This window comes from Choloepus didactylus, chromosome 21, assembly GCF_015220235.1.
Source record: "Choloepus didactylus isolate mChoDid1 chromosome 21, mChoDid1.pri, whole genome shotgun sequence".
Classification (NCBI taxonomy): Eukaryota; Metazoa; Chordata; class Mammalia; order Pilosa; family Megalonychidae; genus Choloepus; species Choloepus didactylus.
Window position 1 is genome coordinate 449,558 of NC_051327.1, and position 144,140 is coordinate 593,697.

The 144,140-nt window shown below is 39.7% G+C and overlaps 1 protein-coding gene across 8 annotated transcripts; it reads left to right on the forward strand.

Moving 5' to 3' along the window:
• Positions 1–26,487: 26,487 nt before the first annotated feature.
• On the forward strand, positions 26,488–121,651 carry ARHGAP17 (Rho GTPase activating protein 17). Of its 8 annotated transcripts, none has more exons than XR_005213462.1 (22): positions 26,488–26,633; positions 60,244–60,283; positions 64,049–64,153; positions 68,957–69,030; positions 70,408–70,519; positions 70,739–70,815; positions 73,888–73,999; positions 76,618–76,686; positions 76,846–76,927; positions 85,447–85,574; positions 87,146–87,257; positions 88,018–88,099; positions 90,141–90,221; positions 92,461–92,574; positions 94,706–94,797; positions 96,095–96,251; positions 97,950–98,183; positions 100,168–100,337; positions 111,981–112,604; positions 113,740–113,787; positions 115,556–115,604; positions 120,788–120,926. XR_005213462.1 is itself a non-coding variant. In XM_037813549.1 (21 exons), the coding sequence occupies exons 1-20, from the start codon at positions 26,581–26,583 to the stop codon at positions 115,561–115,563; spliced, it is 2,526 nt and encodes an 841-aa protein (XP_037669477.1). In that variant the 5' UTR covers positions 26,488–26,580; the 3' UTR covers positions 115,564–115,604; positions 120,788–120,926. The 8 variants fall into 8 exon arrangements, 5 of the variants coding, with proteins under 5 accessions (XP_037669477.1, XP_037669476.1, XP_037669475.1 ...); XR_005213463.1 differs by having other exon boundaries at positions 113,764–113,787; XM_037813549.1 differs by lacking the exon at positions 113,740–113,787.
• The last annotated feature ends 22,489 nt before the right edge of the window (positions 121,652–144,140 follow it).

The following is a 144,140-nucleotide window of genomic DNA, read 5'->3' on the forward strand; positions in this document are numbered from 1 at the left end:
CCAGGTGTTTGTGAATTCTCCAAGTCTCTGATGGTTATTGACTTCTATTTGTATTCCATTGTGGTCAGAGAATGTTCTTTGAACAAATTCATTTTTTTTTTTTTAATTTTATTGAGGCTTGTTTTTATGCCCCAGCATACGGTCCATTTTGGAGAAAGATCCGTGATCACTAGAGAAGAATGTGTGTCCCGGTGACATGGGATGTATTATTCTATATATGTCTGTTAAAATTCTCTGTATCTCTCTCTCCTTTATTTGTTTCTCTGTCAGTAGGGCTCCCTTTAGTATCTGAAGTAGGGTAGGTCTTTTATTAGCAAAATCTCTCAGCATTTGTTTGTCTGTGAAAAATTTAAGGTCTCCCTCAAATTTGAAGGAGAGTTTTGCTGGATAAAGTATTCTTGGTTGGAAATTTTTCTCTCTCAGAATTTTAAATATGTCATGCCACTGCCTTCTCACCTCCATGGTGGCCGCTGAGTAGTCACTATTTAGTCTTCTGTTGTTTCCTTTGTATGTGGTGAATTGCTTTTCTCTTGCTGCTTTCAGAACTCGCTCCTTCTCTTCAGTATTTGACAGTCTGATCAGAATATGTCTTGGAGTGTGTTTTTTTTTTTTTATTTATTCTATTTGGAGTTTGCTGGACATTTATGCTTTGTGTATTTATATTGTGTAGAAGGTTTGGGAAGTTTTCCCCAACAATTTCTTTGAATACTCTTTCTAGACCTTTACCCTTCTCTTCCCCTTCTGGGACACCAATGAGTCTTAAATTTGGACGTTTTATCTTATCTATCATATCCCTGAGATCCATTTTGATTTTTTTGATTTTTTTCCCCATTCTTTCTTTTGTTCTTTCATTTTCTGTTCTGTGGTCCTTGAGGAGGCTGAGTTGTTGTTCAACTTCCTTTAATCTTGTATCTTGAGTATCCAGAGTCTTTGTAATTTGGCCAACAGTTTCTTTAATTTCCATAAGATCTTCTATTTTTTTATTTACTCTTGCAATATCTTCTTTATGCTCTTCTAGGGTCTTCTTTATGTCTTTTATATCCTGTGCCATGCTCTTCTTCATGTCTTTTATATCCTGTGCCATGCTCTGGTTGCCTGTCTGTAGTTCTTTGATTAATTGCGCAAGTACTGTGTGTCTTCTGATCTTTTATTTGGGTGTTTGGGTTTGGGTTCTCCATATCATCTGGTTTTATCATATGCTTTAAGATTTTCTGTTGTTTTTGGCCTCTTGGCATTTGCTTTACTTGATCTTTAAGTTGTCAGAATTGCAGCTTGGTGGTGTACACTTTCTCTAACTAACCAGCAGATGGCATCCATGAGTCATCTATTCCCCTCAAGTCAGTTCTCCCCAACTTTGTCTTTTGTGGTGTGTGGGGATCTGATTCTTGTGGGGTCCAGTTGGTGCACTTAATTTGTGTGTGTTGTCGGTGCTGTCCACCCTGATTGAGAGGCGTGTGTCTCAGCGGTTAGGGAGGAAGGACAGCTTTAATAATCAAACCTCCCAGGTGTTCCCAGAGATTTAAGGCTGTTCTCTGCCACTGACCCCAAAGTCCTTGGTATTGGCATAGGTTGGCATAGGTTCCGTGGGATTTCTGAGTGGCTCCCCCTTCCCTGCTGTGCTCTTCCAGGACCTCTGCTGAGGGAGGGAGAGCCATGCCATGTCACAAGTGCATGCCAGCCTCCAGGGAAGCCCTGGAACACCAGGCTGTGCAGGGGCATTCCCAGCCCACTTCAAAGATGGTTGAATGGGACGCATTAACTTCCCCCTTTCCGCGCAGCTCCACCCTCCCAGCTCTGGGACAATCAACTGTGGGTGTATTAAAGGCCACTGTCCACGGCCAATATTGTGGCACATGCGCGGTGCTGTGGGAAAGACTCCCTGTCACACTGGGTTTCTTGGCGGGGCTCTGTGCTGTGGGTTCAGCCCTGGGCAGGAGTGCCCCCACCCACCGGGGAGATGGCTGCAAGTCATGCATTTTCGTTTTCTCCTTTTGGCTCTCCTTTGCTCCCCTGGGCCCAAGACAATCAGCAGTGGGTGTGGGAAGGGGTATCCTCCACACCAGACACCAAGGCATTAGCCCAGCCCACTCCTGTCATATCTACAGCTGCTCCTGGGAAGAACTAGTCCATCTCCAAATGCCAACCCACCGTTTCCCCACACTGCAGTGTGGCCGAGGAACTTTCAGCTGACTCACTCACTTGTTTCAGAATGCAGACTCCTGGTTTCACCAAATGCATGGTCCCTGTAGACTTAGCAGACCTTGTCTGGCTGGTGCTACTCTGGAAGGGTGTTCTGGGTCACTTTCTGGTTTTTATCTAGTATTTTTCATGGAGGTGTTTTTTGCCCTGTCTCACCTAGCCACCATCTTGGCATTTGCTTTACTTGATCTTTAAGTTGTCAGAATTGCAGCTTGGTGGCATACTTCCATGGTCACAAATTTTTATAACTATAATTAACTCACTGCGGAAGAGCTAGCATAATCCTCAGCATTGGGGCAAAGGGCAGAGAAGCCAGCCCTAGAATACCAGTATCAGTTGTTTCGCTCATTCAACAATTTAACAAATACCTATTCAGCTCTAACTGTGGGCCAGGCACTTACCAAGGGCTTTACACACATAATGTCCTTTGATCTTCACAGCCACCCAATGAGTTCAGAATCATTAGCTCAGTTGCATAGATGAAACCAGTAGGAAAAAGATTGTTAATTGCCCAAAACTATGCATCTGGGAAGTGGCAGAACCAGGAGAATCTAGTCAAAACTGAATTGATTTGTAAGGATTTATACTGCCTAATAAAGTGGTAAATCTACCTGATCTGCCTCCAGAGTCTGTGCTGGTACCACTAGGCTGTGTTGCACCTGAAGTACAGAGGTAAACTGGCCACTGTGCGCCTTTATTCTCCCGCAGCCATTTGACTTGCATGCTCGGTTGTATTCGTGGGAAAGTGAGGGTTCCTCCTTTCTGTTTTCTCACTCTATCGCGTACTCTAGCCTTAACCACTTAAGGTTCTTTTGTTTTGTTTAGACCCTATGCATCATTGGTGAAGGAAGTGTGGTATGTACTTAATAACTTGATGGAGTAGGGAGAAGTTGTGAAAGCATCTGAGAGATGGAGAGAAAGTGCCAGGGAGGCATGCAGGCACCACTCTCCATTCTAAAATATTGCAGCAAAACAGGCCTTACTCCAACCTCCATCCCCTGCCTCCATTTTGTTACTTGAGGCCTTTCTTCAGCATCCTTTTCTCTATTTGAAAACTAGCAACAGAGAACTCAGTTTTTCAAGAGCCAATTCATCTTTGTTCAGTATGTTAAACTTAATGTGTACCCTAGCTTGGAAGAGGCAAACTCAGGATGTTTTATAGAAAAGACAAACGGAAGGCTATTCTTTTTCATTCTATTTTTAATTTACATTTTGGGTTTTCTATGTCAATTGTTACTTATTTTCATTGTCAACAAGGATTATATGAGCCATTTTTGTTTTGTTTCTGGAACTTTTCATATTAAAGAAAAGCTAATAAATGTTAACATAAGGGCTACCATTTATTTAAGCACCTATATACTAAGCCTTTTACCTTTGTTATATCTCTTATTGCACACTAATATAGGATAATCCTCATCATAAATTCCAAGTGTAGTATATTCCAGGAATGCAAGGGAGGTTTAATATAAAATATATTAATGTAATTTGTTAGCAGAAATAAGGAGAAAAATGATATGATCTTCTCAATGCACACAGAAAAATATTTGATAAATTATTTATTCAAGATTTAAGGGAAATAATATCCTCTTAGAAAAATTTGATTACTTGGGAATTACTTAATACTGATAAAAAAGTATCTACCAAAACCCCATACCTTTTAAATCAGAATCATTTCCTTTAAAATCAGAAACAAGACAATGATGCCCACTATCTTCAATTGGTTACCATTTTTACTGGTGCAGTAAGAGAAGAAAAAATAAAAAGGTGTAAGAATTGATCTAGAAAAAAACAGTATGATTGTTGTTTATGGGTGATATGATTCTTTATGTAAAAAAAACAATATTATCAACAGACAAATTTTTAGAATAACTGTACTTAGGGTGCTGGATATAAGGTCAATATCCTAATTTCAATAGCATTTCTATACACCAGCAAAGACATAGTTAAAATATGTAAGTTTTAAGAATACACCAATTTTAATACCAGTATACATATGTCATATGTGGTTCTAGCAATAAATCTAGTAAAAGATGCTAAAGACCTCCAAGGAAGAAATTAGGAAATTATTTAAAGATCAAAAAAAATAGAAGTCATAGAGACTTGAAGAAATATATCAAGTTCTTGGGTAGGAAGGCTAAATATTGTAAAAATAGGTATAATGGCTGACACTTGCTGGACACTTACAACATGCAGTACACTTTTCTAGGTGCATTATAAGTGATAACTAGTTAGTGATAACCCCAAATGACCCTTAGACTCAAAGTCATTCCAATCAAAATCCTTGAAAGGATTTTCTGAGTGTTTGACAAGCTTATTCTAAAATTTATGAAGATCAAACACCCAAAGGTATCAAAGAAACTCCTGGAGAAGAAGAACTTGGTGGAGAATTTGTCCAACCAGATATCATAATTTATTATAAAGCCATACTCATACTCATAACAAAGCTGTACTCATAAAGGCAGTGTGGAATTAAGGCAGGTACAGGAATTGACAAAGACACCACCAGAGTCAAATAGAGCCCAGAATCATATCTACATTCAGTAATTCATAGACAAATGAAATGAAGTTCTATATTTTATACCTTGCATATAAATTAAGTCTAGACCAAAGAAAGAACTAAATGTGAAATAACAAACTTTAGCATTTTTAGAAAATGAATATTGAAAACCTTTTAGATATTGGTATTGGGTGAATTTCTAAGCAAAAAGAAATTTTTTGCAGTGCTAAACAAAAAGTTCAAAACATATAAATTTAGCATTATATAATATTAACAACTTCTTTTCATTAGAAGATACAATGAAGTAAGTGAAAGGACATACCACAAACTAGCAGAAGATATTTGTACCTATGATAGATTGAATTATGTACCCTCTCAAAAGACATGTTCTTAATCCCTATGCCTGTAGCTGTGAACCTATTTGTAAACAGGACCCTTTGACAATGTATTATCAGTTAAGGTATGAGCACTGGATCTTCTAAGATCCTATTGCGGTGTGGCCCAACTGAATCAGAGTGGATCCTAGTCCATACTACTGGAGTCCTTTATAAGCAAAATAAATTTGGATATGGTCAGTCAGAGAAAGCCCCAGGGAGAAGCCAGAAGTCAGTGGAAACCAGAAGAGCAGACACAGGGAGAGGGATTGATTGCCATATTATGGGAGGCAGAGATGCAAGCCAAGGAACCCCAAAGATTGTGGCAAGCCAGCACCAGAATGCTACGACTTCAGGGAGAAAGCGTGACCTTGCCAGCACCTTGATTTTGGACTTCTATCCTCCAAAACCATGAGGCAATAGTTTCCTGTGACTAAGTGAACCAGTGTGAAGTATTTGTCACAGCAGCCTTGAAAACTAATTCAACAACACATATATATGGTCAAGGAGTAGTATCTACCATATATAAAGAATACCTACAAATCAATAAGAAATTGTAAGACAACCCAATAGACAAAAAATGACAGGCATTTTGCAGGAAAGGAAAATATGAACGGCCAAAATATATTAGTAAGATGCTCAACTTTATTAGTAATCATAAAGTTTCAAATTGAAAATACAATGAGATATGATTTTATATCACTATCTTGGCAAAAATTAAGTTTCACAATGCCCATTTTCAATGAAGTCACAAAGCTTTGGAGACACATATACTATTGGAGTGTAAATTTGAACAATTATTTAAGAAAATTTAGTTTGGCATTTTCTTAAAAAGTTTCTTACCCACATATTCTGTGACCTAGCCAAATTACTCCTAGGTATATCTTTTAGTTTCCTAGGCTACTTAAAGCAGATACCATGAAATGCTTTGGCTTAAACAATGGGAATTTATTGGCTTACAGTTTGAGGTCATGAAAATGTCCAAATCAAGGCATCATCAAGGTGATGCTTTCTTCCCAAAGACCAGCTGCCAGCAATCCTTGCTCCTCTGCCACATGGCAAGGCACATGGCAGCATCTGCTGGTCTCTCCCTTCTCTTCTGGGTTTTGATTTCAGCTTCTTGCTTCTGTGGCTTTCTCTTTTGTTCTCTGTATTCATTCTGTTTATATGCATTCCAGATATAGGATTAAGACCCGTCCTAAATGAGGTGGGTCACACCTTAACTGAAGTACTCTCATCGAAAGGTCCTACTTACAATAGGTTTACACCCACAGGAATGGATTAGATTTAAGAACATGTTTTTCTGGGGTACATATAGCTTCAAACCACCACAGTATATAACCCAGAGAAATTCTCACAAAGTGTGTCAAGATACATTCACAAGAATGTGCATAGCAGCAGGGTTCAAAATAGAAAGGAAAAACAGAAACATATATGTCTATCCTGAGGAGAATGAATAAATAATGTGGTAAAATTAATACAGTGAAAAACTATGTAACAGTGAAAGTGAATGCCCTAGCGATAACAGTTACACAGATCAAACAGCTGAATTTCAGAAACATGTTTAGTGAAAGAAGAAAGGATAATAATATTTTTATAAAGTTCAAAATCAAGCAAAACTAATAATGTTGCTTAGAGAAACATACATTTTGTGAAAAATACTTTAGAGAAAGCAAAGGAATGAGGAAAATAGAGGAATCGGGATACTAGGGACCTCTGGGAAGGGAGTAAGATAGGATGTTGAAGGACAGGAAACCAGAATAAGGAAGAAGCCCACAGACAGCTCGACAATTTCTCTAGTTGTAGTAGGTTAACAAGCATTTGTTTCTTTATTATCCATATTTGGGGTATTTATAACATATATTTTGTACCGTATTTGTTACAAAACATTTTCTAAATAAATAAAGTGGAAGGGTGCTTGTATATTCTATTTCATTATTGTCAGGTGTTGGGGGCAAGGAACAAGCTTTAAAAACCTTGAATCACACTCACAAAGAAAGAAAAAAAGAAAGAAAAACAACCACCTGAGCACATACCTCAAGCAAAAACCAGATGGCTTGTGTAGAATTTGAGGGAGACTCAAGAGCTCATTGACACCTATGGTGGAAATGACAGTGGGGAATGGCTGAGATTAAGGAGTTTTGCCAGGTCAGTGGTGACATAATGAAATACACCACTTTCTTGGAGTAGCCTTCTGCCAAAAGGGTAGTTCAACCCCAAAACATCCATATATCCCTCCTCGGCATTGCACATATTCCATGGGTGTTCGTGTGTAATGAGTGTCAACAGCAAGTAGTAGAAGGTATAGATCCCATAGGTCTGGTTGATGAGGCTGAGGGTGACTGGAAGAAAGTGGAGGCAAATGCCTTGACAAGTACATCTCTGTTGTTTGATTAGCTTTTGATACAGAAGAACTAAAGATTCAGAGGGCTGTAGTCAGCTTCTCACTGAGGGCTACACAAGGCTTACTGCAATTAACTCTGGAGGGCCAGCTCATTCCATTAAAGTTCCTGGTCAAGGGGCTGGAATTTCACAACTCCACAGTTGTTGAGTCCTACCCATTACAGAGTGTGTGATGTCTCCAAATAAGATTGTGCTGGGGTAGTCTCTGAGTAATGTCCCAGCCAGAAATGGGTCACTGGCAACTAGTCTGCACATTCTGACAAAGTCAAGAAAAGAAAAAGTAGAGATTAAAATCCCTGTGAACATTAATAATGGGAAAAGAAAACTGGCCATTCCAATAAAATTTTCCCAAAGAAGCTAGCATGAGCATTTTTGCTTTGGCTATCTAGTATTTCTTTCTTCCATAATAGCTAGAGTTTCTTATAAGGAACTAAACCATTTTCCTTTCAGTCCACGTGAATCAAGTGAGACTCTAGGCCTGACTCTAGAAGTGGAAATTACCAAGGCATGGCCAATCAACACACCAAATTCCCAGCCACACATCATAGTGGAGGGGCATTGTTAACAGGTTGGTCCAATCAGAGTGAAACCCAGGAGTTGAATGAGAATAGCTAAATTTAGAAGAGACCTCTTTTCTGCCAGACTTGAATCTGGGAGGTTTTACCTTCAGAGCTACTGGGAGCCATCTTGCTACCTTGTATAACCTCAGATTGAGGCTAACGGAAGATGAATGAAGTGTAGAGCACTCCAGGTTCCACAATTCAGAAAAAAATGAAAAAAAACTGTTTTCCAGAGCTTGCAATTTTAATCCTGAGCTGGGTGCAAATTTTTCCTCCCTCCCATCACTAACCAGTAGTACTTAGTCAAACCATTTATCTTCCTTCCTTGTTAGGCCCGTTTTCCCAGTTTTGGGCTTGTGATTTCCTCGCAAGCTGTAAATAGCCATAGCTTGTTGAAAAGGCTATCTTTATTCCATTTAATTACATTTGTACCTTTTTCAAAACTCAGGTGGGCATATTTGTGTGCATCTATTTTTGGGTTCCCATTTTTGTTCCATTAATCAGTCTATTACTGAGGCTATATAATAAGTTTTGAAATAAGGTACAATGATTCCTTTTACTTTATTCTGTTGTTTCAAAATTGTTTTAGCTATTCTAATTCCTTGCATTTCCATATAAATTTTAGAACAATCTTGTCTACAGTTATAGAAAATCTTACTGGCATTTTGATAAAATTACATCAAGCCTCTATACCAATTTGGGAATAATTGACAGCTTTACTATATTGAGATTTCTATTCCATGTAAATGATATATATCTCCATTTATTTAGATCTGTGATTTCTTTTATTAGCATTGTGCAGTTTACAGCATACAAGTCCCATATATGTTTTTTTTAAGATGGACACCGAAGTATTCATTTTTGTTAACAACTGTATATGTATTTTTGGTGTATTTATTCCCATATACCACCCTATGATTAACACTTTGTATCAGCGTCATACATTGGCTGTAATTCATGAAAGAGCATTCTTGTACTATTAACTCTAGTCCATAGTATACAATAGGGTTCACCATGTTATACAGTACTGTGTTTTATCTTTTAATTTTTATTCTAGAAACATATATGACCTAAGTTTTCCCCTTTTAACTACAATTATACACATAATTCAACAATGTTAATTACACTCACAATAATGTGTTACCATCAACACCATCTATTTCCAGACCTTTACAGGCAAGTCAAATAGAAATTCTGTACAAATTAGGCACCCACTCCCCATTCTCTAGTGCTAATACATCCCATGGTAACCTATATTCTAGATTTTAACTCTACAAGTTTGCTTATTATAATTAGATCATATTAGTGAGATCATACTATATTTATCCTTTGTGTCTGGCTTATTTCACTCAACATGATGTCCTCAAGGGTCATCCACCTTGTCACATGCACCAGAACTTCATATCTTCTTACAGCTGAATAATATTTCATCCTATGTTAATACCATGTTTTGTTCATCCATTCATTGGTTGATCAGTTGATGGATACCTGGATTGTTTCCATCTTTTAGCAATTCTAAATAATGCCACTATGAACATCAGTGTGCAAGTATCTATTTGAATCACTGCTTTCAACTCTTCTGGGTATATACCAAGAAGCAGGATTGCCAGGTCATGTGGTAATTCTATACCTAGCTTACTGAGGAACTGCCAAACTGTCTTCCACAGCTGCTGCATGACTTTACATTCACACCTCAATGAATGAGTGTTCCTATTTCTCCTCATCCTCTCCAACACTGGTAGTTCTCTGTTTTTTTAATGGTAGCCATTCTAGTAGGTGTGAAATGGTATCTCATTGTGGTTTTGATTTGCATTTCCCTAATAGCTAGTGATATTGAGCATTTTTTTCATGTGATTTTTACCCATTTGTACATCATTTTTGGAAAAATGTTTTCTTCAAGTCTATTGCCCACTTTTTAATTGGGTTGTTTGCCTTTTTATTGTTGAAATCTAGGATTTCTATATACTTTCTGGATATTAAACCCTTATTGGATATGTGGTTTCCAAATATTTTCTCCCATTGCGTAGGTTGTCTATTCACCTTCATGACAAACAGCCTACTTTCCAGAAATGGAAAATCTATTTTCAAATTTATTAAGGGCCCCCAATTTGCAAAAATCATCTTTAAAAAGAATGAAATTGGAGGACTCACATTTCCTGACTTTAAAGCATATTACAAAGCTACAGTGGTCAAAAGAGTATGGACCACAATGTGTAGACACATTGACCAATGAAGTGGAATTGAGGGTTCAGAGTAAGACCCTCACATCTATAGCCAACTGATTTTTGATAAGGCAGCCACCTTATCAAAAATAGTCAGGAAGCATTTTCAGGATATTGTGTTAGGCAATGGTTTCTTGGACTTTCCACCCCAAGTGCAAACAATGAAAGAGATATTAGAGGGAAAGCTTTCAATCTTCATCATGAGTATGATGTTACCTGAGGGTAGTTCATGTATGTCCTTTATCATGTTGAGGAAGTTTCCTTCTATTCCTATTTTTCTAAGTGTTTTTTATCAAGAAAGGATGCTGGATTTTGTCAGTGACTTTTCTGCATAATGGGGATGATCATGCGTTTTTTTCCCCTCATTTTGTTATTGAGGTGTATTACATTAAATGATATTCTTATGGTGAACCACCCTTTTATATCTGGGATAAAACCCACTTGATCATGGTGTTTAGTTCTCTTAAACACCATTCTTAATGAGCTGTTGGATTTGATTTGCAAGTATTTTGTGAGTATTTCTGCATCTATATTCGTAAGAGAAATTCTTTTCTTATGGTATCTTGTGGTATCTTTATGTGGCTTTGGTATTAGGGTGATATTGGACACACAGAATGAGTCAAGTAGTATTCCCTCCTCTTCAATTTTTTTGTAAGAGTTTGAGAATGATTGGTATTAATTTTTCTTGGAATGATTATTGGAATTTATCTATGAAGCCATCTAGTCCTGAGCTTTACTTTGCTGGGAGGTTTTTGATGATTGATTCAATCTCTTTACTTGTAAATGGTATGTTGAGGTCTTCTATATCTTCTAGCGTCAGTGTAGGTTGTACATGTGTTTCTAGGAATTTGTCCATTTCATCTAGGTTGTCTAATTTGTTGTCATATGTGTTGTTCATAGTATCATTTTATGATCCTTTTTATTTCTGTGGGGTCAGTAGTAAGATCCCCTCTCACATTTCAGATTTTATTTGTCTTCTCACTTCTTTTCTTTGTCAGTCTAGCTGTGGGATTATCAATTTATTGATCTTCTCAAAGAATGAAATTTGGTTTTGTTGATATTCTCTATTGATTTTTTTATTCTCGATTTCATTTATTTCTTCTCTAATCTTTGTTACTTCTTTGCTTCTGCTTGTTTTGGGATTAGTTTGCTGTTCTTTTTCTAGTTCCTTCAGGTGTGCAGTTAGGTATTTGATTTTAGCTCTTCTTCTTTTTTAATGTAAACATTTAGGGCTATAAATTTCCCTCCCAGCACTGCCTTTGCTGCGTCCTGTAAGTTTTGATATCCTGTGTTCTTGATTTCATTCATCTCAAGATATTTACTGATTTGTCTGGCAATTTCTTCTTTGAGCCACTGATTATTTAAAGAATGTTATTTAGCTTCCATATATTTGTGGATTTTCCCGTTTTCTACTCAGTTATTTATTTCCAGCTTTATTCCATTATGGTCAGAGAAGATACTTTGCGTGATTTGTCTTTCTAAGTTTAGTGAGACCTGTTTTGTGACCCCATATGTGGTCAATCCTGGAGAATGATCTGTAAGTACTTGAGAAGAATATGTAGCCTGCTGTTTGGGTGTGCAATGTTCTGTATATGGCTGTTAGGTCTACTTCATTTATCATATTATTCAAGTCTGTTTCTTTATTGATCTTATGTCTAGATGTTCTATCCAATTTTTAAAATATATACTGTAGTTTTGTCTCTTATAACAACTTTTGACTTAAACTATATTTTATCTGATATTAGTGTAGCTATGCCTACACCATCTTCATTGTTGTTGTTGTTGTTGTTGTTACTACTATTTGCATGGAACATATTTTTCCAACCTTTCACTTTCAACCTACTTGTGTCTTTTGCTCTAGGGCGAGTGTCATGTAAACAACATATAATTTGATTGTGCTTTTTGATCCCTTCTGCCAAACTGTGTCTTTTGATTGGGGAATTTAGTCCATTAACATTCAGGGTTATTGCTATAAAGGCAGTAACTTACTTCAGCCATTTTGTCCTTTGGTTTCAATGTATCTTATATCTATTATTTTCTTCTTTTCCTTTATAGCAACTTCCCTTTCTTATAGTTGATCTTTTGTGGTGTATCTGACTGAACTCTTTCTCATTCTGTTTCTTTATATTTTTTAAATGCTTTATGGTTACCCTGGGGTTTATATTAAACAACCTGCATTTATACTAATGGACTAATTGGAAAAGAACCAACTTAACTTCAATAACATGCACATTCTCTGCTCCCATATCCCTCTGTTTCCCCTTTTCTTGTTGTTTTTGTCCCACATTACTACTTTATATTTTGCATGGCCATTATCAGGAAACATACCTTTTTCTTGTTCAGTTGTATCTCTGGCTCTTATAGGAATTAAATAGCAGAGTTATATATTGAAGATACAGTGCTATTGGGTTTTGCATTTACCCTTTCAGTTACCCTTACTAGTATTCTTAATTTCTTTACACTACTCCAAGCCATTTTCCCCTCTCTTTTCCCTTCAACCTGCAGAACTCCCTTTAGTAAATCTTGCAGGGGAGGTCTTTTGTTGACAAATTCTCACAGTTTCTTTTTATCTGTGAATATTTTAAACTCTCCCTCATTTTTGAAGGACAGTTTTGCCAGATAAAGAATTTTTGACAGGCAGTTTTTCTCTTTCAGTACTTAAATATATCATACTACTGTCTTCTCTCCTCCATGGTTTCTGTTGATAAATTGGCACTTAGTCTTATTGAGGATCCCTTGGATGTAATGAATCTCTTTTCTCTTGCTGCTTTCAGAACTGTCTCATCTTTGAAATTTAACATTATAATTAGTATATGTCTCAGAGTAAGTCTATTAGGCTTTATTCTGTTTGGAGTATGCTGTGATTTTTGGAATTGTATATTTATGCCTTTCATAAGAGTTGGGAAATTTTCAGCCATTATTTCCTCAAATATTCTTCTGCCCCTTTTCCCGTCTCTTCTTCTTTTGGGATGCCCATGTCATATATGTTTGTGTATCTCCTGCTGTCTCTCAAACTCCTGAGACACAGCTCAATTTTTTCTGTTCTTTTCTCTGTTCTTCTGAATGTATGATTTTGATGGTCCTGTCTTCTAGTTCACTGATTTTTTTCTTCTGTCTGTTCAAATATACTGTTTTGTCCTCTAGTATATTTTCAAGCTCTACTATTGTGCCTTCCATTCCATAATTTCTGTTAATTTTTTAGACTTTCAAATTCTTTATGCTAACATATTGTCTTTTTAACATTTCTTTAACTCTTTATGCATATTTTTGTTCCTCTCTTGAATTGATTTAGTAGGCTTGTTTGAAGATCTTTGATTAGTTGTTCCAAATTCTGTGTCTCCTCTGAAGTTTGAATTTGTTCCATTAAGTGAGTTATATCTTCCTGATTCTTACCATGGCTTGTAATTTTTTGCTGATGCCTAGGCATCTGAATATCTTGATGAGTTAACTCTGAAGGTCAGTTTCTTCCTCTTGTCTAGGTTTTATTGATGACTGGCTTTGTGTTAAAGCTCTTCTTTGATGCTTGGTCCAACTTATTCTGGACCTTTAAAATAGCCCAAGTTTAACTGACCAGATTTTCTCAGCTCTTTTTGTTCTTGCCCTGGATATATGGTACAATTTTTGAGATAGCAGGGTTTTTGTGTGTTTTTTGTAATTGTTTCACCTCCAAGAGAAAGCTTCCTTTCCTCTGTCCTGTCTCCTGGAATCTTGATCTTTTTTGTGTGTCGAATTTTCCCAGCTCCTATGATTGGTCTAACTTCTTTCCCTCACTCAGTACCCCATTTTCCTTACATTTTTCAGTTCTGGAATGCTCCTGTATTCAGTTTAACACCCTTTCCCACTTTTCTTTCTGTGTGAGGATTTTCTGCCTCCTGTTTCTTCACTGTTTGGTATCCTGCCCTGAGGAGTCAGTTGGGCTCAATCCAGAAAGGTGGGTGTTCTAGTTTGTTAATGCTGCCAGAATGCAAAACACCAGAGATGGATTGGCTTTTATAAAAGGGGGTTTATTTGGTTACACAGTTACAGTCTTAAGGTCATAAAGACTCCAAGGTAACACATCAGCAATTGGGTACCTTCACTGGAGGATGGCCAATGGTGTCTGAAAAACCTCTGTTAACTGGGAAGGCATGTGGCTGGCGTCTGCTCTAAAATTCTGGGTTCAAAATGGCTTTCTCCCAGGACATTCCTCTCTAGGCTGCAGTTCCTCAAAAATGTCACTCTTAGTTGCAAGTTGGGATATTTGTCCTCTCTCAGCTTCTCCAGAGCAAGAATCTGCTTTCAATGGCTGTCTTCAAACTGTCTCTCATCTGCAGCTCCTGTGCTTTTTTCAAAGTGTCCCTCTTGGCTGTGGCTCCTCTTCAAAAGGTCACTCACAGCTGCACTGAGTTCCTTCTGTTTGTCAGCTTATTTATATGACTCCAGTGATTAATTTAGACCCATCCTGAATAGATCAGCCAACACCTCCATGGAAATTATCCAATCAGAGTCATCACCCACAGTTGGGTGGGGTGCAAAGAATTACAATCTAATTAACACTGATAGGTCTGCCCACACAAGATTACATCAAAGATGATGGTGTTTGGGGGACACAATACAAACAAACTGGCACAGTGGGTCACTCCAGAAAAGATTTTTTTGCATTTAGGTGCTTCAATCAACAGTTGTTGGATTGAACAACAGAAACTTATTGTCTCACTTTTATTAAAGTATCAGAAGGGCCATGCTCCCTTGGAAATTGGTGGGGAAGAATCTGTTCCATGCCTCTCTCCTGGCTTCTGGCAGTGGCCAACAATCCTTGGCATTCCTTGACTTCTGTCATACCTCCAATCCTACCTCTGTGTGCATGTGGCCTTTCCCTGATGTCTGTTTGCATCTCCTCTCCCCTTCTGATAGAACTCCATTGGTGTTGGATTAAGGTCTCACATTACTCCAGTATGACCTCATTTTAACTTGTCTAATGCATCTGTAGTGACTCTATTTCCTAGCAAGTTCAGATTCTGAGATACTGGGGATTAAGACTGCAATAAATCTTTTTTGGGGACAGAATTCAACCAATATCATCAGTTCTCACAAAGCATGCCTAAACAGCTCTGCCATCACATGCAATCTGTGCAGGTTAAGATATTAATTACATCCATCTTTCTCCAGGAGTATAAGTATAGCATTACATTGATGAAATTCTCCAAGGACATTCATTTGACATACTTGTTAAGGACATACAAGCCTAACTAGCTCTTTTTTCTCTTTTTTTGCTCTGTTTATTTTTTAAACAATTTTATTCACATACCATACATTCCCTCCTAAGTAAACAATCAATAGTTCCCACTATAATAACACAGATACACGTTTACCACCACAATCTAGATGAGGACAATTTCCATTTCTTCTGCAAAGAAAGAGGAAGAAAAGGAAAAGAAAAAGGCAAAAAAAAGAAAAAAATTATGACAAAAAAAATTAAAAGAAAAATTAAATTAAATTAAAAATAAAATACAATAAAAAGGTCAGACAACAAGCTCAATGCCAAGAATCGTATACTCCTCCCTTATATCCCCCTCTTATAGACATTTAGCTTTGGAATATTGCCTTTGTTGTAATTCATGGAAACATATTACAATGTTACTGATAACTATAGACTCTAGTTTGCATTGACTGTATTTTTCCCCAATACCATACCACTTTCAGCACCTTGCAAAGTTGACATTCATTTGTTCTCCTTTATGTAAAAGCATTCTTATATTTGTACATTTAATCACCATCATTGACCACTCTAGGCTCACTAAGTATTTATCTTCTATCTTTCCTTCTGGTGTCATACATACCCCTAAACTTTCTCTTTCAACCATACTCACAGTCATCTTTGTTCAATGTACTTACAATATTGTGCTACCATCACATTGTATTGTCCTATCCATTTCTGGATCTATAGAATCAATGTTGTTGAACGTCTTATACTCCTTCAGCATCAAATATCCAATCTCTACCCACTTTCTATCTCCTGATACCTTCATTTCTACACTCTTTTCCAAACTTCTCTCTCCTGTCTTTTCCTATCTATCTGTAGCACCCCCTTTAGTATTTCTTGTAGAGGAGGTCTCCTGTTCATGAACTCTCTTGGTGTTTATCTGAAAATATTTTAAACTCTCCCTCATTTTTGAAGACAGTTTTGTCATTTATAGGATTCTTGGTTGGAAGTTTTTCTCTTTCAGTATCTTGAATATGTCATACCACTGCCTTCTTGCCTCCATGATTTCTGCTGAGAGATCTGCACTTAGTCTTATCAAGGTTCCCTTGTATGTGATGAATCACTTTTCTCTTGCTGCTTTCAGAATTCTCTTTGTCTTTGACATTTGACACTCTGATTAGTGTCTTGGCATAGGTCTAGTTGGATCAATTCGTTTGGTGCATGCTGCGCTTCTTGGACCTGTAATTTTATGTCTTTCATAAGAGTTGGGAAAATTTTCATTGATCATTTCCTCCATTATTCCTTCTGCCCCTTTTCCCTTCTATTCTCCTTCTGGGACACTGTAACATGTATATTCATACACTTCATGTTGTCATTCAGTTTCCTGATACCATGCTCATATTTTTCCACTTTTTCCCTATCTATTCTTTTGTGTGTAGGATTTCAGATGTCTTATCTTCTAGTTCACTGATCCTTTCTTCTGCCTTTCCAAGTCTGCTGTCATATGTCTCCATTGTGTTTTTCATCTCTACTATTGTGCCTTTTATTCCCATAAGTTCTGCCATTTGTTTTTTCAAGTTTATGAATTCTTCCTTATGAATATATAAGGAAGAATTGTATCCTTATATATGAAAATATAAGGAAGAAGTATATCCTTCATCTCTTTTGTCACATTTTCTTTCAACTTGTTGGTTTGATTTAGAAGATTTGTTTGAACGTCTTTAATTAGTTGTTTCAACTCTTGAATCTCAGTTGAGGTGTTAGTTTTTTTCATTTGACTGGATCATATCTTCATGTTTAGTGGTGTGGCTTGTGATTTTTACTTTCTAGGCATCTGATTTTCTTGACTAGTTTATTCTAGAGGTTGTTTTCTCTCTTTTGCTTAGGGTATTCTTGTTGGTTGTCTTGATGTCTATCTTTTCGTTCTTTCACTGGTTGGCTGTCAGATTGGCTTTGACCCAAAGTCTTCCCCCTGAATCAGGCATCCACTGTGGCCTGCCCCAGGAATGGGAGGGAGGCATTGGGCACCCCAGCAAGTTTACTATGTGTGGTAATACAAATCTGCTGGTTTCCGGTGGTGCTGTGTTTTCTATTGGCCAACAAGACCTGGGTTTGTTTTACAGTCCTGCTTTAACAGTTTGGTCTTCCATATTTCTCAGTCAAAACAGGGCTGAGTTTCCATACAGGGCATGGAGACCAGCTCCTGTGGTCCTAAGAAAGAGTCTGGAGCATCTTTTTAAAAGTGTTTCAATTTCTTTGTACCTTCCTGACTATCTAGCAGATGGCACTGTTTGGTAACTTAATCGTCCTCAGCGGCTGCTTTGCCTCCAAGCATAGGCTGCATCTACACAGTTGAGCTGAAACTGTGGGATTCCTATGCCCTCATTTTGCCATCCAAAATCTGGCTTAATGTGTGGCTCCACCTGTAGCAAAGTACTCCCTCTGCTGACCCACTACTCCAGCCATCCCAAAGTCAAGGAAATGGCTACCAGCTCTGCTTCCATCAAGGGGGGGCTTTCAGACCCCAGGGCCGGAAACACAGTCTCTGTTCATGTTTTCTCCATCTCCTTGTCCCTCAGAGACCTGGGCCTTGAAATGTCCTCCCCTGTTCCCTGGGTCTTCAAACAACGGGTATGTGTCTCACTGCTGTGAGAGATTTTATAGACTGTGTCCCCAGTGGGAGGGGTCCTGTCTGCTCATTCTGTGACTTTCCTGCACTGAGCCCGAGTGAGGGGGAGGGGAGAGAACCAGCTGGTCTGGGATGGAATATTCCTATCTGATATTTCTTCTCTTTCTTCAATTCAGCATTTGCAGGGAACTTCTCCAGTCTATATTGTCCTCCAGAGTTTCAAACAATTCAGAATTGTCCTTTTTCTCATTGAATCTCTGGAGGGAAATTTTCAGTAACTGTTTACATTGCCATGTTGATAACATCACTTCCTAACTAGCCCTTTTTGAGTTCTGGGGGTAGCATGTCCTTGATTTACAAATTTACGTAAGCCCATTTATGCTGTTAATTGCAACATTTCCCACATTGAATATGGCTCCTTTCAACAAAATTCACTAGAATCTTCAAAATTAAAACCAACAGACATTCCCACTAGGGCTATAAGAGTCTCCTACACTGTAGAGGTTTTATCAACCTACTCTTCTGTCTCCTGGAATCTCTGGACCACCTATGATAGCCAGAAGATGCTCATGGGCTTCTGATGCAAGAAACTGCCCTCCTCTTCAGTTCTGCGTTATACACTATTAGAGTGGCAATTTCTGGACACACACTGGGCTCTCCTGGATAAAGAGTCTCTCACAGATCCTGAGCCTATGATTCTCTGTATCTGTGTAACTGCTTTGAGTCATAGAAGCAGCACCCCACAAGCTCAGCATGTATACCAAGGCCTCTGGCATATCTTGAAGGAGAGGGTGACCTCCCTTGTCCTCAGTCCCTTGCCAAGTGCCATAGTGCTGGAGGAAGTCACCCCCTAAAAGACCTCTTGGTTATGTGGGAGGTATCTTGTGATCAAGAGTGAAAAGCAATGGGAGTTCGTATACTTTATGGACAGTATTGCTACCATCATACATGACGGAGCTCAGTGGAATGTTGTTGCTTTCCATCCCTTTACCAGGATGTCCTTGTTAAAGGATAGGACCCAAAAGTCATCACAATTGGCCAATCAGGCAATCATCTTAGCACTGGATACCCTGGCCAAAAAGTGACCCCATCTGTATGTTTTTACAAAGTTTTGGGCCATTTCTGAAGAGTTCTTTTGTAAGTTAAGAACTTTGGGAATCTATTGCACCACAGACAACCAAATCAAGGTAATAGATGACTCTACACATACTAAGGCTATGATGCAAAGCCTTACCAGGACATTCCTTAGCCCCTCCAGAGTTCCATTACATTAATGATTGTGACCAAGGCACTCAGTTCACTTCTCAGGATATGCAATGCTGGGATCTTGGAAAAGGTATTGGATGAAATGCCCATGTCCCCTATAGGTCCCAGGCAGCTCCTTAGAGAACTCCTATTTAAGTAACAAAGTGGCAAATTGATCCCCTTTTTGGGTTTCACGGCTGTCATAGCATTGATTAATCTATATTCATGCCCCTCTTGGGTCACAAACTCCCTGTGCTGATGCCATACAGGTCCCTAAATTGTCTTTGTTGGTAATAAAGAGGAACACCTCTAAAGTTGATGTTTTTGATTACCCTTCCCCCATTTTGATAGCCTTCCTTCCTCTTGCTCCTGGTCAAGTGCTTACATCACTCTCTGGTGAGGCACTTCTCTTACTCCCTAAAAGTCTCAGTCATCACCAAGTTCTAAATTGATGTCAGGGCATCAAAGGATCAATTGTGGTGTAAGGCTTGAAATTAAGATTCAATATTAAGTGCTGGCTTGACATCTGTTAAAATTGGGGGGGCCTCAAATGGCCTAACCATAAGTTCTTCTCCTACTCTGCTCCCACGGATAAGTTATCCCAGCCAAACAGCCCTCCATATCACAGGGACCAGGCACAGAAACTGCTTAATCCCAGGTACCAGGCTTCATTTCCCTGCCGACTGTAAAATTATTAAATCAAGCCAATTATATCCTCCTGCAGTGTTATGGACTGAATCACCCCCCCTCCACTAAGATATGTTCAAGACCTAATCCCTAGTCCCATGAATGTGAATTTATTTGTAAATAGGATCTGCAAAGATTCTATTAATTAAGATGAGGCCAAACTGAATCAAGATGGACCCTAACCCAATATGACTGAAGTCCCTATAAGCAGAGGACATTTGGACATAGAGGGAGTAGGAGACAGAGGAGACACCTGGTCATGTGACAGAGGCAGAGAATGAGTTATGGACCATGGTAAACCACCACCAGAACACTACAGACTTTAGGAAAAGCATGATCCTGCTGACACCTTGATTTTAGACTTCTCACCTACAAAATGTGAGACAATAAATTCCTATTGTTTAAGCCAAGTACTTGATTACAGCATCCCTGGAAAACTAAGAATGAAAAATCAGGAGTCGCCCCACCCTCTTGTTACTACAAAGTCCCACGCCACTGCTTCTTCACTCTCTTTCCGTGTGGTTCTGCATAGCGTTTGGTGTTCACCTCCGCAGGGCAGTAAATGTAAAGGACTAATAAACTACTGTCAATTCATCTGTTCGGTATGGGGTGCCATAAATTCTGCCATAGGACAACAATCCCTCTCTCAGCAATGTGGTCAAAAGGAAATGAATAAAACCCTCCTGGTTCGCATTTTTGAAGGTATTACCCCGTGATGATTAGGTACATGGGCTTGAAGTACTTGGGTGATAGTCTGTTAGGGGTTTGCAGGAAGTTACATGTAGCTGGAAAGTGGCATATGTGTGGGTGACTGGCAGGAAGCAAGGCTGCAGAAACAAAACCTTGAATGTGATGATATAGTTTAGACTCCAGGCAATGGGAGCCCTGACTAAATAAAGCAGAGAAGTGATATTATTGGATTTTCATCCTAGAAAGTTCATGTTCACAGAAAGGTAGAGAATGCATTCAAAGGAGGACAAGAGTGGAACCAGCAAGAGTAAGGAGGCTTCTGGACCAGTCCATATAAGAGACAGGAAGAGATGGACCAGTGCAGTGGAGAGAGAAAGGAAGAGAGAACAAAAATATATTTGGTACTTGGTTGGATATGGAGTGTCTAGTGAGCAAGAGAGAGTTGTCAGTTATGGAACTGAGGTGTCTTGCTTGATGAAAGGGGACCAAGGTTTTATGTTAAATGATATACAGAATGTAGGAAGAGTAGCAGGATTGTAAGGTCCCTTTGGACATGTTGACTTTGAGAAGCCTATGGACATCTCAATAGATGTTCAGCAGACAATTAGATAAAACAGTGTGGAATCAGGAGAAGGATGAGGTTACACATAAAAATTCAGAAGTCATTGGCGTCCAGGTGAAAGCAGAAGCATGGGAGTAGATGAAGTTGTCCCAAGACAGCAGCGAGAGTAGAGTGAGAAGGTCCTATTAGCTGAGGATGGTAACTTGGGGAACACTAACATTTCAGAAATGGTCAGAAGAGGACACCAAAAAGGAAACTGAGAAAGAATGGACTGATGTTAGGAAGGGAACATAGGGACAGTGGCATCAAAAAAAAAAAAAAAAAAAAAGAAAATTAAATGGGAGGAAGTAACTTAAAGAATGAAGATATGGCTAACATTTATCACGCACTACAGAGAGAGTTAATAATCCAATGTGCACTGGATTTAGCAATTAGAGAATCCTTGGGATCATTAATGAGACAAGACTTTGTGGAGCTTTCAAAGACAGGCCAATTAAAGATGATGAAAAGGGGTAAAGAATTTTTCAAGTGGTTTAGCTGTGAAGAGTAGAGAGATAAGGTGGTTGCTGGAAGAGTTGAACAGAGAGTAGATTTAAGCCAGTGAAAGTAAAGCATGCTAATAGGCTTAGGGAAAGAGAGCAAAAGACAGGATGAAGATAAAGCAGAATCAAAAATTAATGGAATGAGGCATTTAAAGATATCTGACTGGATGGTTTCCAGGGCACAATGGGTAATTAGCCTTGAACTGTTAGGATGGATCACTTTTACTATGAAACAAAAAGGAAGGAGGTAGAGTTGGATGGCAACAAGTTGGTGGACTACAGGAAAGGGGAGTGGGAAATTGAGACAGAGTTTTTGACTGTTGGTGTCCACTGTCTTCAAGAGATCTAGGGAATCATCATGCTTGAAGAAAGGGATGAAGATTTGTAATAGCCCTTGAGGAAATGGGCAAGGGAGCTGACCTCAGACATTTAACAGGTTTTGGGGTAAATACAGCTTAAAAGTCCATATAATTTTATAATTTTGGAATTATAATAGAAGTCAAAGTGTTAATTACACAAGGTATACACAAATATCTGCTCCTTGTAAAAAACTGAAGTACTACAAACAATACTGAAGATTCCTTTGACCATAGCCTCCAATCCCACCAACACTCATCCTCACAAGAAGTAACCACATTTGGTGAATACCTTTAGAGATCTTAAAAGATATATTTTTTTAAAAAGAAAGCATTAAAAACATTTTAATTAAATTTAGAGAAAGCACAACTGTAAACAAATACATGACTTTTTCCAAAGGCCACTTTGTTATTAAAACAAAACAAAACAAAAAAAACATAGATATAATGTTCATGGTTTCCCCAAAGTGCTATACCATATGTGGCTTGAGAACTATTAAGCAGAGATTGCTGATTTGGTCTCAGAGGTGTGTTGCGTATTCTTGTTGCTCCTCTTCCAACCACCCAGTCATCCACCTGGTAACATTGAACTGATCTTTGTTAAATAACTGCTCCATTTTCTCCCTTTTAACATCCAGTATGCATTACAATAATTCCCACACTTTGTGATGCTGATTTTTTGGTACGTGAAAATGTCCAATAAAGAGATTTCTCATTAGGACTTTATCCACTTTGACTTTCATGCTGCTCACTATGTTTATCCTTTTCTTTTGCATGTCATCTAGCACTTCCTGTAGGAGCTCATTTTATTTTTTAAGTTCTTCAATTTGTTCTTCCTTCATATCTAACAGTTCTATAAGTCTTGATTTTGAATCTAGGATAACACTTGCTTGTTTCAAGCATTCCTGTAATGGCACCAGCTTTTCTTCCAAATTTTGTGCCTTTTTCTTCCATTCAGCTACAAGCTGTGTTTGCTTTTCTAGTTCAGCAGAATGCATAACTCTCTCCTCTTATTCTTTAAACATTTCCTGGCCACTACTTTTACATCTAGTGAATAATTTTTTCTTGTCATCCAACAGGTTGATGAGGACTGCTTCCTTGACAGCAACTAAATCCATCATCTTGTGATATTCTCTTGGTAGATGGCTATTTTTTTTTTCAATTTTATTGACATATATTCATATACCATGCAGTCATGCAAAGCGTACAATCAATTGTTCACAGTACCACCATATAGTTGTGCGTCCATTCACCAAAATTAGTTTTTGAACATTTTCATTACCACACACACAAGAGTAATAAGGATAAAAATTAAAGTGAAAGAGAACAATTAAAGTAAAAAAGAACACTGGGTGCTCCTGCCACCCCGCCATTTTTCTACTAATCCATCCATACACTGGACAAAGGAAAGTGTGATCCACATGGCTTTCACAATCACATTGTCACGCTTCATAAGCTACATTGTTATACAATCATCTTCAAGATTCAAGGGTTCTGGGTTGTAATTTGATAGTTTCAGGTATTAACTGCTAGCTATTCCAAGTCATTAGAACCTAAAAAGTGTTATCTATATTGTGCGTAAGAGTGCCTACCAGAGTGACCTCTCGGCTCCTTTTGGAATCTCTCAGCCACTAAAACTTATTTCATTTCATTTCACATCTCCCTTTTGGTCAAGAAGATGTTCTCTATCCCATGATGCCAGGTCCAGATTCCTCCCCGGGAGTCATATTGCACGTTGCCAGGGGGATTTACACCTCTGGGTGTCTGATCCCATGTAGGAGGGAGGGCAGTGATTTCATCTGCCAAGTTGGCTTTGCTAGAGAAAGAGGGCCACAGCTGAGCAACAAGGAGGCATTCAGGAGGAGACTCTAAGGCACAATTATAAGCAGGCCTAGCCTCTCCTTTGCAGTAACAGTCTTCCCAAGGGAAAGTCCAGTGATTGAGGGCTCAGCCCATCAAACCACCAGTTCCCAGTGTCTGTGAGCACATCAGCAACCATCGAGGTGGGGAAGCCCAACACCCCTGCATTCTCCCCCGGCAACGTTTCCATTAGTGGTAGCGTATAATATTTCTCTTTTTGTGCCTGACTTATTTCTGTTCTCTTTTCATAGCATTCATCTGCAGTTGCTGTTGAAGGTCAAGAACATCCTGGTATAGGGAGCTGAAGAAATTCTAGTAAAAGTTTTGTTAGTCCCTCATTCGAGACTAAGTTAAATCAGTCCTGGTTCTAGAATGCATCTCCTCATTTTGGCTATGTTCCTTGAGTTCAGTGTTCTCATTCTGGATATTCAAGTTATTATTATTTTTTTTTTTTGTGACTTGTTTAGTTGATCTACTAAATCTTCTACTTTATCCTCAAGCTTCTGCCTGGTAGAATATAAATCATTAAGGACCAATTCACTTTGAATTAACTTTTCTTTCTGTATAATCTAGTAATGTTCAGTTTTTCATCTTCAAGTTGACAAACTCTCTTTTTGAGATTCCATTTTAGTTTACTGATGATGCTATCTCCTTCATTTTGTTGTTTTGATAGCTGGTCTTTCATTAAAATCACGTGGTTTGCAGCTTCTTGTTTCTGTTTGCCCAATTTTTTAAACTCGGCTCTCAGTATTTTCTTTGCAGAAATACTCTGAGTTCTTGTTCCTTTACTTCCAAATCATGTCTTAAATCATTTAATTTTGAATCCAAATCCATATCTCTTGTAGTTGAACTTTTCATTACTTCATATTCATTATTAACTTTTAAAAGTGATATTATAAGGTCTTTCTTTTCTTGACTATTGTCCTAGGAAATGACTCAAGCTGGAGCCAAGGCTGCCATGGAAGGATAACATCCCTGCCAGTCAGAAAACCTGGTTCCCTTTGAGAAAAGCATGCAGCACCGTGGGAAGATCCCGCCATGTGTCTTCTCAAGACTATTTTGAATCAAAATGCAATGAGGAGTTCTGAGGCAACTCAGGATTGGGGACCCTACCAAGGGCCTGGCTGTGCCTAGAAACATTGTGGCTTGGCCTGGAATTTACCAAGGGCCTTTCCAGTGCCACAGTCAGCAGGCAGGGTCTCTGCTTCATTTCCACATGTCCGTCCCATATCTGGTTTGGGCCATATTTTGCTCTGCTTTAGTAATTTTCCCAGGTTCTGGGCACATCTTGCCAACTCAAGGCCGGTGGCCATGACACTTGCTCTGAAACAGCAGCTTGAAACATACTTTTACCCAGTACGTGTGTGTTTGCCAGAAAATATATATTGCATTTTGCTTTTTTACCAAGAAGTATCAATCTATAGGTATTGTTCTGCAGCTTGTGATTTTCACCTATTTTTTTTACTCGAAGTAAAATTTACATAATAATATGCATATAACTTAAAATTGGAGTCTAAGTTGGTGGGTTTTTAAAATTGTAGACACCAGTGTATGAGCACTACCTGAAGAAGTTATTGAAGCTTTCTGTCATCTGAAAAGTTCCCCCAGGGGGCCCTTTCTCATTCAACCTCTCCCCTTGTGCTGCTAAGAGTCACTGTTCTGATATCTATTCCCAACACTTTGAACTGTTCTTGAAGGTTATATACATGGTTTGATGTCATATGCATTCATTATGTCTGACTTCTTTCAACATGTTTTTGAGACCTAGTCACGGCAGTAATTTTTAAATATTAATCAACCCAAGTAACGGATGGTGTTGATGGTAGCTTAACACTGTGAATGTAACTAACACCAATGAATTGCATACTTGAAAGTGGTTGAAATGGAAAATTTTATATTGTATATATGCTACCACAACAAAAATTTACGAAACAAACAAAACACCGTAGAACTGTAGCGACACAAAGAGTGACCCCTAATGATGTAAACTGTGGACTTGAGTTAATATAATTATAGTAATATTGGTTCTTCAATTGTAATAAATGTACTTACACTAATGCAAAATGTTAATAGGGAAAATTATTTGTGTGGCGGACGTGTATATGGGAACTGTAATTTCTGCATAATTTTTCTGTAAACTACAACTGCTCTAAAAAATGTTTTCCTAAATAAACATCAATCTATCGAGAAGCCAAAGTATGTAAAGGTCCTAATTGGGGCTCAGAAAAAGGGGGATTTTAATCAACTACAATGAACTAGAGGGGCATGGGGCGGTCGACGGGAGAGCTGCGTGCCCCCAGCGCGTTTTCGAGTCCGGGACAACCCGGGGAGCTTGCCGAGCCGCCGGGCCTCGCAGCGCGCCTCTCCCTGAGCGCTGCGCCCTGAGCCTTGCGCTCTCGCTCAGCTCCGCCCGGCGGGCGGCGCCGCTGGAAGTGACGCGACGAGGGCGGGGCCGCCGGCCTGAGGACCCGCCGCCGCCGCCGCCTCGGCCGGAAAGCGATGTAGGAGCCGCCAGGCCGTCCCCCCGCCCTGCCCGGCCTGAGCCCCTCGGGCCGCCGCCGCCACCGCCGCCATGAAGAAGCAGTTCAACCGCATGAAGCAGCTGGCCAACCAGACTGTGGGCAGGTAGTGCGCCGGGCCGGACCGGGCTGGGCTGAGGGTCGCGCCGGGCGGGAGACGGGAGGCGGGGACGGGCCGGCTGCTTCTTTGGTCCCGCGGCTCCCGGCCCCACCGCGTCCCCACCGGAGGCCAGCGGGGCCTGGGGATGGGGGGCTACGCCACACCGCGGTCCGGGCGTCGACCTCTGGGTGGCCGCCTGCAGCCCCGTCGCCGCCTTGTCCCCAGACACCAGCTGGGGCGGGCTGCCGCTTCCCTGCACCCTGCCTTGGGGTCTCTCCACTGCCCAATGCTTCTACTCCGTGGAGTTTCGCGTCGGGGACTAGACCTGAGCCGTATCTTTTCTCGCCCAGTGATCCAAGCAGCCCAGGCTCCCTGCCTTGGGCTAAAACTCTACAGTACCTAATTCTGCGCCAGCGCGGTGCTTGGGGGCGGCGTTCTCAGCCAGTCCGAGGTTGACCCCCAGTTGCCAACCCTTCACTTACAAGCATGATGACGGTAACTAACTAAAGGGTTATTAAAGCCGGGAGGATTTGCTTAGTAAATTTCAGAACGCCCTTTGAGGGAATTTATAGGGTGTGCGCTCTCAAAACCAGGACCAATATGAACTTGACTACTGCAAGTTCTTGACATTTGGAAATTCGGAATTGGGAGAAAAAGATTATGGAAAAATCTTGCACCAACTTTAAAAAATTATATTTAAGTCTTTCTTACATTGGATTTGGAAGCAGATGCTTCCCCATGTTTCTTTGGTAGTGCTTGACAGGAAATATTATGGATATTGAGTGACAGAATATACCAGAGTTTGTTGATGATAAAGCTCTTGGAACAGAAATAATTTGTTGTTTTTAGAGCTTTTGGAAGTTTCTGTCATGTGCTATATTATCTGGAGAAAATCTTTCAAGGTCTTTCAAGGTAGCGAGCTATACTGTACCAATTTACTATTTATTCTGTGAAGAGATATTAAAGTGAGAATTTTTCACAGCTTGTGCTTTTCTTTTTCTCAAAAGTTAAGTAAAGGGGGAATTCGGTTTGGCTGAAGCACGTGGAACACTTCTTTTTTTGTGTGTATGAAAATACTTTTACTTCCTCTTGAAGTTTTCTAAATTTGCTTTTTACTGTTTCATTTCCCTCAACTTTTTGCTTAGTTTTGTTTAATTTTTTATTTTTTTTTTAGTACTTCTGCCTGTTATCTTGGTGTACATTTATCCTATTTCCAAAAGCAGTCCCCAGCCCCTGAAGCCTGGACATGCCTCCTTGTCAGTTATTTATTGGAGAATTAAAGAAATAATGCTGAGAGGAAGGTAGATAGAAATGAAAGTGGAAGCTAATGTTTCAACCAGGAACCTGCACACAAGTCATAAGACAGTTTCTTGTGAGTTTTGTACCTCTTTTAGTGATCTCAGCAGCATTCGTTGTGCAATTGGTATTTAGTGAGTTTTGAGATACATTTGTCAGATTGTCATTTTGGCCTATTTTTACATTGTATCAGGCAAGGGACATTCTGAGACTTTAAAAGCTACAAAGCAGTTCAAGGTCTCTTTGGTCCTTCCTCTGTAGCTGCTTCTTTCTTGACACTTTGAAATTCCAGCCATATTTGCCTACTTTCAGTTTCCAGAGGAGGTCCGACTTTCTTATCTAGAACTATTGGAAGCCTCTTTCACCACATCTTTCCTAAAGCCACCTCCTCTTCAATTCTTTAGGTCTCCCCTTAAAGGCCTTTCTTCTTGAAGGACTTCAGTGATGCTCCAACATAGATTGGATGTCCTCCTGGGCATTTCCATTGTTCCATGCAACACCTGCTTTTCTCTAATGTGTTTGCCTCTTTACTTGTCTTTATACTCCATAACTACACAACTTGAGAGTCCTTTGATTACCTGAGCCTGCTGTGGTTCCTATCACTTGATAGATGATGAATAACATTTCCAGAATTGTAATTCTTACTAGATGTCCTGGTAATGTGGGCCCAAGGATGGGAAAACTTGAACTGGGTAGAGTAGATGGTGATTCATACTGGGACTGCAATTCTGAGCCTGACCTTTGACTCTGTTTGAAAATATTGCCAGATGACAGTGGAAGATACATTTATTAGAGAGCTGTTAAGGGCATGGCATTTAAGCACCCAATGTGAGAATATCTGTTTTTACTGGGAAACTTGTTGCTTTCCTGCTGCTGATTTCCTAGGTATATTTGTAATTTTTTCCACTTAACTAATCATAAAAGATTAGGGAGGAAAAATAGAGCCAGGAAAGTTAAGTATTAGTGGCAATAAGGAAGCCTAAAGTTGTTACTACATGAAGCAGGTGGTTATTGGGAGCCAGAATCAGGATTCTGGGTTTATTTGGGTCAAAATGAAGGATTGAAAGCAAAGAAAGGTTTTGATTTGTTTTCTGAGTGATCAAAATGGAAAGGGAGTTATATTATGAACAAATAGCCACTGTGTGTTGATTTATCAATTCATAGAGTTTTCTCTGGTGTCTTGCAATGAGGTATTCTCTTCCCATAATGAAGACCTTGTAAGTAACCATCTGGTGGGGTTCCATAGAATGCACATGTGGGAGAATTAGTAATGTCTGGAAGCAATGAGTCCTCATGATGCAATTTGTTTGCAGTGGGTGGATGAATCTTTTTCAGAAGATGGTCTGTGTATCACAGGGGAAGGCTTATGAGGTGGTCTCATGACATGCGTGCCCTAAGGAAGAGAATTCGGATGGTTCTTTCTGTCCACCTGCCTTTGGTTGATTCGTCCATTCAACAGGTATTCGTTGAGTCCAAACTGTGTGTCATTGTGCAAGATATTAAGGACTCAGAAGTGAATATGACATGGTGTCTGCTCTGAAGGAGCTCAATAGGGATGTTGAGGAGTTAGGCAAGTAAAAAAATAATTATATAATGTGAGATAAGTTCTGGTCAAGGAATGGCTAATGCCCTTATTGCTTAATGGGTGCAGTTTCTATTTGATGTGATGAAAAATTTTGGGTAGTGGATATTGGTGATGGTAGCATGATACTGTGAATGTAATTAATACCACTGAATTGTACACTTGAAAATAGTTAAAATGGGAACTTTTGAATTGTATATATATTACTACAATAAAAAGTTAAAACAAAAACCAAACAGCTGTTACTGGACGGTGGGAGGTAGCAAAACTTCCCAGTGTAGAAAAATTTAAGCAGAGCTTTTATTTTCTTTCCATCTTTAGCACTTCTTTCTTAGGTCTCCTATATCTATCAGGTCTCTATAGGTTATAAGTAAGAGAAAACCCAGTTCAAATGATCTTAAGCAAAAGCAGAAATTAATTGGCTAATCTGTGATCAAAAGAGCCCAAGAGTTGAATGGTTTTAGACACAGGAGAATCCAAAGTTCCAGTCTTTACGCAGGCTGTGTCCACAAGAAGACCCCCAGTCTTCTATAGTTCTAGGTTCAAGTCCCACAGGGAAAGAGAATACTTTTCTGCCAGTCACTGTTGCTAGAGTCCCAGGATTGACTCTCGTGCTTGTTTCGGTCACAGACCTTTCCCTAGAAATGGGAATGGAGTCAGCCCCACTGAAGTGGGGGAACATGGTCCTCCAAGGTATTCTGGAATGCTGTTACAGAAGAAGGGGAGAATGGGTGCCGTTCAGGCACATAATAAGTGTCTGCGAAGTCCTGTCTTTTTAGTCCACTAAAAAGGAAGAGACAGATGTTTCCAGTGGATGCATTGGTGCTTTTGGAGAGATGATGCTCTGAATAGGAAGAGGATGTGCTCTAGGATAAGAAGCTTGAAGAACATTTAGTTTCCAAGTGCAAGCCAGGGCGTGGCCAGGAGGGTATATTACCTAGGTCCATTGGGGTTGGAGTCGCCAGGATTGAAGTAACCCCTGGAGGTTTGAATGCTTTCCCAGATAGTTGTCTTTAGATAAGGCAAGGTTACAGGCTTAAATGCCTAGAGGGGCTGGGCTAGTAAAATAAGTAAGTGACCTGGGACAGGTGAGGGTACAGTGGCCCAGAGGGCGAAGCCCCACCTAAGGGACCATATTGGAATGTGGGCCCAGCATGGCCCGATCTTTGGCATTTTTGAGAAAAGCCTAAAATACGGATTTTGGTGAAAACGAGTTGATTTTTAATTAGAATTAAACAACAGCCATGACACTACATATGCCTAAACAAAACACATCCATGACCAGGCTTTGCCTGTGGGTCACCAATTGGCAACCACTTGTCTAAAAGGACCTGGAAGTTAATATTTCTGTTTTTCCTGTGCCTTTCCCTGATATTCTCAATTCTTTGGATTTGTTATACTGCTTGTTTCCTTTTCTGAAATCTTTAAAAGGTCCAATAGTAATAATCATCAACATTTGTATAGTGATTTACTTTACAAACTGCTGTACTAAACTACCTAGCTTGCTTCTTGTCACTAGGATTATTATTTCTGTTTTATAGAGAAAGAAGATGACTTGCTCAAGTTTGCACAGCTACTAGGTTTAAATGTCCTATACTTTTGACTACAGTAACTGAGCTGACTACCAGGGAAGGATTAATGTTTATTAAGTTTACAAAAAGTCTTCTGAGCTTATTAAGCTGCTGGGCCTGGTGTTTTGCATAAATTATCTCATTGCATTCTCATAGCAACTCTAAGAGATGGTGTTATTTATTCCTGATTTAATGATGAGGAAACCAGAGCTCAAAGAGGTTATCAAGCTAGTACATGAAAGAACTGTGGATCCAAACCCAAGTTCCTGATTCTGAAACAGTTATAAATTTCATACGGACTTCTGTTATGTAAGAAGCCCGTTTTTGACTTATTAGTTATTGCTTCTATAAAATCCTGGAGACTAAGAATTGGATGTTACTCTAGTCCAGTGATCCTCAACCATGGGTTGTGTTCCGGTTTGCTAATGCTGCTGTTATGCAAAATACCAGAAATGGATTGGTTTTTATAAAGGGGGTTTATTGGGTTACAAAGATACAGTCTTAAGGCCATAAAGTGTCCAAGGTAAGGCATCAACAACAGGGTACCTGCACTAAAGGATGGCCATTGGTATCCGGAAAACCTCAGTTAGCTTGGAAGGCATGTGGCTGGCATCCGCTTGCTTCCAGGTGGTGTTTCAAAATGGCATTCTCCAAAGTGTTGCTCTTGGGGCGTTTTGTCCTCTCTTAGCTACAGCTCCTCCAAAATGTCACTCTCAGTTGCTCTGAGGTCCTTCTGTTTGTCAGCTCATTTATATGGTTCCAGTGATTTAATTCAGACCCATCCTGAATGGGTGGGGTAACAACTCCTTGGAAATTATCCAATCCAAGGTCTTGCCGACAGTTGATTGAGTCACATTTCCATGGAAACACTCAATCAATAGATTCCAACCTAATCAACACTAATACATCTGCCCCCACAAGATTGCATCAAAGAATATGGCTTTTTCTGGGGGACATAATGTATACAGACCAGCACAGGTTGTCCCCCAGAAGATAATTGACAATGTCTAGAGACATTTTTGATTGTCATGACTTGTGGGGAGGGTGCCATGGCATCTCATGGGTAGAGGCCAGGGATAGTGCTAAACATCCTACAATGCACAGGACAGCCCCCCACAACACAGAATTATCTGGCCCTAATTGTCAACAGTACTGAGGTTTAGAAATCCTGGTTAAGTTCTCCCAGGTTCTAGATATATGAATTATCAAGACTAAAGGTTCCTAACTAGTTGCTAGGGGACCATAAATGTATTCTGTTTGGTCTATTCAGTATTTATCATTTGACTTTTTTTTTTTTTTTTAAATAATCAAGGGCCTGCATATAAAAATTAGGAGTTTTCACATGAAATCTGGATTTCCAGCTTCTTCTAAAATCTTGGAAGATGTAGCAATATCTAACCTTCCTACCTAGTACATGTAGCTGTTGCTGAGTTTAGCTGTCACATCTGGATGTAGCCTGAGCTCTCCAGGTTGCCCCCAGTCCCTACCTGGCTTATTTTACTCCTTTACATTCTTTGTCTGATCCCTCCCTTATCACAAAAATCTAATGACTGTCTCCAAGAGTGGAGGAATTGCTACATTACAGGACATGCTCGAATTCACATGCTGGGTCAAAATTCATCTCTATCCACTGATGCCAGAACAATCCTCTGATGCCACGCTGAACAAATATATCTCTCTTCAGTGAGACAGCCCTTTGTATGTTTGACGATGGTAAACTTTATCTTTACTTTGCCAATGGTAATATTCCACATCCCCTCACCTACTCTCCTGTCTCCTTTTGCTCACAGTTTTCCTCCTCCTTTTCGAGGGGACCTCAGGGTAGTAATCCAGTAGTTTTGCTGTTTCTTCTAAATCTGGTCTTCTATGGCCTTATTAGGTAGTTTACAGTACTGTAAAATCTCAGAATGTCAGAGTATTTCTAGGTGATTGAAAACCTATTTTTCATTGGAAAAAAACAAACCCTAAAATGGCATGGTCAAATAGCATGATTTTTATATGAGAAATCAGCATATTATTCTTTTATGAAATTACCGTGTAGCAGTGTCTCCCAGGGTGTAGGTGACAGACTGACCCTCCCAGGGGTTTGACATTATAGTCAAGGGTCCTAGCATCAGTATGTGCACCAAGCATTGTCTTCAGACTACATAATGCATATACCATTGTGTTTCTGTTTCTCAGATATAAGTAGATGCCATATAATTAATCAAGTATAGATACATTTAAACACATCATTGCACTACTATCTGGCTTTTTTTTTGCATATTCCCTTAAACACAGATACTAAAGGTACAACAGGTTCACAGTCCCATATTCTGAACTGTTGAGGCCAGGTGAGTTTCAGAAGTTTAGAATTTCCAGATTTTAGAAAGGCAGTAATGCACATATGCTGTCATTGTGTAATACTTCCAGTGGGGTCTGGGGCAGCACCCCATAATCAAACACAGTATTATATCTGTAGTGAAATATATGAATATATTCACACTTAGTAGACTACATCAGGATATAAATAGCTTTATGTCAGTTCAGGGCAGTTTTGTTGCCAAGAGTTTTTTGTGTTTCAAAATCATGGATGAGGGATTGTGGACTTGTCTTATTTTAGTAATGTACCTATATAGAGGGTCTCTGAATTTTTTTTTTACTTTAAATAATGTTCCCTGTACTTCAGAAGTTTGGAAACCACAGTTATGTTATGTAAGCAGAGCCACAAATGCAAGTACAAGGACAGGTAAAATAAATGAGTGAAGTGTGGGGGAGTGTAAGACAGCAAGGAGTGATGAAGACTGTGGTGAACTGATGAACATATATCCATTTAAAGGTGGTAGTTGCTCTTCAGCTCCGGCTACTTGTTGCCAGGTGAATGGGGATGTAGTGTACACACATCTTCTCATTTTTAGTGATGTTCTGGAATGCTGATTTCCATGTTATTTAAATGTTGGCAACTGTAAGGGAAAATAAACCCACCAAGAAGGCCAAAGACAACATATCTTCAAACTTGATCTGGACTTGGCCTGCTTGCTTTTGAGCTCTAGTTTAGAAACTAATTCTTACGGTATGAAAAGTTGAAAGTGTTGGTACGAGAAGGGTGGGTACATTTGTGTTATCATCATTTATTATACCTTATCTATCTGTTAAGTTTTTTGGGTATAAAATATTTCACAATAAAAATAAAAGACAGAGGCATGGCGAGTTCAGATTTGTTTCTCACTGCTGTGTGGATGGGTTGGGAGCTGATTGGGGCACGCTGCAAAAGGATGTTGTTATCAAGCCAGATGCACCTGATACCCTAATAGTGGAGAAATGTGCATATTATATTGCATCCTATGGCTCAAAGAAAGATGATTATTATACTGTATGTCTGAGTATGTGAAAATGAGTGGCATCTATTGGGGCCCACAGTAAGGGATCTCATGGTACAACTTCATCACATGAATAGAGAGGAAATTCTAGCATTTACATTGTCATGCCAATGTGAGTGTGGTGGAATAAGTGCAAGTATTGAACATGATCCTCATCTTTTGTACAGTCTTAGGGCTGTCCAGATTCTTACCCTGCATTAATGTTATTGACCTAAATAAAGTGGTGGAATATGTTCAAGGTCTACAAGAAGAAAATGGGTCTTTTGCTAGAAACATTTGGGGGAGAAATCAATACAGAATTTTCTTTCTGTGCAGTGGCAACCCTGTCCCTATTAGGGAAGCTTGAAGCTATTAATGTGGAAAAGGCAAGTGTTTTATTTTGTCCGTTATGAACTTTGATGGTGGATTTCGTTGTAGACCAGGTTCTGAATCCCATGCTGGGCAGATCTAATGTTGCACATATTCCTGGCTATTACTAGTCAGTTGCGTCAAGTAAATTCTGATTTACTGGGTTGGTGGCTTTGTGAATGACCAGTACCATCAAGACACACCATCAGGTGGACTCAGTGGAAGACCAGAGAAGTTACTAGCTGTATGCTATTCGTGGAAGGTGTTGGCTTCCCTAAAGATAATTTGAAGGCTTCATTGGATTAATAGAAACTGTGTAGTTTCATCTTGGCATATCAAGATGAAGAAACTGGAGGATTTTCAGACAGGCCAGGAGATAATGGTGGATCCTTTTCTTACTTTATTTGGAATTGCTGGACTATCACTTTTGGGGGAAGAACAGATTAAACCTGCTAGTCCTGTTTTTTGCATACCTGAGGAAGTGCTTCAGAGGGTGAATGTTCAGCCTGAATTAGTGGGCTAGATTTGTTGATGCAAACGTTGTTTAATATAATTTTGCCATCTTAATATTCTGTATTTGAATTGCTTATCAGATTTTTAAATTACCACTCTGAATCTATTAATATTTTGTATATCAATTGTGTTAAATTAGTTTAAACAAATTATGTAAAATTATACATACTGTAAAATAAAGACCTATCTTTAGCTTTAGATTTTTCTTCTGAGATAGTGTTTTTCTGATTACAGTTTTTTACTTATGCTTGGGTATTTTTGTTCATGTTTTTATAATAAAGCAAACTTACATGATAGTTTGACAACTCTTGGGGCAGTTTTGAAGTTCTACTTGATTCTTTCCCGTTTACTCCCTTCATACATTGTATAATGGTAATGTAAATTTATGTCAACAAGAATGTTAACTGTTAAAAACGAAAAACCCTATATAATGATTAAAAGGTGCACACACACAAAAAAAGTACAAAAAGGTCCATAGGCATTTTATATTAGAGTTGTCTTATTTTCTGGCCAGTGGGAAAATTTCTTTTTCACCTACAAATTTGGAACTTTAAAGTTATTTATCTCGGAAACGGAAATGAAAGCCCTACTTTAAAAATGGGAGACCTCTTTTTAAAAATGGTGAGTTAAGGAGGTTTAGAATATAACTTTCCAGGGCCATAGCCGTCTGAACTAAACAGAGCATCTGCCCTTATATTCAGACAGGGAAGGGTCCTTGGTCTCCTGTTTTCTCAGACCATTCCCCTTGATCATCTCAGCCCCATAACTACAACCTCATGTCTGATGACCTGTAGTCCTGAAATCCTTCATCCCTGGATTGATGTTGCCATCTCTGAATCTCTCCAACCTAAATGTCCACCAAAATTGAACCCATGAACTTCATCCTCAAATTGGCTTCCTTTCCCTTGTATTCTCTAATCAAAAGGTTGGCAGACTGTGGCCTGCAGGCCACATCCAGCCACTGCTTGTTTTTAAAAAGGTTTATTGGAACATAGCCACACATTTGTTTGTGTATTGTCTACATTGGCTTTCAGGCTGTAGTACCAGAGTTGAGGAGTTTTAACACAGACCGTATGCCTTGCGAAGCCTATAATACTCTATGATCCTTAACTGAGTTTGCTGACCAACTGTGTGCCCTAAAGCAATGAATGCCACCACACCTACTTGCTCAGCTGTCAGTTCCCCTCTTTCTCCTTCATGTAAAGAAGGAGAATCCAGGCTGTCACCATCATCTGACAATTCTGCCTCCTTTGTTATCTTTTGACTTGATCTCTACCTCTCTATGCCCATCCTTCCTGTAACCTTAGTCCAGGTTCTCATCATTTTTCACCTGGACTCACAATTACCTTCCAATGACTTTGCTGCCTTAAGCTGGATTTTATCCCTTTTGTTGGACATCTGGGTCTCCACCTTTGTTTGACATGGCTAGTCACCATTTTTATGATGATAGCCTTCCCCTCTAAATTATTTTTTTCTGATGAGTTCCCTGGAGTTTAGAATCACTACATTTATTGGAAATTAATATTTATACAGCTATAGTATTGCCAAGTTGCCTACTACAATTATTAATTACGTTGTCATTTAGTTTACAATGCAATAATTAATGTATGAATGTCATGTTTCACCTTAGTAGCATTAGTTATTATCTTCAAAAAGTTTGCTCTGTATTTTAATCTTTTCATTATTTCACTTAGGTTGAGATAAATGTATCCCTTTTTTGTATTTCCTTATATGAGTTTTCTGAATGTGTCATTTGTTTTATTGTTATGAATTAATGCTTAGTTATTGATTTCATTGTTCAGTTACCAATTCAGTTCAACAAATGTCTGCTGAGGACTTGTGAAGTGCTAGGAGCTAGAGTTAAAAATACAACCAGTATCTAGGAACTTGAGTGGGGAAACAGACATACAAACATAATTTGAATATAACTATTGTACTTATTCTAGACCTTAATGCCATTTCTTTATTTGCTTATATATTTACATTCTTGTTCTCAAATGCATTATTTAGTGCAGTGATACAACCATAAAAGAACATTCATGACTATTTGCAGGTTTAATGCAAGTTTCAGAACATAAAACAGGAGTCTATCAAAAGCCTCTTCCTTTAACTTATACAAGAAGCTGTCTTTTTAATAAGTAGAGCCTATTTGTAGCAAATGAAATGAGAGGCATGTACTCAGTTCATCTCAGCTCTCTAGATGAAAGATTTGTTTCCTAGGTCAGGGTATTTCACATTAATTACAGCTTATTGATTATTTACTTAGGCTACATTCTTTCATCCTAAGACGTTTCTTTCTTCCTCTCCTTTCCTATAGTTCTTCTTTTTAGGTAATTCTCTTATCAGAGATGCCGTTTGGTCTGATGGTCAATTTGATCACTCCATTAATGTTTCAACAGCATTTCTTCTGTTGTTTCTTGGAGTTCTTCCACATGATTCTAAGCCAAGTATTTGCCTCTTAGAGTTTAAATTATAAATCATAGACTAAGTAAACAGGTGCTCAAATGAATACAAATATGTAAATAAATAAATGCTCAGAAATGTATAGAAATTCTTCTAAGCTGCCACCAACTACCTGTCACCTGTCGTGAGCATCTGTAAATCAACTAGCTTGCATTCCACTGGTGATGGGATACTTGCAGATACGCATGCTAGAGTGGCTTTTTGGAACCAGGCCTAGGTGTACCTTGGGGGAAATCCACCTAAGTATTTGCACTTAACTAGGTATATTGAGTGCTGGGACAGAGAGAGCATGGGCTCTGAGATATGCCTGGGGGTCTGGCAAAGGCTTCCCTGGACATGTGACACTGGAGCATAACAGGCATATAGAAATCATAGGCAGTGAATCTTAGAGGAGAATTAACAGACTGAAATTCTATCCTTTAACTTAATATTTTTTGTCTATAAATTGAAAAAAGACAACCATTATCTAATTCTTGACAGTGGAACAACTTTGTCTAGCTTTTCTGTTTTCAAAGCAGTCAGGTACAGAATAGCTATTTGTAGATCCACTTGTTCTTGTGTCCAGAGTGACTGTGGTATTAAAATCCACAACTCTTGGATGCATTCCACCCAAAAGGAAGAGCAGGTTGGTTTTTCAGAGCTTTTACAAAGTTTTGAAACTGGCATACTCTTGTTTTCTTTGCCCATTATAAACTGATGGCCATCTTTCCCCCAAATGGACAGTTTTGGTGTACATTGAAAATCTATTGTGGCATCATTTTTCACAGTGTAATCTTTTATTCTATTTAATTTCCATTATACTTGTACATCTCTTACATCATGTTCTAGTTTGCTAATGCTGCGGGAATGCAAAACACCAGAGATGGATTGGCTTTTATAAAACGTGGTTTATTTGGTTACACAGTTATAGTCTTAAGGCCATCAAGTGTCCAAGGTAACACATCAGCAATCAGGTACCTTCACTGGAGGATGGCCAGTCATGTCTGGAAAACCGCTGTTAGCTGGGAAGGCACGTGGCTGGTGTCTGCTCCAGAGTTCTGGTTTCAAAATGGCTCTCTCCCAGGACGTTCCTCTCTAAGCTGCAGTTCCTCAAAAATGTCACTCTCAGTTGCTCTTGGGGCAATTTTCCTCTCTTAGCTTCTCCAGAGCAAAAGTCTGCTTTCAACGGCCATCTCCAAACTGTCTCTCATCTGCAGCTACTCTCTCAGCTTCTGTGCTTTCTTCAAAGTGTCCCTCTTGGCTGTAGCTCCTCTTCAAAATGTCACTCTCAGCTGCACAGAGTTCCTTCTGTTTGTCAGCTCCTTTATATGGCTGTAGTGATTTAATTTAGACCTACCCTGAATGGGTGGGGTAGCACCTCCATGGAAATTATCCAGTCAGAGTCATCACCCACAGTTGGGTGGGACGAATCTCCATGGAGACACTCAAAGAATTACAATCTAGTTAATACTGATATGTTTGCTCACACAAGATTACATCAAAGAATATGGCCTTTTCTGGGGGACATAATACATTCAAAGCAGCACACATCCCTTCTAGTACTTCCCCAGCTTTTGTACTTTTGTACATCCTGAAACAGCCTCAAGATGTGAGGACTAAAATAAATGATCATTCATGACTATGAATGCCATCGTTGGGGACAGGAGTGTTTATTGCCTTTTGTTCTGATCTGAGGAGGATCATTACTAGAAAAGCTTCTGTTCCAGTTTTCAGAGAATCTTGATTTGAGGACCACTGTGGTATATTTGTGGAAACTTTAAAGATTTAAATGCAGAAGGGTGACAAAATTAAGTTGGTGCTTTAAGAGTACAATTCTATTGGTGAGGGAGGGGAAGAGAGAAGTGGAGAAGGAGAAAAGGAGACTAATGAGGAGGCTATCCAACAGGCTAAAAGAGAGGCCATGACATCCATACGCAAACAATGGCATTGGGGATAGAGAAGAAGCAAATATAGACACCATAATGTTAATAATGTTTGGAGTGAAGAAAAGGAAAGTGGGAAGATTTGAGGGTGATTCGGGTTGTGGTTGTGTGTTATTTACTGAGATGAGTAATACAGTAATTCTTCATTTCCATTGTTTTATAATGCTTCCCTTTTTATATTATGTGTTTTTGCATAGATCTCTTTGAGTTTATCCTGTTTTGAGTTCATTGAGCTTATTGAATATGTGTACTCATGTCTTTCTTTACATTTGGGAAGTCAGCCATTATTTCTTCAAATATTCTTTCAGCTCCTTTCTCTCTTTCTTCTCCTTGTAGGACTTCCATAATGCATATGTTGGTATGCTTGATGGTATCCCACAGATCTCTTAGGCTCTGTTTACTTTTCTTCATTCTTATTTTTTCTGTTCTTCAGACTGGATAGTTTGAATTGTGGTATCTTCAAATTCAGTGATTCTTCTGCCAGCTTCAATCTGCTGTTGAACCCTTCTAAGGAATTTTTATTTCAGTTATTGTGGTCTTCATCTCCAGTATTTCTGTTTGTTTCCTTTTAATAATTTCTCTTTATTGAAATTTTCATTTTGTTCATGAATCACTTTCCTGATTTCCTTTAATTCTTTGCCCATGTTTTCTTTTAGCTGTTGAGCATATTTAAGACAGTTTTAAAAACGAGAAGTCTTTTTCCGGTATGTCCAAAGTCTAAGCATCCTTGTTGATAGTTTCTGATGCATTATTTTGTTCAGTTGAATGGACCATCATTTCCTGTTTCTTTGTATGCCTTGTAATTTTTTGTTGTTGTCCATTGGACATTTGAATATTTAACATGTTAACTCTGGAATTTAGTCACTGAAGTGTCTGTTCCTTAACTTATATTTGGCTAGTGTTATGAGAGGTTTCCTTGAATGCCAGGACCTAGCAAAAAAAAAAAAGAAAAAGAAAAAAGGAGAAAGAAAAAGTGTTGTCCTTCAGAGCTTAGCCAGCCTTACAATGAACTTAAAGAGTAGCCTGAGGTGAAAAAGCAGAGTCCCTTCTCATCTTTTCTGAGCAGGTGTCTTGTCCTTATCGTGTGCACATGCACATGGCCTTATGTATTCCCCCATTTACACAGAAACTCCAAATGCCTTTCTTACCCCAGGAAAATCGCCATCTTTCCTCCTGGTCCTTCCTCCTCATCCTGTGCACTCTATTTTTTTTTTTTTTTTTTTTTTGTAAAGAATGCTGAAATGAATTTATAAATAAAGGCAAAACTGATCAATGTCGATGGGGCAATAATTAATTCCATTCCACCAGACAAAATTCATTTGTATTCTTATGAACTATAGTTATGTGCATTACATAAATATTTTCTACGTAAGGTTTGTACAGCTTACAGTGTTTTAAAATAGCTCAAAGATGATGAAAGGCTGCACACTCCATTGTATGTCTTAAAGCTGGTAATCCTTTGCTGCAGGTAGCTGCAGTTTGAGTGGTTTTTTGTTTATTTGTTTTTTAAATAGCATTTTAGCTTCCATAAGAGCCTATGAACCTATTCTACAACCAGAGCAAGTTCTGGAACTGGCCAGATAGAGACAAGTGTCCTGTATTAGCCTTTCAGGCCGCACCAGGTAAATTGGCAGAAGTACATTTGCACCAGTATGTGAGGGTTATTGTGCTCCCTCTGGACCAGGGACATGTACTGGAAACTCAGGCTGCCTCCAAGTGGGTGGAGAAAGGGCTAGCAAAGGCATCGCATGGTTTTTCTACCATTTTAAGTTGTCTTTTTCTTGATTCAGTGCTCGCCCAGGTACTACAACCCTTTCATTGTTTCCCAGAGCTCTGAAAAAGATGATTCTGCCAGTTTAGGCTTGTTGTCCAAAAATTCTGTGGGAAGACAGAATGCTGGAGTATCTCATTCCGCCATCTTGGTGATGTCACTCCCCTTGTCTCGTCTCTTTTTTTAAACATGCAATTCTCATATCTTTTTTTTGGCATTTTGTTGGGCTTTCTCTTCTCTTCCATTGGTTTATGGCTTTGGGTGTTCGTGTATGTATACCAACACCACAGTATTTTAATAATTGTTGATCATATCAGTAATATGTTTTAATGTCTGGTAGAACTGATCTCCTTTGGCCTTTTTTCAGTTATTCTCTCCTAATTGTATAAAATGAATTGTGGAATCATTTTTTTCCAATTTGTTGAAAAATTAAATGGGATTTTGATTGTATTGGGCCTCATTCATTCAACTAATATTTAAATTGTGTACCTGCTATGAGCTACACCCTAGGATACAAAAATAAATTAAAACCGAGGCATTTATGGACCAGTAAATCTGTGAACTTAACCTTAGGAAGAATTGATATCTTTACAGCATTTATTGCTCACATGTATGAGCATGGCACATCTCCTTATATACACAAAGCTTTTATGTGCCTCCCAAATGTTTTTGTGGTTGTTGTTATTGAAAATAGTGCCTAATAGCATCAGAATCTAGAATGTAGATTACCAGGGGCCAGGTTGGGAGGTAGGTAATGGGGAGTTAAGGTTTAAATTGTACAGTTTCTATTTGGGTTAATTATAAAGTCTTGTTAATGCATTGTGGTGATGGTAGCACAACATTGTGAATGTAATTAATAACACTTGATTATATTTGTGAATTGGGTAAAAGGAGTAATTTTAGGTTGTATATGTTACTAGTATAAAAATTTTTTAAAATAAAAGAAAAAGAAAATAGTGCCTAAGTGGTTTAGTTGGAAGACATGAGGGATATTAATGTTTGTATATATATTTATTTGCTTTATTGAACTATATTTACAATTGATTATTTTGTGATTTCTTTGACTTTTCTTTGTATAAAATATTTTCTGTGTTATGTTCTATTTCTTTTTTTCCTATTATTTATTTCAGCATTTACTTTTTCATCCCTTGTTTACTTGATTAGATTCTCTAAAATATTGCATAGCTGTGTTAAAATTTTATAGCATTATTGTATAAAAGCATATGATTGTACCCTGTTGGGCATTCCAGACACAGGTATTTTTTAATTTGGCTAAAATGCAGTTGTATTAGTTAAGGTTCTCTAGGGAAACAGAACCAACAACAGATATCTGTAAAAATAAGATTTTATAAAAGTGTCTCACACATCTGTGGGAATGCACGAGTCTGAATTCCTTAAGGCAGGCAGCAAACTGGCAAATCCAGTGAAGGTGTCTGATGAACTCCTCAGGAGACACTGGCTGACAGAAGAAGTGAAGGTTCTCTCTCTTTCTTCTTTGAGTCTTTGACTGATTGGATTAAATCCAGCTGATTGAATTCTCTCATTGCAGAAGACATACCCTTTGTTGATGTGATCAGTCACAGGTGCAGTCAATTAACTGATGATTTAATAAACCAGCCTTCTGGTTAATTAACCAGCCACAAATATCCTTGTAGTAACAGGCCAGTGCTTGCTTGACCAGACACCTGGGCACCATTAACCTGGCCAAGTTGACAAATGAACCTAACCATCACAGCAGTGGTTCCCAAAGGAAATATGAAGGGCTCCCAGTGGAAATCTCAAACGTCTCTTCCCCACTTTTTTTGAAATATATCTTTTAGTGTGTCTGACATTTGAGCCTTTATTCTGTGTCTTTGTCAAAAGATTGGCACGTGATCTTAAACTCAGAATGTTGAGCTTGTAGTCATCTAGGTATATGGAAATAACAATTGCAGTGTACTTTAGACTGAGGAAGGAATTGGAAGAAGTAGTTGAGAAATGGTAAGAAGAGTGTAAGTAGAGCATGCATGGCTACACGTTCATGTGTCTTCTCAGGAAAAAGTGGTTAGCAGGTCACGAGTTAATGCTGTTAATTGTAGACCCTGAGTTTTAGGAATCCTCCTGCTTGTAGGTTGAAAGGTGGCAGTCTAACAACACTCCCCTGGACAGAAATCATCCACACTTGATATTTGCATATAATTTTATGGACTTCACAGACATACTTGAGTCTATGGACAAGAACTCCAAGATTAAGATTACAAAAAAAAAAAAAAATCTCTTACGTAGCTGTCAGCTCCAGGAGCTGCTAGTTATGAAGATGCCTAGCTATAGTTTCTATGCTATGACTGGGCTCTAGAGAAAGTATTTACAGATGTTACTCCTCACATGTCTGTCGTGTGTATTGTTCTGCTAGTCTTCAAAACATACACTCCATTTCTAAATGAGAGCCTTCTGCCCAGAATCAAGAATGTGGTTCTCTCTATGATGAGATTGGTGACCACATCAGATTACTTTCCCATAGTAATTGGTTGGTTTTCTTGGCAATGAGTTAATTCAGTTATGGTTTCAAAACTTTGAGATGGGGTCTTAAAAAAATCTGCTCTCGGTTGGTTGCAGTATAGTACAAATTGCACTGTATTGAGTCTCAGGAGCTGAGGTCCCATGGGAGCTGTTCACTAGTTCTCTGACCTTGGGCAAATCAGTGTCTCCACTTGTGTTCCTGTACTTGTAAAATAGGGCTCTTGATACTGCACTGAGGTAATCCAGAATGAAGCCCTGGTATGTTTAAGAAGTTGGCAGAAGGAGGCAGTGAGGAAGTAATGTGACACGACAGGATAGTATTGGGAAAAATAACTAGGTTAGATTTCATCTCACTACTGTATGCCAAAATAAATTCCAAATGGATTAAGAGTTTCATGTAAAAATGAAACCATAAAATAAATAAAAGATAGTATAGCTGATTGTGGAAAGTACTTCATGCTTTGGCATAAAAGGACAGAGAACGGACAATAAAAAGCTGTAGTTTTAACCACATAATAATGTTTAGTCTGTCATATGTTCATAATCAAAATTATGACAGGTAACTAATTAGAAAAAAATGTTCTGCAGTAGCTACAATAGAGTATGGATACCCTTAATATATAAAGCTCTCTTTATCAATGAATTTAAAGAACTCCCCTGTAATCATGAGTAAATACCATGGACAGAAAGTTTGCAGATGAAATACAGATGGCCAGTAAATATATGAGAATATTTTCAACATTATTAGTAATCAAAGCAACATAAAGCTTCAAGACTCCATTTTTTTTCACTTACCAGATTGACAAAGATCAAAAATAATGATAATACTTTCTTTTGCTGTCTAGGGAATGGCAAGAAAGACATTGCCATTCACTGTTGGCAGGAATGCAGACTGGCATTCTTGTTCAGAAAGAAACTTGCCATTGTGTTTCAATAACAACTTCTAAAATCTTAATCCTAATCCTTTGCCCGCCATCTGACCACAGTCTTCTTATCCTTTCAGATTCCTCTTTCTCAAACATTTCCTCTTGTCCTTTATTAATCCCCCCTTCCATCTCTGGCCTAAGTGAATCATGTCAATTCCTTTTTGACATTACTTTCAAAACTGTCCAGCTGGCTTTTTTCTTTCCCCTGCTCTGCAGAATAACAGCCTGACTCATTTATCTTTTTGACTTCCTCACTCCTACACCTGGGATGCAGGGTGTGGCCCAGAAAGAGCATCCAGTTGTGCTGCCAAAGTTTTATGGCCTCCAAGCTCAGCTAGACTTTTTTTCTTAACTAAATTTTTTTTTGAAAAACTTTTTATTGTAGTAACATAATACAACTGAAAATTTCCCATTTTAAACCACTTCCAAGTGTACAAGTCTGTGACTCATTAGGGCTTTTAATACTGCCTTCGATCCTTGGCTGAGTTTCCTGACCTCTTTTCTCCTACATATGTTTTTTGCCAAACTTTCACTTTTCTCAAGCCTGCTCAATCCTACCCCAGACACACCCAATCTCCCCAGATGACTTGCCTTCTAATTTACAGGGAAGATTGGATACTGCCACCATTCCCAGTCTCCATTCCTCAAATTTCAGTTTTCATGGTTATCATTACTTCTCGTTTGCCTCCTCCGTGGGAGATGACAGCAATACTGCTATCTGTCTAAGGCCAGTCCATCTGCGCCACTTGCTCAGGGTCTTCACATCATTGATCTTCCCCTTATTGTTCTGCATTTTCAACGTCCCTCTCTCCGCTGGCTCTTTCTCATCAATTACTAATAATCAGGTTCAGGTTTTCCCAACCTCCCCCTTCCTTAACATTACTTTGCTTCCTACACTCTTAACCTGCAATTTGCTCTCTGCCTTTCCTGACCTCTTTGCCACAGTCTGCATTTTTAACCATCTATGCGACCTTTGCTTCACTGTCAATATGCTCCTGGCTTCTTCCCTGCTCTCACTGGGTACTCCTTTTCTGTTCCCTTCTTTGGCTCTTTTTCCATTGCCTAACCCTTAAATAGAAGTGTTCACAAGGCTGCTGTCCTTAGCCTTTATCTTCTGTGCAGGTTCTGCATTCTTGCCCTTGGCGAACCCCCTCAAATCTGGGTTTGCTGCTAATACTTAGATCTGAGGTTCCTGTCCAGACTCCTTCTGTGCTTCAAACCATATATTAAAACATGTGCTGGCCACGTCCGCCTGGATGCTCAACAGAGCCTGTAAACTCAGCCTGTCCAGACTGACCTCCCATTTTTTTTTAGGTGTAAGGCCCTATTATCCAGCCAGTCACTCAAGATAGAAATGTGGTGTTCATTCTAGGCTCTTCTTTCTCACTTTCCAGCCACATATGTTATGAAGCCCTGTTACTTATACTTTTGTAATATCTCTCTGTCCCTTTTTCAGCATTCCCATGGCTTTAGTGTGGGTCCACATCCTTTCTCATTTGCATTTCATATTTTTGGATCTCTTAATAGTCTCAAACTTGGTTTATCTCCCCACCAGTATTTCTTCCCTCTCATAAGTCTTCCTACACTGTTGCCATAGACTTCCAAAAAGATAATTGTATCATAATTATGTAAAAAGATTAAATTATGTAAAAGGGTAAATAGATTAAAAGCTAATATTTACTGGATGCTTACTAAGTACCAGGTGCTATTCCAAGTGCTCAGCATGTATTGACTCATTTAATACCTACTAAAGCATGTGAGGTCAGTACTGTTGTTATCCCCATTTTAGAGGTGAGATAGCAGAGGTCCAGAGAGAGTAATTGTCTCAGGTTACAGAGCTAAATAAGTCTCTTTTCAGACAGACTTAACCACTTATGTGATAACAACAACAAAAAACACTTTTTGAGCTTTCTAGTTATTAGCACTTTGCAATCCTTGCAATTCTATACATTAGAAACTTGTAATAGCTGCATTTTTACAGATGTGGAAATTGAAGCACAGAAATGTGCTCTGTCACCCTTTGTCTGTTCTTTTCATGCTGTCTCCTACCTCTGTCTCTCCTAGCCTTAATGTATCCTTCTGCTAGCCGACATCCAAGCTTCCAACTCCAACTTTTCTTGTAGCTCTCAGAATCAATCATTGGTTTCAGAAAACCTTTCCAATATCCTAGATCTGCATTAGTTGCCACTCTAGTCATTTCTGTAATCTTTCACAAATTAATTAATTTCTCCGTGCCTCAGTTTCCTTGTTAGTAACATGGGGATGATAATAATAATAATACCTATCCCCTAGAGTTATTGTGAACTTTAAGGGATTAATCCTTGCAAAGCACCTGGAACAGTGCTGAGCTCATGGTATAAGCTCACTAAATGTTAGTTTTGATGATGATTATGACAATGACAGTGACCACAGTGTTCTACTACTTCCAAAGGGAAGTACTTCCCTAACAGAGCACTCATCATGCTGGAGTAAAATTGCTTATTTTCCTTGATAGTCCTTGAGCTCTATTAGAGCAGGGGCCACATCCCTCTTCTGATGCCTCGTGGAAGGACCAACAAATATTTGTTCAATGACTAACCAAATGAAAAGTTCGCATGACACAAGCCTGTGGGTGAATTTGGAGATGGGCTGCATCTCTCCACTCTGCTAACATCTCACTATTCTATCTTTTTTTTTTTTTTAAGTGGCAGGTGCCTTCACACACAGCCCACCTGAAGAATTTAAAAAATATTTATTGAATGCTTGCAATATGACAGGTACTGCGTTAAGCGCTTTACATACATAATCTTATTTCTGAATATCCTTTTGAGAAAAAGCTGGTTTAAAAAAAATCATTTTTTTATTTTGAGTCATGTACACATCTTTCATTCATCAAGCTGTGGTATTGGGATATTCTTTTCTTTGACCTTTGAAAAGGGCAAGTGAGGATTTATGGAGTTCCCCAGCTAGAATCAATTCATCATCCCTCAAAAGCAGTCAAACCCTGTTTTCCAGATGAATATTTTTTTCCCCTCATTTCATGCACCATGCTAACTATGGGACTTTCTGGGCTACATATATGATGTGTATTTGTTGTAGAAACCTAGAGGGGCCACAGTTATCCAAATTCTTAGCGCTATATGCCTTTAAAATTATTTAACATTTATTATTTATTGGGATAGTTTCCTACATCTGCAGAGCAAGTTTTGAATGTTTCAAATTGTTTTCTCAATTTTTGTTTTATGGTAGTCTCTTAAAAATCATGGGAGATAGTTGATGCAAATATAAATAAATTGAGGTACAGAAAGGTTAAGGGACATATTTTTAGATCATATAGTTTGTTTGTGGAGGAGCTAGGACTGGAATCTAGCTTGAAAATAAAGAGAAACTCAACTTTGCTCAGTGATATTGAGATTGCACTCTCTCTGAGGATACTAAGACTGTGGTTCACACTGTGTAATTCGCTTAATGGGTGTCTGTTTCAATTTCCATACCTGTGAAATTGGGATATTAAGAACTTGTATAAGGGTACAAGTAATACTGTAAAATGAAAAATATGAAAATGCTCTGATGAAAAAAAAAGAAGGTACAAATGCAAAGTATTACTTTTATTTTCCGTTTAATATTGGAATCTAATGTTACAATGATAAGCTCTTTTGATTGAGTATATTACGATTCATGAGATGCAGTTTCTGTATTTGAGTTACTTCTTCACCAGAGAAGGCTGCATATTTTATAAATTTTCCTTGTACTTTTGTAAGTGTTTTTCAAGTTGATAGTTTATATTCTGTGATTCTGCTGTACTATTTCTGTTCAGATAGCTGCATGTCAGTCGCCAGGATCGAATGGTTAGGGCTCTGTGTCTATGTTCTTACCTTCCTCCCAGTTGTTCTTCCTACTTGCATCCAATCAGTCCTGCACTCTGCAATCAGAATTTCCATTTTAAAACAAACCTGATGTCCATCCACTGTTGAGAAACCATCAGTGGCTCCCATCGCCTCCTAATTCCTTAGCAGGTAAAGCCTGTCTTTTTGGCCAATCCCCACCCACCCGTCACCCCTTATTCTGTGCCCAGAGTGAGTGCAGACTCCTCCCCAAAATCCCCCTCCCATGCTCTTTGATTGTCCTGTCTTGTCTGAAGCTTGGACTGTCTTTCTGTGAAGCCTTTCTTGATCAGACAATTATTCTTCCATCTCTGCTCCCATCACACTCTGTATGAGGTTGATTGTTTACATTTGTGATTCTCCCATCAGCTTCTCAAGGTTGGAAGCCAGGTCTCTTCCTCTCTCCTTTTTTTTTCCTCACCCAGTTCTTGACATGTAGCAATAGCTCCTTAAATAATGGCAGAATGAATGAAGATCTAAATATTTTGTAGCAAGTACATCCTAAGATAGTCATAGGTGTAGGTTTAGATTTAGCCCCTTCATGAATGCACATCTGAGATATGCTGGCACAAACATTTTTGCAGCCTCATTGCTAGTGGTGTGATGCATGGCAGCCTAAGACATTGATCCTTTGATGAAGGGTTTTGCTAACTCACCACCTATTCTGTCTCTGAGTTTCTGTTTATTGTGTGCCTGTGATTCTCTTTGGTGGCCCCCATCCCACACAGTGTTAACACAACCAACCCTTTGTTTTAATTAAATAGCCTACCCTGCTCCTGCTGAAAGTTAGACATAGCTTTTTGTCTTTGTGCGGTCCAGGCTCAACAGTAACTTCTAGAGGAAGCTAGAACAGCTTGCTAGAACAGCTTGCTAACTGCAGAAAGGTCATTCTTAGATAAGACTTAGGACATGGGATTTATCTGAAGGTTGCTATTATTTGGTTTAGAATGCCCATGTGATTCTTAGAACAGCTAGCATTCCCTGAGTCCTCACTGGCTGCCAAGGATCGTGTATAATGAGGTAAATGAGATGGTGTTTTTAAATAATCACTGTAGTGGTGGTATTATTCTTATTATTCATATTTTGTAGTTATGATGGTTGCTGTTTTACAGTTGAGGAAAGGGAGACTTACAGTTGCAGCTTACTAACTGACAGCATTGGAATTCAGTCAGATTTGATTCCAAAACCCTAACTCTTAGCTCCTACCTTATACTGTATCCTTATCCTTTACGTAAATTAAACTAAGTACCTGGCATCCATCAGTTTTTTGTCACTCATCTTATAATGCCTGCGAAGAAAAAGAGTAAACCCAACTGTGAATCATAAACATCAGACCTCATTATAGACAGTCCTGACTGAGAAAGAGTGCATTTATGGTCTAGTACACAGAAACTCCTCAGACTGCCTTTGCTTCTTCCAACCTGTGTTGCTGGAGCCCTTTTTACCTGTTCTACCTGGTAGTTACTCGGCCACCCACTCCTATGCATACACTGAGCCTTCTAACTGTGGTTCTCAATCCTGACTGCACTTTGGAATCACCTGAAGAGCTTTTTAAAAAATGCCCAGGCCTCATCTCCAAAAATTCTGCTTTAATCATTCCAGATACTTGGTGTCTAAATATCTGCATTATTTTTTTAATTTTTTTACTTTTTCCCCTCAACATGGCCTTTGCATTTTTAAATTTAATTTAATTTTATTAGAAAAGTTGTGGATTTATAGAACAATCATGCATAAAATACAATATTCCCATATACCACCCTATTATTAACTCTTTGCATTGGTAAGGAATATTTGTTACAGTTAATGAAAACCCAATTTAATAATTGTACCATTAACTATTAGCAACTTTATTGTTAAAGGTACACTTTATATGCCATAGAATTCACCAATTTTAGATGTACAACAGTGATTTTTAATAAATGTATGGAGGTTTGTAACCGTCACTGTATTTTAGAACATTTTCATCACCCCAATAAGATCTCTCATGCCTCTTTATAGTTAATTCCCATTTCCACCCTTACCCCTAGCCAACCACTAATCTACTTTTTGTCTTTTCATATAAATGGAATTGTCTGTATTATTTATAAAGCTCCTGGGATTGTAATGTGTAGCCATGTTTGAGAACCACTGTTACCCCCCAGATTTCTTTTTACCACCATTCCCTGGATTCAGGGTAGCTCAGAAAAATCGATAGGCACCTACTAGGGCTGTATTTTAGATAAGCTGTGAGCCAAATAGGTCTTTGTAAGCTGGACCAAAAACTTGATAATCATTTATAACCTGCTTTCTATGGGAAGGTGCTTTTCAACGTCCAAATTTGCTGACTTAGGAAGAAACATTTGGAGGAAAGCCTGCACAACCTGTCTTAAGGTGCGGAGTGCCTCTATGCCGGTGCCCTTGAGTCAGGCGAGATGTTAGAGAGTGGAGCTAGTGACTTTGTGTGGCCTCAGCTTTTGACACTTTCGTTTTAGATGTTTTGTGCTCCTCCTTGTCTCTTGTGTTGCCATGGCAGTGACTGGATCACCCTCCTGTGCTTTTTTCCCCAGGTGGGTCTCAGTTCCACATGCTTGTGTGCTTTGCAGTATTTTGCAAAATATTTCTTGCATATTTTTCCTGCTTAAATAAATTTTGAAGTCTCAAACTCAGGTGCCCCCAGTTCCAAGCAGATAACATAAATGAGGAGAGTAGGCAGGGGAGTGAGGGATTTAGAAGTCTCCTGAGAGACTGTCGGAAGGAGCCACAATGTGTGGTGGTTCCGTGGTGAAGTTTCCTTCCAACTTTGCCATAATCAGGAATCGTTAATGGAGCTTTTAGATTTAGGTCACATGGCTAGGGCAAGGCTAGCAAATAGATTCCATTTCAAATGCCAGAAAGGGAAAAAAAAGCCAGGTTGACCAAACAAAAAGTTGTGTGGATAAGCTTACATGTGTAGAACAATGATAAAACTCAATTCAATTTGTTTTAAAAATATAATAGTTCATTTAGTCATTGAAATTCATATAAATATGGAAATTCAGTTAAGATTGATAAGAGTTTTTGTTATTGTTTAAAGTAAAAAAAAATAAATGCTACCTATAAAAGGGAAACTAAACAGGTGGGCAGAATTCTATCATTTGGAGAAATAATTCAGAATACAGAACTATTAGGTGTGTTTTCCCCATAATGGTACCAGAATATTTTCCATTTGATCTCCTGCCCCCCCTTAAATATCCTTTTTCTTTTCAGTGTTGTGAATGGATACTTTTTTCCTTTTACATTACAGTCCTTAAAATAGAAGACATTTTAAACTACTTTGTGAAATGTATAACAAACTGTTTCATTTTTAAAGTATCAGAGGGTCCTTTATGTTTAAATTCCAATTAAGCAGATTTCAGACTCCTTCTCAGAAATTTAAGATGGCTAATCTAATGAGGTAAAGCAGTAAAAACTCACTAAGCAGTCCTCCAGCTCAATATGAAATCAAATTATTGCCTCCAAACTAAGTGTAAAGGCACAAGTGGATTTCATAGGCACTTGTAACAGGAGATGATGATGATGTTCAAAATCTGATTCCCAGTGGAATGAAATACACTACTTAACAGTGGGTCTAGTCACTGTAATTGCACTGTGAATACAAATTACGTTGAATGCAGTAACTGTTCATGATGTTGGCCGATGTGTGATATTTGGATTCCTCAGTGGATTAGTTGTAGTTTATCTTACTCATCAAAGATGCATTTAGATATTTTCAGGTAACCACAATTACTAAAACTCTCTCCATGCCCCATTTCTTCTTTTTCATTTTAATTGGTATATCAAAGTGAATTTGTAAATAAAAAGCCGATAGAACTATGATCTGTTGTGTGAAACTGTAAACCAAAAAAACAGCAGCTCTATGAACTTGGAGCAGTGTTAATATTGGCACAAGGATTACACATTTGTCATCCCTGGTTAGAGAGTACAGGGGGTGCTAGAAAGATGAGCACCTGCTCCCAAGACCCAGAATGGCCGAAAAGATTCACAAGGACCAATCCAGCAAGTCTTGAAAAATCAGTGCATTTCTGCCTCTAAAGGGCAAGTTGAGGAAGTGCAGAAATCTTTTCCTCAAAGTAGGAAGAATCTGGGTTGTGGAGGTGATTTGAAAGGATTGGAGTTTCATGGGAAAATTTTCTTAACTTGTACATAGAGAAGGGGCCAACAAATTGTGCTTGCAGGCCAAATCCAGCTGCTACAGGCTCCGAATAGTTTTTGCATTTTTAAACGGTTGGAAAAAAATCAAAAGAAGGATAATATTTTGTGACACATAAAAATGATGTGAAATTCAAATTTCAATGTCCATAAATAAAGTTTTATTGGAACAGCTGTGTTCATTCCTTTACATGTTGTCTTTGAGGCTTTTGTGTTACGGCAGCCAAGCTGAGTATGTAGTTGCAACGGAGACTGTATGGCCCACAAAGCCTAAATTATTTATAATTTGGCCCTTTCCAGAAAAGGTTTGCTGACCCCTGACATAGAGGTTGTTTATTTATATCTTGTCCTGAATTGTATGTATGAGTAGAAATCAGATGAAAACAAATTATAGTTCAGTATTTGGTGGGAGGTGGGTGGGTAGAGGAGAGATACATAATGTAATCATGAAATTTCTGATTTCTCCTTATTGCCAGCCCTGGGCTGTGCTTCCACCTTTGGACTATATTATCAAAGTCAGCCACCCTTGTTCATTTTGACAGCTGCTTCTTTGAATCACTGGTGTAGATCTGGGGACAGTAAACTTTTTCTGTAAAGGGCCAGACAATAAATATCTTCAGCTCTGCTAGCCATATGGTTTTTGTCACAACAACTCAACTCTGCTGTTATAGTGCAAAACCAGCATAGATAATATGTAAACAAATGTGTTCCAATAAAACCTTATTTATGGATAGTGAAATTGGCATTTCACATAATTTTCACTTGTCAGAAAATGTTCTGCTTTTTGTTTTTTGCAACCTTTAAGGAAAAAAATCTATGCTTAGTTGGCTGGCTGCACAAGAGGCAGTGACCTGGATTTGGCCTGTGGGCCTTAGTTTGATGACCACTAGTAGGGATAAGTAAGTGTCCAGGACTTGGTAGTCAGGCACTTTGAGTTTGACCCCTCATTCCCATTTACTGGCAATGTAGTATTGAGCAGGTTACTCCAAAGTCTCACTATCCTCATCTGTAAAATGGGGGTAGTCGTAATTCCTATTTCTCCAGCCATAGGCTTGATGGTAGGATTAAAGGTAAGTAGAAGAATAGATGTAGTGTGCCTGGTACATTGAAAGCACTCAGCAAAGTGAGCTGCCACTGTTCTTGGCTATTATGAAGGTTCTAGATAGGCCTGCATAAGCCTTAGAGGAACTGTTTATATAATTTGGAGGTTTTAGAGCCTCTTGACCTGTCTTTAGTCTACAGTTTGATTAGATTTAATATGAGGATGGAAGGTTAGGATGGTATCGCCTTGATTTCATACTGTTAAGATGAACTTGTAAGTGACGGCTTATCCACGTAATGGGTTACTGTGCAGCCATAAAATAGAATGAGGTAGAGCTGTACATCTCTGCCTTGACCTGGAAAGATGCCCCTCATGTATGTATGTATCTAGGTATTATGTGTATGTGTGTTAATGCATCTGTTTAAATCAGGGTTTGTCAACCTCTGCACTGTTGACATTTGGAGCCTGTGTAGACAGAATAATGCCCCTCCCCCCAAAGATGTCTGTGTCACAATACCCAGAATTTGTGAATATGTTATGTTACATGGCAAAGGAGAATTAAGGTTGGAGATGGACTTAAGGTTGTTAATCAGCAGAAAAGGAAATTATCCTAGGTTATCCAGGTGGGTCCAGTACAGTTTCTTCCTTTAAAGTGGAAAAGGACAACACAGAGAATCAGTTAAGGATGATGTGATGATGGAAGAAAGAGAAAGAAATGCAACATTGCTGGTTTTGAAGATGCAGGAAGGGGGCCAATGAATGCAGTGGCCTCTAGAAACTGGAAAAGGCAAGGAAACAAATTTTTCCTTAGGGCCTCCAGAAAAGAAGACACCCTATTGACATCTTGATTTTAGCTTAGTGAGACTTATTTTGGAATTCTGACCTCCAGAAAAGTAAGATAATAAATTTGTAGTTTAAGCCACTAAGTTTGTGGTAATTAGTTATAGTTGCCATAGGAAACTAATACCGGTTGGATAATTCTTTGGGGAGAACAGGGGGCTGTCCTGTGCATTTCAGATGTTTAGCAGCATCCCTGGGTTCTATTCATCAGAGGCTGGTAGCAAACTCCAATGGCAGCATTCCATTATGACCACCAAAAATATTTCCAGACTCTGCCAGATGTCCCCTGAGGGGATGAGGGTTGGGAGGTGCAGTGGGGCAGGAATCACCTCAGGTTGAAAACCACTGGTTTAAATTTAGAGAAAAATCAGGAAGGATGTATTCCGAATTGGTAACGGTGGTTACTCTGGGGTCTGGGGTTGGATATGTAGAGAATTCTCTTTTTGATATAAAATTTTAAAACTTTGGTAATATGAATGATTTTGCTCTTTTGTGTTTTTTCAATATTAAAGAAAGATCAAAAGGCAATATCTTTTTAATTTTGGTCATTGTTGATTTTACGTGGCAAGCAATTGACACATGTGGCTGCTTTTCTATATAATGTTACTGAATTTTTTTTTGTTACCTCTTTTGAAATCTAGAAAGTTGATTTTTCAAACTTTTTTTCTTTCTTTGTGACAAATATTTATTTTTTTCATTCATTAATTCAGTGTATATTAATTAAGCACCTGCCTTGTGGCAGGCAGGCATTAAACTAGGTGTGGGGGTGGCATGACATCTAAAATAAACATGGTATCTGACCCCATGAAGCTTGCCATCTAGCTGGAACAAGGTCAGTGATGCTCAGTGTTTAGAAGGACATAGTATGTATTGATGGTGTGGACTTGACCATTTATATTCATGGCTCCGAAGCCAGTGGGCCCATAATACATGTTTTATGAAGATGTATGTGCTCAGAATGCGGTATTCCGTAGCCTGGGAAACAAAATGGTGGTCCACAATAGATGGGTTTGGGTTTTGAATGTAGAGATAGCAATAACTCCTCCCGAAATTCATGCCTAGATGATGAAAATTGTCAAGCCAATTGGATGTTTTACTTTGGCCCTATCTCCTAGTTTGAGCATTTGTTGTCTTTTTTTGGTAAGATAAACCATTTGAGGGTGGGAACATTTGTTTTCTCCTCTCCCGGTAAGTAGGCTGAGTGAAACATCCTATTAACTAACCATACTGAAATGTTGGATGTTACTACACCAATCTAGGGAAAAGGTGAACATATCAAGGCTTGCACAGCACTGCTGCTTTTAAGCTCTGGGAATTTTGAGGAGAAAATCTTGTTTTTTTACCAAAAAGTGATAAATAGAATCACTGTTTATAATCTTGCCTGAGTAAGCCTGCTAGGAATGACTAGTGGAATTGCAGAGTGGCTTGCATAGGAAAAAACAAACCCAGAGTAAAATGGCGAGCGGGAGGTTCCTTCCTGCTTTGTATTGTTTTTCCAGTTACAGACAGGAAATGTTCAAGTGTGTTTTCAAGCACAGAATGTTGAACATAAAAAAGACTCCGACAGAGCAGAAAAACCTATGTGCAAAAAGTTCAGGTCAGTGCAGCAAAATGTCTGATTTAAGACAATTCAATTTAGCAAGTAATATTTTTATTACTGAATCGCCTTGTCCACTGTTTAAATTTTTTGTCTTTAGATTCTTTGGTGAATTCTATCTATTGCCCCCGTTTGTTTTATTAATGAAATTTAAAAAAGGAAAAACTGATCTCAGTAAAAACAAGAAAGTTTCAGTGGTTAATGTAAATGCCTGGTGCTTTATGAGGAATGGGTACCTTGGCCAGTGTTCTGAATAGCGCTGGACTTTCCTTAGGTGAAAATTCCACTTCTCTGATAAAGATAAACCTTCCAAAACTAATCAGCATGGGAAAAACTGACCCCTTGGACCAGTCACAGTGATGAGGGAGGTCAGTGGTGGTTCCCTAAAAAGGACCAGTGGGGGCATCTTTGTGTGAGGGAGCCACCCCAATTTGTGTATTTCATTCTGCAGTCATGATCTGTCATTTGAAGTAAATGTTCCTGATTATAGGTAATTTTTAATAATTTCAAGGGGCCCCAGAGTCTGGTTAAAAAGATGCCTTGGATTTTTTCTAAAATACAGTTTTCTAAAATTAATTTTGTCAATGTAATATATAGAGTGCCCACAAAGGCAGGACACACTGCATAGACTTATTTTTAAACAGAATGTTAGTTACATTTTCAGACAATGTTTAATATATTTTTCAGCCTCCAAATACCTTTTCAGATAAAGTACCTCTAAATTTAAAGCAAAGTTGTTAATTTGAATAAAAGGACAAGTATACTTATTTTCCTTGTATTTTAGATACTCTGAGATATGTATTATGTTGTACTTTTGTAAAGCTTGACAATTGGACTCATTGCTTTAAATTTAAAGTACTTTATCTGAAAACATATCAAGCACGTTACTTAAAAATATAACTAACATAGTATCAATTTGAAAATATGTATACTCATAGTTTAAAAAGTCAAATAGTAGTAAAAGACTTATCACAAATTATAGGAGCTTTCTTCCCACTCTCCCAGAGATTCTCCCACTGCAGAGGGAATTGCTTACAAATTTTGCTCTTTATTCTGGCATTTACTCATGTCCTTATTTAGAAATAGTATGTGAAAACTGCTGGCTTTGGGTCATCAATTTTAGATATTACGTGTTCACATCTTATTATGATAGGCTTTAGAGCTTTTGTAGAACCTTCCCAGTCTCCTTCTCCATCCTCCCAAGACAGTTATATTACAATTTTTGGTTATATTATTATTTGATATTTACATTATTATGTCCAGTTATTTGCAGCTTAGCATAGTAGTATACCATGATTATCTTTCCAATGGATTTTTTTTGTTTTTCCTTAATACTTGCTTTGTTTTTTTTTTTTTTAATTTGCTTTATTTTCTCCATGGCCGTTGCAGTGCTGTGCTGATAAGTTTTTAACAACTGGCTCTCTAAACCAAAACAGAAAAAGCCCTGATTTGTGGTGTTTGCAGTTGTTTATATTGTATTTGATTTCCTATTTCAAGTTACCGATTAAGGTCACTGAATAAAGAATTGAGAAAAGATGCACGTAGTTGGTTCTTGTAAGCTGGCTCCAGCACACCACTGAGCAATTACTAATTCTATTACTAGAGCATTTACTAGCCCACATTGGGGTTTTGAAACCATTTTTCCTCTTCTTCTGTTATTTTTTTTAATGCTGTTTTGTAAGAGGACATGTTTATTCTGTTTCTCGGGTTGAATCTCTCCTTTTGAAGTTCTGAATATTGTAATGGGTCCTGGGACTTTTCTGTTTACTTACACTTACAGAAGGAAGTCGATGTTTCTGGAGATTTCAGAATTGAGGTGAGTTCTGTCAGGAGTACAGGATGCCATCCACATCTTTTGGTCCTGGAAAGAAGAAAAAACAAAAGTGATATCTTGCTAGAGGAGGGGTGTGGCTGAGGAGAGAGACATGGAGGGAGCTCTTGGTGCGGCTGTGGCTAATGACAGATACATTTCTGCTGGTCTGACCATCAGGTTTCTTTCTGAGGCCAGTGCTTGACCTCATAGTCACCTGGGACCTGCTCCACTTCCCCAACTGGCATGACTACCGGTGTTTGGCATTTCAGCAATTCCCACAACATCCATGCCAAGTGAGGGCTCATATGGCACATTTTGGCCTACTGCTTGTGGAACATGTTCAAAGGATTGAGAGTTGCCTTCCTCTGGGGCTTCTTCTAGGGGCCTTGACCTTGTCTCCAGACTGCTCCCCTGGACTTGGGAAGTATTTGAGTTAGGTCAGAGTTCCAGTTTCCTGCAGAAACCAGTGAGTGAGCCACTCCCGGAGGTATCTCCCAGTTATATGGGGCACTGCTGTGACAACTGGCATTGAAATCCTCTGTGGCAATGCCCCTGCTTTACTTTACATGCCATTGTCCCGAGTGTAGACTGGAGATGTGCACCACGGTACTTCCTGCCCTCGCCCACAAACAGCACTGCTCTGAGCTTAGCAGTGAGTTGAGGTCTTTCTAGGGGTCCCATCCATGCCTTCTGAGCGCATCAGCTTTTCCTTCTAGCTCATGGTCAAGATCTTGCAGCTCTCTGCTCTGCATTATAGCTTAGGGAAAGGCTTCAAAATTTTGGTTCGTTGATGGCTCTTCCTCCCATATTGTTCAGGGCTAAAACAGACTTTTTCTTTTTTCCTTTAAAAATTTCCCTTGTTCATTTCATTGGGAATTTGATAGGGAAGTTAAATGACTTGGTTCAAGTCACTATTTGAACCAGAAGTCTAAAAAAAAGTCATTTTTTTTTTTTTCCTTATAAGTTTGGCTGTATTTTGAAAAATTATTTTAAAGTTCCAGGCAAGGCAGGTTCTATTTGATCCTGGAAAGGAACTTGCCCTTTTTTTTTTTTCCCCTAATTTTTATACTCTTCCTACCCCTCTCTCCACTCCCCCAGTATTTTCTAATGTACTTTCTATCTCTGTGAATTTATTTCTAGTCATCTCTTATAAATGATATACAATAATGCAATATTTGTCCTTACGTGCCTTGGTTATTTCACTGAGCATAATGTTTTCAACATTCTTCCATGTTGCAGCTTGTCTCATAACTTCATTCTTGTTTATGGCCAAATAATATTCCATTGTGTGTACATACCGTGTTGTTTATCCATCTGTTTGTTGATGGACATTTGTATGCTTTCTACCTTTTGGCTATTTTGAATAATGCTACTGTAAACATTGGTGTACAAGTATCTGTTTACGACCCTGTTTTCATTTTCTTTGGGATATATCTAGAAGTAGAATTGCTGGGTCATATGACAAAAATGGCAGTTTTCGAAAATTCTGGGTATTACGTATGTCAGTATTGCAGCTCTTTTGAACTGCAGAAGGAAGTCTTAAAACATTTTTATGATTTGTCATCCGAGACTCCAGCCTTTCTATAGCAGTCTTTTCTGAAAGTATGGTTTGTGGACCTCCTGCAGTGGAATTCTGAGTGGGGAGAGGCTTGTTAAAATTCAGGATCATACTCCAGACCTTTTGAATTAGGATCTTTAGGGGCAAGGCCTGGGAGTTGGCATTTTAAATCGGGACAAACACCCCACCCCACCTGTGATTCTGTGCACTTTCAGGTTTGAGAACCACTATTCTAGATAATTTGTTCTTGTTTGGGTGTTGCTGTTTTCTGCAAACTTTTGTTTTTTTGTTTTTCTTTGGTTTCGCTTAAATTGCCCTCTGATATAAAAATTGGTGAAATGTTGCCACTTGTTGCCATTCATTTGGGCCTGTTTTCTTTTAAATCCAGAGTAGTCATTCTTTTAAATCCAGGGTAATCATTATTAAATTTCATGAGTTGCTTTTCATTTCTGAATTACTAATATAAATTTTTAAATTTTCCCGCAGAGCTGAGAAAACAGAAGTCCTCAGTGAAGATCTGTTACAGGTAACAAAATATAACCTTTTAAAAACCTGTTTAAAGGCATGTAAAGAAACCCACCTAGGTGAGACTGAAGTTTGTGTTTTTTACCTGAAACATAATGAAATTCATGAGCGTAGGTGAGTCGGAAAGAAAAGCAGTTGAGTTGCACGTTGATCAAAAGGGGATCTGAAACTTTGGTGTCATGTTATGAAGTTCAAATGGGGCTAGTCCTGCTTCTAAGTGCCAGGTGTTGGGATGGTGTGGAGGGAGGGGCTGGGCCAGCCTGGCCAGTGCACTGGCACTGGCACTTGGTCACAGGTCCTGGGAAGGCTGAGAGACTCTAGTCCATGGCTGTTATGATGCCCTTGTTGGGGCAGACTGTCAGCTGCAGCAGAGGCCCCGCTGGCTCCACCCTAGAGCTGTAACTTCTCACTGCCTCTCACACTGTTGTTCCCCAAGGTGCCATGTGGGCTGGGTTGTATCCTGAGGGGCTTAGTGGTAGTGATCTGCCTAGAACAATGTCTGACACAAGAAAATGAAGGTATTCACTTAATATTTTATATTAATTGCCAGAGCAGGCCCTAGGGTGGCCTCAAGTTATCAGCCCAGTCTCTCCTTCTTCCAGTAGGGACATTTCCTGTCGGGGCTGCCTCACAACCACCCTAGTCTGTTTCTCAACAGGTCTCCTAACTTAAGGGCTGGGAGTTTCTCCCAGGAGGCCCTGGACTCTAAGCACGTTGCTTTGCCAAGCCCCCCTCCCAGCCCCACAGAATACTTAGGGAAGGGCAAAATAGCCTCCGTATAGAAGTTTCGATTCCGCCTCCTTGCCTATTCGCCTTGCCTTTCATTTGCATAACCTAGAGCTGGTCTACTCAAGTGAGTACCCAAAGAGCAAAGGTCTGCCTCAAGTGACTTTCTGCATCTTCCTATTGGAGAAGCTGGCATAATTAAGAAAAATACTGCTTCCACCACACCGTGCTAAATTATCCTCCTCAATTATGACAACCGTCTGCAGGTTGACTATTTCAATAGCACTTCTCTCTGTTGTTTGTTTGTTTGGGTTTTTATTTTTGAGTACTAGAAGTTTTTATTAAGGAAAAGAAGATATTTTTGTTTCCTTTTTTTTTTAAATTCAGTTTTATTGAGATATGTTCACATACCATAGAATCATCCATGGTGTACAATCAAATGTTCATAGTATCATCATGTAGTTGTGTGTTCATCACAGCAATCTATTTTTGAACATTTTCCTTATACGAGAAAGAATCAGAATAAGAATAAAAAGTAAAAATAAAAAAAAAGAACACCCAAATCATCCCCCCCCATCCCACCCTATTTTTCGTTTAGTTTTTGTCCCCATTTATCTACTCATCCCATCTGTATACTGGATAAAGGGAGTGCGATCCACAAGGTTTTCACAATCACACTGTCACCCCTTGTAATTCACATTGTTATACAGGAGAAGATATATATTTTTAAAGATTTATTAGACAATCATATTCTTAACAGTACTTCATAGATGGTTTTCATTGTATATTTCAATTTCATTTTTAGACTTTCAGAAATACTGTTAGGTGTAGTCAAGCTGTAACTAAACCAGAGTTTTTCACTTCAGTATTCTCCTGCCCGTATCCTTTATCAGTAACATACATTATCTCACTTAATCCTTGAAACCCTAAGATGTGAACCAGATGACCTTGCAGGCAGCTCGAAGATGGCAAAGTTCTCGTGGAATTCAGGTAGCAGCTGTCCATTCTTGTCCTTTTGTCCAAGCATCCACTGGGGTCTGAAGAGTTTGTTAATTTCTAGGAATTCCTTATTTTATCATACAGATAGTTAACTCCATGTCTGCCATAATTGCTACATATATTTTCCCATTCTGATGTCTATTGTTTTTTACTATAAAGAGGGAGATTAATGGTTAAAAGTGCAACCTCTGGTATCCAGTTGCCTGGGTTAATTGTTAGGACTGCCTGGATTCAAATCTCACATCTGCTCCTGACTAACTTTGTACCCTTGGGAATTTACTTAACCTTGTTGTGCCTCAGTGTCCACTTCTCTAAAATGAGAGCAATAATAACATTTATCCTGTGTGGTGGTTATGAGACTTAATAAGTTAAACTTGTAAAGCCCCAAGAACAGAGCCTAGTACGTGGTATGTACTAAATGTCGATGATTTGTTGTTATTATTACCACTATTATAAAACTACTGAGATTATTTTGTTTCTGGTGTGAAGTTTCCTTTGATTTGCTCTGCTTTGCTAGCCCTTTCCTTAGATCTTTGTTAGAGCAGTGGCAAGAGGCTGCCATTTATTTTGTTTGCATGGAATTATCCCCAGGAGACTGTGAATCCCTGGAGGGCAGAAACCACAATTTATTTACTGTTGTTTTTCCTAATACCTTACATGGATGCTCAATATATAATTGTCCTTTTAACAAATCTTAAGTGAACACCTTCATTTTCTTGTGATAGACATCATTCTAGGCCCTTGGGATAAATCAGTGAACAAAACACATCAAGGCCTCTGTCCTGGTGGGGTTTATATTCTAGTGGAAATTAGAAATTAAAATTAAATTAAGGAGTTTTTTTGTGTGTGTGAGTGTTTTCTGCTCTTGTGGCAAATGAAGAGTGTGCATTTGTTTTCTAATGTTTAAAAGATGGTCATTGTACGATTTGGGGATGGTGACATGGCATCTGCTCCTAAATGTAAACTTGCCTGCCAGCTTGTAGTCCTGGAGACTGGGGCTTGAATTTGAAAAAGAGCTGTCAGTGCAATGAGGACCTTGAGGGAAAGGATAAAGCCATCTCATCTTGTTGGCTTAAATGTTTTGGGGTCAAATGTATTCTGCTTCAAATTTGTTGATTTTTCTTTAAAATAGAAAGCTCCCCCAAGGGCCTGTTCTCCTTTTTAATGAGTCATCAGAATACACATTTTTGTCATTCCTTCCTGTAAAAAGCAGCTCTCTCTGCCATAAACAGCCCTATCCCAGCAATAATATTTTGGGAAGCTCATCATGATCCATGGTTCCCCTCCTAAGTCAGTGTTTCTTACCGCTAGCTATCCATTCTGCTCTAGAAGTTTTACTAAAAAAACCTACCCAAAACCCAATAAGGAATCATCTTGAAAACACTGGTCTTGAGTTTAAAGTGTAGGGCATTTATTTTGATTCTTTGCTGATGTATTTTATGTGGAAGACTCCATTGCCATGTGCAGGAGAAAGCTTCTGAGTACCCCTGCGGCACTTCGCACCTGGCAATGGGCCTTGGCTGCTACGTTCATTTGAAATCGCATGGCTGGACCTGGGGCTTTGCTGGTGCTGTTGTGTGTAAATTGCCACACTTAGTTTGATCACAATGTTTAGTCAAAACTGTCTCCTCTCTCTGCAGACAGATTCAGCCTTGAAGGGATCTAAAATCTGACCTCCCTTACACTAAGGGAGATTTTGCCTTCCAGGAGACATTTGGCAATGTCTAGAGATGTTGTCGGTTGCTACAACCTGGGAGAGTGGGGGTGGGTTGCTACTGGTATCTTGTGGGTAGAGGCCGGAGATGTTGCTAAACATCCTACAGTGCACAGCACAGGCCAACAATACAGAAGTTTCCAGCCCCAAATATTAAAAGTAGGAAACCCTGGGGTAGGTGAATGGGAACCATTTATTTTCGTTTACACCCAAGAGCTAAAACAGACTGCAGGATGCTTTCTCTACCTACATGCAAATGCCACTTAGGAAAGAGGCTGAGTTTGTTTTCCAGCCCTGCACACAGCTCGTTTTCCTCTCCCTTGTCAGATCGAGCGGCACCTGGACACGGTGCGGTCCATGTGCCACCATTCCCACAAGCGCCTGATGGGGTGCTTCCAGGGCCAGCATGGCACGGACGCTGAGAGGAGACATGTGAGTATCAGATGCAACTCAGAGCCACTGTCCCTGCATCTCTGTGGCTTTTTCACACCTTTGATTGGTTGGTTTCTTCAAGCAGCATCAGCAGATTTAACTGCAAATTTGTACTTTATATCACCATTTACACTCATGACACCTGCCTGACATAACATTCTTTTGTGCTTAGGACACTGCTGGGCTGAAAGCCCTGCTCACACTGAATTTTCTCCAGGTGGTTTTAAAGACTTGATGGGCCATTTGTCATTGATAAGAGAATGGATGTGTCAGTTAGGAAACCTCTGACGGCAAAAAAATGTGGAAGGCCTGTCTTAAACTGACTTAGAATATAGAAGTAATTTATTGGCTCGGTAACTGCAGGTTCAGAGGTTAGGTGAACTTGAGGTAAGCCTTGTTTTAGCATATAAATGATGCAGTTAAAATCCCAGTTTCTTATTTCTCCCTCCTCTGCCTTCTTTATTGTCTGCTTTATCCCAACGGGCACTCCTCATGCTTGTGATTGGCTACCAGCAGCTTCCGAGGGCTGCTTGCTTCCTTGTACAAGCCCAGAAGGAGTAGAAACCATTTTTTCCAGTTGTTTTCTTAATTGAGGGAGAAAGCTGCTTGTTTCCAAGCCCCAGAAATAGAACTCTCTTTCCATTGCCATGACTTGAGTTGAATCACATTCTCCATTCCTGATCCTTCCCATCCCACCCTAGTTTACCGTGGTAGGGGGTACGATTGGCAAGGAGATAGGATGTACTGATTGATGTAAGCTCCTAAACCCACCCCTATAACATGGGCTCATGGGCTTTTCAAGGACAGGATGGGTCCTTCAGAACAATCAGAATACTGTTCTAGAGAGGAAGAAGGATGAACTCCAGGTAGCCAGAACATTGAAAATCTACTCCAGGTTTTACATTTGTTCTGGGCATTTAGGTTTTTGTATACCACCAATACAGCATAGGCAACTTTTATACTTGGTCAGTACCATGCTTGGTTTCACCTGTTGCTAACTTACGAGCACATGCTAAATCTTAGAAACCCATATAACATGAAGGTGAGAGTTTCAGTGGCACATAGGGAAACTATACTGTGCTGTATTATCTTTGTTTGTTGCCATATGTGTCAAAAGGAAGAACTGGTTTCAAGATGACCCTTCTTTTGTATTTTCTACAAACATTTATGGGACATCTTGAGAACAGGGTTATTCCTCTCTTGCACAATACTTAGAATTCTGCAGTTGTGTACAAGGAGTGGAAGTTTACATACATCTGCGATTCCAAGAATTCCTCCCGCGGGGTCCTGTCCATCAGAACCAGACACAGTTTGCTGGTTCTGCTGCCACTGTTCTTCATCCTGTTGCATGGCTTCTGCTCTGCCTACCCTTTTAATGTTGTCATTCCCTAAGGTTCTGACCTCTCCTCCTCATTCTTGTGGTCACGTTCCCTAGGCCACCTCCTCTGTTCGTATGGCTTCTAACTGATGTGTTTAGGCCAGAGACTTCTAAGCCAACTTTGACCAAGCAAAAGTCTTCCTCCCTTGGTGTTTGATAAACACTGTTCTATTTTAGTTTAACACTGTAACCAGTTCTTCCTTCTGTGTTGCTTCTCTTGAATTCCATCTACTGTAGAGTTATCTTATATTCCCTTTTATTTTATCCTTCATCTTCCCAGAGCTGCCTGCCCAGCAAGTCCTGTGATTCTTTCTGAATATCTTTTGAATTTTTCACCTCTGTTCTGTCTCCACCCCCTTTTCTTAATGCAATACCTGGACTTTTGTAGGCATCTCCTGAGCTGTATTTCATGCCTCTAATTTCCTTCGTTCTCAGCCTGGCTTCAGCCTGATTCCCAGAGTTGGTTTCCTGAAATACAAATCAATCCTGCCTAAAAAAAAAAATCTTAGCATGGTGGTTCTCAACAGGGACCAGAATTATGCCCCTGGGGACATTTTGAAATATGTAGGGACATTTTTGGTTGTCATAACAACTGGGGACATTAGTGGCATTTGGAGGGTGGGGACCAAGATGCTAAATATTCTTCAGTGCCTGGAGGGATAGCTTCACACAAAAAACTGTCCCAAAATGCCAGTAGTCTGCTCTAAAAAATTATAAACTAAAAAAAATTTTTTAATGCCAATGGTGCCTCTTTAGAGTTACATGGGTCAGTTCCCATTGCTTGGGATAAAGTCCAAACTCTTTAGCATGACTTAAACCCTTTATAGTCCAATTCCATTTTGCCTTATCAGCCTCATTGTCTCTGACTTCCTCCCATTCACACCACATCCTAGACACATAGTATCGGACAGGCCCCAAATACATCCTTGGCCTCCTCTCATTTATGTATTCTTGTTCCCTTTGTCTGCAGTGCTTTGAGACTCAGCCCAAATATCACATATATTCATTAAAAACAAGCTCTTGCTGTATTTATCAAACACTTACTGTATACAAAGAGAAATAAGATAAAATAAGATGTAATTTCCAACTTAAAGATGTTAACATCAGGTGGGGGGAGATACACACAAATGGATAATTATAAAATGGTGTGATAAAATATGCGCAGGGTATTAATGGGGGAACCACGAATGGGCACCCAAGAAGGAAGATGGTAGACAGCTGAGGGAAGAGGTGGTGCCTGAGCTGAAAAGGAGGGAAATTAGTGGTAGGTGTTGAGCATCTTCCAGGTGAAAGGGCAGCAGTGGGCAAAGGTGCTTGACCATCATCTAAAACCTAATGCCTTAGCCTCCTGTTTGAACTTCAAGCAAAAACACCAAAGACTTAGGGCTCTGAGGCTGTCCACAAGGGAAGAGGAGTCATGTGTGAAAATGATAGAAGTATCAGATGTTTCCACAAGAGGTTATTTAATAGGGAGAAAACTATAGTGGTCCCTAAGTCTCTAGGAAACAGGAGGAGCTTCCCAAAGGCCCGACCAGAAGCTTCTGTACATATGATAGAGATAGGGCTGGTGGCCTTCTCAGTTCAGTGTGTTGAAATGGCAGAGCTTGTATTGTGGGCCATATTAGATCAGGAATGTAGTTGGCCATTGTGTGCATTTTACAAACTAAGACTTGAGAGGTGTTTTAATTAATCACATAGAAAAGCTCTTTGACCCTGGGAAGCCTTAAGCCCTCTGTAGAGGAGTTTGATGTTGATAGACACTTTCATTAATAGGCTCAGGTGTTAAGCAGGATTTCCTTATTTACTTACATCAGGGAACAGGATTGTGTACCTTTGGGTCCAGGGCAAAAACAAAACACAAAAATCAAGGCTGTTTACAACTGGGAACTTGAATGATATTTGTCAAAATAGACTCTTCTCTTTATGATTTTTGTCCATTGACTCATAGAGTCCCAGAGTTGCACAAAGTATATTTCTCTTGCTTAATGCTTAATACCCTACATTTAGATTCCCTTAGAATAGCAGCATAACTAGAACATATAAATTAATTTCTTTTTACTATGACAAGCACATTGCCAATTTTCTCATAGCTTTATACTCTAGAAGTGTGGAAGCCAAGAATAGTTTCCTTGTGAGGCAGATGGAGCCAGTTATTGATATATTTGAAAATAACTTGGGGCGGGGAAAGGGTAGGTAGGTAAATATATTTATTTATTTTAAAATTTCAATTTATTGTTTTGAATAGGCTATACATTCACATGTATATACAGAATATACAAAAGAACATTAAATGGAGTCTCTCCTGATCCCTGGACACCCAGTGCCCCCGCTCCCCGACAGGCCACCAGTATTAGCAGTTTCCTATATATACATATCAGAGATAATCTATACAACACAAGCAAATACATGGTAAGTGTGTCAGATAGAGCACTCTGGAGGTGGAAACTGGAGGTAGCGTGCCAGAGGTTACAGGAGAGCAGTGACTATAACAAGGAGGACCCTGTGTCTCTGGCAAGAGTGCCCTTTATACTGGGAAGGTGAAATTACACAGGGTGCTGCAGAACAAAAAACATTTTTTGTTAGCAGAGTATGATGTTATAACCAACCCACTTATTACTTTACCAAGCCTCTTCTACTCATTTTCTCAGATAAACCATCCGCCGGTGGCGAAACTGACTGCAGGCTGGGTTCTTCGCTGGGACTGTTGTCCTCTGGGTGCCTGGCCAGGCTACTTCACCTCCCTGAGTTTCAGTTTCCTTGAGTGTATATTAAAGCATTAGATCAGGTGATCCTTATGATCATTTCCAGCTGAAAAACAAAGCCCCCAAGGGAAAATAAGTGGCTTCATGCTTAAAAACATTGAAAAATATTTTCTTGCTTATTTAGTTAGATGTTTTTAGGTATTTAACTAAAGTTAATCTTTAAGATTACAGCCAAATTAAGAGCCAGTTAAAGAATAAGTATTCTAGCAAAAGTGTTTTAAATTGAAAATTTTATTGTATTTATTTGTCGTGATAATTGTTTGAAGAGCAAGGTCTGGGTCTGATGTCCCCAGTGCCTGGGACATAGTATGCACTGAATTAATAATAATAATAATTATTATTATTATTATAACAGCTAACATTTATTAAGTATTTTACTACTAGGTATTTGATGCTGAGCATCTTTAGTTAACAGGCAGCCCTCTGACATGGACAGTATTATCATCCATGTTTTCCAAGCATGAGGAAACAAGCACAGAGAGATTAAGTGACACAACTAGTACTTTTGACACTAGAATTTGAATCCAGGGAGGCTGTCTCTTAGCTGTATAATTTGCTTAGAGGGAGAAACCAATGAATGACTTGAATGATTTGAAGCAGATAATTGAAAAAGGGTGTCAAATAATAATGAAAAAAAAAAACACACTATCTTCTGCTTTCCAGAAAAAACTCCCTTTGACAGCTCTCGCTCAGAATATGCAAGAAGCATCGGTTCAGCTAGAAGATTCTCTCCTGGGGTAAGAGTCGACTGCTTTCAGAAACCGAGCCTCTCTGGATCATTGGAGGTTGAGGGGCACGGTGGTAACAAGAGAGAGCTTGAGCAAGATGGCGCAGCTCAGCTTCTCAGAGGACAGCTTAGGCTTCCTGGGAGAAGTGGGTCAAGGCTGCTGGACGGCTGGAGAATCTTCCTTTAGTGGGAGCAAGGCTGGAATTGGATGGTAGAAAGGGCTGCTAACGAAAACTGTTGATAGGGTCAGTGTTTATTCCCTTAAACTTGGGTGTAAAGAACTCAGCCCCTTCACTGTTCTAGGTGTTGGCTTAGATTTATAACTCTGACCAGTCCCTCCCACCCCTTAAGAATCACCTCGTGCAGGGGTAGTCACCAAAATGTCAGCGGTGGTTGTCTCAAGAATTTTCTGAGTTATTTAGATTTATCTTCTTTTATTTTACTTTTTACAAAATGAGCATGTATTATTTGAATAATAAAAAATAAATAAGGCTGTTTTCACTGGAAGAGAGGTTTACCTCCACCTGTTTCTCCATTGTGGCTAGTGTCCTCTAATCCTCTTTGCTCTCTCCTGCCGAGACATGGGTGCTGCTCCCCAACTGGGCATGGCCTTTGGACTGTCACCTATTTCCCTGGGTCTGCCATCCTGTATACCCTACAATCCTCCCTTCCTTCTTTGAAGGAAAATGTTGACTCCCATCCTTCACGCTTCCATTGTCCGGTCTCTACTCTCATAGTTGGGGGCACTGGTCCTGGGAAGAGGGTGGCCCATGCCCACATGTTGAATTCCTGTTTTCCCTCCAGTTTGGGTGTGATTCCATGTTTATGCTTCCTCAGACGATGCCCTTTCATCATCACAAGTGCTAATAAGAGTGCTTGCTGTGTGCTAGCCCTGTTCTAAATACTCTTGTGTAATAACTCATTTGGTGTTCTAAACAGCCCTAGGAGGTAGGTTCTATGGATACTTCTGTGTCACAAACACAGAAATTGACAGAGGATGAATAAATTGCTTAAGTCACACAGTCTAACTTTGGAGGAAACTCTGCCTGTAATGAGCTTTACCCGTGACTTAAGAGATTTGCAGGATAATTTTTAGAACACTTGATATTCACCTGACTAGAGAACCTAATCTTCGAACAGGTTGATAACCTTGCTGTTTATACACATCCCATGTGCATACACACAAAATATTTACCTGAGGTTGTCTCATTTTATGGCAGAAATCTATTGGACTCATGTTTTAGGTGATTCTCTAAATTTATATTTTTAAGGGTTTCTTGTGCAGCTCCGTAATGTATTCTCATATACTGAGCAGAAGTAGCTCAACATGATATTCAGGTGCCTGATTTAATCAACATGTGCTTGCTGAGGTGTCTTATTTTTAAAGGAAGATGCTGGAGACATGTGGAGATGCTGAGAATCAACTAGCTCTGGAACTCTCTCAGCATGAAGTCTTTGTTGAGAAGGAGATTGTGGACCCTCTGTATGGCATAGCCGAGGTGGGTACACTCTACATGGCATGGAAGAGCTGAGCCTGGCACAGACTGAGTGGCTCATGCTTCACCAGTGTCTATCATTTTAACAATGTCCAATCTCGCTAATTTATACTCCTTTTTATAAATAACGGACATAAATTTGGGATGTGAAATCCTTTTTGTAAATAAATATCAAGTTAAAAAACCCAAACTTCATCCCACTTAGTATGTTCTTCTTGCCAGATGGAGATTCCCAATATCCAGAAACAGAGGAAACAGCTTGCTAAATTGGTGTTAGACTGGGATTCAGTCAGAGCCAGGTAAGTTAAAGCTGCACAGATAACCAAAAGTGATGTTGTGTCACTTACCTAGCAACTGTCACCATGCTCACCATGGCAAGAGAAAACCCACTGTGAGTGGACACGATCTGTGCACTGGATCCAGAGGCCAAGTCACAGCCTGCTTGCTTACACCTCCCATGCCTGGCACTGGGGCTGTGGTTGACATGCTGCTGTTAGTGAACTGACAGTAGAAGGAGGCAGAAAAGAATTGAAAAAAGTATGTGATTGGGTGGCAGATGGGGATGTGGCAGACAGTTCTAATAGCATAGGTCTTGGGATAGTGGATTTTGGGAATGAAGACATCTATGATCTTAACAGCTCCTGAGGTGCTGCTCTATTACAGACCCAGTGCAGTTATCATTACCTCTCATCCTCAAGATATATGCTGTGCTTAAAAGGGAGAAATTCATGTAAAACTCAGTAACCCCACCCCATAAGCTGCTGACTCATGGATTGATGTAGCTGGACAGAGTCTGTGTGATTTGTGGCAGGGTTCCAGCCTCAGCTCCGTCCTTAATGGAGTTTTTATCACTGACGCTCATGGTGTTGGTGATGGCCTTCTTCTGGGGTCTGTGGGAGCTGGGAATAGAAAGGCAACCACCCTTGGCCCCTGTCCTTTCTCATACTTTATCACAGGGGTTGACAAACTTTGTTTGAAGAGCCAGATGATCTCTGTTGCAATTACTCATTTCTGCTGTTGGAGATGAAAGTGGCCATAGACAATACATGAATGGACAGGTGTGGCTGTGTTCCAATTGAACTGTATTTAAAGAAAGGGCAGTTTGCTGGCTTTAACCCACAAGCTATAGATTACTGACCCCTGCTTTATTAGATCATCTCATTCTCATTAGAGTCTTCTGAAGTAGATATGAGTATTTCCATCTGTCAAATATATGGAGATACAGCTATCATTTATTGAGTTCCTACATGTCAGATGCCTTCTGTGTTTTGTTGTTAATTTCTATAAACTCATTGCAAATTAGAGAAGTCTTAGAAAATGGCTGCAACAGTACTGTACTTCCTTGTTTCTAAGATGCCGTTGAGTACCAGTTTCACCACTGATTTAATATTAGCTTTTGGAAAAAAACAGCAAAAGAAATACAACCCCATTAAATGTACACACCAAGCATTAAGACACATTCTGATTTAAGAAATGTTGAGATGATTAAAAGTTCCGTCTAGGAATTAGCACATGGCAAAAATAATTATTGCCACCATTTATTGGACACTGCCACATTCCAGGCATCATGCTACCTATATTGTATGTTAGCTCATTTGAATCACCCACCAGTCCCTGTTCATTTGTTCATTTATATTTGCAGCAGATATTAGTTGCGTACTTACGGTGTGTGGACCGTAACTGCAGAGGCGCTTCAAGAATTGAAGATGGCAGAGAGCTTGAGAGGTTAATGTAACACTCACCTTGTTTTATAAAGGTGGGACCTGCCCACATTATCTATATGACTTGCTTCAGGTCAGACAGAGAATAAGTGGTAGAACTGGGACTCTGGCTGCGAAGTCCACAGTCTCTTTGTCATGTGTACAAAGGTGATTAGAAGCCTTCCCACAGAACCAGGACCCTGAGGTACATTTTTGCTCACAATAAGGAAGAATGTTCTAGTGGTTAATTATTTGACCATGAAATGAATGACTTAACAAGGCAGTGAATGCTCCCTCATGGAACTGGTTGAATGCTGTTATAGATGGTTATTCACCAGGGATATTATATCAGCAATACATGTATCCCATAGACATTTCAGCCACCAATCCTTGATCCTACATCCACAGTCTTGTTCATTTAATTAGTCAAAGTAGATGTGGGGAAAAATGACACAAGTAAATATTTCTTCTTTCCTTCTACTATTCCCATGTCCTTTCCTTGAAAGAAAATGAAAATAGCTGACAGTAAGTAGAAATCCATTAGATGCCAGACATTATATGTACACACATATATTTGTTCTCTTTTACTCCTTATGACACAAGGCAGGTGGTATTTGTTATCTTAGTTTTACAGATGAGGCAACTGAGACATAGAGAAGTTAAGCCATTACCCCAGATCACACAGCTGGTATAGATAGAGCTGAGTTTCAAACTTGAGTACATCAGTCTGTGAAGTCCATGCTCTTTCCACATAGCATCGCCAGTTTTGCTTCAGCAGATTTGCTGGAGCCTTGCTGTAGAGGAGTGCTAAACAGGGCAGAGGGTGGGTTTTCAGGGGCAATGCAGCAGTCTGGGAAGCTTAACAGGTTGCTTATATGGGTTTTCATGTTGTATTATCATGATGTCCATATTTAAATTTGAAGTGTTAGAACTTTCAAAACAGCAGACACGCATCCATATTCAAACAGGAGGTCAAAACACACTTGAAAAGCAAATAGAAACTGTTTCCAATTGTTATCTCTTTCCCAGTCCTCCTATCGCTATAGTGTAATTCCTTTTTTGAAGGATCCTTTTGAATAATTATAAAAGGAACATAAATATTCCACATTATATTTCAGATTTGCTGTGAATATTATCTTTAGAATACTAATTCTTATAAGTTTTTTTTTTTTTTTAATTTCTAGAATGCTTTTATAGCTATTGACTTGATAGGTACAGGATTGAAATTCTTTCTGGCTTTTACCTGCTGAGAGTAGTCACAGGTCAGGGTGATAGTCAGGATGGTCATAAGGAATCCTTGAGAGCAGGAACTGACCTCAGAGTGGCACAGGAAACATACCAGACCAAAGCTGGAGAGTAAGGAGATATTTCATGTCAAGGATTCTATGATTGGGCACTACAGGAAGGGGGTTCCACTGATTGATTTCCATTAGTGGAATTTCTTTGAGGTGAGATGTGGTCAGTTATGTTCAGAGCATGACCTGTCCTGTCATGGCAAGAAGCTTCCATTCTTAGAGGATAAGGCTAAGGGAAGTTGGCTTCCTAAGTAATGATACCCATCTGAGGTGCAGTCAGTTTTGGGGAAGGGGTCTGTCTCCATAGGTCCTTCACTTCGTGGGGCTGAGTTTGTATATCTAATTGTCAGATATTGGCTACTCCATTGTTTTGTAGGTGGAATCAAGCTCACAAATCTTCAGGAACCAACTTTCAGGGTCTTCCATCAAAAATAGATACCCTAAAGGAAGAGATGGATGAAGCTGGAAATAAAGTAGAACAATGCAAGGTACAAGAATCCCCTAATAAATATGCACTTGCATCAGTATTTTGGTCTTTGCAAATGATGGATGAAAGGTCAAATATTGCAGATTATTTAATGATTTACATAATTCCTATCAGAATACTCTGAATGATATTAATGTTGATTTTTGTTTTCTTCTTCCTTATTTCCCAAGAATCTATATTACTTTATAATCAGAAAAAGAAGTTACTTTAAAAAAATTTTAATGAGGTATTTCTTAAAACTTGGCAAAATTGCCTAAGTTATTTAAAATAAAGAATAGGTGAAAAAGGAGAGAAAACCCTAGTAAAACAAAAAGTTACATCAGTTAAAACAATGTACAATAAGCGAAAATAGATCAGTGGAATAGTATAGGTTTTTTAGAATGGACCATATTATATTTAAAGGTTTAATATATAGGGAAGGGAGGATTGTTTTTTTAAGTTTCTAGGACAGTTGATTCATAATTTGCAAGAAATATAGGTTCTTATCTTATAAACCAAATTCCAGCATTTATCTATTTAGATAGATGTTTATTCCAAATGTCATTTGAGGTAAATTATTTTCAGAAGTAGATGTTTGTTGGATCTTAAGATCATTGACTTAGACTTTTCTTCCCCTTATTATTCATCATTTTTCAAAAATGTTCTCTTTATTCTACTAGATAGCATTAGGACTGTAAAATTTTAGTTCATTCAAATTATGCTGTATTCACTTTACCAGATAGCAAACCTTCATAAATTAACTAAAGTAAAATAATTTGTTTAAAATGATGTAGTGGTTAGGAATTAAAACTGAACTCAAGGTTAAGCCATAGCTTTTGTATTTAGAAGGTGATATTTAGAAAAATGCTTCTAATGAAATAGTCTTGCACTAGCTTATTCCTCTTCATAAGAGTTGAAGCTTTTGCCAGTGTCATTTATCCAGCAGTCTTCTTCACATCTGGTCTAACCTAGATCTAGGATGTTGGCTACTTAATTGGACATAAATTTAATGGTCGACTGGGGAGTTTGAGCTGGTGCATTATGGCCTGATGTCTTTTGTCTCAGCTTCTACACTATGGTTTGTCAGTAATTCAAATGATCAAAACTTATGAAAATATTTTCTGTCTCCTTATCTCTTTACATTACCTTCTGGGTAACGTATGTAAGTTCTGTTTAACTGGTTGTTTAGCTATAATTGATCTGCTATTTAATTAACATTGGGTTTTGAGTTTCATTTACTATATTTCATTTCTAAATTTCTAATTCTTTTCTTTTTTAATGTCTTTAATCATTTTAAATATATTTATTTTAATAGTCACTCATAATTCTGTTTTTAAAGTTCTCTGTGAGAGTGATAGACGTTTCCTTATTGTAGATTATTTCCTCACATGTTTTGTAGTTTGTGTATTGTAGGCTCATTTTTTTAAGAGGTGCTTTATCTGTGGAATTCCTCAGGGTGGGAGTTCTCCCCAGAGAGTATCACCAGTCCAAATAATTAATCTTTCTCAGTTTGGCGGTCCCTCGACCAAATAGATAGTAAATTCAAATCTCACATCCTTTCATAGAAGCAGGTCTATGTTTGTAAAATCTCAAGTGTTGGTCTTTCCAAGACAGAGCTTAATGTAAAACAGATAAGCTTTCTTATTTTTCCCACGTGCTGATGGGTGAATTTTTTTCCAATCTACCTTTTCATTGAGGATGTAGTTCCTCCGGAATCCTACCTTTATGCATGATGTATGTGTGCTTGTCTCAGCTCTAGTTCCTCACCTCCCGAGCCCCAAGGCTTTCATTTTTGTCTTCTGTCCCTACATGAGTGCTAGCCTCAAACACCTTGGCCCCAGGATTGGTGCAAACCCACCCCAGGTTACCCCCAGCTCTTCTGTCCATGCTTAGCATTCTGGCTTTTAGTTTATCCATCTATCCCTCCTTCCTTCCCTCCCTCCCTCTCTATCTCTTTCTTTCCAGGAATTTACTTTGTTGCTTTCTCAGTTATTCTAAAAGGGTTTTTGTTACTCCCACTAGCATTACTAGGTTTTTTCATATATGGAGGGCCTTCACATTAACTTGTGCCCTTGAGGCCAAAAACAGAAGGTAGCACATTTGTATGTGTATGTGTGTGTGTATATATATATATCTCAATTGCCTTAATCTCTCATTTAAATTTTTTTTCTTTTTGTATAAATAATTCATTTATATTGGTTCAAATATCAAAAAGTATAAAACAGTATACAGTGAAGTCTTTCTTCCACTGTGCCCTCCTTCTGCCTGATTCCCACTAATCCCAACAGGTAACTACTATTATTGATGTCTTGTTTTTACCTCCAGAGACATTTTTATACCTATATGGCAATAAAAAGATAATATTTTTTTCTCTCCTTTTTCTACCCAGTTGGTAACATACCATAAGCAGTGCTCTATACTTTTGCTTCATAACAAGGTGTGATAATATATCTTGGCGATCTTTCCATGTCAATCCATAATGAGCTTTCTTATTCTTTTCTTGTTCCACTGTGTGTTTGTATCATTCAGTTGCTGGATGTTTGTTTTTGCAGTTTTGCTCTTCCACTGAAGAGATTAATTCTTAAATGCATTTTTTTCTTTCTTTTTATCAATGGCACATCTTCTCTTCCACTTACCTAGGATCAACTTGCAGCAGATATGTACAACTTTATGGCTAAAGAGGGGGAGTATGGCAAATTCTTTGTTACGGTAAGCACCTTCCCATTGACAAATAGTGAAAGTGTTGTAGAAATTGAATCATTGTAGCTTTGTTGCAAACTATTTCATTTTTGGTTTTGCTCAGCCATTGTGTGTGTGTCCATCCGATGCTAACGTTACTTTTGTTTTTGAATGTGGGTTTGTTCTCAGTTATTAGAAGCCCAAGCAGATTACCATAGAAAAGCATTAGCAGTCTTAGAAAAGGCTCTCCCTGAAATGCGAGCCCATCAAGGTAATGTAACCTGCGTGCTGGCTGATGCCGCCTCCTCGCCTCTGCCACTTTTGCCTCTATTCTTCACCCTGACTCCTTTGCATGTGTTCCCTTTGGATAAAACCTCTGCCTAGGAGGGTACTATTTCCCAGCATAATTTCATCTTTCCTTGCTTCCTTCTCTAATTTCTTCCAAACCCAAATTAACATACTAATAGAAAATTTGCAGTTCTTGGGAAACCTTCAGTTGAAGAGAAAGCTTGCCCCTTTTGGGAGTGTCTATATGTTTTTCTGTCATCTAAATATGCTTGAAAAATTATCGTTTTCCAAATCAGCTATTTGTTCCCTAGGGCTTAATTCTAGCCCTGTGATTCCAGGACCACACATAGGAAAAAATATTTTGGACTTTCCAAAAGAGAATTTTGGAATCCAGTACTTGATGCCACTCCATCAGTCACCTAATAAACGTGATTGAATGATAAGACCATGGTCACCTCTTTTGGACCCCTTTACATAAGACTTAGTCTTTATGCAAGACTTTTCTCATGAGCGCTAATAATTTGCCCACCATACTCAAGCACATTGTAGATTTTACTCTAAAGTAATGAGTGTGTTGAACTTTCCCCTGATGTTCAATTTTAAATTGAGCACTAAGCCTTTAGCTTTACTTCTCTCTGCTTAATGATCAGAGCATTTAGCAGCAGAGTTCAGCAAAAGGTGTTGAGTCAGAAATTACTCTGTCGTCTTTGGACCTCTTTATACTGTTTTTCTATTTCACTCATAGCATAGACCTGGCATTTGGTGCTTTGATTTTCCTGCACAATCATTGGTCTTGAGATGGAAGAGGATCCCGTCAAGTGCTGAGTCTGATGGCTGTGACTGTGAAAGAGAATGAGCGAGTGGCATAGGAGGTGTGCATTGTGTTTGTGCGTACACACTGGTGTCCTCACAAGTGTGCCCAAGAATGCCACTTCTTCCCCTGTAAATCTCAAGAGATCCCAATAGGTTCTAGCTTTGTGCCTGAAACTTTTTGGGTTAAGGATTTAGGAATTCTGTATCTTGACTAACTGCATAGCCAGGTCTTCAGTGATCTTGGATGAACTGTATCTGATTTTCTCAGCCATTCTTCATTGGATGAGCTGCCCTTGCTTTCCTAAGTGATCCGATTTCCTAGTTCTGGATAATGGTATTGAATCACAGTGCAAAGGAACAAAGCTACTGGCTAATGTTCAGCCTTCCAAGGGACAGACTTTTGCTGGACAAATTCAGAGCACTGAGAGCATGTATTTATTATGGGATGCCTACTATATGCTGAGCCCCACATGGGCAAAATAGTAAAAACATCATCATCTTAGCCTTTGAATGGCTTTCAGTCTGATTTGAAAGAGTTCACTAACAAGCACAAAAAGGAGAAGATTGGATTTTTTAGCAGTGCTTTCTTACATTAATTGCCTTTCTTTTTTTTTTTTTTTCCTAAGGCTATTTTCCCTAGAGAAGTATGTTAGAAATGGTAGCTAGAAGAGGTCAGAGAAGAGTTTTAGGATATAACAGGAAAGCTGTGAAGGAAGGGCAATCCATCTTTTTTTCTAAGGTCACCCCCTTCACGTAAACCCAGGAGTTCAACTCCTGGCATCTCTATCTGTCCTGTCTCTTAGTCCTGTCTCTTCCTTTTTGTTAGCGTCTTTGTTTTCAGAAAAACTCAGCATGTCCTTTCTGTAGAAGAAATATTTACCAAGACCCAGCTACCTCTTATCACCCTTCTGACAATGATTTCACATTTATCCAGTGCCTCCTTCTTCTAAGGCAGCATCTCCTCTAATGTCATTTACCTTCTTTTCCTGTTAGACTGTTTGACTCATTACCTGCCACCTCCGTTTTCTTACCATCTTTCCACCCCTTAACCTTTTGCAGTCTGGTTTCTACCCCCAATTACTCTGCTATTTCAAAACAATACAAGACAAAACTCTACAGTTCTCAAAAGACCAGCGACTTCTTAATTGTCAGATCTTGGTGTTTGACAGGGCTTGAGCCATCTCTTCCTTGTTAAAAATTTTTCCTCATTCATCTTTTTTTTTTTTTTTTTTTTGGCTTAACAACAGGAATTTATTGGCTCATGTTTTAGAGGCCACTTGGGTGATGAATTTGTTTGCAGAGTTAGGCTTAGAGAGAGAAAGTCCACATTTGAGCAACAAAAGCAGTTCTCTGGAGGTGACTCCTAGGCATAATTATAGGTGGGCTTAGCTTCCTCTTTTTTTTTTTTTTTTTTTTTTTTTATCTTCATTTTATTGATATATATTCACATACCACGCAGTCATACAAAACAAATCGTACTTTCGATTGTTTACAGTACCATTACATAGTTGTACATTCATCACCTAAATCAATCCCTGACACCTTCATTAGCACCCACACAAAAATAACAAGAATAATAATTAGAGTGAAAAAGAGAATTGAAGTAAAAAAGAACACTGGGTACCTTTGTCTGTTTGTTTCCTTCCCCTATTTTTCTACTCCTCCATCCATAAACTAGACAAAGTGGAGTGTGGTCCTTATGGCTTTCCCAATCCCATTGTCACCCCTCATAAGCTACATTTTTATACAACTGTCTTAGAGATTCATGGGTTCTGGGTTGTAGTTTGATAGTTTCAGGTATCCACCACCAGCTACCCCAATTCTTTAGAACCTAAAAAGGGTTATCTAAGGTGTGCGTAAGAGTGCCCACCAGAGTGACCTCTCGGCTCCTTTTGGAATCTCTCTGCCACTGAAGCGTATTTCATTTCCTTTCACACCCCCCTTTTGGTCAAGAAGATGTTCTCCGTCCCACGATGCCAGGTCGACATTCCTCCCCGGGAGTCATATTCCACGTTGCCAGGGAGATTCACTCCCCTGGGTGTCTGGTCCCACGTAGGGGGGAGGGCAGTGATTTCACCTTTCAAGTTGGCTTAGCCAGAGAGAGAGGGCCACATCTGAGCAACAAAGAGGCATTCGGGAGGAGGCTCTTAGGCACAACCATAGGGAGGCCTAGCCTCTCCTTTGCAGCAACCGTCTTCCCAAGGGTAAAACTTATGGTAGAAGGCTCAACCCATCAAACCACCAGTCCCCTATGTCTGTGGTCATGTTAGCAACCATGGAGGTGGGGTAGGCGAATACCCCTGCATTCTCCACAGGCTCCTCAAGGGGGCACTACATCTTTTTTTTTCCTTGTTTTTCTTTTTTTTTTTTAACTTTCCCTTCTTTTTCAAATCAACTGTATGAAAAAAAAGTTAAAAAGAAAACAAACATACAATAAAAGAACATTTCAAAGAGACCATAACAAGGGACTAAGAAAAAGACAACTAACCTAAGATAACTGCTTAACTTCCAACATGTTCCTACTTTACCCCAAGAAAGTTACATAATATAGCAACATTTCTGTGAACTTGTTCCTACTATATCCATCAGAAATTAACAGACCATAGTCATTCCTGGGCATCCCCGGAACGTTAAATAGCTTATCTGTTCTCCTTGGATTACTGTTCCCCCTTCCTTAATTGCTCTCTACTGCTAGTTCCCCTACATTCTACATTATAAACCATTTGTTTTACATTTTTCAAAGTTCACATTAGTGGTAGCATATAATATTTCTCTTTTTGTGCCTGGCTTATTTCGCTCAGCATTATGTCTTCAAGGTCCATCCATGTTGTCATATGTTTCACGAGATCGTTCCTTCTTACTGCCGCATAGTATTCCATCATGTGTATATACCACATTTTATTTATCCACTTATCTGTTGAAGGACATTTGGGTTGTTTCCATCTCTTGGCAATTGTGAATAATGCTGCTATGAACATTGGCGTGCAGATATCTGTTCGTGTCACTGCTTTCCGATCTTCCGGGTATATACCGAGAAGTGCAATCGCTGGATCAAACGGTAACTCTACATCTAGTTTTCTAAGGAACTGCCAGACTGACTTCCAGAGTGGCTGAACCATTATACAGTCCCACCAACAATGAATAAGAGTTCCAATTTCTCCACATCCCCTCCAGCATTTGTAGTTTCCTGTTTGTTTAATGGCAGCCATTCTAACCGGTGTTAGATGGTATCTCATTGTGGTCTTAATTTGCATCTCTCTAATAGCTAGTGAAGCTGAACATTTTTTCATGTGTTTCTTGGCCATTTGTATTTCCTCTTGAGAGAACTGTCTTTTCATATCTTTTGCCCATTTTATAATTGGGCTGTCTGTACTATTGTCATTGAGTTGTAGGATTTCTTTATATATGCAAGATATCAGTCTTTTGTCAGATACATGGTTTCCAAAAATTTTTTCCCATTGAGTTGGCTGCCTCTTTACCTTTTTGAGAAATTCCTTTGAGGTGCAGAAACTTGTAAGCTTGAGGAGTTCCCATTTATCTATTTTCTCTTTTGTTGCTTGTGCTTTGGGTGTAAAGTCTAGGAAGTGGCCTCCTAATACAAGGTCTTGAAGATGTTTTCCTACATTATCTTCTAGGAGTTTTATGGTACTTTCTTTTATATTGAGATCTTTGGTCCATTTTGAGTTAATTTTTGTGTAGGGGGTGAGGTAGGGGTCCTCTTTCATTCTTTTGGATATGGATATCCAACTCTCCCAGCCCCATTTGTTGAAAAGACCATTATGACTCAGTTCAGTGACTTTGGGGGCCTTATCAAAGATCAGTCGGCCATAGATCTGAGGGTCTATCTCTGAATTCTCAATTCGATTCCATTGATCTATATGTCTGTCTTTGTGCCAGTACCATGCTGTTTTGGCAACTGTGGCTTTATAATAAGCTTCAAAGTCAGGGAGTGTAAGTCCTCCCACTTCGTTTCTCTTTTTTAGAGTGTCTTTAGCAATTCGAGGCATCTTCCCTTTCCAAATAAATTTGATAACTAGCTTTTCCAAGTCTGCAAAGTAGGTTGTTGAAATTTTGATTGGGATTGCATTGAATCTGTAGATGAGTTTGGGTAGAATTGACATCTTAATGACATTTAGCCTTCCTATCCATGAACATGGAATATTGTTCCATCTTTTAAGGTCCCCTTCTATTTCTTTTAGTAGAGTTATGTAGTTTTCTTTGTATAGGTCTTTTACATCTTTGGTTAAGTTTATTCCTAGGTATTTGATTTTTTTAGTTGCTATTGAAAATGGTATCTTTTTCTTGAGTGTCTCTTCAGTTTGTTCATTTCTAGCATATAGAAACATTACTGACTTATGTGCATTAATCTTGTATCCCGCTACTTTGCTAAATTTGTTTATTAGCTCTAGTAGCTGTATCGTCGATTTTTCAGGGTTTTCTAGATATAAGATCATATCATCTGCAAACAATGAGAGTTTTACTTCTTCTTTTCCAATTTGGATGCCTTTTATTTCTTTGTCTTGCCGGATTGCCCTGGCTAGCACTTCCAGCACAATGTTGAATAACAGTGGTGACAGCGGGCATCCTTGTCTTGTTCCTGATCTTAGAGGGAAGGTTTTCAGTCTCTCACCATTGAGTACTGTGCTGGCTGTGGGTTTTTCATATATGCTCTTTATGATGTTGAGGAAGTTTCCTTCAATTCCTACCTTTTGAAGTGTTTTTATCAAAAACGGATGTTGGATTTTGTCAAATGCTTTTTCAGCATCTATTGAGATGATCATTTGATTTTTCCCTTTTGACTTGTTAATGTGTTGTAATACATTGATTGATTTTCTTATGTTGAACCATCCTTGCATGCCTGGAATGAACCCCACTTGGTCATGGTGTATGATTTTTTTAATGTGTCTTTGGATTCGATTTGCAAGTATTTTGTTGAGGATTTTTGCATCTATATTCATTAGGGAGATTGGCCGGTAGTTTTCCTTTTTTGTAACATCTTTGCCTGGTTTTGGTATTAGATTGATGTTAGCTTCATAAAATGAGTTAGGTAGTGTTCCATTTTCTTCAGTGTTTTGAAAGAGTTTGAGTAAGATTGGTGTCAGTTCTTTCTGGAAAGTTTGGTAGAATTCCCCTGTGAAGCCATCTGGCCCTGGGCATTTATTTGTGGGAAGATTTTTGATGACTGATTGGATCTCTTTGCTTGTGATGGGTTGGTTGAGGTCTTCTATTTCTTCTCTGGTCCTCATTCATCTTGATTGTTTCCTCATTTGTAGGGTCCTGTTCTCTCCATTTCTGCCCCTACCTCAGAATTCAGCTCTTTCTCGTGTGTTCTTCCCTCCCCTTTTCTGTAGAAACCCCCCTCAGATGACAGCTTCCACTCTTGTCTGCTTCTTTAACACTCGCAGCCTTCCAAGCCTCATGAGATGAGGCCATCTCATTGTCTTGAGTAAGAACTGTGGGATAAAATGTGGTCTCAGATTCAGGGGCCTGGTGTTTTCTCAACCTGTTGCCTACTGCAAGAAGTGTTTGCTGTCTTCTTAGTCTATCTAATTCCTACCCATCTTACAAGACTGCTTCCAAACTCACCTCCTTCCAGAAGCCTTCTCTGATAACTAAAGCCAACAGTGAACATTTTGTTTCCTAAATTGGCATTTGTAGTCTACACCAGAAGTCGCAAACAGTCATGTCCCATTAAAAAGAATTTTTTAAGTTAGTTGCCACCATTTAAATACCACATGCTTTCACCATAACAAACCTGATTTTTGACTTTCCTTGAAACTCAGAAAATCTGGCCACACTGGGTCTGCTTTCCCATGTGGCAAAGTTGGTCATACTTCAAGGAGCAGCTGGCACCTGAAGAGCAGTCGCCACCTGTAGGCAGGCATGTGCCCTTCAGCCTATGCTGCCAGTCTAGCCCTGAAAACATTTGCATTGTAACCCCTTACTATTTATCCTTCTTGATTTAGCAAACATGTTTTGTCTTGTTAATTACTGTTAAATGTTTACATGTATGTCCTTGATTGCTTTACTTCACAATTAGATTGCTCTCCTCCTGAGGCTGGAGAGTCTGTATGAACTTTGGCGCCTACCGCAGTGCCTTTCACATAATAGGTCTGTTGTTTGAGGGTCCAAGTGCCTTAGACAGTTTACCTTAGGAGTTGTTTCTAGGGCAACGGTTCTCACCTCTGCCCTCTGCCAACATTACACCAAGGTGGGGAGGGCATGCTCCCTTCAGTATTTATTAGAAAGTTCTAATGGATGGTTGGAGTGTGTCCCCCTTCATGAGGTCAGGCACGTGATGGAGGAGTTGGCAAGATTTATTCATTGGGAAAACTCCCCTGATATATGTGGATGTTTTCTGCCTGTGTTAAGAATCACTGCCTTAGACGAAAGGGGTAGAGTATTGAAGGCCTCTCTGAGGATGGTCATGGAGCTCTGTCTTCAGAAGCCTGATCCCCTGGGTGCTTTTTCAATTAGAAAGTCACCTGGGCAGGGACCGGGGCCAGGGGTTCCTGAAGGTTGAGAATGGCATGTGACTGCCCTTTGCCTCACCCCTTTCTGCAGCCCCACTTCCTCTTTCCATCAATTTTTAACTTTTCACAAGTTCTCAGGCCTATGGATTTGTGGGGTTTTGTTTTCCTTCCTTCCCCCACATGGAGATTGTGGGATGAGCCCCATATACCTGCTTTTACGTATGGGAGCATGTACGAGGACACACTAGAGTAAATACTGCCTTTTTCAAATCCAAGTTTCTGTTATCAAAGCGGCCAAAGGAAAGAATTAAGTGCCTCTCACTGGAGTATTTTTCACCAACTGGTTTTCCCTCTTTTGCTTCTGTATGCTTCTCAGACAGCATCAGTTCCCTACAGAGACCACAGGCAGCCAAACCCAGTCAAACTTTTCTTATTCTAATTTAATAACATTCATTTTCTAAATTTTTGCTTCTGTTTTACTGCTTTATTGTATGTATTTCTGCTAAGCTGCTTCAAGTCTTTTGTGGGATGAAGCAGAGTATATGCCTGAAAATGATATAGAATTTTCTCTATTGCTGTCAGCACAGCCTTCAGCCTAAGCTGCTTTGGGGTTGCAGATATGGTAATTTTTTCTACTTAGAATTTTTTGGTCCTGTCTGGGGATGTATCATTCAGAAACACTGCACGTCATGGAGATGTTGCATCCGATATAAATTCACATTGAGCATCTCCAGCCTTCATGACAAATGCTTGACTTGTCTTTGAAATTTTAAGAAAGTATTTCCTTTTTCACACTGTAGCAGTCTTGTTCTCTGGGTAGAAAACTAGTGCTGCTTTGCATGGCTACAGTAAACTTCTTTTCAGTGAAAACAGTATGCTTAGACAAATCCTTTGTTTTAGCCAATGCCTCTGCCCACCTGCATTACTGCAGTCCTGATGCCAGAGTTCAGGAGCACCCCTGCACCTGCTACAGGGCAGCCTTCAGTGGGTGTCGCATTGGGAGTGCAGGGCTTTTGCTCCACAAGTAACCTCCACAGCTGTGCTCTAGTGAATGTTAAATAACAAAAAAGAATGCGATAGCTATTTCCCCTCTTCGCAAATCCTCAATTACTAGTCTGCTAAATAAAACAAAAAACAAAACCCTTTGTTTGTTTGAGGAGAAAATAATTATACCCTGATGTTGTTGGGTGTCTTACTAAACGGTTTGCTGCTATAGAAAAATGGGCGGAAAAGCCAGCCTTTGGGACTCCTTTGGAAGAACACTTGAAGAGGAGTGGACGTGAAATTGCACTTCCCATCGAAGCCTGTGTCATGCTGCTCCTGGAGACAGGCATGAAGGAGGAGGTGAGAGGTGCCTCAGTGTGCCAGGGCTCCATGCCCTTCCCCCTGCCTTTATTTCACAGCCAGTCGTTGGCTTTTGTCAAAGTGACCCACAGTAAGAAATACATTTTAAATTGAGGCCTTGTATGCTACTTCTCAGTCTGTAAATGAAACAAAGGTTTCAGAGAACAACACTCCCCTTTTCTCCTTGCAGTGTGCACTGACTTTTTTCCTCCTGTTTGTTCATTTCGTTTTAAGGGCTAGTTGATTTCACAAAAATGGATTTCATTACACCCTATGGACCAGAACTTCCATGAGTTTTAATGTTTACTAGCAAGTATCTAGAGCAAGAATCTTACGCTTGTGTAGCACTAGGCAGTTTTTCTGAAGAGTACCTAACATACTGTATTTTATGAGATCCTAAAGAGAAAGACCCACAAATCATGCAGAACAGGTTCATTGCTCTTCTGGTACAGATAAGGAAATCAGTATATAGGGAGTTCAAGTGGATCCCAAAGGTCACATGGCTAGGGCAGAGCCACAATAAAAACCCAGGACTTTTCCTTTTAAAAACTTTTAATTGAAGTGTAATGTACATACAGAAAAGTACACATAAGTGAACAGTTCAGTGTATTTTCCCAAACTAAGACTATCCGTGTAATCAGCACCCAGATCAAAAAACACTAGAGGCTCTCTTATGTTTGCTTCCATTCACTGCCCACTCCTCCCACCACCACAGACCTGGACTTCTGATAGCCTAGATCAGTGTTTCTCAGCAGGGGGTGAATTTGCTCCCCAAAGGACATCTGACAACTTCTGGAGATACTTTGATTGTCACAACTCTGGGGTTGAGGCCAGGGATGCTGTTAAACATCCTGCAATGCACAGGAGTGCCCCTCCTTAAAAAAGAACTATCTGGCCCAGTGTCAGTACTGCTGAGGTTGAGAAACCTTGCCTAGATTAACTTTGCCTAAAACCCAAGTCTTATAACTCCTTGTTCAGTATCCCTCAGACTCCTGCCTCTTTTGCTCAACTCTGCCTATGTTTTTCTCTCCTTTCCCTAAGTAACTGCATTGGCTAGCAACCTAGTCTAACAATGTTCTTGAAATGTCAATTTTTATTTTATTTATTTTTTTAACTCTATCAAATTAAAAAAAAAAAAAAACATTTCCAAACAAAACAAAACGAAGCAATGGGAAAAACAAATACCCTGAAATAACTTCATTCCTTCCAGTATCCTTCCACTATCCAATATTCCTTCCAATATATGTCAGTTTTTTAAAACAATTCCTAAATTTAGAGAATCTATAGGAAATCAACCTTGTGGACATATGAAATATTGTTGTTTAGGTGGGTTTCTAATAGACACAGATATTTTAGCAGTTGAGCATAGCAAGAGCTATAGCACCAATTAAAAATGGACAGTTCTCTGCCTGTCACTGCCTGGGGGACATACCCAGTCCTCGTCATTCCCTCAGCAGCCCTGAATGAGGAGCTGTGCAGGGTTGTAGGGTGGCTTTCATCAGACCAGCCTGCTGCTCTTGGTGTAAGGCTCATAACTTAACTTGATGTTAATGGCTTTTAATTGTCTTTAGGGCCTTTTCAGAATTGGGGCTGGAGCCTCCAAGTTAAAGAAACTGAAAGCTGCTTTAGACTGTTCTACTTCTCACCTGGATGAGTTCTATTCAGACCCCCATGCTGTAGCAGGTGAGCTTTTAATGTGTGTCTCTAAACTGAGTTGATCTCAAAGTTGTGGGCAATTTCTATTTCAGACAGTTCATCTGTTAAAAATCTCTTTTTAAAAATCTTTACTGTGGTGACACGTTAAATACAACACAGAATTCCCCATTTTAACCACTTTCATGTGTAGAATTCAGTGATTTTGATTGCATTCATAAGACTATGCTACCATTACCACCATCTATGCATTACCAAAGGAAATCCATTTTTAATTATAGATTTAAGTGACAAATAAAACTGAAATGGTCTCCTGATAAAATTCTCTAATGTTAAAGTGTGTGTGTATGTGTGGGTATGCATATGTCTGTGTATATCTATAAATACATATGTACACATATACATGCATTTTTTTTCCTATTCCTATTTTTTGGTTTTCTTTTTCATATTAAGTAAAGGTGAAGATAGCTTATTTCATATATTTGAAGACATGGATGTATTTTCTTCCTTTCTTTCACTCCAAAACCTAGATCAACCTGGAAAAATGATGTCCATTAAGAAGGATGGCTTTGAAGCTAATTTTATTTTCTGTTGATCTCTCAATATATTTTGTAAGGGATGGAATTTGTTTTAAAAGCATTTCATTCTTTCCAGCAGCCCCTGCCAAATCATGATTTGTTCTTTCTGTCTTGGAAGATTGTAATTGAGATCATTTTAATTTGCAAAACAATATGCCCTGAGATTCCCAGCCTTACCAATTATCATACTCAAGGAGTGTTAATAATTTCAGGTGCTTTAAAGTCCTACTTAAGGGAATTGCCTGAACCTTTGATGACTTTTAATCTATATGAAGAATGGACCCAAGTTGCAAGGTAAGTTTAAAAAACACTGAGCCTTAAGAATTAAAGGAAATGATATAATATTTGTAAATCATTTTACTCTCCAGGATAAAATAACATTAAAATTGCATATTTGTTAAATAATATGTGTCCCAGTTCTTATTTAAGTTGAGAGTGAAAATATTGCATATCGTAATTGTTAGGGTAGGAAGGTCATCACTTACCCACTGGCTTAAATTTGTGTGATTTGTATGTATAAGGATGTATAGTGACACCCAGATGAATGAACTGGCTGGTGACAAACCCTGTAACTGAGAGCGTGTCATGCTGGCCAGTAGTGTTGAGGCTGTTAAGCTTTGTGGAAACTCAGCTGTGCAATAATAATAGTGTGAGGCTATTATTAGTAATAATAGTTGACATTTACTGAGCACTTATTAATCTTTGCACCCATTACCTCCTATGATCCTTAATAAGCATCATGAAAGGTGGATGGTGGTGTTAATTTCATTTTACAGATGAGGAAACTGAGGCTTGGGAAGCCACGGATTAGGGCCCAGAATACTAATAATTGGCAGAGCCCGACTATCTCATCCTGCTTCCCCTTCATTCCTAGCTTCAGTCTGTGTAGGTACATTTGGTTTTAAGCAGGGCAATCTTGTGTATGGAGTTGGTAGCAGCTTCCTTCTCACTGGCCAGCCTGCCTCCTTGTTGCCTCTTCCCACATGGTGATGACTTACCTCCTCTCAGAGCTCCCTAATAATTCACCTCTAAGGGAAGAGGAACAGATTTCACCTCCCCTTTCCCCACAGCGGACATTGACACCTGTTCCTGTCAGATAGGCGTGATTAGATAGAAGCTGCTTGTTCTCACCAGTTATACTTATTGTGATGTGGTTCTGTCCTAAACCAGGCGTTTGCATTTTGAGCTTTACTCTGTATTTGTGGAATAAGAGACTTGTCCCTGGTTGGTGGTGAGATTTTTAAAGTCAGAGGCAAGTCCTTAGTCACAGTTGTCTCCCTGAAATCTTGCACGAGGCCCAGCCTGTTGTAAGCATTGATGTTTATAGAACTGAATTAAGAGTAGAGTTACATGGTTTCTTTTATAGGGGTGGCCTTCTCCACTCCTCCTAAACCTTAACTCCTATCTGCTGTGAGGTTCCCAAACAGATTCCCATGAGGAAATAACCTTTTAAACTTTTCTGAAAGGTTCCCAGTTGTTGCTATATCGATTTTTTGCTTGAGAAGTATGAACATGAGCCGCCATCCCAGTGACAGATCAACTGGCCTCTAAAGTATAATTATTTTTAACTCCTATCCAGAGCTCTCCAGATTGGGTCAGTTCTGAGAGGTTGTTTTGAGTCCAAGGGAGAATTGTATAGACAACTTCAAACACACTCTGTTACTGGTGGGCAGAGTTGACTCTGCTCAGGCTTCTCGCTTTTTTGTCTATGAAAGTTTGTAAGTTGCAACTGTATAGTAGAAGAGCTTCTTTAATTGCTTCAGAATAGAAATGGGCTCTTCAATCTGGATCCTTTGAGCAGCTTTGAGAGCAAGGAAAGGCATGGAGGTCTGGGTGCCTCTGAGCTTGGCCAGCTAATCCATGGCTAGGCTACAGTTAGAATAAGAAAATCTCTGCTACATAAAGCCGTACATTATTATACACATTTTCTTGAGAGGCTTTCCAATGAGCATCTTGTTTCCTGTGTACAAGCATTGGTCTAGGTGGTTTGCGTGGTTGTATCACTGAAGCTTCACAATAATGGGGCAGAATCAGCATTATTATCCCCATTTTTATAAATCAGAAGACTAAGTCTTGACAAGGTTAACTAACTGTTCAGAGTCAAAAGATCTGGTATTTGACTCCAAATCTTTTTATTTCCAAAATCTGTGCAGTTTTTAAACCACGTTTTCTCTGTCCTTGGAGGCATCACTGTTAATATAGCATATTACTAATTACTAATTATTAATAATATAATTATTAGTATAATTATTACTATATTACTAATTACTAATGAATTACTAATTCATAAGTGTTTTAATAAATTGTTACAAATAAAAAGACTTTTTTCCCTCAGTGTGCAGGATCAAGACAAAAAACTTCAAGATTTATGGAGGACATGTCAGAAGTTACCACCACAGAATTTTGTTAACTTTAGGTATGTATGATTGGTGTTCTGTAAATTAAGCCACCGAGCTAAAGTGGTTGAACATATCTACTTTATGTTCAGTCTCCAGCCAGGGAGCCATTTAATTCAAGGATACTTGGCACTTTAGAAAATACTTTGTGAATGACTTGGGGTTACTTCAAATGGGATTTGATATATATATAATTGTGATGCATCTGAAGCATCAATATCCATGTCTGGGCCTAATTGATAAATTGCCTTATTGTTTTAGGACTGCAGCTATTGGGGAAAAAATTCTTGTGAAAGTTTGGGTGTGTTAGATTTGGAGTCTAAATTGTTCAGTATGTAAAAGTCAAAAGTAATAGTTGCATTTTCTGTAATGACATTTTTCATGTATGTTATATAGTTTATTTTGTTATAAAACATAAATCATCCTACTAAATAAACTTTCAAGAATTGGAGATAGTATATGTTACTTGGTGGAATAACTATGTTTTCAGACAAGTTTGCCATAGAACAAACTTCTGGAATTTAACTTTTGTTTTCCTTTTGACTTAAAATGTAACTTTGAAGAAGCATAGAGAAAAGCTAGAAAGGTGGCCCCAGGGAATAAAATCATTTCAAACCAAACAAAGAAAATTTTCTGAGAGGACTTGGCCATAAACCACAAATACTTTACAGGTGATATGTCTGGTATGTTCCCTGACCTTTAAGTTCAGTCTCGGTTTCTATCACTGTCTTAGTTTGCCTGAGCCACTGTGACAAATACCACACAATGGCTTTAGCTTAGACAATGAGAATTTATTGTTCATGGTTTTGAAGCTAGAGAAGTCCAAAATCAATCAGTAAGGCTAACTTTCTCCCTGAAAACGGCAGCATTCTGGTCCTGGCTGCCGGCAGTCCTTGTAGTTTCTTGGCTTTCGCATCACACAGTGAGGTCCTGTAATTTCTGCTCTTCTGTGATTTCTGGATTCTCTTTATAAAGTCTCCAGTAATTCTGGTTACGACCACCTTCATTTAGTTGGGCTGTACCATAACTAAAAATAGCATCTTCCTGAGGTCCTATTTACCATGGACTCATACCTATAATAATGTAGATTAAGAACATGTCTAAATTGGGATGCATAATTCAATCTTTACATATTCCCTTTTAGTACCTAAATATCAACCTTGCCTTATGAGGGTTAATATTTAGAATATCCCTCATTGATTCATTAACATACCCACCTTGGAATTGTAGATCCTCTCAATCTATTCAATACCTTATAGTAGAAACGGAATTACACTTCTTAATAGGTTTGGATTTGGCCTTATATTTTGTTTATTTTATTTATAATTTTGCTAATTGGTTTTTGAATATAGAATACATTTCCATGGTTCAAAATTCAAAAGGTTACAGTAAAAAATCTCTTTCCTGTTCCTATCCTCCAGCCCCTAATTCCTCTCCTGAGAGACAATGGATGTTTTCAGTTTCTTATATATCCTCCCAGCAGGAGTTAATGCATATATAAGCAAACACATATATACCTATTTTATTTTCTCTCACCCCCTCCCACTTTTTCTTTTTTTACCTAAGCATAAAATGGTAGTTTACATTGTATACATTGTTCTCCTTACTTTCTTTGCTTACATACATCTTGGAGATTTTTCCATATCAGTTTATAACACTATTTTTACAGCTGCATAGTGCTCCACTGTATGGATATACTGTAATTTATTCACCAGCCCATATTGATAGATATTTGGAGTGTTACTAATTTTTGGTTTTCATAGCACTGAACTTATTCAGTATCTCTGTATCTATAAGAAAAATTGGATATTTTCATAATTGTAGCATAAAGCATTTCAAATACAGTTTCCTTTAAGTATTAGTTTATTAAGTAATATACATATATTTCTATATATTTTTTTACTGTGTTTGTAGCAAAAAATGTATTGAGCTCCACTGTTAATCACATTGTTGTAACTTATTTACAGATAAAATAGATGGGACGTAAAGGAGAAATGGGTTAGAATTATAGCAAATAGAGGTCAAAACATTGAGATTTACATATGAGATTTTTACCTCTTTCAGGCCCTAAATTAATCTGTTCTTTGGAACAAAGAACACAAGAAATTTGTAAAATACTCAACCCAATCCCAAATTCTGATTTGGTGATATTCTACAGGTAGCATCTGAGCCATTTGGGATTGAGCAGCTGGGCAGTAAGGTTATATTCATACAAATATTTCAGAGTGTATGCTTTCTCCCTTCCCTTTTGTTTCATAGGTATTTAATCAAGTTCCTTGCAAAGCTTGCTCAGACCAGCGACATTAATAAAATGACTCCCAGCAACATTGCAATCGTGTTAGGCCCTAACTTGTTGTGGGCCAAAAATGAAGGGTAAGTAGCCTTTTCCCATATCATATTATTTTAATTTCTGATTTCCAGCAGATAGAAAGAATTGAAATATAACTCAAGATACACATTCTAGTTGAAGATGTGCCGCAGAGTATCCCAAAGTTGATTTTTCTGTTCAGTCAACATTCTAGGCGTGTTGCTGTGAGCAGAGTGCTATTCCAGATGCTAGCACACAAAGACATATGAGACATCATCCCAGTTCTCAAAAAGCCCCTGCATTGGGCAGTCAGGCAGATCAGTGGCTGCAGAACAGTGATAAGATATACATACACGCACGTTTGTTTGTATGTGTGTATGATATCATAGACATTATAAAGTATGCGCAGAACAGAGGTGAAGGAATGTAATTCAGACTAAGTTCAGGGAATGCTATAGTTAGGAAAAGGCCCTTAAGCTGTACATCGATGAATTAATGGTTTCCTACAAAAGGGACCAGTGTGTGCAAAGGCGCTGTGGCCGTGAAAGGACCTGGTTCCTAAAGCTTCGGGCTCGGTTACTGCATAGTTCTGTATATGGGGGACAAGACGCTGCGACTGGGCGGACCAGAGCTACAATATGAAGGGCCCTGCGTGTCTTGCAGAAGTGTTTGAAACTTATTTTATGGGTCACTGGAGAGCCACCGAAATTCCTACACAGGAAAATTATGTGATCAAATTGCAGATAATTTTGTGGCATTCAGAAATGTAGATTGAACAGAAGAGAGGAATCAGGGAGATCAGCTAGGAAGCTAGGAAATTGCTAACCTTGATTGTTCTGTTGGTAGCACTTTGATAATTTCATTTAATCCTCACAAACAACACTTTGAAAGTAGGTGCTATTGTCCTTATTTTTGCAAAAGAGGATGCTGAAACTTACAAGTAACTTACTTAAGATTGCAAGTGGTGGAGCCAGGAAATTTCTGTATGCCAGAAAGCACCTCAAAGAAAAGGCAGTTCAGAAACTAGGAAAGAGTTTCTCCCAAAATACCCACAAAATATAAAAAGCTCTTGCGTATCAATAAACATCAGCTCTGCAAAAAGAAACATCAGCAAAGGACATGAGCAGACAGTTCCTCCCAAATCCATCAGCTTTCTCAGGCACTAAGAGTGAACTGAATCAGATGGGATGGTGTGGGGGTATGGAGAAAGGGAAGTGTAAAAGGGTGAGAAGGATGATTTGCAGGGACAGCTTGCTTAAAGAATTGCATTTTAATCTGGAATTTGAAATTAGCTAGTACTTGTGCTTCTTTGTAAAATGAGAAAATGTTGTTCTTGGTGGGAAGAGAAATCGGTGATATGGTAAAGAACAGGTAGGTTTGGGGCAATCAGACCTGGGATGAAGCTTTGAAGGATTCAATATCCTCACCTGTAAAATGGGCCTCATAACAGGTTTTTGTAAAATTAAATGAGGTGAAGAACATGAACCACTGATCATGGTGTCCAGCTCATGATAGGTGTTCAGTAAATGTCAGTGCTTTACAGTTTGTTTCCTTTCATAGTGTTCTGACTCCCAGCTGGAGTATGAGCACTTTGATGGCGGGAAAAATGATTCTTCTTGATTTCTTTTCCTTTTGAACCCTGGGGGGACACTTTCAACTTCTGAACACTCACTTTGGGTGACACTTTCAGCTCACCCTGGGACCAGTCCATATATATGTGACAACTTTAGGTGTAAATGTTGGGACTCAGGTTTTCTGATATACTAAGAGACATGCAACAATGAATACTCTTGGTGCCATTGCAGGCAAAATTGGCTTTTGATGATCTTGGCTCTTAGAAGGTCACTGCTATGTGCAATACTGTTCCAGTGGGAAAATGCAACTTTTGTTCCAAACAAATTTAAAATCAGCATTTTAGCACACTGCCTGATTACTGATTTCAGCTGCTCGTGGGTGCCTGTGTATAATGGACACTGCAGTTGTTACTACAATACAGATTAAACAGCAGCAGCCGAGTCAGTAATTTTTCTTCCTGGGTGAGCCCTGCTGTACTCATAGTCTTGGTTTTTATGGATTTAATTTTTGCATTTGTACTTAAATGTTTCATCCTTTAAAAATAATTGAATCGTCCAGATATAAACTGAAGAAAATTAGAGACCGCCAACAAGACATTATAATTTTGTGAACTCTTTGCAGAACACTTGCTGAAATGGCAGCAGCCACATCTGTTCATGTGGTTGCGGTGATTGAACCAATCATCCAGCATGCTGACTGGTTCTTCCCTGAAGGTAATTTTCTTCTTGATTTATTGACTTCTAAAGCAAAATTATAATAGTGGGGAAGGTATTTTTAAAGAAGAAAATACATTAGTAATTTCTTAATGATTACATAATTGGTTTCATTTTTTTTTCATGTTTCTTTCCAGGCTTTTGTTCATTTACATTCATGTTTTGGCATAACGGTAACCGTGGTATTTTGTATTTCACCTTATGTGACTTAACGCTAGTCATTCATTCGGTCAGTGTACATGACTACCCACTGTGTGCCATATATTTTTCTGATAAGACACGCTGTCTTCCTGGAGGAATTCAGGCCACTGATGAAGAAGGCCACATAAACAGATAAATTATATACATGGCAAATTCAAAAAGCAGATAAATGCAGAAAGATTTGATAAAGTCAGGTCCTGAGAAAAGGGAGCCAGGGATTGCCTTATAGAAGAGATGACATTGAACATGCAGAAGTTTTCCACTTGGAAGATAGCCGTTTCTCTAGCTAGATTCTTGGATTTGTACAAAGGTGGAAAACAAAACTAGAAAGTTGTTTGGAGCCAGTTTGTGAAGGTCATAGTTGCTTGTGTTAGGAATTAGGACTTCATCTATAGTTGATAAATTTTCAAACTGTATTTGCTGCAGTCCTGTAATCTGTAGAGGTACCTATGTCTCCCTGGGGGTACTGGTTGGGCAAGGAGTTGGGAGTCAGTTTCCATCAGAGCAGCACTGTTTTCACATCCACTAGAGCATAAGCTCCACGGTGCCAGGGGTGTGCTTATCTTTTCTTCACCACTGTTTTCCCATCACCAGGAATCATGCTTCACTCATGTAGGTTGCTCAGGAAATATGTGATGGATGAATGAATGTTGGCACTGTGCATAAAATTTCCTTTGAGGAAATGATTCTTGAAAAGCTGCTGTAGGCAGTATGGAGTTGATATTACCTTTTATTTCTATTTTGTATCAATCTGTAAATTTCTCTCTCGCTCTTTCTTTTTTTTTTTCTGATTAAAATATCCATGCTCTGTTTTCTTTTCTGTATTCCATGATTTTTTTTCACACAAAAGAGAAAGCAGAAAAGTTGTGTAAACTTACATCTGAATCATATCCCATCTCTAGTTCTCTTATTTTACCTTCTCCTGGTTTGATAAACTATCCTTAAGAAGATGAGAGCACCTGGGGCTGCTTCTACTTGTGACATAGTGAAGGCTCGTAGACTGAAGAATGAGGTTCCTATTCTGGTTGGGTGTTTTAAAGCTGTCTTGACCACTATGCTGTATGTCCCATACACTTGTTTATTCTTCTTCTTGCAGAGGTGGAATTTAACGTATCAGAAGCGTTTGTACCTCTCGCCACCCCAATTTCCAATCACTCATCTCACACTGGAAATGACTCTGACTCGGGGACCCTGGAGAGGAAGCGACCTGCCAGCATGGCAGTGATGGAAGGGGACTTGGTTAAGAAGGAGAGGTGTGTGAGGAGCTGTTCATTTTCAGTCCAGCAGTAGATATCATGTAGAAGAATCGCTGAACCCTCGGTATCTGGTACTGGCTCAGTGCACTTGTAATTTGAGAGTGGCTCACTATGCACCCATGATTGACCGATTCCAGTATATTCAGGAATTTTTCTCTGGTTCATTGCAAACAAATCTGACCATAAAGTAGGTCTGTAGCTTGTCAGTTAACATATGTATCACATGCATTCAAGCTTTACTTGATGGTCTATGATAAGCCCTATAGTGGAATAGCATCACGCACACGTTACAAATTCAGGTATGGGGGAATAAAAGAAAGAGAGAAAAATAATATGTAGACATATCTGCAGGAGTGAATATGAGAACAATGCCTCTCTAATAGTGAGTTTGATCTGGTGTGTAAATAGACATATTTTTGGTATAATTTGGCCCCTCAATGCAGGCCAACTACTGAATCTGTTATTCAGTTGGAGAAACCTCAGGTTTCCATTTCTGGAAGAAAAATGGCTGTGTGAACTTAGTGAGAAGCAGACTGTCACTATACTATGCTCCATGGGTAATTTGTGGGATTTTTCAAGGGTAATTAAAGCTATTAGTGATTTTTGCCTTCAGAAGCCAACCTGTTCAGTGTGTGTGATGAAATGGCATTGTATTCACCAAGAATGCTAAGAAGAGAGGCCTGTTGGAAGTGAGGGGCTTTTCTTGCATATATGTAATAGTATTACTAGAAACAGTTTTACGTTAAAGCTAAACAACACACTCTTGTTTGCCCAATCTTATAGAGAAGTGGTTGGTTTTTTTTGTTTGTTTGTTTTGTTTCATTTTTATGTATAGCACATAAAAATGCTTTACTTTCTGATTCTGTAACCCTAAAGGTCACACTTATTCTGTGATAAGTTGTATATATCTAAAACCTGTTCACAGATTTGGTAGTGTTTCCTGATGATAAACTCAACCCACAACAAAATTAGCCCTCGCATTTTACAAGATATCAAACGCAATGTCCTTGGTCTAGTTGACACACAATAATTCTAAATTATCTGCTTCAGTGGATTCTCCCTGCCAACTGACCAAGTGAACATGAGCTTAGGGAGCCATCTATCTTTTTATTTTTTGAACTGAAAAAAAAAGTTTTTTTGTGAAAAATATCTCTTCCTCTTACGGTCCTCCAGACCCATCCCCACCCCTTCCCAAAAGCAACTGTTTTCTCCGTTCTTACGTATCCTTCCTGATATATTTTTTGTATATGTACATACGAATGTCTCTGTAGCTCAGCTTAAGAGGCAATGTGTTTCCCTTGCGTTGCCACATTGGTCTGACTTCTAGGCACAGATTCCGCCTCATTCCCCAAACACTTATGGCTAAGATAGGAATTGGGTAGAACAGAAATAAACACATTAACACGATGTCATTCAAGGTGGGGCTTGCTTATTGGCTTTCAGCTGCTCGCATCCAAATTGATAAAGAACATTGATCAGTACCAGGTCCGTTGGCTTCTCTCAGGCTTAAATCCAAGTTGAGCTTCTTGCCTCGGTAATAGGGATGACCACTAATTGGGTCCTTGCTGCTTTGCTGCTTGCTGGGTAACTGGGGGGTTTGTTCCCGTGTGTGGAATTTAACATGTGTGGACTGATGAGCTTCTGTCTCAGTGGTCAGCTTGCATGGTGTGTTGACTGTTTCTTCTTTCTGTGTAGCTTTGGTGTGAAGCTTATGGACTTCCAGGCCCATCGGCGGGGTAGCACTCTAAATAGAAAGCACATATCCCCCGCTTTCCAGCCACCACTCCCGCCCACAGATGGCAGCACCATGGCTCCCACCGGCCCAGAGCCCCCACCCCAGGGCTCTAGGGCTGAAAGCAGCACAGGGGGTGGGACTGTCCCCTCCTCTGCGGGCACACTGGAGCAGGGGCCAAGCCCAGGCAACAGCAGGTAAGGGGACCATGTTCTGCTGATGGTGGGTGCTGGATGCCCCAGCCTTTTTGCAGTTGCAGGGCCTTGGGCATGTCATCTGTGCCAAAAGAATCATTCTGGCATGGAGCGAACCAGGTTTGCCTTCACTCCTCCAGTTGGCAAAGTGTAGAAAAAAAGACTGAAAATTGCTTGCTTCCTTTCCTGTTTTCAAAAGAAAACAAATTTGTTTGCATTCTTCATCACATTACTGCTTTGGTGCTGGAAGCCAACAGTGTCTAGCTGCATTATAAACCTCTTTCGCCTGTTTGATGCGAACTGTCAATGTTTGTGTACCATTTGCTTGTGTCATCCAGTATACTAACTGGTAAGAAGAACTAATATTTGGATATAGCAAGTTATAGTATTCTTGACATTCATTCATTCATTCATTCAATTAACAGATGTACTGAATGACTGATACATACCAGGTGGTATGCTAGGTAACTAAGACCCCCATAGCTTTCAGTCTTGAAGGGGAGTTGATGCATGGGTACAAGGTAGAAAATTAAGGGTAGATTTTCTTAAAAGGTGCTAAAAATTTGGGGTGTTTAAAATTTTAATAACCCACCAGGCATGAGTTACAAATGTATAGCGACTTTAAGAAAAGGTACCTTTGAACTTGGGATTTTAATATAACTTGCATTAATTCAGTTCTCCACATTGATCTGGACAATTGATCCCAAAAGGCCACTTCAGGTGGTATCTCAGGTGGTTCAGAATCGGCAACTACTGTAAAAGATGAGCCTTGCTACAGAGTATGTGCTAAACGTTTATTGTCATTTGCACTACTTTGGCCACCTATAAAGTTCTAAATGTTCATATATAAAGTAAAATAAATGAATAAGACAAATAAAACAAGGACACCTGTTATGTACATGGTGTTTCTGCACAGAATGCTAAGTGGAGCGTTCTCATCTTTTCCTATTTGGGGCATGAGAGTGGCTGCCTTTAGCATGTGAAGCTGCTCATGAGATGAGAGTCTTGTTCCATCCTCACAGCTCAAATACGAATGCTTTGTGCATTCCTAAATTCCTTTTCACTCATACCATTTGGGGAAGTTCACTCTTTGCTTAAAAGAAATTAAGGCTTCAGATTTTACAGGACTTACATGTACATCATAGGCTCCATGTTGGCTTATCAGTAACTGCTGCTCTATATATCTATCGGTTTTTATTTCCATTTTTCTTTTTTGTATGAGAAGACTAGTATTAGCAAATACATATTTTCATCTACTCATGGCATTCAGTTTGCGTAATCAAGGCTAAGTATATTATTTAAGACAATGACTGGTCTTCACAACAGGACAAATGGAATATCAGTCATTGAGTTGCTATTTGTTTTTATATTATATAGATTTTTTATATACGTTTTATAATGGCATTCACTCTTTGGTGACTTTGACAAAATGTTGCTATAAAGTTTTGAGTTAAAAAGTTGTGGACTAGGAAATTGGAAGCCTGAGTTCTTATCTCCTCCCTCCAACTAGCTAACTCTGTACTCTGAGCACTTATTTAGCCTATCAGAGTTCCTCTTCCCTTAAGAGGAATGGTTTATATTTTAGAGTATTATTATTTTGCCATAGCTTTTGCTTAGCATTGTACAATGTCAAAAAGGTCCTATGATTCTGAAGTCCAAAGCCCTCTCATGTTTTTTAATATTGCCCAATTTAAGTTTAAGCAAACTAGAACTTGAAATTTGGTTGTTTTCAAATGGTCTTTGATGTTTGATATTTGAGTGGCAGAATACTTGCAGGACAGTCTGATATAATGAACCTCATAAAATACTTAGCTCTTTTTGGCACCAAATAAATATTAGCTTTATAGGTCCAGAATGGACTATTTAAAAATTAAGATCACCTTGCCTGTTGAAGTGAAAACTCTGGTTGGAATCTTGTATTTTATAGTATGCTTAGCCGGTCTAGCTGGGAATGTTTAACATCTAACATGACTTTTACCCCTCTTAGTCCTCCAAAACCCAAGGACTCTGTGTCTGCAGCTGTGCCTGTACCAGGAAGAAACAACAGTCAGATAACCACCGGCCAAAATCAGGCCCAGGCAGCTGCCAGCTCCCACCAGCTTGCCGTCAGCCCAGCTCACAACTCCGCTGGTCCCAGTCCTCATACTTTGCGCCGAGGTGAGTACCACCTTTACTCTGTGCACTTGAGGAGCAATGTACAAACCTCCTTGGGTTAGTGCAAGGATTTAGGTTGCACTGAAGTTCTTGGATAGATTGTTCCATGTCCATTATAAAAAATGACAAGCAGGAAGATCAGTCATTAAAGAAAAAGGGTTACTGAGAAATGAAAAAGAGAGCAGAAAAGCAGACATTTAGGAAAATGCTTTTCCTCAGGACAACAAAGTTCAATAAGCAAAAGTCCTCTCTCAGTGAGCTGGGATCTCACCTGGTTCATACACTCCAGTATTCCTAACTCATATAGTGCGCATTTCATGGAGCGTTCATTCAGTAAACATGTGCATGTCTGGGAGTTCCAAGTGCCTCTCAGGTCTAAAACAATTGGCAGTGATTTTGCCCCCCCCCCCCAGGGACTTTTTTTTTTAAATACAGTTTTATTGAGATATATTCACATACCATACAGTCATCCACAGTGTACAATTAGTTATTCACAGTACCATCATCTAGTTGTGCATTCATCACCAGAATCTTTTTTTTAACGTTTTCCTTACTTCACGAAACATAAAAATAAAAGTAAAAAAGAACACTGAAAACATCCCATCCTTCCCATCCCACCCTATTTTCATTTAATTTTTGTCCCCATTTTTCTACTCATCTGTCTGTACACTGGGTAAATGGAGTGTGAACCACACGGTTTTCACAATCACACAGTGACCTCATGACTCCATTTGATCTCTCAGCCACTGAAACTTTGTTTCATTCTGCTTCCCCCTTTTGGTCAGGAAGATTTGCTCAATCTCACGATGCCAGACTCTCATCACCAGAGTCTTGTCCCATGTTGCCAGGGAGATTTACACCTCTGGGAGTCATGTTCCACGTAGGCCCCCCAGGGACATTTGCAGTGACAGTTTTGGTTGTCACAACTGGGGATGGCTAGAGGCAAGGGTTGCTGCTAAACATCCTATAATGCACAGGACAGCCCACACAAAACAAAGAATTATCTGGGCCAAAATGTCAGTAGTCCCTAGGTTGAGAAACCCTGGTCTAGCAAAGAACATAATTCAATGAAGATGTTTTTAAAGACAGTTAAAACCCATGTGAACCTGTTTTTTTGGTTTGCTAAAGCTGCTGGGATGCAGTATACCAGAACTCAGTTGGCTTTTATAATGGGGATTCATTAGGTTACAAATTTACAGTTCTAAGGCCATAAAATATCCAAATTAAGGCATCAAGAAGAAGATACCTTCTCTGAGGAAAGGCTGCTGGCATCTAGGGTTCCTCACCTCAGTCACATAGGAAGACACCTGGCGACATCTGCTGGTCCTTCTCTCCTGGGTTCCAGTTTCAATGGCTTTCTCCCAATGTCTCTCTCTGGGTGTTTTCTCTCTCTTACCCTCATAAAGGACCCTAGTTAAGGGATTAAGATCCACCCTGAAAGGCCTGGGTCACATCCCAATTGAACCAGAAGGTTCCCCCCTCCCCCCCATAGTTCTGCCCCCACAGGGATGGATTAACAGAATGTGCTTTTTGTGAGGTATGTAACAGTTCCAAACCAGCACACCTGTGTTTTAATTCCCACCTGCATTTATCTGAAGTATCAGTATTACCCACTCCAGAGTGACTTGCCATTTTGCTAGCTCAAGAAACCGTGAATTTATCATAGCAAGTGTATTTTGTGTGTATTAAAAAAATATATTTCTGAGCCTATATTGTTTTTTCCATCTACTCTGTTATAAAGGCAGAGGAAATATTAAAAATAGCAGTTTTGCCTTTGAAAAACCTCCAGTTAGTAGGAAAGACTGAAGTATATACCTGATAAATCCTTAGAGAAATACTTATAGGGCAACAAACATAACCAAGTATATGATACAATTTAAGAGTCAAGTGACATCATCAAGATGGTGGTGTAAGACCATCCCCAGAACCGTTTCCCCTTAGAGACAGCTAAATAAAAGGGCAGATTCAACTTGCTTGGAACTCTGGAGAATGATAGAGACTGACAGGAAGACTGCAAATACTAAATCAAAGGGAAGAAACACCGAAAGACATAAGTGGTCGGAGAGTGGTGTGAACTTGACAGTCTGGACCCATTTCCTGTGCTTGGTCCCTTGTGGTTTAAGAGAGGCTAATAGTGGAAGCACTACAACCACAGAGTCACCCATGCAGTGACTAGAGTCCCACACACATTCAGGCAAGACAACCAAGACCTCATAGACCCTCACCGGGGCCCTAGCAGTCAGTGTGTGTGCACATACAAAACACCTGCCAGAAAGCAAATCAGTGTCCAGTGGAACTATTTGCAAACTGCACACTCCCAACCCGTCCCCTAATTGCTGGTGCACTTAACTGAAAAATAGGGTATTTCTGAGCATTCACCCCGTCTTGGTTCCATGGGTTGGAAACCTCTCTTGTGAAGTTACTAGAGGTAGAAAAGCCACACAAAAAGGGGAAACAACTACTTTAAGGCAGGGCCATCACAGGGCTGAAAGCTTCAGTGAGATGGCACCCAGAGCACAGGAGAAGAGTTGAGCAAATCATAGTGACTGGGGAGAAAAGTTTACAAAAAAAAAAAAAAAAAAGAACAGTTTGGTTCTCATAGAGGAGGAACATAGGAAAGGAAATCCTCTCATGGAAGGGGAACAGTCATCATTATAGGGTCATCTTAAAGATTACCTTACAGGCATAAGGCAAGAGGCAGGTGTAGAAAGACCTAAAAAACATCCAAACTGATAAACACAGGCTGCTCTGAAGGTTCTATATAAACTGGACCAAGCGTGGATGAAAAGCCTTAACCACAGAGCCAGTCTACACAAAAATCCCTGACTTCCTGAGTTAGCACATCAAAACAATCAAAGACCCAGACATCAACAAAAGATCACAAGCCATACAAAGAAACAGGAAGTGTTGACTCAGTCAAGGGAACAAATTAAAACTTGAGAAGAAACAAAGACAGTAGAACAATTAATCAAAGACGTTCGGTCAAATCTAAATCAGTTCAAGGACCTAAAGGAAAATATAGACAGAAATAAACTAAATATGGATACAGAACTAAAGGAAATAAAAGAGCCATGCATGGACCAAAAAAAAAAAAAAAAAAAATAGGAAGTTTAAAAAGGAACATAACAGAATTTACAGGGATGAAAACCACAATAATGGAGATTAAAAAAAATATACACCAGAGGTGTTCAACAGCAGATTTGAACAGGCAGAAGAAACATTCAGCAAACTAGAAGGCAAGACAATTGAAATCATACAGTTGGAAGAGCAGAAAGAGAAAAGACTAAAAAAGTGAGCAGAGCCTAGGGGACCTGTGGGTCAACATGAAGCATATTGCATTATGGGTGTCCCAGAAGGAAAGGAAAAGGAGAAAAGGGACAGAAAGAATATTTGAGGAAATAATGGCTGAAATTTCCCAAATCTTACAAAAGATGTAAATATACATGGTAAGGAATTGCAATAAATTCCAAACAGGATAAACCTTAATAGACATCTCCAGGACACACACTAATCAAAATGTTAAATGCCAGAAATAGAGAATTCTGAAAGCAGCAAGAGGAAAGTGATTTGTGACTAAGGATCTTCGATAAGACTAAGTGCTGATTTCTCATCAGAAACTATGGAGGCAAGAAGGCAGTGATATGACATATTTAAGGTAGTAAAAGAGAAAAACTGCCAGGCAGGAATTCTATTATCTGGCAAAACTGTCAAAAGTGAGAGAGAGTTGAAGACATTCACAAATTAACAAAAACTGAGTTCAGTGATGAAACTAGAGCATTCATTACTAAGACACCAACCCTACAAAAAGGAAGTTCTTCAGGTTAAAAGGAAAAGACGAGATAGTAGGTTGGAGCAGTATGAAGAAGTGAGGAACTCCAGTGTGGTGGTTTGGAGCTGTGTACCCCAGAAAAACATGTTCTTAAACTTAATGTGTTCCTGTGGGTGTGAACTCTTGTAAATAGAACCCTCTGATGAGGTTATTTCAGATAAGATATGTCTTAATGCTATTACTAAAGGTCTTATAGGGAAGATCATAGAGAAAGAAAAATGCCACAAAGGGAGCAACCAGTAGCTGAAAGTCAGCGAAGCCCAGAAGAGAATGGAGAAGCCAAGAGAGGTCACCATGTGCATTGCCATGTGACAGAAGAGCCAGGGACCAAGGATCACTGGCTGCCTGCTCCACAGCCTCACAGTCTTCTGGGAGAAAGCATCACCTTGATGCTCCTTGATTTTGGACTTCTAGCCTCAAAACCATGAGCCAATAAATTCCTGTCGTTTAAGCCAACACATTGCATGATATTTGCTAGAGCAGCCAAGAAAATGAAAACATTCTATAAAGGTACTTACATGGATAAATGCAAAATCCAGTAGTATGGTATCCTCAGTGTAACTCTGCTCTTTATTTCCTATAAGATTTAGAACATAGTTGAATAAGAAATAATCATGTTTCCATGTTACGGACATGCAAAATATAAGAGGTGGTGTGGGACAAAAACAACACAGAGGGAAAGCAGGGGTTATAGGAGAAGAGATTGTGAATGCCATTGAAGTTAAATTGGTATCTTTTTTTTTTTTAATTAAGATTGTTCACAGAGACCATACAGTTATCCAAAATCCAAAGTGTACGATCAGTTGCCCATGGTACTGTCATACATCTGTGCATCCATCACCACAATTAATTTTTTTTCAATTTTTAGAACATTTTCATTACTCCAGAAAAGAAATAAAGACAAAGAAAGGAACCTCATATCCTCCTATACCCCTAACCACTCCCCTCCATTACTGATTCATAGTATTGGTATAGGACATTTGTTACTGTTGATGAAAGAATGTTAAAATACTACTAACTGTAGTATATAGTTTGCAATAAGTGTATATATTTTTCCTATATACCCTTCTATTATTAACTTCTAGGTATAATGTCATACATTCACTTTACTCTAATGAGAGAGATTTCTAATATTTGTACAGGTAATCATGGACATTGTCCACCACAAGATTCACTGTTTTATACATTCCCATCTTTTAACCTCCAACTTTCCTTCTGGTGACATATGTGACTCTGAGCTTACCCTTTCTGCCACATTCACAGACTATTCAGCACTATTAGTTTTCTCACAACATGCTACCATCAACTGTGTCCACTCCAAATGTTTAAGTGCACCCTAGTTGACCATTCTGCTCATAATCAACCACTCTCCATTCCTTAGCCCTATTCTATATCCTGGTAACTTACATTTCATGTCTGTGAGTTTACGTATTATTATAACTAGTTCGTATCAGTGAGACCCTGCAATATTTGTCCTTATGTGTCTGTCTTATTTCACTCAATATAGTGCCCTCAAGCTTTCTTCATCAACACATTTTTTTAAGACGGTTTTGTTCACATACTGTACATTCCATCCTAAGTAAACAATTGATGGTTCCCTGTAGAGTCACATATTCATGTATTCACTACCATCACCATTATCTATATAAGGACTTCCCCATTTCTTCCACAAAGAAGGAGGGAGAGTCAAATAAGGTAGAGAGACAAAAGAAAGAAAAGAAAAAGAGAAAAGAAAGAAAAAAAATAAAAACATGACAGCTAGGAAGCAGTGAAAGGAAAGATAGCATTAAACCAAAGTTGAATAAAGAGTTAGACAACATCACCAATGCCAAGAGTCCCATATACCTCCCCTATGTCCCCCCCGCCGCCTATGCATTTAGCTTTGGTATATTGCCTTTGTTACATTAAGGAAGGATAATACAATGTTTCTATTAATTATAGTCTCTAGTTTGCATTGATTGTATTTTCCCCCATCCCACCCTATTTTTAACAAATGTTGACATTCGTTTATTTCCCCTCATGTAAAAACATATGTGTACCTTTTATCACAATCGTTGAGCACCCTAAGTTTCACTGAGTTATACAGTCCCAGTCTTTATCTTTCGTCTTTCCTTCTGGTGACCCACATGCTCCTTTCCTCTTTCAACCATACTCACAGTCATCTTTTTTCAGTGTACTTACATTGCTGTGCTACTATCTCCCAAAATTGTTTTCCAAACCTCTCACTCCTGTCTTTTCCTTTCTGTCTGTAATGCTCCCTTTAGTGTTTCCTGTAGAGCAGGTTATCTTCTTCACAAACTCGGTCATTGTTTGTTTTTCAGAGAATATGTTTGTCTTCATATTTGAAGGACAGTTTTGCCAGATATAGGATTCTTGGCTGGTGGTTTTTCTCTTTCAGTATCTTAAATATATCACACCATTTCCTTCTTACCTCCATGGTTTCTGCTGAGAAATCCGCACATAGTCTCATCAAGCTTGCTTTGTATGTGATGGATCGCTTTTCTCTTGCTGCTTTCAGGATTCTTTCTTTTATCTTTGACGTTTGAGAATCTGTTTAATAAGTGTCTTGGCCTAGGCCTATTCAGATCTATTCTGTTTGGGGTATGCTGTGCTTCTTGGATCTCTAATTTTATGTCTTTCATAAGAGATGGGAAATTTTCATTGATTATTTCCTCTGTTATTGCTTCTGCTCCTTTTCCCTTCTCTTCTTTTTCTGGGACACCCATCACATGTACATTAATGCGTTTCATGTTGTCATTCAATTTCTGGAGACATTGCTCATGTTTTTCCATTCTTTTCTCTATCTGTTCTTTTGTGTGTAGGCTTCCAGGTGTCTTGTTCTCCAGTTCCTGATCTGCTGTTGTATGTTTCCATTGTGTCTTTCATCTCTTGTGTTGTGCCTTTCATTTCCATAGATTCTGCCAGTTTTTTTTTTTGAACTTTTGATTTCTACCTTATGTACACCCAGTGTTTTCATTATACAGTTCAGCTCTTTTGCCATATGTTCCCTGAACCTTTTGAATTGATTTAGCATTAGTTGTTTAAATTCCTGTATCTCAGTTGAAGTGTAAGTTTGTTCCTTTGACTGGGCCATAACTTCATTCTTCTTAGCGTAGGTTATAGTTTTCTGTTATCTAGGCATCTGCTTTCCTTGGTTACCCCAATCAGGTTTTCCCAGACCAGAATGTGCTGAGATCTCAGTAGGGGGCAATATTCAGTATCAGGTCTCTCTGAGGGTGTGTCTTTGAAGATTGATACACGCTTTGAGGCCTCAAGCCACTGTGCTTTTCTGCCCAGCAGGTAGCACCTGTCAGGCTGTCACTCCAGACTGTTGTAAGGAGGTGTGGCCCATAGCTGTTTTCCCCCAGGCTCTGGGGTCTGGTTCTGAATGGAAGGCGGGTAGTAGAGCTTGGCAGCACCTTTTTCCTCTTAGGGGCAGTACACCCCCTGGGGAGATATCATTTGCATTTGAGTAGTCCCTCTGACTCTGCTGTCTCCCCCCTTGTCTGGGTCAGAACACTGCGAACTGAAAATGGCTGAGGCTTTCTCTACCGAACCGAAAAAGGGACAGAAAGCCCCCCTTCAAGGCTAGTCCATGGCCACCCTCATTTTCACCCATTGGCCAGAGATAGCACCCGGTCCTCTGGGCTCCGCCTCCCTCCCAGAGAGGTCCTCTGGCTCTCCAAGGTCATTCATCACCAAAATCCTCTGTCTGCTTGTTGGGGATTCATAACTTGTATTGAGCAGTCAGCCTTTGTTAATTAAAACCTCAGTTGGAGCTGGGTTGAGGTATATTCACTTGTTCAGAGAGTGCTGCTCTCTAGCACAGTGAGGCTTTGTACTTTGGGCTACCATGGGGGAGGGGCTCTTGGCTCGGGTCTGCAGTCTTCACTTACAGATTTCATTCTGTGATCTTAGGCATTCCTCCCAATCCAGGTTGTTGTATGATGTCTGGACAGTCACGTTTGTCGTCCAGCAGTTATTCCATATTATTTGCTAGTTGTTCCTGGTTGTTGATTAATTGTTCCGGGGGGACTGACTAACTTCCACTCTTCTCTATGCTGCCATCCTCTTCCGACCAAATTGGTATTTTTTTAGACTAGTAGGTTATAGGCTTAGGTTGTTTAATACAAACCTCAGAGTAACCGCAAAGAAAGTATTTAAAATATATACAGAAACAAATGAGAAGGATCAGTTACATGACAAAAGATCAACTAAAAGAAAGCTGCAATAAGGAAAAGGGACAAAAAAGATATAAGATGTGTAAGAAATAAAGCACAAAATGGCTGAAATAAGCCCCGCCTTATCAGTAATTACACTTATCGCTTCCACATCCCGACTTTCCCCATCACTGTTTTGATACATTGCGAGTCGGCGTAAGAAATTAAATGGGAATTTTGGGGGACTTTTGTGGAAGCTGCAGATGACATGCAAAGGCCAGCAGATAACACAGAAAAAGTTTATAAACTCAGAAATGCATAAAATATAGTACTTTATAATAAAAAAACAACATAGTTTATCTTTTAATACCAATAAGGAACTATAAACACCCCAGAAAAGAAGAAGAAAAAATTCAAACTTCTTCTCTGGTACAAAGGGAGGGCAAAAACTTTTACATGGGTTTTCCACATTGTGAGGGCACTGCTCCCCTAAACCCTGTGACGTGGATGGGATAACTGTACACTGAATGTAAGTGGATTAAACTCCCCAATGAAAAGACACAGATTGGCAGAATGGATAGAAAAGCACAATCCAACTATGTGATGTTTACAAGAGAATCACCTTGAATCCAAGGACACAAATAGGTTGAAAGGGAAAGGATGGAAAAATAAATTGCTTGCAAATAACTGAAAGAGAGTTGGAGTAGCTGTAGTATTATCAGACAAAATAGACTTTAAGTCAAAGACTAATAAGAGACAAAGAAGGACACTATTTATCAATAAAAGGTTCAATCCACGAAGAAGAAATTACGATCAAATATTTGTGCATCTAACCACAGTGCATGTGTCCCAAGTAACAGTGCTCCAAAATACGTGAGGGAAACTGACAAAACTGAAGGGAGAAATACTCAAACATACCACATTCATCAGTGGATAGAACATCTAGCCAGAAGATCAGTAAGGAAATGGAGAACTTCAACAAGACTATAAATGAACTAGACACACACACACATACACACACACACACCTTTTCTGCTGACCTCCTAGTGTTGAATTCTCCTATGTAAATGCATGTTGGTGGTAACTGCACTGCTGTGGGGAATAGTAAAGACACTAGTCTGACTGCTGCGAAGGTCAGTCCAAGGCTTAAGTGAGAAACAAAGGTGGGTAGGCCAGGCAGGGCAGAGATGGAAGTCCTCCAAAGTGAGATTTAGCGTTCACACCTGACCCCTAAGCAGAGGGGAGCCGTGCTAGGTAAAGTGAAGTGGTGTACAAAAGCAGTATTTTCAGAAGGTTGACTTGGCTCTAGGAGGCCACTCTGGCTATGGCAATGACATTGGCAGCGTGGTGAGACCCCACCTAAGGGGATGGCAGTGACCACAGGAAAGGGTGAATCCAGGCGAGTCGGATGTTCTCTCATGGATTGGTTCATGCTGGTCATCATGAAAGGCAATTTTAATAAATGGGAAAAGGCCCTGGACTCCAGAGTTTGAGTAATAGCTTTTCCCTAAAGTTGCATGACTGGTTAAAAGGCTATTAATTTGACCTTTCCGAACTACAAATGTAAAGTAGACATAAAATGCCTATGAATATATCTGATCTATGACAGCACTGTCTTTAAAAATGTTAGGTGGAGTTTTTACACATTACAGACAGGGAGACAAATTCAGGTACACTACTTGGTTACAGACCCTCACTTATCCTGCTGAAGGCCGTCTTCTCCTCTGGGCCATCCTCATCCTCATCTGTATGCCATCTGATCCATGAGGAAATTTAGGTCTTCTCTGCTTGGATTCCAGGTATAATCCTGGTTTCAGATCATTTCCATCATAGCCACATTAGGAGACTTCCGTGATTCCTGAAATCAGATATCTGGCTTTTTTGCAAGATGAGTTTGATCCTTTCTGTTCCCCATTCACAGCCTCCCACCACTTGTTTAGGTGGTCTAGGACAAGGCCTTCCTTTCGCCCAGCCTTGCCTCATCATAGGACTTGGACCCCATGCACCGTCATGCTGCTATAGTGCTTCCTCTCCTAATTCCCTTTGTACCCTTAAATGTCAGGAATGATCTTTTACTCAGTATAAACTTACAATTAATACTGCTTAGTACAGAAAGCTAAAAACTGAAATTAAAAGTTTCTTGTGGCAACCAGACTACAGCTAATATTCCAGGGTTTGTCCCTGGTAAGCTGATTGGTCATTGAGATGTCAAAAAGGTTTTCCAAGTTCCAGGGTCAAAAGTTGTAGGACAGCATAGAAGAGAAGACTTTACCCTTTTTAATCCTGAATTCTGAGCTCTGTGAACAGGGAACCAGGCATTGTAGGAAGGAGGAAGTGGAAATAAGGGTCCCTTGGAGTCCAGATGACACAGGTGTCAAACTCTCTTCTGCCACTTACTAGCTGTGTGACTTTTTGCAAAACTCGTGACATCCCGGAGGCCTCAGTTATCTGCACTGCAAAATGGTTATGGCAATGCCTATCTTGCAGTGAGCTTATGAGACTTAGAGAAAATTTATGGAAAGGGCCTAACCTGGTACATGTGACATATAAGGTCAGTGATACACATTAGTTTCTCTCCTTCATTTCCTTCTCTCTTTCTTGGAGGATGAGTGTGATCTTGGCAGAAATTGAACAATGCTAAAGTCTCTCTTTTCCACCCACCTCTCTCAGCCCAAAACTAGGTCTCCAGATCCATTGTTTTTCCACCCTGTCCCCAGGCCCTTTCCAGGATCTATCCTGTCTCCTCCTGCCCTCCTCAGTACCAAATTCCCAACACTTAGTGATGCTGATCTTAGCTGGTGTAGAGAGGGAGTGATCTGATTCAGCTCTCTTTAGGAAATAATACTAAGATGGCTTAGGGCAAAGGACATAGTATCAGTTGACCAATTGTGCTTGGTTTGAGGAGTGGGGGCAGTATTGCTCCTCCAGCTGCACTTGCTTTACTCTTTTTTCTCCTGTGCTCTCAGGGCAGGAGAGAAGGATTGCAGGAGTGAGCTCAGAGCAGCATCTCTGCAAGGGTAGTGCTGCCTCTGTTAACGGAGTTTTCTTTTTTATTGAACTTCTTTAACAGCAGGTCTTTAAAGGCCTATGTGTATTATGTAATTTTTTTTTAATTAACTTCTTTTTTGGAATAATTTTAGATGTAAAGAAAAGTTGCAAAGATAGTACCGAGAATTTCTGTCCACCCTTATCCAGTTTCCTCTTCTTGCTCACATCTTACATCACCAGGGTTCATTTGTCACAACTAAGAAACCAATATTAGTATATTGCTGTGACTTCATTTGGGTTTCTCCAGGGTTTTCATGAATGTCCTGTTCCTGTTCCAGGATCCAATCCAGGACACCACATTGCATTTTGTTGCCCCTTCTCTTTAGTCTTCTCTGGTCTGTCACAGTTTCTCAGTCTTTCCTTGTTTTTCATGCACTTGGCATTTTTTAGAATGTCTCTGCATTTGGGTTTGGTGATGCTTTTCTCATGGGGCAATGGGTTTTTGGGGAGGAAGACCACAGAGCCATTTTCATCACATTATATCTGGGGCACATGACATCAACATGACTTATTCCTGGGAAGCTTAACCTTGGTCACCTGGCTAGGGTAGTGTTAGCTCTTGTGCTCTTCTTACTGAATGGTGTTTTGTTTCTTGCTCCCTTTGTGCAGGTGTTAAAAAACCTGCTCCAGCACCCCCAAAACCAGGAAACCCACCTCCTGGCCATCCTGTGGGCCAGAGCTCTCCAGGAACATCTCAGCATCCACCCAGTCTGTCACCAAAGCCATCTACCAGAAGTCCTTCTCCTCCCACTCAGCACATAGGCCAGGCTCCCAGCCAGCCTTCCGCCACCTCCCAGCTCTCTGCACCCCGGAGGTACTCCAGCAGCCTGTCTCCAATACAAGCCCCCAGTCACCCGCCGCCACAGCCCCCGACCCAGGCCACGCCTCTGATGCACACCAAACCAGGGAGCCAGGGCTCTCCCAACCCCATGGCATTGCCCAGTGAGCATGGACTTGAGCAGCCATCTCACACCCCTCCCCAGACTCCAACACCCCCCAGTACTCCGCCCCTAGGAAAACAGAATCTCGGCCTGCCAGCTTCTCAGACCCAGGCGGTGAGTAACCCTGAGACTGTGCAGCCACATGCTGGAACCTTACCAAGACCGAGACCAGTACCAAAGCCAAGAAACCGCCCCAGCATGCCCCCACCTCCTCATCCTCCCAGCACCCACTCAGCTGCAGATGGCAACAACCTCACCAACACGGCACCAACAGCTTCCAAAATAGTAACGGGTAAGTAGGAAAATGGTTCAGTTATTTCCGCCTTTCCTCTCTGCATTTCTTTTGTACTACTGCCCTTCATTTAGGCTTTGATATACAGCAGGCTACACCTACAGGCCAAATCTGGCCTTCAGTTCGTTATTGTAAATAAAGTTTTATTGGAACACAGCCATGCCCCTTTGTTTACATATTGTCTATGGCAGCTGCTGTGCAATTGAATAGTCCTGACAAACTGTGTGGCCTGCAAAGCCTAAAGTATTTACTGTCTGGTTCTTTATAGGAAAAGTTTGTCAACCCCTGATTTATGGTTTTATTATGTATTTAAGACTGATCTTCATTCACATTTTTCTGAGTATAATGACTTTTAATCCAGGTGAAAGGTTCAACATGCATGAAATTCACTTCTTAGTGAATTCTTCATCAAAATGCTTGTTTTCCTTCCAAGAGTAAAATGTTCATAGTGAATGAAGAGTTTCCAGTGTAACTTTAAAAAACATGATTTATGCCAAATTGGATATTCTGGGGGAGGGGAAATCTCAGGCATAGTCATATCAAAGTGGCTTAAAACAATGGTTTAAATGGCTTAAATGGTTTAATGGCTTAAAAACAAAAAATCAGGATTTTCCCATAAATTCCAGTGGAAATTTATTCTGGGGTGATGGTGATTATGCAGATATTGGTGGGCTGCTTAATGGAGTATTTTATAGGCAATTTAGAACGCAGCCATTAAATTTGATTATGATTTTAAAAAACCTTTCCATTCCAAATCCTCTAATTTACTGTTTGATTTAAGGGTGAATATTTTTTTTTAGTTCCTTAAAAAAATGGTAATTAAGAGCCTTGAATCATTGTTCTAAATGAGGGTATTTTTGTTTAAAAAGCTGAAGTATACCTCTGGGCTCTCTAACCATACTGATGACTTCGTAACTGAAAATCAGCCAAAGCTAAAACACCCAAAACTGGTACTCCAAATGATGAATGTTAACTGGCTAGTCTATCTTTTGATAATTTCTTTTTCAGACATATAATGCTTTTAAACATAATTTGCATGTGTTATAAATGGTTAATAACTTTTATCCCTTACACCTCAGTAAAACTTAAAAAAAAAAAAAAGCCACATTGGTTTTGTTTGTTTGTTTCCTAATAGATCCCCTTCCTAATACCCTCACAGGTGGGGAAGGTTTCCAGGACTAAGGTCTGTAACCACCCCCCGCCAAGCGCTTGTACTGCAGCTCCAAATGCTCTGCTTAGCTGTGTTCTGCATATGCGTTTTTCACTTTGTGCTCAGGAGTGGCCGTTTGACCCCATGCCATAGTAGTCAAGAGGCCATCCATTCTGTAGCATGTAGTCATTACTTGGTTTTTATCAAAAGCACTTTGAGCTGCAATGCTCCATATTCAAGGGGTAAATGTTATTAGATTAAGAGTCTGATTTCCATATGCTCAGATTAGATGCCAAGAATGTCTTCTTTCTTTTTGGTAAGCCTTTTCTTCTCAGCGTGATTGAGAATCAGCACGATATCATTGGTATCAGCATCTAACAAAAGAGGACTCAGGCACATTCAGCACGGAAAACTGTGTCCCATGTATCTTGAGCTTTTATTTTTAATTTCTGTATCTTAAGTGCAAGTTAACTGCATGGAACTGCTTAATTTGATGTTTGAAATTCTCAGGACCAAAAATAAATCTTCCCCAAAAGATCCTACAGTAAATTCCTTTGCATTCTAGCATGCTTACATTTTGCTTTCTTGAACTATATGAGCTTTTAAAAAGGCACCATGATGCTTCATTAGGTCATGCTTTTCAGTCCACATTTGGACATACTGGCTCTCATTACTGTATACAGGTTTCCTTTTATCAGCTGATCTGAGCTCTAAGCCTTTTGTGGGTTACTTAGCCAGAGTATTCACAACTTTGGTCTGTAAAACTCTCTGTAGAAACCAGAAGGGGCAAGTAAGAGTGTAATCTTTAAAAACACGGACAGGGGCATGGAGGGCAGTATGATTCCATCTTCCCAACTCTTTGGTGATTAGCCCAAAAGTCCAGGGTTGCCCACCTCTTGGGTCGCATGGGGAAGTCATTTACAGAGTGAAGTGACTAAACCCTAGTTGAGGCTGAGCCTTTTAACAAAAATTTAATCCTGTGACACACCAAAATTTTATTCCCAAATCATGTCTTTTATTTAGATGAAAAGACCATAAACCAGAATTGTGTCTTTTTTAATACTTTGTTCATCTGGGTTGTTTTTATTCCAGAAGGTTTTTGTACTGATCTGCTACAATACTGTAATGTACTGTTCTTTACATTTAATTGTCAGAAAAGTGAAATTTTATTTAAAAAAACTTTTTCTTAAGATAGTAGCTAAATATTTAAAAACCAATCTATGCTATGAATCTCCTGACTCAAGAAATTCCAGGTGACCACAGTTGTCTTTGTATTACAGAATTAACCTTTAATTTCTTAAAATCCTATGACTATATTTGGAAGTCCACAAAGGACTTAGAGTTTATGAATGCACTAGTGTTGACCATGCTGTTAACCATTGGATGTAATCATTGGGTATTTTGAGAACAAAAAACTAAAATTCCTTGGACAGAACAATCCTTGAATATTATAATTTCAAATTTTTTATTTGGAAAACTTTAGAAGGACAAATTCCTGAAAGCAGATAATTGCTTTAGAACAATTAATCTTCAAGAATTGAATTAAGGTTTGTTTGGGATTAAGATATACTCCTGGGGGAGATTTTTGCTGCCAAGCAGGTTTTAGCAGCCGGTCTCCAGCAGCTCAACCCCAGGACCAGAGAATGGAAGGTTTTGGTGTCTTTTCGACTCTGTTCTTAATTGTTACTCCAGGAAACAGTAGTTTTGGTTCCCCAGGTAAAAAGTTTACAGCTTGCTGTTTTTAAAGTAATAGATTTTAGAAAAGAGTATTCTAATTTAAACATTTTATTAAACAATTTAGATGTATGACCTGCCATATTCAGTAAGAACTGAAATTGGAATATTTAATGGTAAGGAAAAGGCACCTGATTGGCCAAAGCATTTTTGCTGCTTTGTGATCATATTTGTGCACTAATGCCTATTACTAACCAGTCATCCTAACCCTGGCTGCTTGCATCCCTACTAATAGTGCATGAACTAAGGGAGGGCTGGCTTTATTCATGCTTGCTGTCAATTACTGCCAGTGCTAAGTGTGTTCACAGATATGTTAACAGGTGGCCACAGGGTTACAAAGAAAATCCTCTGGAGTAGAAAATATTTCTTAATTTAGTGAGCTTGAAAATACCCAAATACCATTGTGCAATGGGTAAACCAAGTGACTTCCATAACAGTCATTTAAAACTAGACACAGCTAGTTCTCATAGTGTTTTTCTTTAAAAATTAAACTCTCCTTCATGATGTAATTCCCTTAAAAAAACTAAGCATGTATATTAAAGAAAATATTGGAAATAGAAAAAATATGAAGTCGTCCATAGTTCTGCAACTGAAAAAGCCCACTATTGATATTTTGCTATTTTTTCTTTCAGTTTTATTTTTTTCTAGAGGGCAAGGTGGTTCATGGTCATAACTGTTTGACATATACAGATTTTGGTCCTGCCTTATTTTACTTTACATCATTTGCACTTTCCCATGTTACAATGTAGTTTTTTATGACCATCTTTAACAATGACTGCACATATATTTCCTCAAGCATATGTATTATTACCCATGGTTAGACATTTACGTGGCTTCTGCTTCTACTTGCACTATATTTTTAATAAGTAGACTTCAGAATCATGTCAAGATAAATATCCAATAAAATTTGAACAGAATCTCCCCTTTGACTCAGTATAATAAAAAGTTGACTCATAGTCTCTCATAGCCCTTGAAAACTGTTGCGATAGAGAAGAGGGATGAGTGGTGGGAGGAGTTCATTTTCCCTCTAGCTGTGCCTGACATGTTTAATTTCAAAGGCATATTTGGACCTATTATCTGTCAGAGTGACTATCAGAATAATCTTGGACTCTTTGAAGGGGAAGGTGTACAACCTAAAGCATGTATTCAAAATTGTTGAAGTGACAAATCTCCTAAACCCATATGCTAAATTTACAGAATGTCACTTCTGGTCATTGGAGGCCCACTTCTTGGATAAAGATATTCAATACAGGAAGGAACTGGATTATACTTTGTAGAGCCTCAAATCAGTGATTAAACCATACTGCATTCCGCCTTTGGGCTGAGGCTAGTCACTCAGTCTCTCTCTTCCTTTTTCTAACATGATATTTGCCATATGGCCTTAGCTCCAAGCAGTATGCTCAAAGACCAGCATTCTTGGAATGCATATAATGAAAAATGGTGCTTTAGGTAAATTCATAGCCAGAGAGTTTTAGAGGAGTTAAAAAGCAAAAGAAGGATTCCTGTAGGTGTCGTTTTAAAATAGTCCTTTTTTTTCCTCTTTACTAAAATGAACCGAAGTGTTTAAGACACAACCCATTAATTATCTCCTCAGAAGACCTCTCTTTTCAGTACCCTCACCCAAAGATTAGAAACTCCTTTGAGGGAGAGGGAAAGCCTTATGCTGATTAAGAACCAGATTCCAGAGTCCAACCCATCTAGCTTTGATCCTCTCTGTCCAGTACTGGCTGTGTCACCTTGGGTGAGGTGTTGAACTTCTCAGAATCCCTTTCTGTTCTGTACAATGGGGCTAATGCTGCCATACTGTTATGTCATAGGAGTTCAATGAGATAATGCAATAATGTGCAAGGAGCACTTAGCATAGTTATCTCATATGTAGTAAATGCTCAGTAATGTTATCTATTGTGGTTCAAAACTAGTTTCTTTCTGAAAACTGGCTCTGCACACATCTCTGTAAATCTCACTACTTTTTGTGTGGTGACAGATTTATTGTTTTCTTTCAAGAAATGATTCATGTAAGAGTGAAAGAAAGGGAAAGAAGTCTGCCTGCCAACCTAGAGCAAACTAAAAGAATTTCCTGTCTCTAGATCTGGCAGGTAGGAGGCAGAGCAAAGGGACTCCCCTTATGTCCCCAACATAGTTTTTTTCCTGAGTATCTAATTAATATGCATTCATCATAGAGAAATACAGAAAAGTGTACAAATCCAGAAATTGTTTTTATTTGTGTCGGAGGAAAAGATGAAAGATAGCAAATTTGGCCTCTGAAAAAGGTTTGTGACTGATAGGTGTTAGTTTGCATATAAATACAGATATTAACAAGTAATATCTAATTAGGATGGAAAAAGGCTTTCCGTACTGCATCCTCCCCCAGGTCTTGTCAGTTCCATAGTTTCTTGGAAACTCTTTGAGCTGAGAAGAGAGACTGGCTGGTTGTACCATCTTTTTTGTTAAGCTAGTTAGGATAATTAGGTAAAGAGTCTGAATTTGCAGTGGATTTTTCGCGCTAGTGTTGTTTTGAGGCAAGCTACTTCTTTTCTGAGGCTATAGGAAGGGAGGATTGGAAAGACTGTTAGACTAAATGACTCGTCATTCATCCATCCATCCAACCAGCCACCTACACTGAGCATCTACTATTTGCCAGTTGCTGTTCTAGCGCTGGGATACATTGTGAACAGACAGGCACGGTCCCTGCCCTCATTTAGCTTCTGTTTCACTGAGGACAATTCCAAGACATCCTGTATTCTTTGCACCACTGGATGGTGCAATTCAGCACAATTCAGTTGGTTTTTCAGTTATCATAAAACTTGCATTGTCTGAAACAACATTCATTACCGGAACCCTTGAACCTTGGCACCTCCATAAACCTGGAAAACAATTTTTAAAAAGGTTCCAGCCAAGAAGGGCTTACAATTCAAAAGGTAAAGATGATGCTGACTGGTTGCTTATTTTGCAAAACAAGAGTGCTGTCCCTGACTAGCAGTGTGAAGCCCTGTGATGAAAATTGAGGGGAAAATATGAAGAAAGGTGATAGAGAGATTGGTTGAGAATTGAAACAGTAATAGTGGGTCAGATTGGACTGAAAGAATGAAATGAGCTCACCTAGAGTAAATTGAGCTGTTAGTTACAGAAGGGAGCCCAGAGGCCAGGAGGAGAAAGCTTGAAAATAAAGTAACAACTTTGGTAGCTTCCTGAGTAATGGGATAAAAGCGTCTGGTGTTCTCTTGCATAAATCCATGTTTTCGCCTGACTACTTCCCCTCCTTCCACTAATCTTTCACTCCTCTAGAAGTCAAATGAAAAGAACACAAAAATTAACCATTTCTAAAATGGCCATCACCAGGCTTTTCATCACTAAGAATTTCGATTCCCTCCGCCCTCTCCAACATGGACTATATCTCAAATAAACTGAATTTATTGAGTAGGGAGTCTTTGGTGTTAAAAACCAGGTACATGCTGATGGTGTCTAATTCCAGAGAATGGTATGAGCAGTCTGATGAACAGCCTGTCCACACTGGTATGGTCTGGCTGGTTGTTTATGGCCATTGCCTGTTGTGAGTGGAGTGTATGTGCTACACCATTTACTAGAAATTTTTATTCTCACTCTGGGTATGAACCTGTGCATTTAACTTCCCCATTTCTCAAATTTCCATTAAAATATCTAAAGAAACAGAATCATGGGGAAAAAAACTAAATCACTTCTGGAGCTAATTGCTTCTGGAGCCCTAAGGGATAAGATGCAATCCACATGCCAGAAAGTTCAAAGAATTTCTCTGAGCCGTGATGCATGGGGGATCAGGCAGAATGGCTCTGCCAACCTAGGATCGGTGCACAAAAAGGAACACCATAAGGAGTAAGTAGATTTCCATCTCACAGCTCAGAACTGTAGGGACAGGAGCATGGAAGAGGTATAGAGGCAGGAACTAGTGTCAAAGCAGGTAGCCTGCCTGAAGAGACTGGTACTTGCCAGCTGTGTCTAACGTGGATGAGGAGCAGGTGAAACAGAAGTACTCTCAAAAGTAGCTGCCAGCAAGAGCAGGTATGATGTAACTTTGCACCACGAGAAATACAGGATAGCAACTCTTAAGTATTACAGGGAAACTCCCAGCACACCCATCTCCCAGTTTAGTTCCCTCCCTGCTCCCTACCTTTACTGACTAACCTGGCAAAGAAAAACTACGACAAATCTGAATAGCTCCCTTTTCTCTTATACCAGCCTAAACTATTTAACAAAGCTTTCATAAATTGCTGGAACCCACATCTACCCGCTAAGACTACAGAAACAAACCCTTCTGTCTTGATTAGGGCCTGTCTCCTTGGCTTGACTATAGGCTTCCTGAAGGCTGTGTCTGTCTTCTTTGCTTTTGTATCCTTAGCAGGTAGAACATTGTCTGGCATATGGTAGATGCTCAGTAGATGTTTGTTCAGCAAATGAATGTATTCTGAGATATACCTCGCTTCACTGGGAAGAGGGCTGTGATAGATGAAGGTATCTTTTGTGAGCATGGAAGAAAAGAATGATGGCTTAAGGACCACACGTTTGCCATCTTGCTAAAGGCGTTCCAGCCAACACAATAAAACGTGAAAAAGGAATTGGAGGTGCAAGAATTGGAAAAAGAAAATTAATACTCATAGATTTGGTGTCTTGCCTCAGTGATTGTCAACCAGGGATGATTATGCACCCTAGGGGACATTTGGCAGTGTCTGGGGACATTTTTGGTTGTCACGCTGAGGGTAGCAGGGGTGCCATTGAGTGAGATGTTGCTAAACATCCTACAATGCCCAAGAAACTCCCCACAACAAAGATTCGTCCAACTCAAACTTTAACTAGTGCCAAGGTTGAGAACGTAGCATTAATAACAGGAGGCAAACCCATCAGCCTTGGAGGAGTGTTCTTCCCAGTGAAGCTAATCTGTTCCTGCAACCCAGGTGTAGTCAGGAGGTTGTAAGTAGTTCCTTCGAAGAAATGGTAAGAATAAGATTTCCTTTCCTCAATTAAAGCAGTAGCATCCTTTGTGTTTGCATCCCACCTCCATGCTGCCAGCATCATACTCCGAGGAGGGCTACCACGGGCTCACAGAACCACCAGCATCAGGAGGTGGGGCTGTGCCATGCGGCTGTCCCTAGGGTCTCACAGGCTTGGCTCTTGACTTCCAAGGGCTGATGATGCCTCTTTTAAGGGGACGTGTGTGTGCATGGGCTGAACTTGAAACTTTCCAGCCTCTCTTCTTTTCAGAGTACCCTCAGAGGGCTCTCGGGCATTACCACTCATTGACCTCATTTCTCCTCATGTTTTTGTCCAGACGTCAATTCTAGGGTTTCAGAACCGCTTCGCAGCATCTTTCCTGAAATGCTCTTAGACTCAGCAAGCAAAGACCTGCCTGGCCACATTCTGCTGGATATAGACAATGATACAGAAAGTACCGCCCTGTGAAGAAAGCCATGTCCTGGCCCTTGACCCCGTCCACCCTGGTTAGTGGAACAGGGGCAGGCAAACATTAATCTTTGCAGTCCAAACAGTGAAAAGCTTTCAGCAGAGGGAAAAAGACGACCTTACTATGCAAGACTTTGCCTTCTGCACAGCCCAAAGAAGGTGGAGGCTGACATTTAAAGCTGAATGACCTGTGTCTTGAAGAAGTTGGCTTTCTTTAGATGGGGAAGAAATCATGCCAAAAAAACACAAAACAAAATACCTAGAATGGAAAGAGTATTACTGCCAAGGTGTGTATAGGAAGCTTTCGTCACTGCTGTTAATGCAGGCAGCATCAACAGCAATTCAAATGAATAAGCAGCAATGCGTTAACTATTTAATAAAATGCATTAATTATGCAAGTTGCCTACTTCCTGCTACTTGGACTTTCATTCTTGTGTATTAGGAGGGGGCATCTCTCCTTCAGATGTGCTGCAGAATCATTTTTGTATTAAATGTGGTCTGTGTCTCTCCTGTCCCCTCAAAACCATGAGCATTGATGGTGACTGCTGGATCCGTCACCTCATCAAACTGGATGTGACTCGTGCCTTGTTGGATTGCCAGAATGTAGAAAGAAATGTACTGTTCTGTTTGTTTTTCTTTTTTAAACAATGTAATTGCTACTTGATAAGGACCGAACATTATTCTAGTTTCATGTTTAATTTGAATTAAATATATTCTGTGGTTTATATGAAAACTTTATAATTCTTGGGGGCAGAACGGTGGAGTTTGTGTGTATATGTGTGTATGTGTGCAGGCGTGTCATTTAAACAAATAGAATTGTGAATGGGACATCATGGAGCATCAAATTATAATTGTAGGAGTTTGAAAGAAGAGCACACATGGTTGCAACAGCAAAACCAGCCACCAGGTGCCCCAAAGACCTTCCCAACTGACTGTCAGTGAATGCTCCACAGACAAGGGTCCAGTCTTTACGCCCTTTCATGTCCATGTAGAGATGATTAGACTCCTGGAGGCTGATTCACAGTAACTTATTTTTCACAGGTCTAGTGCTTAAATCAGAAACTATTGCTTTCAATAGGAATTCCCCTTTTCCAATGACTGAAATGCTTTCATGCCTTTTCCAAGCCACTTCTTTTCCCAGGTTTGAAATACTTGGAAAGAGTGAGTGGGTAATTGGAGGAAAATGAAGCAGATGTTCTGGATGACTGTTTTGATGATAACCACACATTGCTGCCAACCACTTCTCTCTATGCCTGCCCTGTCCCTGCAGCCCAGAGATGGTGGTTTTCTCTTGCATATAGAGACATGCACTGCCAATGGTGGCTGCCCTGAGCCCTTTTGTTGATAGAGTTGTTGACTAGATATGCCAAGTGATAATCCCTTGCTTAGAAGACATTAGACCTTCTACTGTGAACAGACTTCACAAGTTAAACTTGAAGAGGGCAGTCTTTCTTTCCTTGTTACTCAAAGTTTTCCTGTGCAACAGAGGACTCCCTACACTTATTAATTATATTTAAAATATGTACCTATAAGCCTATTTTACTTCATACCTTAAAACTTATATATTTGCTTAAGGTTCACTCTTTCCCTCCTCGTACACCATCCCTGCATTGTTATTTTTCTAGAACACTCCTTTAGCTGTAGAAGAAACTGTCGAGAAAGCCAAGATTTCTGTAAAGGTTGTTCATCAGTGTTGAGTCCCTTCTACAGGTTGCCTGGCTGTCCACAGTCTCGCTTTCTGCATCACCTTCAGAGATGCTTTCAACATGGTGTCTAAGCTACACCAAGAAGGAGGCTGGGGCATGGTGCTTCTCAAGAGGACTGTGTTGGTGCCTGGGAATGAGGAAGTTCTGTGCTGAACATTCTACCCAGAATGTATCACGTGTTTTGATATTGCTGGTTCTGAAATACAATAGACTATACCCTTATTCAAGAATATCATTCAGTTTTTACTCTCCTGTTTTTTGTAGCAATCACCCTAACCAACAGCCCCAATTTTCAGACAAATGAAAATTATTTGATTCTGTTATGTGTGTCCAATGGTAACAGTTAAGTGGAAGCCTCTCTCCCTCTTTGTAGATGGGGTGAACAATGGTTTGGGGCACCTTAGCTCAGCTTAGAGCATTCAGAGCTATAATGACACCTATGCAGATGGGGGAGGGTGGAGGGTGACTGAGGCTCATCTGAGAAGCAGAGCCAGAAGTAGCACCTGGATTTTCTGACTTTCTCATCTTCATGACCAGTGATTATTCTGGCTGGGAGACTTGCCACAATGCTTGGTCACCTCCTCCTGGCATTAATCAGAGCCTCTTTATGCTCCACCGCCCACCATCAGAGAGCTAGAGACTGTGATCTAACCTCTTGGTGACTATCCATGACCCTCTAGGAAGGTGCTGGTCTCCTGGAAGATGCTGCTGGTTATCTGCCCCCTCAGACTGTTTTCTTATCTAGTCCTGTGACCCTTCTCCCCTTCCCATACCACAACATCATGGTGTTCTTCTCACCTTGCCTCGCAATTCAGCGCCCATCTAGCATACCAGCAGAAGCTTGTTTGTGATCCAGCACTTTGGAGACCACAGAGGGTCAGGGCAGGTCACTGCTTCCCTTGATTATGTTTCCCAAGAGTTCAGATGCAGTGGGAGTGGACTAGCTAGCTGCAGTAGTTTCCCTGGCAGCTCCATATGGATGGACCCACTTTCCTCTTCGGGGGCTCCAGCTCCCAATGCTTCCCAATCCCAGTGAGTCCCACAGGTGCTCCTAAGACAGACCCTGCTTCTGGCTTCTCTACCTGTGGTCTATTCTCACCATTTTCCCACCTGCACCATGGACCTAGTTATCTATAACTGTGTTCCAGAGCTTTCACCCTCTTCTCAACGAATTCTGGACTACCATCTCTGTGACTCTGACTTTAAGAGTTTTGCATGGGCTCTAGGCAGCACTTCATTGACAAGGATGTTTCTAAACTGTTCCAGTTTGCTAAAGCTGCCGTTATTCAAAATACCAGAATTAGACTGGCTTTTATAAAGGGGATTTATTAGGTTACAAATTTACAATTCTAAGGCAATAAAAGTGTCCAAACTAAGGCATCAACAAGAGGATACCTTCACTGAAGAGAAGCCAATGGCATCCAAAACACCTATATCAGCTGGGAAGGCAAGTGGCTGGTGTCTGCTGGTCCTTTGCTCCCGGGTTTTGGTTTCAAAATGGCTTTCTCCAAAATGTCTCTGGGCTTCTATCTCTCTTAGCTTCTATATCTCAGCTCCTGTGCACCCTTACTTGTTTTCCCAGGGCATTTCTCTCCAAGCATCTGAGGGTCCTCTCTTAGCTTCTCCAGGGCAAACTCTGAACCTAATCTCTTAGCTTAGCATCTCCAAGCATCTAGCTTCTGGGTTTGTGTTGGCCCCTGAGCTCTTTTAAGGGCTCCAGTAAATTTATCAAGACCTACCTTGAATGGGCAGGGCCACACCTCCATGAAAGTAATCTAATCAAAAGGTTTCACCCACAGTTAGGTGGGTCACATCTCCATGGAAACAACCTAATCAAAAGATCCCACTCACAATAGGTCTGTCCCTACAAGATTGTATTAAAGAACATGGCTTTTTCTGGGGTACATAATAGATTCAAACCAGCACATAAACCAACAACTTTCACTATTCTAACATCATATTGGTGGAATAGAAAAGAGGAAAGATCTGCTGGCCTGGTGAAGCCACTGGCTCTGGTGTAGCCAAAAGGCAAGAAGTGACCAAAACTGCCCAGGACACTGGGTAAAGAGAGCAAGGCAAAAGGTGTTTAGGTGGTGGCAGAGATGGAGAGTTAGGATGCCTCTCTCTGGTAGTCACTTTTAGAGGTGTCTCTAGTTCACAATAAATCCCTTAATCACCCTCAAGTCCATAGCCATATTTACATGATTTGACCACATCTCCCAACCAGCGTTTCTTGGTGCAGTGCTTGTCTCTCCTGATACAGTGCTTGGGCACTGTGGATCACCATTGCTCCCCACCATGGATTCTGAATAGTGGAGAAAACCAAGCTGCAAAGGAAGAAGTCAACAGATGTGCAGAGAGAGGTAGAAGTGAATGGTGAGGGGAAAAGCACTCTCAGTTCCCAGTTTCCAGTCTGCGTCCTAGAGCGACTGCACTTCTGCCCTTGTAGCCTCATAATAAATGCCACCCCCATCCCCTTATTTTTTGGCATAAGTTTTCCTGGGTTTGTTTCTGTCACTTGCAACCAAATGATTCCTAACTGATAAATTCCCTCAAAGGGGCTGCCGTCTTAGGCATATAGCTGTATAGATCCATGCAGCTCTGCAGGTAAACTTTACCCTTTCTACACTCTACACCCAGCTCTATCCACTCAAATCCATGTATACATAGACAAACCCAAACATTGCTGCATAACAAATCACCACAAATTTAGCAGCTTAAAACATATTTATTATCTGACAGTTTCAGTGGATCAGGAGTCTGGGCATAGCTTAGCCTGGTCCTCTGCTCAGGATCTCCCAAGGCTACAATCAAGGTGTCAGCCACAGTTGAGGTCTCATATGGAGACTTGACAAGGGAAGAGATTCATTTCCCTGCATTTGTAGGACTGAGGGTTCTGGCTTCTTGCTGGCCATTTGAGGCTGGCCTCAGCTCCTAGTAGCTGCCTGCAGGCCCTTGACACTTGGGCTTCCCTAACGTGGCCACTTACTTCATCAAGCCAGCAGTGAGAGTCTCTAGAGTGAGTCTGCTCTTAAGACAGAGCATTACATCATGTAACATACTCAGGGGAGTGACATCCATCACCTTTGCCATATTGGTTAGAAGCAAGTCTCAGGTCCCACCCACAAACTGGGGGAGAGGATTATACAAAGGTGAGAATTCCAGGAGGTGGGATCATTGGGAGGCACCTTAGGATCTTCCACCACACGTGTCAAAACATCACAAAATGTACAGGAGTTGTTACAGCAGCATTGCTTATAATATACTGAAAATAAATGTCTTACCAACTGTGTTATACACACAGTGGAACACTTTGTAGCAGTGAAAATGAATAAACTATAGTTAAAAAAAAAAAAACATCAACAAGGATCATGTTTAAACTGATGCTGAACAAAAGCAAGTCAACAGAATTCATAAAGCATGATTCCATTTGTATGAAGTTCAAAAATAAAAAAATAAACAGTATTTTGGGTAAGAATAGGTAAACAAGTAGTAAAAACTATGAAGAGAAAAAACATGATAACACAGAATTTCAGAATAGTCTTTGTCTCTGAAGAAGGATGAGGTGATCAGGGGGAGATCCCTGGGGATTTGTGATGATGATAATGTTCCTTGTTTTGCTCTGGGTTGGGTATACACAGGAATATATTTCAATATTTTTCTATGGTCTATAGACTCTAGTATATGTTTTCTGTATTTCACAATAAAAGTGTTTTTCAACTATGACAAAAAAACAAAATGTGTCATCACAAATGACCATATGGAGGAGTATATTTGTTGCAAGGAAGAACAAAAAATCATCAGGGTTCTGTTTTTACTTCTCCACTTGTATTTGAATTCAGCTTTTATGCACATCAATAAATAATATATTTGAATGTCCATGAAAGCATTTGCCATGTCATCTCATGGTAGAAACTCAGCATTTTTGCTTTTATATAAGGTCCCTTATCAACGAAGTTCAGGTTTCATAAATAACTTACATGTACCTTCCAGGTAAGCGTTGAGTGTTTACTCTTCCATATGCTGCCCTAGACCCTTAGGAAACAACCTGCAAGCAAGTACACAGGAAACAGTGAGAGATGTTTCTAAGAAGGATTTGTGAGAGCACACAGGAGAAATTCTATCCCATCGAGTCAGGCATGGCTCCCTGAAGCTTTAGTGGAAACCTGGGGGTGGAAGTGGTGGAGGTGGGCCCTCCAGATGGCAGGAAAGGCTTGTGCAAAGGCAGTGCGGTGAAAGCATGGAACCAGAGTGAGAGACAGACAACAGGCAAGGAATGAGGCTGGTGAGGTAACAAGGAGCTGGAGCATGAAGGGCCTTTGAGCCCATATTTGGAAGTTATCCTTGGGCCTCAGGGAGTTGTTGAGGGAGGGAGGGATACTGTCCAATTTGGTTTTTTTTTTTAGAACCCTGAGGGTGTGGGACAGAAAATGGCCTGTGGTAGGGGCAAGACTAGAAGCAGGGAGACTCCTTAGATAAAAGCTGATGCTAGCCTAAATTAAGGAAGAGGGCAAGTGACTGGATCAGCCATTTTGTCACTTCTACGAGCTCAGACCTTGAGGAACTAAATTGGTGCAGGAACAGGAGTGTTCCTTAGTTATAGGTACCTGGGCAGGGGTGGACAGAAAGCCCAGGGAAGTGGTGTGTGGGGGTGGTAGAGACGAGACAAGGAGCCAGAAGAAATTTGTGCCCTGAAGCTCATCTATTCATCCATTCACCAGACACTCTGCTAGCAATAGGTCTGAATGGCACTATTTGCCTTTGGGGAGTTTTCACTCTAGCTAAGAGCAATCAGTAATAAAGTGTAATGCCTGCTAAGATGAAAATGGTATATATGAGATGGGGCTTGAGTGGGTGCTGAAAGCACAAGTAATTACATAGGAAGTGGCCCAAATGCCCATGGCCACCACTCCTGCCACATTACCTTCTCTTTCCCTACCCAGAGCTATGGCCTCTTGGGGAGTTCCTTACAATCTATTGACTGAGGAAGAGAAAACTCAGGCCTGGTTTACAGATGGTTATGCACGATATGCAGGCACCACCCAAAAGTGGGCAGCTGCGGCAACACAGCCCCTTTCTAGGATGTCCTGAAGGACAGTGGTGAGGGAAAACCCTCCCAGTGGGCAGAACTTTGAGCAGTGTTCCTGGCTGTTCATTTTGCTTGGAATGAAAACTGGCCAGAGGTGCATTTGTATAGTGAGTCATGGGCTGTTGCTAATGGTTTGGCTGGATGGCCAGGGACTTGGAAGGAGCATGATTGGAAAATTGGTGACAAAGAGGTCTGAAGAAGAGGTATGTGGGCAAAAAACATGAAGATATTTGTGTCCCATGTGAATGCTCACCAGAGGGTGACTTCGGCAGAGGAAGGTTTTAATAATCAGGTGGATGAGATGACCCTTATTCTTTCCCCAGCCACTCCTGTCATTGCCCAATGGGCTCATGAACAAAGTGGTCATGGTGGTAGGGATGGAGGTTATGCATGGGCTCAGCAACATGGACTTCCACTCACCAAGGCCGACCTGGCTATGGATACTGCTGAGTGCCCAACCTGCCAGCAGCAGAGACCCACACTCAGTCCCCGATACGGCACCATTCCCTGAGATGATTACCTGCTACCTGGTGGCAGGTTGATTACTTTAAACTACTTCCATCATGGAAGGGACAGTGATTTGTTCTCACTGGAATAGACACATACTCCGGATATGGGTTTGCCTTCCCTGCACAAAATGCTTCCACCAAAACTACCGTCCATGGACTTACAAAATGCCTTATTCACCATCATGGTATTCCACACAGCATTGCTTCTGATCAAGGAACCTACTTTGCAGCAAATGAAGTGTGGAAATGGGCACATGCTCATGGAATTCTCTGGTCTTATCATGTTCCCCATCATCCAGAGGCATCTGGGTTGATAGAATGGTGAAATGGCCTTTTGAAGACTCAATTACCACACCAACTAGGTGGTAATACCTTGCAGGGCTGAGGCATTGTTCTCCAGGAGGCTGTGTGTGCTCTGAATCACCATCCATTCTATGGTACTTTCTCCCATAGCCAGGATTCACGGGTCCAGGAATAAAGGAGTGGAAATGAGAGTGGCCGCACTCACTATCACCCCTAGTGACCCACTAGGAAAATTTTCACATCCTGTCCCTGCAACCTTAAGCTCTGCTGGTCTACAAGTCTTAGTTCCAAATGGAGGAGTGGTGCTCCTATCAGGAGACACAACAATGATTCCATTGAACTTGATGTTAAGACTGCCACCTGGCCACTTTGGGGTTCTCATGCCTCTGAATCAATAGGCAAGGAATGGGATTGCCATACTGGCTGGGATGATTGATCCTGACTAGCAAGGGGAAATAGGAGTACAACTACACAATGGAGGTAAAGAAGGGTTTTCCTGGAATACAGGAGATCCCCTAGAGCATCTCTTAGTACTACCACGCCCTGTGATTAAAGTCAATGGAAAACTGCAACAACCCAATCCAGGCAGGACAGCCCATGGCCAAGAAACTTCAGGAATGAAGGTTTGGGTCACACCACCAGGCAAAGAACCATGGCCAGTGGAAGAGCTTGCTGATAATAAAGGGAACATGGAATGGGTAGTGGAAGAAGGTAGTGATAAATATGAACTATGACCATGTGACCAGTTACAGAAATGAGGACTGTGATGGTATGAATATTTCCTCCTTGTTTTGTTATGAGTATGTCTGTATTTGTACATAAAGCAAATATCTTTGTTTTCTTCTCTATCTTATCCTCTTATATAACATAAGTTGTATTGTTCATTTTGTCATATTTAAGTTATAGGATATCAACTTTAAGAGTGAATGTTATTCCAGGGAATTCTGTGATCAGTCACGCATTGTCTGGAACAGTTGGACCAGCCAAGATTGCAGTGAAACCTGTAAGTTTCCCAATCCCAGTGCTGGTGCCCCTTCCCCCCAGGCACAGCAGACTGTATTGGAGTTGGTTCCTGGAGGAAAAAGAAACAATCCATACTGGGAGCAGGGAGGGTGGCTCAACCTGGCCTAATTGCAGCATTAATTAACAAACTCAGACTGCTGAATAAAAGTTCCAAGCACAGATAAGCTGAGAATCTGGGAACAATCAGCCTGGTAGAGACAAGGCAGGGCTAACAAAAACAGCAAAACAAAACAAAACAAAACAGACTTTTGGAGTTGAAGGTGTTCAGAATACTGGAAAAGGGCTGGGCTCCAACAAACAGGGGCACATAAAAACTCCCCTCTGCAAACCCTGGAAGCTGGGGTACTACTCTGAAAAACAGGCTCTTTTTTTTTTTCCTCTTCTCTTGCTCTCTGACTCATTATCTTTTTGCATTTCAGTAGCCCATCAGTGCTCCTGCCTCAGCCTGGGCAGAATTAAAGTTGTCTCAGAGTAGCTATTCAGGTGAAAGAGATAATATCCTAAAGGGCATATCTTTAAATAGTCTATACTGGGACTGACAAAACTTGTGGGCTGGGGAAGACCTTGAAAGGGGATTTCTTTTTTTTTTTTTTTTTTTTTTTTTTTTAGTGACCATTCTAAGTAGTTCATTACAGAGAACCTCAAATATTTGCAATTGACCACTGGACCCAGGCAAGAGCTCTAAGAGACAAAGCAATGAGTCTAGCAGGGGATGCAATCTTCTGAAGAGCATAACTTCCCCCAAGAAAAGGAGACGGTGGGGCTCAGCTCAGGTGGCCACCCTTCTTCAGAGAACTCAGGGCTCAGGGGCTGGAAAACAGAAACCAGCTTGATTCAACCATGTCCCTGGCAGGGATAAGATTTGCTGAGTTTTAAAGGCACCTGTGGCACCTCTTTACACTGGTGGCGAGCTGCAAGCTGTTAAGCACCATCTGCTGGACAGGATAGGAAAAGCACAGTCTAGAGGCTTCACAGGAGGGTCTGGCAACCTGCAGGTTCTTATTCTCAGGGAAACTCCATATGCTCCTCCTAAGACCTGGGCCTGTCTGGACTGGGAAAATTTTACTGGGGTCAATCATATCTGGGGAGACCCTCTCACAAAAAGATTACATAGAGGCAGAGCAAGAACCAGAAAAACAAGAGGTGAAAAAATCTGATCAACTAAACAGAAGCTGCAATAGAGTTCTAGAATAAGTTGAACTGAACACCAAAGAACAGAGAGTGAAGCAAACCAAAAAGAAAACCCTAGGTAAAAGAGTGAAAATGAGTTCCAGAATAAGTTAATCAAGAAACCAGATGCCAAGACAGCTAAAGAAAATGAGCCATACTAGGAAACAAAAAAATATTGACCAGGAGGAACAGCTAACACTTCAACTGAGATACAGGAATTGAAACAACTAATTAATAGTCAAACAGATCTCCTAAATCAATTCAAAAATCAAATCATTGAGCTGAGAGAAGATATGGCAAAAGAGATGAAGGACATAAAGAAGACATTGGGTGAACATAAGGAGGAACTCAAAAGTATGAAAAAACAAACAGCAGAATTTATGGGAAAGAAAGGCATGAAAGAAGAGATGAAAAACACAATGGAGACTTACAACACCAGATTTGAAGGAGCAGAAGAGAGGATAAGTGGTATAGAAGATAGGATATCTGAAATCCTACACACAATGGAATCCTACACAAAAAGAACGGAAAAATATGAGCAGGGTCTTAGGGAACTGAATGACAACATGAAGTACAGAAATAGACATGTCATGATTGTCCCAGAAGAAGAAGAGAAGGGAAAGGGGATGGAAAGAATAATAGAAGAAATAATCACTGAAAATTTTCCAACTCTTATGACAGACATAAAATTACAGATTCAAGATGTGCAGCATACCCCAAATAGAATAGATCTCAATAGACCTACTCCAAGATACTTACTGATCAGACTATCCAATGTCTCAAAGAGAGAATTCTGAAAGCAGCAAGAGAAAAGCAATTCATCACATAAGACTATGTACACATTTCTCCACAGAAACTATGGAGGCGAGAAGGCAGTAGTATGATATATTTAATATACTGAAAGAGAAAAACTGTCAACCAAGAATTCTATATCCAGCAAAACTGTCTTTCAAAAATGAGGGAGAGACTAAAATATTTTCAGACAGACAAACACTGAGAGAGTTTGTGAAAAAGAGACCTGCGCTTCAAGAAATACTAAAGGGGGAGCTACAAGGTGATAGGAAAAGACAGGAGAGAGACGTTTGGGGAAGAGTGTAGAAATTAAGACTATTAGGAAGGGTAAAAGGAGAGAGAGAGAAAAAAAATAAGATATGACATATAAAATCCAAAAGACCAAATGGTAGAAGAAAGTACTGCTCTTACAGTGATAACACTAAATGTTAATGGATTAAACTCCCCAATAAAAAGACATGGACTGGCCGAATGGATGAGAAAACAAGACCCATCTATATGCTATCTACAAGAAACTCATTTTAGACACAAGGACAAAAATAGGCTGAAAGTGAAAGGTGGGAAAAAGATATATCATGCAAACAACAACCAGAAAAAAGTGGGAGTAGCTATATTAATATCAAACAAATGAGACTTCAAATGTAAAACAACTAACAGAGACAAAGAAGGAAACTATATATTAATAAAAGGACAATTCATCAAGAAAACGTAACAATCATAAATATTTATACACCAAGTCAGAGTTCCCCAAAATACATGAGGCAAACGCTGTCAATATTGAAGGGAGAAGTAGATACCTCTACAATAATAGTTGGAGACTTCAATATACCACTGTCATCAATGACTAGAACATCTAGACAGAGGATCAATAAGGAAACAGAGATGTTGAATTGTACAATAAATGATCTAGACTTGACAGACATTTATAGAACATTATACCCCACAACAGCAGGATACACATTTTTCTCAAGTGCGCATGGATCATTCTCTAGGATAGACTACATGTTGGGTCATAAAGCAAGTCTCAACACATTTAAAAGAATTGATATTACACAGAACACCTTCTCAGTTCATAATGGAATGAAATTGGAAATCAATAACAGCAGAAGGTCAGAAAATTCACAAATATATGGAGGCTAAATAGCACACTGTTAGACAACCAGTGGGTAAAGAAAGAAATTACAAGAGAAATTAGTAAATACCTCGAGTCAAATAACAATGAAAACACAACATATCAAAACTTATGGGATGCAGCAAAGCAGATGCTGAGAGGAAAACTTATTGCCCTGAATGTCTATATTAAAAGAGAAGAAAGAGAAAAAAATGAGGAATTAACTGTTCACCTGGAGGAACTAGAGGAAAACCAGCAAACTAATCCCAAAGCAAACAGAAGGAAAGAAATAACAAAGGTTAGAGAAGAAATTAATGAAATTGAAAACAGTAAAACAATAGAATCAACAAAGCCAGAAGTTGGTTCTTTGAGAAAATCAATAAAATTGATGGACCCTTAGCTAGGCTAACAGAAAAAAAAAAGAGAGCAGATGCAAATAAACACAATCAGAAATGGGAAAGGGAACGTAACTACTGACACCGCAGAAATAAAGGAGATAATGAGAGGATACAATGAGCAACTATATGCTAATAAATCAGACAACTTAGATTAAATGAACAACTTTCTAGAAAAGCATGAACAACCAAAATTGACTCAAGAAGAAATAGATGACCTCAACAAACCAATCACAAGTAAAGAGATTGAGTCAATCATCAAAAAGCTCCCAGAAAAGAAAAGTCCAGGACCAGATGGTTTCACATGTGAATTCTACCAAACATTCAAGAAAGAATTAGTGAGGAGAACCTAAGATGGCAGATAGGTGAGACAGGACAAAAAAACACCTCCATGAAAAATACTAGATAAAAACCAGAAAGTGACCCAGAACACCACTGCCAGTGATGCACCAGCTGGACAAGGTCTGCTAAATCCACAGGGAACGTGCATTTGGTGAAACCAGGAGCCTGCATTCTGAAACAAGTGAGTGAGTCAACTGAAAGTCCCACGGCCGTGCTGTGGTGTGGGGAATCGGTGGGCTGGCGTTTGGAGACGGACTAGTTCTTTAAAAAAAAAAAAAGCCCGGGAGCAGCTGCAGGTACGACAGGGAGAGCTGTGCAGTGAAGCATGGTGGGAGAGGGCTGGGCTAACACGTCAGGGGCTGGTGTGGAGGATACCCCTTCCCATACCCACTGCTGATTGTCTCGAGACCTGAGGAGCAGAGGGGAGCCAAAAGGAGAAAAAAAAAAACACATTCCTTGCAGCCATCTCCCCAGTGGGTGGGGGACACTCCTGCCCGGGGCCAGACCCACAGCCCAGAGCTGCACCAAGAAACCCAGTGTGACAGGGAATCTTTCCCACAGCACTACACACAAGCCACAATATTGGCTATGGACAGTGGCCTTTAATACACCCATGGCTGATTGTCCCAGAGTTGGGAGGATGGAGCTGTGCAAAAAGGGGGAAGTTAATGCATCCCATTCAACCATCTTTGAAGCGGGCTGGGAGTGCCCCTGCATGGTCCAGCAACCCAGGGCTTCCCTGGTGGGCCGGCACGCACTAGTGATGTGGTGCAGCCCTCCCTCAGCAGAGGTCCTGGAAGAGCACAGCTGGGAAGGGGGAACCACTTGGAAATCCCAGGGAACCTACGTGAATACCAAGGACTTGTGGGTCAGCGGCAGACAAAATCGGTGGAAAGATGGAAATGAAGGCTTAGATTCTGGCAACAGCCTTAAATCTCCGGGAACACCTGGGAGGTTTGATTATTAAAGCTGCCCTGCCTGCCTAACCACCCAGACACATGACCCACATTCAGGGCAGACAGCACCAGCAACACACCCAAACTTGGTGCACCAATTGGACCCCACAAGAATCAGACCCCCACACACCACAAAGACAAAGTGGGGGAGAACTGACTTAAGGGGAATAGGTGACTCACGGCAGATAGCCATCTGCTGGTTAGTTAGAAAAAGTGTATGCCACCAAGGTGCAGTTCTGTCAAATTAGGGATCAAGTAAAGAAAATGCCAAGGGTCCAAAAACAACAGAAAATCTTAAAGCATGTGATAAAACCAGATGATATGGAGAACCCAAACCAAAACACCCAGATCAAAAGATCAGAAGACACACAGTAGTTGGCACAATTAATCAAGGAATTGCAGACAGGCAACAAGAGCATGGCTCAGGATATAAAGGACATGAAAAAGAGCATGGCACGGGATATAAAGGACATAAAGAAGACCCTAGAAGAGCATAAAGAAGAAATTGCAAGAGTAAATAAAAAAATAGAAGGTCTCATGGAAAGAAAAGAAACTGTTCGATAAATTAAAAAGACTCTGGATACTCATAATACAAGATTAGAGGAAGTTGAACAACAACTCAGCCTCCTCGAGGACCATAGAACAGAAAATGAAAGAACAAAAGAAAGAATGGAGAAAAAAATTGAAAAAATCAAAATGTATCTCAGGGATATGATAGATAAAATAAAACGTCCAAATTTAAGACTCATTGGTGTCCCAGAAGGGGAAGAGAAGGGTAAAGGTCTAGAAAGAGTATTCAAAGAAATTGTTGGGGAAAACTTCCCAAACCTTCTACACAATATAAATACACAAAGCATAAATGCCCAGCAAACTCCAAATAGAATAAATCCAAAAAAACCCACTCCGAGACATATTCTGATCAGACTGTCAAATACTGAAGAAAAGGAGCAAGTTCTGAAAGCAGCAAGAGAAAAGCAATTCACCACATACAAAGGAAACAACATAAGACTAAGTAGTGACTACTCAATGGCCACCATGGAGGCGGGAAGGCAGTGGCATGACATATTTAAAACTCTGAGAGAGAAAAATTTCCAACCAAGAATACTTTATCCAGCAAAACTCTCCTTCAAATTTGAGGGAGAGCTTAAATTCTTCACAGACAAACAAATGCTGAGAGATTTTGCTAATAAAAGTCCTGCCCTACTTCAGATACTAAAGGGAGCCCTACCGACAGAGAAAAAAGCTGAGGGACTTCACCACCAGTAGATCAGTCCTATAAGAAATGTTAAAGGGAGTTGAGCAGGCTGAAAGGAAGGGGCACTAAACAATTGACTGAAACTACATGAAGAAATAAAGGGTACCACTAAAGATCACATGGTAAATATAAATACCAATATTACTGTATTTTTGATTTGTAACTCCACTGTTTACTTCCTACAGTATCTAAAATACATAAACTGTGTTTTGGACTCAATGTAAAATATGTAATTTTTGACAAGAACTACATAAAAGTGGGGGAATGAGGAAGTATAGGAACATAGTTTATGTGTCATATTGAAGTTAAGTTGGTATCAAAGGAAAACAAGATTGTTATAGATTTAAGATGTTAAATTTAAGCCCCACAGTAAACACAAAGAAAGTATCAGAGAATATGACCATAGAGATGAAAAGTAGAGTAGGGGTTCTGAGAAGTGGGGGCAGGGGCAATGGGGAGTTAAGAAATGAGTGTAGGGTTTCTGTTTGGGGTGAAGGGAAACTTCTAGAAAGGGATGGTGGGAAGATGATAGCATTGCAGCATTCTAAATGTGATTAATCCTACTAATGGAATGCTAGGGAGGGGGTGGAATGGGAAGATTTAGGCTGTATATATGTTTCCACAATTGAAAAAAAAAAGTCTAAATAGATAATGACAATTAAATGCCAAGGATGATCCTGGATGAGCTCTGAAGATGGAGGAGAGGAGGCTCAAAGGGACAAAGATGGGACATAAGGAAAAAAAAAAAGGAAATATAGAATGTAAGCTTTGTATCAAGGTTGAATTTCTTGAACTTCTTAGCTGCATTTTAGGGGATTGCATAAAAGAATGTTCTTGTTCATGAGAAATGTATATGTGAATCATATTGTTTTTTCAAGGGGAAAAAAAAGAAAGAATCAGTACCAATCCTGCTCAAACTCTTCAAAAAAATTGAAGAGGAGGGAAAGCTACCTAACTCATTCTATGAAGCCAACATCACCCTAATACCAAAGTCAGACAAAGATACTACAAAAAAACAAAATTATAGGCCAATCTCTTTAACGAATATAGATGCAAATGTCCCCAACAAAATATTTGCAAATTGAATCCAGCAGCACATTAAAAGAAGTATACACCATGATCAAGTGGGATTTATTCCAGGTATGCAAAGCTGGTTCAACATAAGAAAATCAATTAAAGTAATACACATCAATAAATCAAAATGGAAGAACCACATGATCATCTTGATTGATGCAGAAAAGGCAGCTGACAAAAGTCAACATCATTTCTTGATGAAAACACTTCAAAGGATAGGAATAGAAGGGAACTTTCTCAATATGATAAAGGCAATATATGAAAAACCCACAGCTAACATAATACTCCATGGAGAAAGACTGAAAGCTTTCCTTCTAAGATCAGGAACAAGACAGGGATGGCCACTGTTACCGCTGTTATTCAACATTGTGCTGGAGGTTCTAGCTAGAACAATTAGTCAAGAAAAAGAAATAAAGGCATCCAAATTGGAGAGAAAGAAGTAAAACTGTCACTGTTTGCAGACTATATCATCCTTTATGTAGGAAATCCAGAAAAATCTACAGCAAAGCTACTAGAGCAAATTAATGAATACAGCGAAGCAGCAGGCTACAAGATCAACACGCAAGAATCCATAGTTTTCCTATACACAAGTAATGAGCAACAGGAGGAGGTAATCAAGAAAATAATTCCATTTACAACAGCAATCAAAAGAATAAAGTATTTAGGAATAAACTTAACCAAGGCTATAAAAGACCTAAACAGAGAAAACAGCAAGAAACTGCTAAGAGAAATTGAACAGGACCTTAAAAAATGGAAGAACATACCATGCTCATGGATTGGAAAACTAAATATAGTTAAGATGTCAAGTCTACCTAAACTGATTTATAGATTCAATGCAATAACAATTAAAATCCCAACAACTTACTTTGCAGAAATAGAAAAACCAATAACCAAATTTATTTGGAAGGGCAAGGTGCCCCACATAATCAAAAATATCTTGAGAAAGAGGAAGGGAGTGTGAAGTCTCACACTACCTGACTTTGAAGCATACTACAAAGCAACAGTGCTCAAAACAGCATGGTGCTGGCATAAAGACAGATATACTGACCAATGGAATCAAATTGAGTGTTCAGAAATAGACCCTCTCATCTATGGACAATTGATCTTTGATAAGGCAGTTAAGCCAAAGCAACTTAGAACAGCCTCTTCAATAAATGGTGTTCAGAGAACTGGATATCCATATCCAAAAGAATTAAAAAGGACTCCTATCTCACACCTTATACAAAAATTAACTCAAAATGGATCAAGGATCTAAACATTAGCACTAAGAACATAAGACTTTTAGAAGAAAATGTAAGGAAATATCTTAAAGAATTAGTGATAGGAGGTGGTTTCCTAGAATTTACACCCAAAGCATGAGCAATCAAAGAAGAAATAGATAAATGGGACCTCCTCAAAATTAAACACTTTGTCAGAAAAGTAAAAAGGTAGCCTATGCAATGGGGAACAATATTTGGAAACCACCTAGCAGATAAGCATTCAATATCCCAAATATATAAAGAGATCGTACAACTCAACAAGAGAAAGACAAACAACACAATTAAAAAATGGGCAAAAGACATGGATAGACACTTTTCTGAAGAGGAAATACAAATGGCTCAAGACATATGAAAAGATGCTCAATTTCACTGGCTATTAGGGAAATGCAAATCAAAACCACAGTGAGATATCATCTCACACCTACCAGAATGGCCATTTTCCAAAACCCAGAAAATTACAAATGCTGGAGAGGATGTGGAGAAAGAGACACACTTATTCACTGTTGATGGGAATGTAGAATGGTGCAGCCACTCCAGAAGGCAGTGTGGAGTTTCCTCAGGAAGCTAAGTATAGATTTGCCATATGATCCAGCAATTCCATTACTAGTTTTTATACTCAGAGGAACTGAAAGCTAAGACACGAACGGACATTTGTAAACTGATGTTTATAGCAGCATCATTCACAATTGCCAAGAGATGGAAACAGCCCAGATGTCCATCAATGGACAAGTGGATAAACAAACTGGTATATACACACAATGGAATATTACACAACTCTAAGACAGAACAAAGTCACAGAACAAATAATAACGTGGATAAACCTTGAGGAGGACATTATGTTGAGTGAAGTTAACCAGAAACAAAAAGACAAATAATGTATGGTCTCACTAATATAAGCTAATATTAATGAACCAACTTTGAGAGTTAAAGCTGAGAACACAGGTTATCAGGAGATAGAAAGATGGTGGAGATCAAGCATTTGATCCTGAAGGATTATAGAATGTTCAACAGGATTGTGTAGATCCATAAATGGAGAGTGCAGTGCTGTGTGATGGTAGCACAGTATTGTGGGTGCACTGACCAAAGATGTCTGCGAGTAAAGTTGAAGGAGGGGGACTAGGGGCATGTATGATACCAGAGGAAGGGATGTACGATAGAGACTGGGACTGTGTATCTTGGTGAAACCTAGCGTGGTCAATGATGATGACTAAATACACAAATGTAAAGATGTTTTTACATGGGGGAGAAAAGATGAACGGTAACCTTGCAGGGTGTTGAAAAGGGGATGGTATTGGGGAAAAAATATAATCAATGCAACAGGAGTCTGGAGTAGTCAGTAACATTGTAATATGCTCCCATTAAATCTAGCAAAGGCAATACACCAAAACGGGATGTCCTTGAGAGGGGGGTGTAAGGGAGGGGTACAGGATTCTTGGTAGTGTTGTTGTCTGACCTTATTGCTGTATTTTATTTTATTTTTACTTTTTCTTTTACCTTTTTTACTATTCTTTTGTTTCAATTCTTTTTTTGAGTAATGAATATGTGTAAGTGCTAACTGTGGTGATGAATGCACAACTATATGAAGATACTGTAAACGATTGTACACTGTGGATGATTGTATGGTATTTGAATATATCCCTTTAAAATTGCAGGGCAAAAGAATAAACAGAGGGACACAAGTGCTGGAGAGAACTTAGAGAGAGAGAGATGTATGTATTCACTGTTCGTGGGGAAGTAGAGTGGTGTAGCCTATCTGGAGGACAGTGTGGTAGTTCCACAAGAAGCTAGGTATGTGGGTGTCAAGGTCCTGCAACCTCATTATGGTGTATATACTTGGAAGATCTGAGAGCAGGGACATGAATTGACATTTGCACACTGGTGTTTACAGTGGCAGTATTCATGATTTGCAGTGGACAGAGGTGGCCTAAGGGTGCATCAACTGAGGAACAGAGTGGTGAACTGTGTTGTGTGCATACAATGGAGTATTAAGTGGCTACAGGAAAGAATGAAGCTGTAAGACACGCAACTAATGAATGGATCTTGAGTACAGCATTTCGAGTGAAGTACGCCAGAAATGAGTGGACAAACATTGTGATGCCTCTCTAATATGAACTAACTATAATGTGTAAACTCTGAGAACTGAATCTTGGAGCACAGCTTATCAGGGGAACTCATGTTGTGATGGTCCCTAGATTGTAAGTTTTTGCAGCAGTCACATCTGTTCCTGAGTTGTAATGGTTATCTCTAAATCCTGTGATGCTGAGCTCCTTGTGTGTGGCCTGGCCAGTCTCTGGAACTTTTGGTGTCTGTGTGGCACCTAAGACTTGGAGCTAGAGCTTGGCAGTTATGAGTGTCAGTATTACCCCATATGGCAACTGTTGAAAGAGCTGAAAAGGAATTCAGACTTCAATTGGAGATATGAAAGAAGCAGATCTGGTTAGGACAAAGGCAAATTAGGCCAAATGGCAAAGGACGATACCTACTGGGTTTTAAAACTACAACTTTTGTGTGAGACCAAGGGAGGAGATGTTTATTTGGTGCAGGATCTATATTTTCTGTAGCAAACTAGATAATTTAACTTGTACGATCAGTTTGTTTGAACACCACCGGTGCATGGAGCTTTGAATGGGAAGTGGGATTTGGTGAGTTTGTACAGGCTGGGGTGAAATCCCGATACATCCCAGAGTGATATGGGCAAAGAGTAAAAGTATTTGTGGGGCCCTCCGAGGAACTGAGGAGAAATGCAGAAATGTTGGACTTCCCCACCTGGGTTATTGCTGATTTTCTTACAAACATTGAGGACTGCCAATTTGATGGGCTTGTTGCTCCAAAGGAGAGGCTAAGCCCACTTATAACTTTTCCTAAGAGTCTCCCCCAGAGAGCCTCTTTGTTGCTCAGATGTGGCCCCCCTCTTTCTCTAAGCCCACTGGGCAGGTGAACTCATTACCCTTCCCCCTAAGTGGGACATGACTCCCTGGGGTGTGAATCCCCCTGTCAACACGGGAAATGACTCCTGGGGATGAGCCTGGACCCAGCACTTCTTGACCAAAATGGGGAAGAGAGATGAAACAAAATAAGATTCCAGTGGCTGAGAGATGTGAGATGGAGTCGAGAGGTAACTCTGGAAGATATTCTTATGCATTATATAGATAACACTTTTTAGTTTTTGGTATGTTGGAATGGCTAGAGGAAAATATCTGAGGCTGTCGAACTGCAATCCAGTGACCTTGATTCTTCAAGATGATTGTATAACTATGTAGCTTGCACAGTGTGATGGTGTGATTGTGAAAATCTTGTGGCTCACACTCCCTTTATCCAGTGTATGGACAGATGAGTGGAAAAATGCAGACAAAAATTAGATGAAGAGTAGGGTGGCATGGAGGGGATGGAAAGTTTTGGATGTTCCTTTTTGCTTTTGTTTTTATTTTGGAGTGAAGAAAAGGTTCAAAAATTGATTCAGGTGATGAATGCACAACTGTACAATGGTGCTGTGAATAATTGTACACTGTGGATGACTGTAGGGTATGTGAATATATCTCAATAAAGCTGTATATAAAAAAGGTTACTGAACATTCAGGGGGAATGGGATATTTTAGATGTTTTCTTTTTTATTTTAATTTTTATTTTATTTTTGGGAGAAATGAAAATGTTGAAAGATTGATTGTGGTAATGAATGCACTACTCCATTACACTACTGTGAACAACTGATTGTACACTTTGGAGGATTGTATGTTATGTGAATATATCTCAATAAAATTACGTTTAAAAAAAACCCAGGGACTTGCACCCTATTCTGGAGAGATTTAGTGTGTTTCTGGTTCTGTGAAAGACAGCTGAGTATTGTTAGGCAAAACATATGTCTGTTATTGTGTTCTATTTAGAGTTTAAGTATGGTTTAAGGTGTTATTTATAGCTGCCAAGTGGACCAGGGGTGTATCGTGATGGTTAGGTTCATGTGTCAACTTGGCCAGGTAATGGTGCCCAGTTGTCCAGTTAAGCAAGCACTGGCCTAGCCATTATTGCAAGAACATTTCATGGCTAGTTAATAAACTAGAAGACTGGTTTATGAAATCATCAGTCAATTGATTGAATCTGTGGCTGATTATATCCACAATCAACTAAGGGAGTATCTTCTACAATGAGAGAATTCAATCAGTTGAATTTAATCCAGTCAGTTGAAGACTTCTAAGGGAGAAGAGAGAACTTTCACTTCTTCAGCCAGCCAGCCTTTCCTGGGAAGTTCATCAAAGACCTTCTTGGGAGTTGCCAGTTCATGGCCTGCCCTACAGAATCTAGACTCATGCATCCCGTCCTATGGAATTTGGACTCATGCATCCCCACAGTTGTGTGAGACACTTTTATAAAATCTCATATTTACAGATATCTCCTATTGTTTCTATTTCCCTAGAGAACCCTGACTAATACACCAAGGAACCCAAAGATTGCCAACGAGCCAGAAGATACCCATGCTCAGAAGAAGCAAACCTTCTAGTCTCTGAAACTGCGCTAATAAATTCCTATTGTTAAGCCAAGCCATTATATAGTATTTGTTTCAGTGGCTAGGAAACTAAGATGCTCACTAGCTTAGTTTCCTAGGGCTACTAGAACAAAGTGCCACAAATTGGATGGTTTAAAACAACAGTTATGGAAGCTAGAAGTCCAAAATCAGGATGTTGGTAGGGCATGCTCCCTCCAAAGTTTCCAAGGCAGAATCTGTTGCATGCCTCCCTCCTGGCTCCAAGTAGCCCTAAGGGTTCCTTGGCTTGTTGATGCATCTGCCTCTGTCCTCACCTGGTCATCTTCTCTCTGTGTGTCTGTGTCTCCTCTCCCCTTCTTATAAGGGCAGCTGTCATATTCCAGTATGACTTCATTTTAACTTGCCAAATTCCATCTCTAATAGTCCTATTTCCAAATAAGGTCACATTCTGAGGTGCTGGGGAGTTGGACTTCAACATATCCATAATAGTCATTCTGTCTAGGGCTGAAATGGGCAAGAGTAGGTAAAGGAAGTCCAGCAAGGCTGACCACAGTAATCCAGGGTAGAAATGTGCTGGCCTGGGATACTGTAGTGACAATTTCCAGTGAAACATATTTCTGACCCCAACCAGAGGAAATGGTCATGTCGATTGTAATCACCCAGAGCAGCCACTGGATCTTGGCCAAGGGGCAGAGTTTGGAGAAGCTCAGGACTCCAGTGAAAGCCTCACTGGGCCTCCATTCCCCTTGTTTGTCCCCAGGAGAGGGTACCTTAGCTTCTCCATGAAGATTTCTCTTTGAGCCCACCTGCCTCAGAAATCATCACAGGCTCTTGCTGGGAGGAGCTACTTACATGGGACTGAAGTAGGAGCCACATTAGCCAACAGTTCCCCACTTATGCCCCTTTCTAGGAGGAATGAGATGTTGTGCCTTTTGTCCAATCCACAGCTATCACTTGGATTAGTGTGGAAAAGCCAGGTCTTCCATCAAGGGTTGAGACTGGGCTTTGGACCAGGTAGGACCCAGGTGCTGAAAGCATCAAATAGGAACTCAAAAGATATTATTGAATGACTAAATAAGCTCCAGTGACTCTTCAGACTCAGTTTCTCTCCGTTTCCTTTGAAGTCTGAAAATTTAGTCCCCTTAAATGATGGCTCCATTCTCAAGTTCTATTGGCTACTAAGTAGCTCCAATCATGCCCCCTCCAAACTCCCAACACATTTTCATTCTCACCCCCATCCTTTTCCAAGAACTGGAGGACACAAGCTTGGCCTTGGGCTACATCAGAGATAGTCTCAGGGCTAACTCTACTTGGCTAACTTGTGGTCTTAGCTGTATATGTGGCAAATATATGAGCCATTCTATTTGACCCATCAGCTCTATGGTTCAAACAAGAGAAGCTACAATGTCTGGCTCGACACAGCACAGGAGTGACTGATTTTAAGTCAAAAACCCCATTGCTCCTCAGCCAGTACACATTCACTGTGGAGTTGTTCATCTTTCCATCTGCTTTTGTTTTTATGGAAGCAAGATCATGGGGAATTATGCAGAGAAATACAGTCCCAACAACTTGGGAAGTATACACAATTCCCTGATTTTCCTATCAGATCAGATTTCTGGGCACTAATTCAGGTCTGTCTCCAAGAAATCATATTCAGGAGCAAGTGTCACAATGAGAAAACCTTTGGAGATCAGCTATTCCTTCACCCAAAGCCAGTGATGCTGGAAGCCAAAAGACAGAATGCCAGTCCCATTCCTTGTA

Excerpts from the sequence above, each read along its gene's own strand:
- ARHGAP17 (XM_037813547.1), top strand. The coding sequence starts at position 26,581 with ATGAAGAAGCAGTTCAACCGCATGAAGCAGCTGGCCAACCAGACTGTG. Across the intron at positions 87,258-88,017 it reads AGACCCCCATGCTGTAGCAG|GTGCTTTAAAGTCCTACTTA; the intron begins GTGAGCTTTTAA and ends TAATAATTTCAG. Across the intron at positions 100,338-111,980 it reads TCCTCATACTTTGCGCCGAG|GTGTTAAAAAACCTGCTCCA; the intron begins GTGAGTACCACC and ends CCCTTTGTGCAG.